We start from the raw sequence: 144179 nt of genomic DNA on the forward strand, positions 1-144179 counted from the left end.
TGTGTGTGTGTGTGTGTGTGTGTGTGTGTGTGTGTGTGCAACAGACAGGTTGTTTCAGTAGTAAAGACAGCCTTCTGGAGTTCAATAGGCTATTATTGTGTTTGTCTCTTCTCGTCAGTGGTTCATTAGTAGATAGGCATCGCAGGAGAGACAGCAGCTTGGTCAAGTAATCCAAAAGACTGTCCCATAATCAAGACGTCACAGGTTCAGTGTCCACTCGTCTAGCATTTCTGTCCAGACCCACTTGTTCACACAGCGTGTCATATCATGATCCAGCTCAAAGCACTTCACATAACATTAGTAAAATGTCAGAAGCATCGACATTCTTACCATCATTGCTGAAAGGAAATTAAGTTGTTCGTGCCGAGCAGCCATATGAATTGTGATCGCCTGAAGTTCCTATAGTGGTTTGAGGACATGACTTCACTGTAAAGACCATGCTTCTTATTGTCTCGTCAGTACCCGCATAATTACTTTTTGAACAATGAAGTGGATGATGAATCTTCCCTAGCTGGTTGTAATTAACACTGATTGGCAGCAGTGGTAGCTTGGTTGTCAGAAATGGGCTACAAATAATTAAATAATTTGATAAATTATTAAATAATAATAATTCAACTCAGCTCAGATCAAATAATGTAGACTTAACTCACACACAAATCAAGTTAACAGAGAGCAGATAGTGCGTAATAATGAGAGCAGAGACAGAGTCATCAGATGCATATCTCCTTCAGTTCAAAGTTACGCTCTCCTCCATCTTAAGATACCAGACAGGAGGTAATAAACCTCATCAGACAATCAGCCACACAGTAATGATGGTTTGCAATGCTTTTTTTATTTGCCTCGTCTTATTGCGTGCACCCACCCCTAATTACGTATTCTGGTGTTTTGGCAATCTGAAAAGAGACACAAAATGCTAAATGAGCAATTAGGTTGTATTGTGGAGCCGACTGCAGCTAGTTGATCGCTAATTGAGCCAAACAGCACCACAGCGAACTGTTGGGTTTCTACAGAGGCAACACACGGGACCATCTGAAAGCAGTATTACGCAATGAAGACATTTAAATAAATGCAGTGTGTGTAAAACACAAAGTGAGTAATTAAGACAAGGACTGAGAAACAATGAGAGACATTGCTTTGTCTCATATCAGAGTCTGATCCATGAAGCAGATTTTCCTCTGCCAAATGAATCAATATCATTAATCAAATACTCATTAAGACTTTTCCTGTAGGAAATGGCTGATAGCTAAACAATAAATTAGACAGAACCACAACAGATGCTAATTTTAACCTGCTTCAAAACAACCAGAAGAAAGAAAACAATATTATTTAAAGACACACCAACGTGATTTACATTTGAGCTAATGCCACCAAAGTTTAAACACAGATATTTTGTCTAACTGTTCTTTGTTGTGGTTTAAATAACCTGCAAAATGATGTTTACAGTCCACTGTTCGCTGTTCATTTACCAAAACCAATCAAAATGTCCACTTTCCCAACACTTAGTGTATGACAGAATACCTTTTAAACAAGAGTCTGTTCCTAACATAACACTGTAACATTTTTGCTTTGCTTCATTTAACCATCATGCATGTTACATCTACCAGCCACTGCTTGTGCATTTATTTTCATTGACATGAAATCACCATGCTTCATCAGAAGCCAGTTGGGTTTGAGGCGAAATTAGACTATCTGTGTTCACGAGTGATGAGGGTCATCATAAAATGTACGAGTAGACTCTGTGCAGATCATAGACTGTATAAGATGCCGACGTCTGCCAATGGACCTTTTTCACAGCAGACATGTTGACTTGTCATAGTAGGAAGAGCACAGCTGAAATTGATAACCTTAACAATGGCTCAGTTCCATCAAGTGTCCCAGTAAGATATTTCAGTGAGTCAGCATGCACAATACCAGGACCTCTCCTAAGTGGAATGCAGCCATCAGTAATGGTTTTGAATACACCTGTGCTTTTCCTACTATGACATGTCAACATGTCTGCCGTGAAAAAGGTCTATAGCCAATTTGTTGTGACCACGCAGACTTGTTCAGACATGTCCGTGCAGCCACTCTACTACAAGTGGTAGCGTAGCAATCGGTTTGGAACACGTCCTCTAACTGGATAGTATAAACAGAGCTACTATGTGCCCGTGGTGTCCCCAGCTGCCCATGTACCCATCTGTTCCAGAGTTTAATCAAGCCTTGCTCAAAGTAACCTCAGTAGTAACTGAGGTATATTAACATCCTACTTTATTCTGATCATTCTATAACTTGTATTTAGGCCATATCTGAACTATCTATATGTAGCTAGAAGTGATGAACTTTAGCCTACTTTCAGAAGACACATCTGGAAAAGTGTTATCAACGGGGCCCTCCAGGACAGAGCCAGTTGGCATGAAGATATTGGTCAGTTATCGATCCCACCCCACGACCTGTGACCTCAACGTTCCATCACGGGCACGGTCGACCTGATTTTCGCTCCATTGGCTGATAAGGTGAGTTATCTCACAACTCTGGAGCGCTGGTCAGTTCGTCTGGGTCTCTGTGTGTGTGTGTTGAGGGGGGCTGCACCGTTTCGAACCTGTGTGTGTGTGTGTGTGTGTGTGTGTGTGTGTGTGTGCCGTGCTGTGATTGCTGTGTGGTTGGGACTCCGTTTTAAATTTGGTAGGGAATAAGAGAAAATAAAAAAGGGAAATAAGAGAAAATAAAGGAAATAAGGATGATAACGCCATTAATCACCTAATAAAAGCCCTTGAATAAGGCGAGACTAGCTCAGGCCACAAAACCTGAAAATTACTAGGTGAAGTTTCAGGTCAGTTCTAGGAACTGGGGGTGTAGAATAAACTGCAATGGAAATTACAGATTTCATGGGTTGATGAATTTATCAAATATCAATTAAAAGCAGGAAAAGCAGTGTACGCACTCTACAAATTCCTCAAAGCCGCACTCACACGTGAACCCCTGGCTTCCATTATGTTGGCCACCAACGGCAACTCTGGCCACTACAGTACTGGCTCAGACTCACTTGTGGACCTGGAGGTCGGGGTGTTTGTGCCGTTGATGGCCTCGGGTGGCTCCGCTGGAGTGGCGGCGAGCGTGGGTCCGTTGGCTGTGGTCGGCGAGGTGGAGGCCGACGTTCCAGCACGCGGGACGCTGCACCTGCTGACGCGCACCGGAGGTCCCGTGGGGACTGCCGTGGGCACGTCGGACTGTGTGCTTGGGGTGTCCTCGGGCTGTGGTGGAGTCGGGATCGCGGAGGGAGTAGGAGGGGGATTGGCAGCTCAGATGCAGTCCACAATGGCCTTCGGCGCATCTAGCACGGTGGCCGTAGGAGCTAGCGTAGCAGCTAAGAGGCTACAAACAACTACAGCGTGCATCGATGGTCATGTGACATTGGCTGTTAACAAGACAGCTAAATTGGAAACAGCACCAGGGATCCAAAACGGGTTCGTACCTCAAACTCTGACTGAACCAAACTCTGGCCAAGTTATTAAAAAGACTACAAATTTTGTAATGAGAAGATATCGGGAGACAAATATTTTTAATACATTAAACCAGGCTAAATTAATATGGGACAATAAAAATAAGCCAAAAGGGCTTCTTTGTGCTCACCTTAACATACGCAGTATGCTCCCTAAACGTGAACAACTAGACCATATCCTCAGGAATTCAAATATTGATATATTAGGCCTATCAAAAACTTGGCTTAAAGAATCATCTCCTGAAGCTGGTGTTGTATTCCCTGACTACAATGTGTTTAGAAGGGACACAGGTAAAGGAAGAGGTGGGGGTGTACTGCTGTATGTGAAAAATAATTTGGAGTGTTCACAACTAATTGTGCCAAGTGAGGTCAATATTGAAAATGTTTCAGTAAAAATTTCCCTTTCTGCAGAGATGACTTTTACTTTATATTTTGTATATTAAAGGGGTAACAATTGTTACAAAAGAGAGTTAGGAAAGTTGAGAGAAAATGGTAAGCGTATGTTGCAGAAAGGGAAAAGAAAGTTTTATGAGACAATGGAAAGAAAATAAGGCATAACTTTAAGGGAAAGTTAAGAGTACAAGAATGTACTAAGTTGGTTAAAGACAGAAAGACAAAGAAAGAGATAAATGTATTTTTGAATTAAGATAATGGGGTTCATATTAATATTGTTGGTACAGAGATAACTGCCATATTTGGGCTCCAATCTACAGGAGGGTAAACGTTTAGATGAGGATAGTAAAGACTGCTATTTCACAAGCACCAAAACCTAGGAAAAAGAGACAAATTAGGTAATTTTCAGGAATGACTAATGGTAATTTCCAAAACTAATTGCTTTTAGATATTATTGTGATCTGACATATCACAAATTAAAAAATTGAATTAGGATTTGTGTAGATAAAACATATGTTTATCAAAATATGATGTTTTATTGTTGTTAAACTGCCCAACAAAAATATAGGCCTACAAGTTTGGTTGAAATGATTAGCTGCTTAAATACTTAGTTGATTGATAGAACTACTGTGATCATTTCCAGTTTAAAAAATATGGGGACTTTTCTGTGTTGCTACTTTTAGTACTTGAAGTACATATTTTATGATACTTTTCTTACTTAGGTAATATTTTTATAGCAACATTTTGAATCAATGGTGTCATAGGTTAGAATGTAGAAAGAGAATTAAGAAAACTAAAATGAGTATGATTAAAGTAGGCTTATGCCTCTAGGAGGAGTTGTGTTTTGTGTTTATTCAGTGTGCCTCGATGGATGTCAGAGCGGACCTGTCTCACTCCCCCAACGAGCTACAGAACTGGTGACGGACAATACCAGACCCTGAACTACATGACCTCAATCCAACAGACACAGTATTCAGCGTTCAACTTTGGCCCCATCCCCCACACACTTGCACCAGAAACACATCTGGAGTTGGAGCAGCAGAAAAGGAGGGGTGACAGATTTGCTACTGCCCATGATTGAGTGGTTGAAGCGGACACCCAGATGGTTTTAGAGCATGATCAGAGACTGATAGTAAAGAAGCAATGTCATACATGCCCACAAAGTACTTTGATGAACATTCACTGATTAACTGAAGTTTGAGGAGTTCAGCCCAACTTTACCTGGACTCAGAAGATGTATAATGCTGAAATTGATAAAGATCTTTACAGATCAGTGCTGACAATAGAACAAAGTGAGGCAGTGATCACTCAGGAGAGTGATTATTGCATCAGAGATGAAGATGAACGAACAATAGAGAGAAGACAAGCAGAAACGACCATAAAGATGAATCCAAACTCCAAGAGTAAGAAGAAAACGACATGTCTGGAAACTAAGGGAAAAGTGAGGTTCAGAAGGATGGAACTTAAAAATGATGATGATGATGATGATCAGAGTGATTCAGAAGAGATCATGGATGAATATGATCCTGTGATCAGAAGGAGGCTGGCCAGAGCGGAGAAAAGAGGTGATGAAGAATGGAGGAAACAAAGAGATACAAGAGGTCACACCTCTGATGAAAGTAAAGATGAAGACGGTGATGAAAATTTGGAGAGTAAAGGGGCTACGGGATTTCATCCTGCAGCGTCTAGCATAGAAGAGATTGAAAGAGATATGGAGCGATTGGAAGAGCAATACGAGAAGCTGAAGATACAGGGGGACACATTGCTGGAAAAAGGATCACAAAAAGTGGAGAGAAAGTCAAGAAAAGGGAAAACTAGTAAGAATATGCTTCCAGTGATAAGTCAAGGACAGAATCTGGAGCATAAGCCTTTGAATAGTACCAATAAGTCAGATATTCTTGATAAGTTGCCTGTTCTTCAAGATGGAGCACATCCTTGGATCCTAAAGTTGGAAGAAATTACGCTGGGAAAACATTATGTCATGGGAGATGTTAAGAGACTTTTGACTAATCTCATTGGGATTCCGGCAATGGAAGAAATTCTACAGAAAGCTAGAATTAATCGATATGTGGGAACTGTTATATATGATCCTGAGCTGTTGGCCACAAGTAGAGGTCGATTGTGGAAAGCACTGAAAGATATTTTTCCAACAAATGTGCATCCGGACAATATTCTAATTGAGCCACTGAAACAAGAAGAAAAACCAAGAGCTTATGTGTCGAGAGCTTATCAGGTGTGGAGAAATATTACCGGAAATGATCCAGATGTGAGTCAGATGGAGCAGTCAATTTTGCGAGCCAAACTACAGAAGGGGCTGCCTTTACCAGTGAGGAGCAAACTGGCAGAGGTGGTTGGACTTGGAAGTATGACAAAAAATGTCTATGCAGATCATGTAGCTCACCAAGTAGAGCTATATAGGAGAAAGGAACATGAGCAGAAAGAACAAGACCGAGAAACTCCCAGAAAACCCAATCGAATGCAGCTGGAGGAAGATAAGAAGGACAAGAAGCAGGCACTGGTTATGCAAAATCAGTGTTCACCAAATCAACAGTCCCCATTAGTGATTCCAGTTATTATATACCCACAGCTAGCTTCTGGACAGATGCATAACTGGAGAGGAAGAGGAAGAGGAAGAGCTGGAAGATTTAATCCATATTTTATGCAATCTCCACAAGCGTGTTTCAATTGTGGACAGGATGGCCACTTTGCCCGTGATTGCAATATACCAGGAGGGAAACCTAGAGGAAATTACAGAAGAGGATTCAGGGGCCAGTTAACGTCTACTGGAGGACTGGTGAACCCTCATAGGAGTCTGGAGCCAGGATTCTAGAGGTGCCCAGAAGATCTGAGAGGAGGTGTCATCAGGGCCGGAAAGACAACCAACAAATGAGGACAAGGACAGTCACAAGTTGGTACAGATCCCCACAGATGAGCGTGGACATCAGCAGACTGACCAGAGAAGGAGGGGAGAGAGACCGGATTTGCTCTGACGCATCGACGCATCAACGCATAACGACGCATAACAATGCATAGAAAGTAGGTAATGCACTGACAACACACATTTTGAAAATACACATACTCAAAAGAAGTAATTATTTCTATTTTAAAATAGAGTTACACTTATGTGAACACATCTATATGAAGGGTTAAGATAAGCCTCTAAATTAAGCAACTTGGTATGAAAATCTTACATTTTGTCAGTACCTGGTGATATACATTCTATTAAATTTAAAAAATGACCTTTGACAGCTTCTAACAAGACTAGTGACAAACATGTTATTTCAATTGGTGTGTCAGGAAATGTTAAAAGAACATTTCATCGTTTTATTTTATGCACCAACAACATAGGCAACTTTTGAATATGCTTCTATTATTTGAGTGCTGCTCAGATAATTTATTGGGAAGTAATCTCATGTATAAATTTGAATTGGATCAATGTAAAGTTGTTAAAAACAGCAGATTGACAGTGCTGTTCTCAAAATTTCATTAAAAATAAGCTTAGAACAATTGTGTGACTATTATTAAAATAGCCTGATATTAACATCAGTAAACTATTCTTGGATGTAGTTTGTAAATGCACCTTTATCTTTAACACAAAAAGAAGGGCAAAGTGTATCACGAGTGTCATTAGGACCATATGGAATACATGAAAACAGTAATAATGAGAAAAGATAAGACAACTCCTACTCAGGTATATCTTAGTCAAATGAAAAGTTTTTACATCGGTTAATTTGTTGTTTATAGTATATCAGTAATCTGTTCAGTTCAAGTACAGATTCACGAACGGTAATCAGTTATTACAGCCCAATGATGGATCAGCATGTATATAGAGGTTTAGAAATTTGATTTGAATTTCACTATTCTGCATAAGTTGCAGTGGTGTTACTGAAGCCTGCAGGATTCTAACCTGTAGAGTTAGACAGTAAAATAACTTACAAAGACTCCAGAGTGAACTCCATTGAATTTTGATAGAGATTACAATTTTGGCTTATTAATTACAGAAACAATGTAATGGAGAGGAACGATTGTTCTGCACATTACATTTGCGAGTAGACTTGGTATGAAGAGTTTAGGATCATTTTCACAGTTCAACATGCTACACTGATGTGTCGAGATGTTAGTTTAAGTATCAGTTTAAATTTCAATGATGGCTTGCATTGAGAAATGGGAAATTCAGTATTGACTAATATATGCATGATTATAATTTTATAATGTGGCAAGGTGGCTACATTGCTTTATGCTAGTATATTGCTGTGTGTCAGGTTACTTTTCAGCCTCAGTCCAGTTTATACAGGAATGTCAAGTAGATGAGGTTGAAAGAAGGAGTGTTTAACATAAGGAGATCTATTACACCCACTATCTGTTAAATAAACAGTGAAAAGAGAGTTGTGTGTGATACATTGTAGAAAGTGCGCAATTACATGCTACAAAATGATTGGCTCTTAAAATAAATTTGGCTATAAATCCAATTGGCTACATCCATACGTGTTTAAAAAAATGGGGTGGTTTATGATTTGGTCAATTTGTTTGATTTAATTTGTTGAAGGTGTGATTGATACATTAGAATAAGAGTTATTTTTAAAATGACATAACTTTTGTTGCTGACTATCAATAAGTCAGCGAAGAGGGATTTAGGAAGCACATGAGTTAGCTTGTGTTGCAAAAGGAGGGAAACACTTGTTACAGCTAAATCTGATTCTAGTTCTGGAAGTAGAGTGAAGAGCGACAATGCACACTTTCGTAATCTTGAATCCTATCATTAGAGGATCAATCTGAGAGTATTGATGGAAAGTTTTCCATTTTTATCTGCTTTTGCCGTCATTTTCACATTTCTTTGAATATTGTTTAGTGTTTTTTATTTATCAAAGGGGGGAAATGGAATGTGATTCATGTGATTCATATGTGATTCATTCATATTATTTTTGATTAATTCATAGTAATTTTGATATTTTATTTGATGTTTTCTTTTATGTGTTGTTTTGCAAAGATACTGGTTGTGTTTTCTTTTCTTCCAGAGCATATGGGGTAGATACTTGAATATGGACAATAAAATGGACTGGAGAACTCTGAACAAGGATACAATGATGAATGTTCAGATTCCATTGACATCATACTGGAAGTTTGACAATGCAAAGGAGCTGCAATGGATATACGCTTTGTGTTATATTCATTTTGTATTAAAACAGTTTGAAGAATGATGTTTTGTTGTGGGATACACATGGAGACCTCAGATGTTTTTATGTTTTTCTTGAAGCTTAGGGACAGTGGAGTCTAGGTAAGGCGAGGTCCTTTTACAGATCCGATGATTTGATCAGTCTGAATTTGGACATTGTTTTGATTTTATTTTGATTTCTGAGGCTGTCATATGTATTTGAGTACACCAAGACATTACATGAATTGATAAAAAGATTTCTAATTGATCTGGAGTGCCGAGGTTTTCGCCTGGGGCAGAGGGGCCGTGAGAGAATTTTCCTGTCTAGATTGATTGATGGACATTTGGGAAGAAAGCTGCCGGACAGGTTTTTCGCTCTTACACTCCATGAAATGTTTGTTTACATTTCCTGACATTGTTCACACTCTATGAAAACTTATGTTATTGCTAAGGTTATACTACAAGAAACATGATGTAATGGAAAGTGTTATTTTGTAACAATCTTACTCTTTTTTGTTTCGAGACTTAATTAGTCTTAATTATTCTGATCATTATATAACTTGTATTTAGGCCACATCTGAACTATCTATATGTAGCTAGAAGTGATGAACTTTAGCCTACTTTCAGAAGACACATCTGGAAAAGTGTTATCAATGGGGCCCTCTATGACAGAGCCAGTTGGCATGAAGCCATTGATCAGTTATTGATCCCACCCCAATTCATGCAATATACACATGTGGTCCACACACAAAGAACTTGAGAGTGACTTTTGAGAATCTGGGTAGCTGTCGCTCTCCAAGCTCTGCAGGGCTTGTACATGATGCTGATTTCTTCGATGTAAATAAACCTTTATAATCAAGAAACAGTGACAGCGGATTCCTCTCCACACAGCAACGCAGCACAGCTACCAATTACACCACATAACTATAACCGTTAGGCCACCACTGCATCCCTGACTGCATTCATGTTCAATTATGCCACTACCATGACTGCCATAGGCTGTACTAGAAGTATATTGGGCTATGGCCCCACCAAGTATTATAAAAGCACCACCAAGCAATGATCAGATAAATAATCTGTCTGATTTCCTTAATTCAGCTGCTGTTTCTCCCACTATCCACTTAATCCCATCCATAGCAGCAAGCTTCTACTGTAGTTCAAGTCTCACACGTGTGTGTGACAGGGGGCTGCACCTATGACCAGTGATAGAGTGATCGAGTCCTGGACTTGAGTTGGTATTCTCTGAACTCGTGACTTGACTTGGACTTGCATTCTGATGACTTTGACTCGGACTCGAGAATTTATGAAATCGGACTGAGGCATTCATGAAACAGGACTCGGAAATTTGATGAAGTTTCTGACTACTTTTATGTAGGCGGTGATGGAGTACTTGAGTCCTGGTCTCGGACTTTAGTTGATATTCTCTGGACTCATGACTCGACTCGGACTCTTCTTTGGTGATTCGGCCTTGGATTTGGACTCGAACCCTGGGGACTCGAGACTTGACTCGGACTTGGCAGTTGGTGACTCGACTACAGCACTGCCTATGACACATGCATGTGCACGTATAAGTTCTGGCTTGTAGGTTATGTTCCTTAAAATATATATGAATTTCAACCGGATAATGCGAATGGCAAATATTCTATTTCCTCATTTGTACAACTCTGCTCCGGCAGGACTACACCTTTGGGGGTCAGCCGTCGCCAGTGTTGGGAAAGTTCACTTTCTACATGAACTAGTTCAAAGTTCAGTTCACAAATTTTAAAATGAACTAGTTCAGCTCATAGTTCATACTTCAAAATTTTTAACTAAGTTCACAGTTCCAAAAATCAACTAGTTCATAGTTCTTTTTTTCCATATGTTGCTGCAAGCTATTATTTTTAAAAATGATTGCCACAGCCAGCAATTATTTTATCAGTTTTAACACTGAAAGTATGCGTCAGATATCCAATCAGTTCAACGTGCTGTTTCAGGTTTGCTGTGGATGGGACTGAAGTGCGGATTTTCTTTTTGAAAACCGGCGGGCAAAGTTTGCACAGAAATGTAATTAAAAAAAAAAAAAGATTTTTCCATCCTCACCGACCTCGTCATCAAACTGCTTTAAATGATCATACGAAGCCTCCACGCTGCTTTTTGTTTTGATGACCCATGCGGCGGTGAGACACTGGTGGCTGGTGTTGCCAGATTGGGTGTTTTTTCCGCTACATATGAAGGCCTGTTTACGGTGTGTTTAGCCGGGTTTTGGCCTGGAAGGCTCTCTAGAAATCTGACATCCTATTGGACGAAGTTAAACTGAGAGAGCGTGGCGTTCACAGACACCAGAATGAAGGAGTTCACAGTAACGTTCATCAGGCAGTAATACGGTACGTTCATTTCACGTTCGTCCAAAATATGAACGAGTTCATGAACTATCGTTCAATGAACACGTTCAAGCACAACACTGGCCGTCGAGATGGAAACATTATCGTCCAACTCTGTTTTCTAAAGAGCTTTTTATCATCTTTCAGCTTATTGTACCGTAAATCCAGATTTTGTTGTAATTAAACTTTTTAGTTGTCACTACTTATTCTTTCATGTTTCAAGTTCTAGATTTTCCATTTTATTTATACACTTTGTAATATCATTACCAAAATTGTTAATTATATCTATGCGGATGTGTTTTTGTCTTATCCCCTTCCTCTGGTGCAGTCATGGGGGAGGACGGAGGGAGGTTGCAGGTTTGTCTGAAAGAGATAACAAGTCTTATCTTCTCCCTGCCAGGCGCTGAGAGGCTTGATCCAATCGAGAACTGGTTAAAAGAATTCATCGACTTTTAGACACAAGCCTCAATAAGAAGTAGGTTCATGGGAAAAACAAAGACGTTGATGGAGGGGTGGGGGTTCGTTTTGTTAAATTCCATGTCATCTTGAAGGAGCATTGCAGTGATTCAAGTGGGAGATGTTTTGGCATTAACATAGAGTGTGAAAAGTTTTAGACTTAGATTTCAAAAGAGATGTTAACCATCCAAAGGGAGACAACAACCTATGACACAGGTGACAGACAAGTTTATTTAAGGTGCTTCCCTAAATGGACGCTGTACTCATCCTTCAACTTCCTGAACTAAGTAACACATTGGATAGGAAATGTAGAGCATTCAGCCATTGTTTTTAAGTGCTTCAGAAAGTGTGCAACTTTTTCATACTCAACCATCTTGACCTTTTTTTCTCTGAGCCACGTTGTTTAGTTGCAGGTGCGGGGGTGTTGCTAGCCACTTGACCATGTGTGAAAACCTCTCAATGGACCAAATGTCACAGATGTGATTCATTCAGAAGGTGTCAGACCTTGTCATTTTCTTACCCACCAAAATACCAAAAAGGTTACTGTGACTGCCCTCTCCACTGCAGCCTGATGCAATTCTTTCCCATATAATTGAGCCCCTGTCTAGGAAGGAGGGTTGGTTCAAGGTAGGTTCACAAAGATAAATCTTCAGGGAGAAAAAGAAACTGTCACAATTCATGATTCCAATTTATGTTACCAATTAAAACAGATAAGAGAGGCTTTGTTCAATTATTACAAAATGGAATGTATCACAACCCTAAACTTGCTTTCTAAATTGCTTGCTGGGTTACCGTAGGGCTAGTCTGGATCAAATTGGGCAGAGGGAGGGGTTAGACGGAGCCACGAGGAGATGCTGAGCCGAGTCTGCTGGGATTGGTCAGCGTTTCCTTGTCTTCTACATCTGTACTCTCTGCAGCACTTTCTACCTATAGCATACAGTAGTTGTGACATCACAACTGTCAAAAGAGACATGTAATCTCACTTTTTACAAAATGGGACTTTTAATTGACATTCCTTGTGTATAGTTTTTTTTGCTTCTCCCAAGAGTTGTGTTTCTTAAAGTTATGGTAGTTTATGATTTTAAGGATTCTGTGAACTTACCATACTTCCTTTGTGTTTTGAGGCCACAAGATAAGACAGTGTGGGGGCAAGCAGCCGTTCAAGGAGTAGGGGATTCAGCACCTGCCCCATAGGTGCATGTGTGATGTTATTTTTACACTTTGTATTTTATAATTGTACACCTTTTCTCTAGTTTACAGTGTATGTGTACAGGCTCATGTGTGTGGTGAAATCCTTTTCTTTACTGATTACTTTTCCTCTGCCAACAGTCAATGCTCATTTATTACCTCAAGTTATGAATGTAAATTACCGGTTATTTAGCCATTTTCGTACTGCCATCAGACCGTGTGTCAGTAGATCTGTCTAAAATAAACTATTTTCCTTTTCTAATAATAGTTTAATTATGGTTTATTTAAATGTTAAAATGTTAAATGTGCTAATTGTTGAACTGGTACAAAAAGAAATGTTGCACTCCTTGTCTCTGCCTTTCGTGATTGCCAACTGAATCATTAATTGAATCTGTGTGGTTTAGCTGCTTTGCACTTGTTTCACTTTTATGTGCCACCAAATGATCAATTGATGTTATTTGCCTTAATTTATTTTCTCCTCTTTCAAAAAGTATACATTATTTTGTAAACCTGATCGATTCATCTAATCAGTCAGTGACATCAGAGCAAGTATCACTTGAAAGGAAGCTTAGGGCCTCATGGTCATGGCCTTGACTGATGCTAATGGTGACGACAGAGGGGATCACAGCTAGTTGTTGGTGCTTTTTTTGCCATCGCCTGCTTCATTTAACAGTAGACATTGAGGCTAGAGCCAATAAGGCTTTAATCCCACCTCCACCACTATGGCTATGGCTGATTTATCAGCCTCTAAAAGCCACACCGAGATGGCCACATCAGCTAGAGCTCATGAGCAAATAATGGAATAAACTTATTTCTCCATCACTGTCTTGTGATGGCCTGTTTCATCCATGGAGTTTAATGATGACAGAGAGCTGGTATGGCGCTGTAAAATTCAATGCAATACCCATTATTTATAGCGGTGAGTCATCAGCTGGTCAATGACCAAAGCGTCAATAACCTAGCCATCGGTTGTTCAATAGAATGGTGCTGGAGAGAGGAGGATAACAAGATGAATAAAAGAAGGAGGAGGGTCAGACAGAGAAAGGAACGGAATTAAACAAGCTCCTCAATTTTAAGATAAACGGGCCGCAGTAACACACCTGGGATTTCTACGTAAGCGTTCCCTCCCCAGCCCACCGAGCTTCTTCTCAGGATGGCGACTGATCAGTGGTAGAGCTGAACGTCTCTATTAATAGGCTGAGGTGGAGGTTTAGGGCATGTTCACCAGCACCAACGGTTCTCAAACTGGGGCAGTTATCTTCTGAGACAACGGTTAATTTAAATGTATTTGGTCATTGTAAAAGTCCTCTTTTTGCCCATTAATATGCAAACATATGCATCTAGCTTTGGATTAAAGACAGTTACCATGTACCGCTCTCCCTCAGTTCCTGTTGTCTCTTTATTGTCTGTAATGAATGCTTTGAATAAAAAAAGAAAAAAAAGGATTAAATACATTTTTAAATCCTTACTTCTGGTAATGATGTGCTCCTGAATACACACATACGTAGTTAAAAACAATACTGTGTAACATATGGAGGTGTGACGATGTACACAGTGTCGATATAGAGCAGTCTTTTCTAAACTTCTTGATTTGTGACCCCTTAAAGGAATAGTTTTAGAGAAATGTGTTTGTTTGCTTTCAAAGCAAAGAGTTAGATGAGAACATCAATCCCATTCTCATGTCTGTCCATTAAATATTAATAATAATATAAAAGTTATCCTAGCTTATCATTAAGACTGGAAACATCTGGAACCAGCTAGCTTGGCTCTGATACTCTACCAGCACCTCCAAAGCTCACATCTTGTTCACAAGTGTTTATGAAAATGATATGTTGTTACGTACAGAAGTATTTCCTTGAGACTCTAGCCTACTGGTTGCCTGATAACTTCATGGTGACTGAGCCAGATGTTTCCTTGTGTCCTCATGCTAAGCTAAGCTAACCATCTCCTTGCTGGCCATTCATGTTTCCACTACAGACTCATTTAATCTCACTCTCAGTAAGAAAGCGAATAAGTATATTTCCCAAAATGTCAAACTATACCTTTAAATCAAATCAGCATATAGCCCTCATTACCAGCTGTATGTTTACAGGTTATGACCAAAAAGTGATAATTTAGTTTTCCTATTTTATTTGAATATTTGTATAGACCTCAAAGTTCAAATGATCCAGTGAGTGACAAAAAGAAGCCAAACATTAGAGGAAACTCTAAATAAACAATAATGTTTTTGGCATTCTTTAACACTTAAATTGCCTCATGAGATTTATATTGCATGGGAACCATTATCAAAATCAGAAAAAAAAATCTGAATATATCTATGAGGGAGAAGACGTCAAAAGACTCAGTCAATACATTCTGCTGGTGCACTTTATGAAATTAAAAGTGACGCAGACGCCTCCTTCAAGTCACATCATCCTGCATTGTGGTAGATTTGTAGTGGTTTGATTTATCAGGTTATCTTTATCAAACCTCATTCTTTGTGTCACATTAATGGTTCAACCACACGTGAGTGTCATAATGTCTTGATGCACTTTGGATGTTGACAACCTGAGGGACAGCGGCATCCTTCTAGGATTTGGGGAGGAGGAGTGGATAGTTGGAAAGAAAGAGTACATTTAAGAAACAGATGGAGTCGGGAGCAGAGCAGGAGGAGGCCAATACGTGCAGGAGGATGGAAGAGGTGAGTCTGTGATGGAACGGGGGCACTAATAGAGGTCAGAACCATTAGCTAAGAAATCTGTATGTGGTCAGCAGGCCAAAGCATCAGGGACTAAGAGATGCCCGACCCAATGTTTTGTGGGGGTTTTCCGCTTGAGGGGTCAGTCCAAACCAAGATGAGAAAAGTTACTCAAGGACAGCTGTATCAGCAATACTGCAGAAATATTTAACACAAGACTTCTAAAACACTTAATGGGTTATTGTCACACATCCCTGCATTACTTAAAAACACACTCACACATTCACTTGTCTATTTTCATTCCTCTGGGCCTTATCTGAAAGAGGAAGTGATTGGTGTTCAGCAGAGCAGAGAACAGAAACACATTGTTATCTACCAGTGTTCCCTGGATGCTTCACGTCTGCCATTATGTCTCTGTCTCACACACGAACACACACACACACACACATGCACACACACGCACGCACACACACGCACGCACACACACGCACACACACGCACGCACACACACGCACGCACACACACAGCTCGTACATGCACGTCGATGCAAGCAGACAGACCCACACAGCAGCAGCAAAGCTTCACATTTCATGGAACTACACAGGGAGGAGTTCACGGACAAAATCACTGTTGCACCAAAAGCTATAGTATTGACCTATTGACTGGTATTTGATGTGACAGTTTAAATTGGAGGACATATGAAATTAAGAGTTACGTAAAAAAAATACTTTACTATGAAAGTTTTTGGAGCACTTTCATTTGAAAGAGCCAACAGGGCCATTAAGCAAAAAACTGTCCTGCTAGCTTAGCAAAGGTTAAAAAATACCGCCTTTGGAATGTTTGACATGAAGGCCTGGCTTGAACACACACCATGATTAAAAAATGCAACATTTTTCAGCAAAATTAATTCATTCGAATGGAACAACCGCGATCAATGGATCTGCTCCAGGAGGTGAAATTAATCTGCAAATGTAGAGTTCAATTTAGATTCAATTTGACCAATAGCAAGCTGTCTTGACAGTGCTGACCTCTGAGAGACGGAGAGCCAGAGGCCGAAATGGAGGAGGCTATCGTAATTTATTAGTTGTGTTGTACAATTTACTTTTATTTAACCAGTGTATTCTTCTTCCTCTGACTGACCGCTTGTTAGCTCAATTAGTTCATTTTCCACAAATCAGAGAAATGAAACTAACTTTATGGTGAAATAGATTTTGGCAAGAAGAGACCTTAAGCACTGAGGGTCAATAACAAAACAACTGTTACATACAGCGAAATATATTATTTATAGAGGCAAATAATCTAATATTACAAGATGAACAGACTTTTGGAACCAAACAGTCACGTATCCCAACAAAAGATTTCTTCACATTGGCCGATTTTGCAGCACACGACAATTCCAATGTTGAGTGCCACTGCATAAAGCAGTGTGCTGGTTATGTAGCAATGTGGAAAGTATTAGTGAGAGGTCGGGGTGGTGCATTGGAGTGTAGTGCATCTGACTTTAATGCTGGAGAGACTGAAGTTCACGTTGCATCACAAACAAGCATTAATATTGGCTTTTATTTGTCATAACTCTGCGCTTAACCTAACCAATTGTTTAAGCTTATTTTTTGCTATTGCACATTTTCCCAACTAAGTGTTCTGTAGTTATCATGCACAGATATTGCAGAACTGAAGAAAAGTTAAACAGTAACTCAATAACATGCTGAAAGCCGTGTTTCACTCAAGTTGAAGGTTTCAAGACTGTTGCACCTCTAACCACAGACGTCATAATGTACTGACCACGGCCTGAAATACACTCCTACGTCACCTCATTTAGCTGGTGTTAACTTGGTCTTTAAAGTTGCTATGTAACTTTCAGTCTGTGTTGATCCTAGCGGCTGCTTTGGACTAAAGCGGTAGTGTTTTTACCACACCTGCTGATAATACAGCACCGTATCTTAAATACGGTGCTGTATTATCAACTGTAGATTACTGAGTTAGTGTAACCAGGAGGTCATGTACTCGCGATGAATATGTTGCTCAGACAGAAAATCATTCAAGAGAATCAAATGCATCGTTGCATTTCACGTGTTACGGCATACGGTAACTTAACCTAGTTTGGATGTATCGTGAGCTAAACCAAACAAAGCATTAAGAGTCTAACCCAGCATTAGGAGTTTGTTGTAGAAACCAACTTAATAACTTAATATTGTGCATTTCATGAAGCCAAGTACAGGGGACAAGAGAAAAGAAAATAGTAGACCAACACAAATATGGACTAGAAGGAATAAAACGTATGCGCTGAATGGAAGGGGGACGTAATTTAATGTTGAATACTGGAGTACAACTACAAACATATTTTATGAATCATAGACATATTACATACCTGAGGGCCAATTTGGGGTGGGTTTTAAATCATTTACAATCCCCTAATTGTCTCCATCTGTTGAAAGCCCAACCAAGATTGATTCGGTTTCACCCGTTGTCTTTCATTTTCCCTTTTAGTTTTTATTTGTTCTTCGTTTAATTTCCTTCTTTCCTGTGATGGTCCTGCCCCAGGATCAGCCATAACTACAGCAGATAACTGCTACCCTTTACCTGGCTGGATACACTAACACAGGCTTTTCTGAACCCTGTGACCCATCAGAATGTGTGACTGTAGAGCTGTTCTACCTGCCGTAAATCATTTTGTGACTTTGTGGTAAAAAATCGAACCCGGACAGAGGCCTTAATAAGAACATTATAAAACTAGTGTTCTTTTCACTGTTAGTCTCGTTTGCTGGTACAGGTCATTTATGATCATCAGATGGAACATTACACTTTCAGAAACATTTAAAAGTATAGTAACTTTAATATTAATCAAATCAATATTAACTTTAAACAATATAATAAAATGTAATGTCAGATTTTGCAGAAGGGTCAGTATTAATATTCTGTCTGGCAGTCCGGTTTTGTTTCCGGTTTTGGCAGCAGGAAAAAAACATTTTTGTGGCCATCACATTGGCCACCTAGTATGCACATTATTATATTATCCAGGGGCTCAACATACATGTTGGAAAACTCACATACTGAAGGAAATCAGCAACAGTGGTAGATAAGGCAGGTAGGAAAGTGGCACATGAGAGGCACAAAATAAGGTGCGCTGAACATGGGATAAAACATGAAAATACATTTTACCCCGGCCATCACAAGCCACATCCCCAGCTTCTAGACCACTGTGTACTATCAAACTCTGGGTTTAAAATAACCCTGTCAGTGGTTGATGTGTGAGATGAAACAAACAAACTCCTGCAGCTTCCTATTGAACACTGCAGACCCAGGAAGCACCAGGCCGATGAGTCGATGCAGGACCAGTCAGTGATGATGCTGCTGCTGCTGCTGTTTGTCATCAGTCTGCCTGTCTGTTGGAGGCTTACAGATTCTGTATCTGCAAAAAAACTTATAAGCATGCATACTGTGCAGGCACGCAAATACCCACAAATGTCCAGACATTTTAACAACCTTTATCCTTTTGTCAGTGTATGTACATCATAGCCTGGGTCTTTTTGCACAGTAAGTGGGACGACAGTTGGAAATAAAGTCTACTGTCTATGTGTGGTGTCTTCTGTCAACACAAGACAGAGTTTCTCCCAGGCTGCACAGGGAAAACCCCTGGGCCTGTTTTTACCCCTGAACCAGTTTGCTTTGTTGGTAGTCACTGGGGCGGCTGCTGATGAGATTGGCCTGTCTAAGTAATGAGCTCATGGCTATAAAGCTGCTAAAGTCATTATCCTTATAGAGCCCGCTGTAATGGACGGCCATATTCTGGCATGGACTTCTGCCACCAAAGCCATAAAGAGCAATCTTCACTGTCTCCTGAACAGGGCTTTGCTTTTAGCCGCATACCTCCGCCCCCCCCCACCCTGCACACACCCAACACTAACTGCACCCCTAACCCCCGCCATGCCCTGCACTGAGGCAATAGGCAATAAAGACAATTATATTAAGCAACCATTTGAGATCTCATTAGGGTTTGGTTGGCTGGTGCTTCAGGTTTGAGAGATGTGGGCGGTTTGATGTGTTGCTTTGCCTCTTGTAATGGACAGGGTGACATCACAGTGCTCAGGTCGTGACTATGTTCTAAGGTGGACTGCTCTCAGATCATGTTCAGATGCTAAAACGTGATATTCTCCAGAATGGGTAGGACAGTCAAGACTGGTCTGTATCTAACAAGTTTAGAGTGCTGTTCACCATTAAATATTTTACTGGCTGATAAAATACTAGAGGACATGTTTAAGTTTTGGGCTGAACAGGTCTGTCTGATTAACAATTTAGTTTCCCAAAAGTACTGTAAGTATCACACAGCCTTGTTTTTAACCTTGATTTAGTGAGAATAGACAGGGAGAGGGAATAACCTGGGGGGCAAAAAATAGTGTTCAGTAGCAGACATCATTATAACAAAAAGCACTGAAACTGTGTGTGTGTGTGTGTGTGTGTGTGTGTGTGTGTGTGTGTGTACAGTACAGTACACTGCTGGAGGGTAGCATCACTCAATTATGTCTTCATCCCGCCTGGATTTCCCCAAGCCTTTTGGGAATTCAACCGGGCAGCCCTCCAATCACTGGCCGGCTCCTGTAACTTGTTGTGACTGCTGTCTGCTGCAGACAGACCAGGAAACAAGAAAAGCTAGTTAATGTCCCCACTTTGTGGAACATTTAATATACCACATTATCACTGCCTACGCAGGGAGGAAGAATGTGTAGCGCTCTCTTGATCCTAAGTAACAACTGTCAGCATGTCCTTGAGCAAGGCACCCCAAGCCCTTAATTACTGGAGAATAATGAAAAACACCAAAAAACATTCTGTGGAACATTAATGCCAAAAAAGTCAAAATGTACCTTTGGATCATCTGGAAGAGGAATTATTGACAACTCCACAAGTGTGATATCACACACACAAAAAGCACACACACACCTGTGCATAAAACTGGAAAACATAGACTACAGCTGCAACCAATCAGGTTGCCCAAATGACACTACCTGTTGTGTATGCCAAGCTGAAGAACAGCTTAGCTAATGTTGAGAATCCCCAACACATCCATCTTTCAGCTAATCATCACACACACACACACACACACACACACACACACGCACACACACTTACATACACACACACACACACACACACCATCTCCTGCTTTGGTCTGATTAGTGGCCGGAACAATTACAGTAATCGAGTCATCTCAGCGAAGGAGCAGATAAGGAGTCAGACCTTCCCCTCCACCCCTCCACCCTTATCACTCACATCACCACACACACACACACACACACACACCAGGGAAAAATAAATACAGAACAAGAGAAAGCTCAATTTCCTACAGATACCGTACAGTGTACCATTACTTTAACACAAAAATACAATGCAATGAACAGTCGAGATTATATTACTATCCGCATATCTTATTTTTTACTGTGTAATTAATTACACATCTTATTTTTATACGGTAAAAAAAACAACTACTTCTTTAAACCAATCACAATAATTTTGGGCAGCACTAAGCTCCAGACGCAGCGATGCTGGCTCTGCAAAATATTCTCGGGAAGGAACTTGTTTTGGTGGAACATTTGACACCTACAATATTAAATGAAGTTAACTGTTGACACAATACAATAACGTGAGCTATTTAAATTAGCTGGATACATGGTTACATGGTTACATGATTTGTGGGTGCAACATTAACACCATTTTCCAAAAACGTTTGTTTCCTACTACTGTACCCTATAGCCAGGATTAAAGTATTTAGTAATAAGAGAATAGTAATTAGTTTAATTTATTTCTCCTTTTCTCTGAAATGCATAGTTGTTACTCCCTTGTTCCTCATAATCTTGTTGTATTCCACTGTACCTAGCATGGCTGTGAATTGTTGCTCTTGTTTTCACAACTTGGATGTTATTTTTTGTAGTTTATAATTATTTTTATCACTAGTAATAAAATTGTACTCACTAGGCTATTTCACACACAATGTAGCCACAAGACCACACCTACAGCTGTTGCTCTCTCACTGCTCTGTTCAATTTTTTTTTTTTTTTAATATGTTGGTAGAAAGGGTTCTAGCAGAATTTGAGAGTGTAATTACCTTTTAACCGTTCAATGTGTTCCCTTCCTGGGTGCTTCCCCCTGTTGACCTCTGACCTCTCATTTGACATGTATTGTATGTATCTGTGTGAGGGAGATAACAAAAGGCTACTTCCTCATTACCCTGAGGGGAAGATGCTGATTGAAATTAAATAATATAAACAGTCTATGCCTTTTGCATAGAAAACCCCCATGGGAGTCTTGATAACTCGAAGCCTCTAAGGTTTCCTGCGGTTGTGGGGTGAAAACATTTACTTTGAATTAACCAGCTTGAAAGAAAGTAAACAGACCTGTGGGGCAAAACTTGATTTTATCCTTGTCTTCTCCGTACTCCTCCCCCCCCACTTCCTCTGTTTATACCTGTTATCTCCAGTTCTCCTACAGTACGTATAAAAGGAGTGGCATGATTCATTCATTGTTTGACATCCCCTTATTCACTTCAGCACTTACGTAGCACTATACGTCATGCAAGTGGCTATGTGCAGAGCGAGGGGTAGGGCTGCAGAGGAAAAATAAAACGAAATGTGCTTGGCCTTAAACAGCCTATTAATTGAAAGTCATAAATGATTTAAAAAAAAAAAACTAGCAGATGGTATATTTTCATTCATATGTCCTCAAACATTGAATGTTTTACTTAAACTTATTTATCACTAGATTTTCTATTGGACATTGTGCATAGGAAATTCTGGAAGAACACATTCTATGTAACGTGCCTCTAGGGTGTCATTGTTCACTCCCTTCCCATACTCCCTCAGCCTGGATGAGGCTCGCTGAAGTCCATTTGCCATCATCTGTCCACTAATCGCCCCTAGCAAGTGTCCCTCTCTGCCAGCCGACCCGACCCCACCTCCTGCCTGTTCACCTGTTCCCCATCAGCCATTTTGTGCCCCATTGTAGGGGCTGGATGGTGGAAAGTTTGCATGTTTGTAAGCTTATTCCCTCTGTTTTTCAGGATTGATGCTAAGCTAACTACCGGCTGCTAGCCCCAGGTATATTCATCACACAGCCATGAGAGTGGTATCAATACTCTTCTCATCCAACACTCTAAAAGTGAATAGGCATAGTTCCCAAAATGTTAAACTATTCCTTTGACTCTGTCGTCCGTTTGAGGGCAACTTTAAGGTGATCATCTTGGAAATGTTTGACTTTACAAGTTAAGGATCGCGTGGAGCCACAGGTCCAGCATGGCTTTCAGGTCTCGGGACCCATCTTCCTGGGCCCAGTCAATGAACGGATCCAGCCATTGAATTGGGATATATTGTATCATATACATACAAACATAAAAACTCTCAGTTCACCATTGCCAGTTTGTCTATGTTCATTGTGTAGGCCTTTGTATTACAGTTTGACGCCACATTAGATTACCTGACTTGCCTGATTCGTTTTGCCCACTAGCTTCTGACTGCAAGCTGACTGCTTGAATTATATCTTTTATGTCATGACTATGCATTTTAGTCTACACTCTGTTTATAATCATAAAACATGATTAGCACAACTACAGACTGTAGCCTTAATCTTAATCTTTTCAAATAATTTGTGTGTACAGTATGTTAGATCCCAGTGTTTGACCAGCAAGTACGACGAACACTTCAATACTGAAACTAGCCATCTCACCGTTTTACTGCTTAAGAGCATTATTTCAATGGGATTACATTTACATCCTGGCGCTTTATCGGTTTATTCTGGTTTATGCAAAGCCTTTGAGTACAGAATACATTGACTTTTATACAGTCAAATACTGTAGGAGTAGTCTTGATACTGTATATTTTATTTTCAAACATACATTTACTTTTTTACAACTTCCATTTTCTAAGTCTTAATCTTTGAACGGAATGCTATAGCTGAACAATGCACTTTTAGTTCTCTCTTTAAAAAACAACAAACAACCAGACTGGGAGCCAGCCAGTAGAAAACAAATGACAGCTGAAAATCCTTCAGACTTAGACTTACACTTAGACTTAGACTTCTCTTTATTGATCCTTATGGGATCAATAAAGACATAGAGCAATGACAGCAGATGCTGGTGTGTACATGTTTCCTGGAAAAAGAGGGCGGGGGGAGGACCATCTCTGTCTGCGTTTCTCTCGACGCTGTGACGATAAGAGCTGAATACGCTCTGTCCTTCTGCTCACCTTTTCCGACTGCAGTTCACCCTGGAGAAAGGGGTTAGTTTAGGTAAGCTTGAATGATGTTGGGGAACATTTAGAAAGATTGTACAGTAAGTTATTACCTCCACTCCCTTATCATTAGGCAAACCATAAATAATATGGGTGTAATGTGTGTAAAAACTAGTGTAGTAGTGTAATGTGTGTAAAAACTGTACCAACAGAGTGAAAATGTGAATTTGGATAAATGGATAAATGATTATCCATTTAAATGAAGGCATGCATTTCATGGATAAATGAAGGCATGGATTCTTCTTCTTCTAATATTAACAAACAAAGATGATCATATTTAAAAAAAATATATGTATACTTTAAATGAATTCCATAAAGAATTACAGTAAGCTATGTAAAGGTTAAACAAGTGGTCAATTCTACACTGCGCGGGATGTTAAACAGCCAGTGTCCTCCAACACGTTACACTTGAAGGCTGCTACATTTTAGTATCCTATACAGGGCACTACTACATTTGACAGCAGAGTGCCCTCTAGTGGTTCCACCTGCCCCACTGATCAGATCCCAGCAACAGCCAGTACAAGACACCAGACTGCTGAGATACCATTGTGAAGACACTGTTTTTAAAATGCAAAAACACAGAACATCTTTTAATGATTAGGCAGATAAATGATGAGATATTTTGGTTGAGACAGGAACATTTGCAGGGCCCATTTCCTTTGAAAAAGGGATGAGTGAAGAGACCAATTCCTATTTTTTGGTCTGTGGAAGCAGATTTAAAATGTACTTATATAGACTTGGGTGAAGTCCTGTTTGGTGAACTAATGATCCATTCTCAAAAAGTTGAAGAAGCCCTCACTATAGCTGATGTAGGCCCTCATCATCCTTTCCTTCATTTTTCACCACTTCTAATCCCCCCCCACACACACACACACACAAACACACACACACACACACACACACACACACACACACACACACACACACACACAGTTTCTCAGGCACAGCACAGAAATGCAAACACTTAATCGCAAGAAAATGTCTAATATTTGGCAATATGTGTTATTGTATAATAATGTGATCTTGTAGTACCACTAGTGGTCAGCAGGTGTCACAAACCTTCCAGTAAGTTGATTTGTTTCGTTGCAGAATGTCTATCTATTTCCGGTACTTGTTTTCAAAATAATAGACAATCCTAAAAAAAAAAGCTTTTTGCTGTAATTTTAGATTAGATATACAATTTACAGAATTAAATATAAATAAATAAAGGATTTCAGTCATGAAGGAATACATATCAATAAACGTTTATCTATGTATCTGTAATAAACAATACTGATGATGAATTGCTCATCTTGATGAATCCTTGGGAGTTGCATTTGGTAGGCTATATTGTGCCACTTATGTTCAATGTCAGTACAAGTGAATCTATACATCAAAGTACAGAATATAATCACAGATTCGATTTGCTAATCATGAACTCATTGTTTACAGTTATTAAACATTACATAAATATTAAAACCAAGGTTGGTTTCATGTGCCATTACATTAAATGGCATGATGGCTTGTGAAAGATAAGATGAGATAAGCCTGTATTGTCTCCTATAGGAGAAATTCATCTTGGGCAATCAAGAGAACAAAATATGGCGACACATCGCACATAAACATACAGTAAATATGCAAAAGGTTCTCATTTTACCTCATAACTTGTTACTTTAAACTTGTAACTGTGTCTTTCTCTTATTATTATTTCATTTTCTATTTATCTGTAGTATACTTATTTCTGTCTTTGTGATGCTGCAACTGACTGACAGCAACTAATCAATAGGCTTATCTTATAAACAGAAAGTCAGCTAAATGAAGTATCTCTCGGGACTGTTGTGCACTATATAGTTTACATAGTGTGGTGTTTAACTACAAAACTTCAAACCCACATTTTTTAAACAATGCATTCCATTTGAGTATTATACTTGACAGCATGAAAAATGGCAAAGTTGTTTTTGTTTTTTTATTGTAAAAGATACAATATAGATGGAAACATTAATATATATAATTGCTTTAAATAGCTGCATTATGAGTTTTTGATATGAACCTAAAAATTGTATTTTTGTGTAGTGAATACCACCGGCACATCTTATTTCAGCGCTGTGTATTTGTAAGTGTTTTGTTGTATAGTGTTGGTACTGTGCTCTTTGACTGTACACCTGAGTGAGGTGGAATGCTAACTAAACTGGCCTGTCTGAATCTAACTGGATTGAGCTCTAATAATGTGTCATAATGTGACTCAAGTGAATTATCAGGATTTATTTTGAAAACTATAATGGGAAGTTTAATCACGGTGGACAGGCAGCGGAAGTGTCGCGTGACTGATTGGTGTCTTGAACACATCTGGTAACAGACGTTTTCCCAATATTTTATCCAAAAGAAGGGTAACGTGAATTGTTATTAAGTCACTTTCTTCTGGGTGGCGTGTAACATTTTAAGTAGACTTGTTTCTAACCGAGCTTGATCTACTCGCTAACTAACTAGTCGGTTAACCGTCTCCTGCGGCTGTTTAACTTAATGCCCCCCCCGGTGTGGAAACCGCAGAGTGAAGACTAAACTAAGAATAGAGTCATGTAACATGTTCAACAGAATTAAACGAACAGTCATTGTTAACAGGTGCATCTAGCTAGCTACTTCAGACGAATCCGTAGTTAACGTTAACGTGATATTAGCTAGCTAATGTTACGGTGGGTGAGGTTAACGTTAGGCGAGGCAGGGAGGGCAGTGTGCTGCCGTTATTTAGGCTAACTAACCCTAGCTAGCTATTTTAGGGGTTCTGACCTAAACCAGCTACATTCCCAGTTGACGTTAGTTTTAAAAGATAATTTAAGTGTGAAAGGCGTGTGACCAGAAGTTTTAACAGTTGGGTTGACAGCAGTCCCTGGTTTCTTTGGTGGTCTGGCTAACGTTAGCGGCGCAGAAAAGTAATGCGTTTTATACTGTAACGTTATATGATCAGGACTAGGTAGGTAAATGTAGCATATGTTTTAGCTAGCTCATCCTAAAAAATAGTTTTGTCTTGAGAAACAACTGTCACATCACGTGTATCTTCTAGTTCGATTTCTAAGTTTGACAGACGAGAGTTTAACCGATGCACTTTTAATGTGAAGCGGTGATGCTCCGGCGGAAGGGCGGATGCTGCTAGCTGCTTGTAGCTCGACCAGAGACCGGACAGAGGGAGGACATAGTGGATTCCGTTGGGAAGAAGTAGATGATTCGCCAGGCGGTTCTCTGGGGATCTTTCTCGGTTGTGCTTGCAGGTTAGCGGTGTCGCCTCTGGGATGAGTCCACCGAGGTATGTAGCTCAAAGGTTAGGGTTGTGTCTGTCGATGTTATGTGGTCAATCGGCTGGAAATGGCCAAAACTTTCTTCTTTCCTGTCGCTGCTGCCCTTCAGTTTGCCTGGCAAAGTAGCTGCCTAGCCCGTTTTTTTTTGCTGTGCAGATAGCATATGTTTGCTCAGTCACATCCACCAGCTGCTTAATTTACATCTCTCCTTTCCCTTCCAGCCTCCACGTCTCTGTGGATTTAAATTAGCCTGGAATATGAGCAGAAGAAGAAGATAAGCAGCAGCAGCAGCAGCAGCAGCGGCGGCTGGCTTCCTGCGGGATTTTGCCCAGGCTTTTTGTGTTCCCGTGGACATGCCTGGTCTATGGAGCTAAGCTAGCTGGCTGACAGTCCGGCTAGCGCAACATTTCCAGGCGTTTGGATGATTGTTTAGCTGAAGGGCTGATTTATTTCGGGTCAGCGCTACACCCCCTGCCTGGGTAAGGAGTCAGCATGGGGGAGCCCAGCCTGGACGACGCCAATGTCAAGGTGGCTGTTCGTGTCCGGCCGATGAACAGGAGAGGTGAGAGGGCTTCAGTCTGCTCACATACACTCACTCTCAAATGAATGCTGAATATGGAGACGGCATCTGTCTGCATTGTCTGAATTTCAGGTTAACACGATGGATACATTGAGGCTATAATAACTATTGACTAAAACTATTATTATTATTATTATTATTATTATTATTATTATTATAAATACACCAAAATCAGATTGACATTATTGGAGATAGATCATCTCAGGTTCATATAATGCATAGACCACATGTTTTACTATTAAAAACACCCTGCATTTTACATTAACACTCTACCCAGGAGACTGCCTTGATTTAAGTACTCCCTGTTCAATTTCCTGGGAATGCGATGCCAGTCAGAAATCACCAACCATTAGTTAAATGAGCTACTGCAGATTTAAAAAAAAAAAAAAAAAAAAAAGCTGTGGTCTGTATGGCACATGTTTGTACAGTGCAGCCATCCAGCTACTGCTAGATTTAAAACTAAGCTGCTGTGTGCGATCTACTGTTAAAAATTCTAGACGCTTTGGCTCCTTTGCTGGCTGATACAGATGCCAATAGCTTCTTGAATTCATCTGTCACTTGCTGCAACAGTGGGGCAAGTCAGTAGTTTCACAGGATAGCTGTGTGTTGGTATGATTTAAGGAGGGCAACAGCAAGATGTCAGAAACAACTCTTCTTAGATGCATCAGTGCACTCGGTTACACTGTATCTTCTACTAGAAAAATAAGCTTTTTTTTCTTATTCCTTTCAACAGTGTCTCACTTACATTAGGCCAACATGCATGTATCTTTAGTCCACCAGTCCTTCCTGGGCAGTACATGTCTACAAATTGTTACATCCTCATCCCTAATTCTAGAAAAGCCTGGGTAACAAAGGCACAGTGTTAACACAAATCTGGTGCAAATGCTGTAGTTAATTATATTGCAAATTTTCAGTGCAGCATACAGTAAAGGACGGATGACCTTTTCTGGTCGATTGCCAAACCGTGTTTTTGCCGTAGGAGACCATGTGTCATGTCCCATGAAAGGAGGAGGAGGAGAGCTGCTGAGGCAGAGTGGTTGACCGACAACTGGCAGAATTAATCGCATGTATCCCCCCCCCCTCCTCTCCTCCCCCCGTTAGCTAGAGAAGTCGGTCACAAGACCAAGGCAGTGGATAGCCTCACTTTTACCATAGGCAGGGATTTACTATGAACTCTTAATGTAGAGAAACTCTGCAGTCTGAGTGACTTTTTCAGAAATGGCTCACTGCAAGGTTAGACATTTGTTTTGGACACAGAAATTACATGTATTTCTGTTTTTGAAAGACAAACGTGAGTCAGTGGATGTTGGGTAATTTGACTACCAAGGTTGTGGTTATGTAGATGGTGAGACGAATAGAGAAGCTACAGTTTAGCTGGTGGAATTCAGCTTCAGATCAGGTACATTTAGATTCACAAAGGTAGGGATTTACTGTAATGGATGGCCACATCTAATTTATTTATAATGGAAGCGTTCTGTTTCTGAGCACTTCCCAGTATGCCCATGTCCACTTCCTGCTGTCTGTGTCAACTCTTTCAGTCATTCAAGTTTATCCAACTAACCTGACAGGTACATGTGATGGCAAACCAACCTGCCAGATTCACTTGACGGAAACACCTCCTTTTTTGTGGTTTCCTTTAATTCCATTGTTGATTTAACACATAATACTGAGTAAAGAACTCACAACCCCCACTGTGTTGTTTTTTTGTTGTTGAAAATAACCATTATTCAAGCACCAAAAATCCACTTTCAAAAGAAAATGAGTTCAATGAAGCAAAGTCCAACAAAGAGTCCTTTTTATGTATGTTTTTTAAGAGAACCAACCTGCATTACCTGTATGTCCAGCTTTCATTGGCGCTCACTTTCAATCATGCCAAACATATTTTGTTAACATTGTAAGCAAATGCCTGCATGTGTCTTCCATTGCTCAACAAGAAAAAGCAATTATGATTTTGGTGAAGGAAAACAAGCAGCCAAATTGATGGCTTACTAAAGGCAGTGAGAAAGGGGTTGGAACCAGCAGTGCCACGTTTCCAGTAGTGCCTCTCTGATCCCTGTCTGAATGGAGCTTCTGTCCATATCTTCCAGTGTTTAGACTTTTATGAATTCAAATAGCCCCCAAATACCACATAAGCTCTGAGTGGACACAGAATTCTTCCATCACATCAATCGCCCCTAGAAAAATTGCTCTTGGTGCTCTTTTCAAGCACATCATTTGGTATTCAGCCCTTCACACCATTTGAGCTGCTCAGTTCAGGTACAGCTCTTTCCCTGTCTTCTGCTGCGAGACAGTTGCTTCAGGACACAGTAGCAGTAGTTAAGGGAGGGCAAAGGAATACACATTCACTTTCCTCCATTGCATGTGCCCAGCTGGTGCAGGGATTCAGACCTGTGACACTGAAATAATAAGCAGGCTTCTTTAACCTCGAGGGCACTGTCCCTGTGTATCCCAGGTTGAGGAGGAGAGGTGGTGTAGCAGCCTTGCTGGACAAAGACAGGAAGGGAGTGAGTCTGAATGAATATTTGCTAACGTTGCGTAATGCTCCATGTTCCCATGGCTGTGGCCTTCGAAGAACAGAGCAAACCCAGGCGTAGCAACGGCAACACCACGGCCAATCAGCTTCCTGGCTGATGTCAGGGCTGTTGTGCCAAGCCTCAGCACCGGTAGCCCAGGGAAGGACCACAGAGAAGTGGAAAGTGTGAGCTGGTTATGGAGCAAGGAGAGGCAGATAACAATGAGTACATTTATCCTCATAACCACACTGCATCACACTATCCCTACTGCTAAGCAGGAACTACAGCTGCAGCTGCAGTAGGGGCACATGGGTAATGTAGGCAGCAACAGAAGAAGAGAGGAAGTGCAACCTCTGTCTGTGTTAGTCCCCCTGTTTAACTTTCTCTTCCTTTTTGTCTCTGTTGGCTCACCCTGCTTTTTTTGCTCTGTAGTGGCCTTGACAGCAGAAAGATTGGAGTCCAGTGGGGATTCAGGTCCTCTGGCCTTTGACACCATGTTTTCATGGCTCTATCCCTGTGTTCCTGCCAGGAACAGCAGTGTTGGGGCTCTCTTAACAGACGGTTTAGCCTTAAATCCCTAATGTTGCTGGTTTGCACAGGCACCGCTAGCTTCTCCTGAGACGTAGAGCTCCTCAGATTGGGATTCCCCCTTTGTATCTTGGAGTGGGAAATTATGGTAGATTTTGATTGTTGATGGGAAGTTAGAGTAGTCTACTTGAGCAGCCACTTTCAGGAAAAAGTAAAAAACGTGTGAAGTGACTAGGAAAACAACATCATGCTAACAATTAGGCATGTAAAACACACATAGCCTTCTGACCACCTAGGCAGCAGTTAAAAACACTCTTGGCAGGAACAGATTGGACCGGTATGGCCAGGTACTGTTTGGTAAGGATGCTAAGCTTCTTGCAACAGCAAGTTGTTGTCTGGTGAAGTCATCACACATTGAGGAAAGGTCTATGAAATGGCTCTGTTTCCTATACACTCTAATCAACCCTGGATAGTGCACCGATTGTTGAGAATCTCGTACTATCATACCCTAATTCATGATACTCTATGTGCTCTGCTTCAAAGTAGTCATGTTTTGGTCAGAAAAAGCAGCTGAAGGCGTAATAGTATAAAATGACGCAGTATAATACTGCTTTAGACAGGTCTCGTAGAAGGGGAAAGGAATTAATACCACAGAATGTTTATCCTGTCCTAACACATTTGCTAAAGTTAAAAATCCTTGCATGCTCTTGCATGCTTGCTGCATAATGGAGACATGCTTAGTGACATATGGGGGAATGGTTGTGTCTTAGAAATTTAGCAGTCTATATGTAAATACTGGGCCAAATGGTGATGGTCACTACAGTGCTAAGATACCCAGTACACTACTTAGCAGGATGGATGCTTGTTTACCTGGGAGGCTTGAACCAGGTCATACATTTGAAGGACATTATTTATTCTCTCCTCTCTGCTGTAGTGTCCCTGAGAAAACACTGATTTGCAAATCAAGAAGTGCTGTTCTTGCCCTGACCTCTGAGCTCCCTGGGAAAGGGGGCAAAATAGAAGAGGATAGCCCCACCAGCAGCCAGACAGCGGGGCAAAGAATCCTGAGAATAGCATGAATTTGACATTCTACAGACCAAGATCAAGACTATTTTCCTATTTATGTAAATTTTATATTTTGTGACCCTTGACAAGACATTTTTATTTTATAAATGAAGTATGATGTGGTATAGAGCTGGGCAATATATTGATATTATATCGATCGTGATATGAGACTAGATATCGTCTTAGATTTTGGATATCGTAATATGGCATAAGTGTTGTCTTTGGGCGCCCCGAGAGCTCAGTTGGTAGAGCGGGCGCCCATATATAGAGGTTTACTCCTCGGTGCAGCGGGCCCGGGTTCGACCTGCAGCCCTTTGCTACAGGTTGTTCCCCGTCTCTCTCCCCTTTCATGTAGCTGTCCTTTCAATAAAGGCCTAAAAATGCCCCAAAAAATAAGTTTAGTCTTTTCTTGGTTTTAAAGGCTGCATTACACTGTCATTTTCTGAACTTACCAGACTGTTGTAACTGTTCTGTTATTTGCCTTTACCCACTTAGTCATTATATCCACATTACTGATGATTATTTATTACAAATCTCATTGTGTAACTATTTTGTGAAAGCACCAATAGTCAACATTACAATATCATTGCGGTATCGATATCGAGGTATTTGGTCAAAATATCGTGATATTTGATTTTCTCCATATTGCCTAGACCTAATGTGGCAGTGTAATGTACATTGCAGCAATTGGCCATTCAAGAAAAACATGTCATATTTTAGTGGCTGTGGCCCAACCATTCACCAGCAGTGAAATACTGGACTTAGCTACTGGTAAATTAGTCTGCTCTGCAAGTAACCTATTATCAAATGGCTTTTTTTAATGCATGACCAGTTCGGCCAAAAGCTGGATGCCCAGGACATGCTGGCAGCACGTAGCCTGTGTGTAGACAACCATCATTAGGTCTCATTGGCACGAAAGATGAATGGAGAGACTTACCAGCCTTGTGAATTTCCAGTGCAGTTCATGTTGTTATTTTCCAACACTTCTGCTGGTTACTTTCACAGCAAGGCTTCTATAAGAAGGTTATGTGACTGACTCAGCTATGAAAACAAACCTAATATGTAGTGCTTTATACTAGGAACACTTGAGATATGTATTTTACCAAAAAAAGATCAGATATTTAGTCTGTACTCATGCATTCCTTAAATCTGTAGGGAAAGTACTGTATTTCTTAATGGGACATCAAAGTTGTAGTTGGCAAAACTACAACCTTGATAAAGTAGCTTTGTGCATGCATGCGTCTGTGCGTGTAATTGATTCCCTGGAAAGTCCTGTTTTATTGAATAGCGTAATGCTCACGCGAAGGTAAAAGGTCATTTTCAGAATTGTTTCCTGGCCTACTCCCACAATTGTTAGAGCTTGATTTTTCACAGGAAGCTATTATGCAATTTAACTTGGGCTTTATCAATAATGCAACTTAGACTAAGAAGTAGCTATTGGTCTAATGCTTGTAAAAGTTTCAGTGTCAGTAAATGACCGGTTCTACTGGACAGTAAACATTTTGGGTCATTTCTTTGAACGTTAAGTTGGCTGGTAAAAGGGTCAAAGTTTACAAGGTGGCTTGTAAGTTTCTGCAGTTGTATTCCCACCATGGGAAGGATCTAAGGGAAATATGTGTGTACTTTTGCATGTAGTTGATACGTGATATCTTTGTCACGCTGTCGATCCTATTTTGTCATGAAATGGAGCTGGAGCGACATACAACTTGTGTAATAATGTTGAAAAAAATCAAGGATAACAGCAAAAATTTGTTGTGCTGAGGTTTAGTGCTTTGCTTGTAACACTATGTATTGTCTGATCCACAGAAAAGGAATTAAACACTAAATGTATCGTCGAGATGGCGAAGAACCAAACGATCCTCCATCCTGGCGGTGCTAACCTGGGCAAAGCAGACTCCAGGTACGTTTGTCAGTAGCTTGACTACATTCTACATCCACAACAATGTTTTTTTTGTAATGAGGTACAGTCTATTACAGTATACATTTTATGGAGCACTAAATCAAAAGAGTCGTTGGGGATTTCACATTTAACGTTTGTGTACTTTTTTGACACCAAGAAAAGGAATGCATTTGGGTGTAGAGGGAGATATGTGAGGTAAAGATACTGCGTGAGGTGAAAGGGACAGTGAGTTAGTTATTGTAGATTCTCCCTCTAATCAACACAAACAGCTCATAGAGCTATCTATGGGACTTTAAAACCCTTATCATCTAAATGCCCCAATTAACGTGAAATGGTATTCTTTCTCGGAGTCATAACTCTGAAAAAAATGATAAATCTGAAAACGGACGTGATACACATATATTTCAATTCAGTATTACTTAAACATTCTGAGGATATGATTAAATCCATCTTCTCCATTATCTTACCTTTGCCAATTAAGAACTTGCTTTAGAAACATCATGTTTTTAAGGTTTCTTAAAGTGATGGTTCGGAGTAATTTCACCCTAGGGTCCTTTGCACCATGACCTCAAGCCAAACCCCCCGAGGCTTTTTTTTTTTTTTTCACCTGGGTCGAACATTGGATGAGTTAGGGTTATCAGCTGAATAGCTTAGCGAAGGGGCTAATGGATCCAGGCTTGTATCTAGTAAGTTACCCCACTAATAATGCCCGAAATGATACCAAACTTCTACATTATGTACTCATAAAACGATGGATTGGAAAGTTTGTAAGTACACCAGAAGTTTATGTAAATAACACTTTCCTGTTGGCTTCTCGTCTCTGCTGCTGCTGCTACCGGGCAGTAAGTGTGCTTAGTGCCGTCTACAAATTACAACACCGAAAAGAGATGCAACAAAAATATTTATTAATTTAATGATTAAATAAGGTAATGTCTCTAAACTTACCTCAATTATAACTTGCTCCTGCTAGTGTTACAACAGCACCTACTTAAAGAAAAAAAAAAAAAAAGTTAAATTAATAAATATTTTTGTTGTATCTCTTTTCGGTGTTGTAATTTGTAGACGGCCCTAAGCATTCGTCTTACTACAGCAACAACAGCAGCAGAGACGAGAAGCTAACAGGCAGGTGTTATTTACATAAACTTCTGGTGTACTTACAAACTTTCCAATCCATCGTTTTATGAGTGCATAACCTATTTGTACTAGTGTAGAAGTTTGGTGTCATTTTCATTATTAGTGGGGTAACTTACAAGATACAAGCCTGGATCCATTAGCCCCTGCGCTAAGCTATTCAGCTGATAATGCTAACTTGTCCAATATTCGACCCAGGTGAAAAAAGCTTCCGGGTGGGTGTTTGGCTCGAGGTCATGGTGCAAAGGACTCTAGGGTGAAATTACTCCGAACCATCACTTTGAGGCGCTGACACACCAACCCGAATATCTGCCGTCGGACAGTCTGGCTGTGTTCTGTGCCGTTGTCAGTCGGAGGAGCCGTCTGCGTTCATTTGGGCCAATTTGACTTGTTGAATCGGCCTGTGGGCAGTCGGACTCATTGACCAATTACCGGAAATGACGAGCGGGATGAGCGTGACTAGAGTCTCTCAAAATCTGACGAAAATCTTTTAAACTGACCTTCTGAAATGAAGACCGATTCAGCAACTGCATGGCCTATTTCTCTCTTAAAATGTTTTCAGAAACGCGTTTCGGTGAACTATTTTTGTAAAATATGAGATCGTATTCCGAATGAGCCGACATTATGGTCTGTTTTGAAATTCGGGAGAAGCCAGATCCAGGTAACGCGTTCGTCCAATCAGCTGCCGCTTTAAATTTTTTGGGCGACAATACAGATTAGCGCCGCCTACTGTTATGGAGACGTATTCCGTCTCGCGCACGCGCATAATGTACACTCAAGTTGGCTTGGCTTCGGTGTGTTCTGAGGAACTTTTTTGATCAACTCAGGGAGACTGATCAGTCCGACTGGCTTTTCTGCCGACGGTCAGTCGTCTGGTCGGTGTGTCGGAGCCTTTAAGCAGGGCTTGACATTAACTTTTTGAGGCACTTGTCCTTCGGACAAGTACATTTACGTTTCACTTGTCCATGAACAAAAGTCACTTGTCCGGGTAAAGATTCATCATTTTATAATTTCTTTTGTGTTTTGCTAATGCAGAATTTGAAGAAACCATTGAAAGCATCCAAACACTATCAACATTAATACAATTCAGTTTAAACAGTAGAAACAAATGTGTCCCAAGAATAGATTTCCCCTTCAACAAGAAAAAAGGATCTCCAGACTCATAATACAAAATTATACTTTGCACGCCGGTGTGCAGAAGTTAATATATTGAGATTCTAAGTGAATATTTTAAAGTTTCTCATTACTTTCAGATTCCTAGTCAATATTCTAAGTTACTAAGTCAATATATTGAGATACTGAACCAATATGTTGAGTTACTAAGTCAATATATTACGATACTAAGCCAATATATTGAGATTAAGTCAATATTTTATTGTTTCTCATTACTTTGATATTCCTTGTTTATATTCTGAGATACTGAGTCAATATATTGAGATACTAATTCAATATTTTGACCAGAGGTAGTGGTGACTTGAACTTATACTATATCTAAAATAATTTTGTAGACATAACAATGGATTTTGCCACTAAATGTTGGTGTCAGCGTGATTTTTTCTTTTTCTTTCTACAATTTCACTTACCAAGGGATCCTTTAAAACGGTGTAGCTACTTTACAGTTGATTATTACCTGATATTTAATCCGCTACAAACGAGTAGCGGAGCAGCTAGTAACGTTACGAGACAGAGAGCCAGCCGTCAAGAGTCAAATTAACTTCATGCTTCATCCGCACAAAGCACACTTCTATCGCCACGAGTGACAGCTTTATTCGGCTCGTTTTCTGTGAACGATGTGGGGACGGGGTAACGTTAAAGCGTAGTTAGCATGCTAACGTTAGCTAACTAACACCGGCTGCCTGGCTTGCTGGTTCCGCGGTGCTTTCATGCTGTATCGCTTACAGAGAATGAGCTGAACAGTGGGCTGGGTCTAACGTCAGCGGTCCGCTCTCCCGCTGCTGCTGGGTCTAACGTTAGTTAATGTATTTGTTTCAAATCGGTAAAGTAAAATCTGTAACATAAACGAAATGAGTGGCACATAATAACGTATATAATGCTTCATCCACACAAAGCACATTGCTATCGCCACGAGTGACTTCTGTTTTTAGCTTGTTTTCTGTGACCGATGTGGCGAGGAGGTAACGTTAAGGTGGAGTTAGCAAGCTAACACCGGCTAGCTCGCCGTGCTTTCATGCTGCTTCGCTTTCGGAGAATGCGCTGAACAGCGGGCTGGGTCTAACGTTAGCGGCCCGCCGACCCGCTGCCCGGGATTGTGGGGTAAAATATGTATTTGTTTCAATTCTGTAACATTGACGAAATGAGTGGCATTTTGTTTTGTTTGAGTTTAACTTGTCCAGTGGGGCGAATAAATTTCTCTTCCACTTGTCCTACAAAAAATCCACTTGTCCCGGACAAGCGGACAAGCCTTAATGTTGAGCCCTGCTTTAAGTGTCAAAGTAATCTAGGGATAGTTGTCTGTACATCCATGGCAACATTGCCAACAGGAACTGCGTGCTAATAGCTATTTAGGCATATTTTAACGGTGCCAATTTGGCTACTCTTAAGCCTTGGAACTCTGTAGCTACCTTTTTTTTATTGCTCTCACACAGATACATAGATTTTACAGCTGTTCTACGTTTCTTCTATCCTGACTGTGGACATTTCTGTGTATCCTTTCCCTGATTGCTACTTTTTTAAAGCTTGTCTTTGATTTGTCATGATGTAGTTTTTGGCAGGAAGCTGACTAACCAGCAGTTGGGCCTCCTAGAGACAGGTGTATTTCAACTCAAACCACTTATTTCACTCTCTTGGCTTTTACCCATATGCTGTCCTGTTAACCAGCTGCTGTTTGTGGGTGATGCTGAATTGTGCTTGGAGTCTTGGGCGTCTCTGAGGCATTAGGCGAGCTAGACTTGGTTGCATTGGCCAGAACAGAAATGGGTGCCTTACTACTGTGTGTGTGTGTGTGTGTGTGTGTGTGTGTGTGGGGAAGTGTCTGAGTGAGGGAGTATTGCAGTAGTGGTCAGGCCCAGGAATCTGTGGCAAATATAACACCGGGAGGACTTAACTGTGAAGTAATCATCTCCATTTGTAATGAGAAACCGTAATAATTACAGCTGTTTAACTTAATTATGTAATGGTTCAAAATCAGCCAGTAGGCCATGCTTGACTACTGACCCGCCATCTTGGAGGAAGCCAGCTGTGTTGAAAGAAAGATCTTCTTGTGACTAGGGGAGCTGACTGCAGACTGCCAGATCTGGAGTAGTGAATAAGGCTGGCCCCAGGCTGAGGTGCAGGAGCAGACAACAGCAGCAGCAGCAGCAGCAGCAGCAGCAGCATGTGTTTCTGTGTGTGTTTGTCAGAGGTGCCTCCGGCTGTAAGAAAGACGGCAACAGCGAGACAGAGACAATTATACATGAAAAGATAGACCACTTTGCTCCTCTCTTCCCTCACTACATTGGGTCGTAACTCCCACTGCCTGGCTTCCTCCCTTTTTCTCAGCTCTTCCGTTTCCGTGGCAACATAGGGGGAGGTTAACTCCGGGTCGCTGTCTGTGACCGTGAAGCCCCTTCCTTGAGTTAGGAGAGACTCAAGCATCTGTCGACCATAAACTTACCCCAGTGACTTTTATGGAGGACTAAACAAGAGCAGAGCTGTAGTTTCTCTCTCTGTCACTCGGTGACAAAGGAGCGAGGAAGCAGAACGAGGATGGACTGACTGACTGCTGCTCTCAGCTTGCAGATGCTATTGGCATTTTGTTTGCTTGTTTTCCATTTTCCATTTCCATACTGTTTACATCTAAGGATTATCTTTTACTCGGCATGTTGCCTTGTTAATAGCTGACAAAGACTGGAGTGGGCGCATAATAGAAGTAGGCTGCTATCTGCAAAAACTAACTACAGACGTTGCAATAGAGGATGCCTACATTAAACTGATTGGCACAATGTGTTTCAAGGATTGTCAGATTAATAAACCAACAGAATGATTGGATGTACAAGACAGGTATTCTCATAAGCACCAAGATCGCACTCTAGTCTTTTAGCAGAAAACCTGCTAATCAATATAACTCAGTAGAGGAACAAATATAAAACGCATATAAAACGTACTGTAGACGAAAATATTTAACACTAAATTATTTAATAATTGTAATACCTGCCAATTCTGTTGTGATGAAATGAAACCTTTCTGTTCTATGGTACATTTACCTATGACATACACCATCTTCAGCAGTAGACTCCTCATCTCTCCAGTCTGACATGTTTTCAAAGAAATGTCTGCACCAGTGTTTTTGTTGGAGTTGATGCCAAAGCTTCTAGATGAAAGATTTTCTCTTTCTCTATGGCTGTCAGAAACTGTTTGGTAAAACCCATTGGGGTTAATCTGATATCTATCCACTAAATGGTTCGCGACAGCTGGGAAGTAGAACTATCATTTGTAAGTGTTGACTGTCTTAGTAAGTGTACTCTGTCTGCATGCCCTACAACTAAAACATTGGCACATACATGTTTTTTGGAGTATAGACATATAGTGCCCATTTATTTCAAATCAAGGCTGTTTTCCATTTTTACCTTCGTTTTTGTGTACCTGCTAACAAATAGATTTTGAAATTATCTTCAGAGGGCGAAACGCAATTTCAGTTTAGACTGAAGTTTAGGCATGTGGTTTACCTGATCAAAACATCCTCAGGATATTTTTTAGTTCTCCCCGATGAATAACTTGAAAGGACCTCACATGAAGCTCATTTTCCTTTTCTTTCACTCCTCAGTTGTGCGTTCTGCTTCTGTGTCTGATTCAGTTTTTCCACCAGCAGCACACACTGGGCAGCGAGACTTAAGTTCCTCACGTTGCCACTCTGTGACTCACTGCAATGGTAACTTGTTTTATGAAGTTTTAGTTCTGGGATTTCTTTAAGCACTGCTTATAGAGGATTCTCAAGGAAACAGTAATGCTATGATGCACAAGCTCTATGCTCTCGGGCTTTTGCACCTGCCCTCCCTGAATCTCTTTTCAACCACCAGGGATGTCCTAACCTCCAGAGTTTGATCTTTATGGCCAGGGCACGTTGTACTTGTCGGTCTGATAAGCTGACAGCTAACCTCCCTGCAGCCATGTTGTCAGACACTACAGCTTGCACGATGACCTGAGGCTGTTTGCAGTGGATTGGTGAAGCTGGATGTTGACACACACTGACAAGGATCTGTCTCCTGTCAGACATCAGTCAGCCCACTAACATAATAACGGGGTTAGAAATAAAGGAAAGAGTCATTTATCCACAGGCCACACTGGTTCATTTTCTCCAATGTTCTGGTTTCAGACCACTTGGCCAGGCTCAGGCAGGGCTTTGGACAGTTTATGCTACTCACTTAAAGTGATGGTTCGGAGTAATTTCACCCTAGGGTCCTTTGCACCATGACCTCGAGCCAAACACCCCCCCCAGAAGCTTTTTTCACCTAGGTCTAACATTGGGAGAGTTAGCATAGAGTAGCGTTATCAGCTGAATAGCTTATTAGCGCAGGGGCTAATGGATCCACGTTTGTATCTGGTAAATGACCCCACTAATAATGCCCGAAATGATACCAAACTTCTACACTAGTACAAATAGGTTATGTACTCATAAAACGATGGATTGGAAAGTTTGTAAGTACACCAGAAGTTTATGAACACTTGCCTGCTCTCTTCTGCTCTCTGTTGCTGCTGCTGCATCTACCTGCAGTTAGACGAGTGCTTAAGGCCGTCTACAAATTACTACACCGAAAAGAGATACAACAAAAATATTTTTTAATTTAATGATTAAATAAGGTAATGTCTCCAAACTTACCTCAGTTATTACTTGTCTCCTGCTAGTTATACTACAGTACTTAGTTAAAAAAAACAACAGCAGCATCTGGGGGGGTGTTTGGCTCGAGGTCATGGTGCAAAGGACCCTAGGGTGAAATTACTCCGAACCATCACTTTAACAAAATCAATTTAGGAAGTCTGAATAAAAAAAACAATTATTTTATATAGCTATATTTTGAAAGTATAGCAAACATTTTGCAGCAAATCAGAGTGGTAGGAGAAAGGGTGGTGCATTAAAACGATTGCTATTCAGCAGCCCATTGAATATTGGACTTTCCTATAAATACATCACCATGAGCACAAACTGAGTTTGTCTGGCTGTAGTGAGGAGAGTTAAAATGCATCAATGTGATCCCTGACCTTAAACCAGAGTAAATGTGAAGAGAGTTAGAGTCAGCATTAAGCCCGAAGAATTAAAGACTGAAAGGAGTGAAGAGGAAACAATACATTTGCCATTCGTTAGCGGTGTAGTAGCTTCAGAAGGAAGGAGCAGACAAGACTGTGCACTTATCCCTCTCTTAAATATGTGAGGAGGCTACCATAGTCACCACTGCCCATGTGCAGGGGCGGATTAAGGTGGTCAGGGGCCCCTAGGCTGCTCTTTGTGTGAGGCCCCCCCTTAATCATTGTGCTTTACTGGAAAAATGTATTTAGTGCCATACATGGTCCACATGCAAATAATAATTTTAACTGACACACACACACACACACACACACACACACACACACACACACACACACACACACACCAACTACCACCACACCACATAGGTAAAATGACATTGACATCATAAAACTAACATCAACAGAGATGTAAGTGGAAAGAATACCAGATATTATCCTCTGCCACCACAGCACCAAAACAATTACAATGAAAATGTAACTAAACAGCAAAGCAGCAGAATTCTCTGGATTCACAGTTCAACAGCAAGCTGGTAATCACTTTTAGCTTTCTAAACCAACAGGTAGGCTACAGCATCTGCAGCAGTGCAGAACACCTGGTTTTACTGAGGCAAAATCACAACATCACTACCAGTGGTGTAAGAAGTATTCAGATCTTTTACTTCAGTAAAAGTACTAATACCATACTGTCCTGCATTGAAAATGTTACTTAAGTAAAAGTATGTAAGTATCATCAGGAAAATTTACTTGAAATATTAAAAGTGAATGTACTGAATGTCGAAAAATCCTATTTTTTAAACAAACCAAACAGTACTGTCAATCAACTAGTGTTTAATGGTCTATTCATCTCAGCTGACTTGTAGGCCGTTATATTGTTGGCTAGTTTAGTTTAGAATCAAACATCACATTTTATAAATTACATGTGTTTTGTGTGCAGAAATCTTAATGTGTAAAGTAACTAGTTAACTAAAGCTGTAACAGATGAATGTAGTGGAGTAACTAAAGTAAGTAGTAACTAAAGCTGTAACTGATGAATGTAGTGGAGTAACTAACGTAACTAGTAACTAAAGCTGTAACAGATGAATGTAGTGGAGTAACTAAAGTAACTAGTAACTAAAGCTGTAACAGATCAATGTAGTGGAGTAACTAACATAACTAGTAACTAAAGCTGTACCAGATCAATGTAGTGGAGTAAAAAGTACAATATTTCTCTCTGAAATGTAGCGGAGTAGAAGTAGAAAGTGGCATGAAAAGAAAAGACTCAAGTACCTCAACATTTGGACTCAAGTACAGTACTAGAGTACATGTACTTAGTTACATTCCACCACTGATCATTACTGAGACACAAACCACTGTGCAATACACTAAACTGTGAATAAAATAAAAATAATAAACAGCAGCAGCACATAACACTGTTATTAACAACAATAATGAAACAGCAGCACAACACGTAGGCTACATATTGTTGCATAATCATCACGCCTTTAGAATTTTTTTTTTTTAGAATTCACATGCAGGATCTGAGTTATAGGTTTTATCAAGGGGTTAAGTGTTTTAAGGGGAGTTGTGTTTACCGCAGCCGGTTGTAGCCCCACTCCCTCATCTCTGTCCTTCTCCTCCTGAGTCTCCTCCTCACTGTGCATGTCACTGTAGCCGACACCAGCACCACTATCATCGGCCACGGGAGCTGATGAAGGTCATGCTGTCTGTCCATTTGGCACATTTGGCAGCGTTTTTTTACTCACGCAGCTTCTCAGCACCTCCTTTGCGTTTCTTCTCCATGATCTCTATCACTGTTCTAGCCTGGCAGATGCACACCCGAAACTGCATGCAGGCAGAAATCCCAAAGAGGGTGCTGTTTAAAGATATGCTGTCCTCTTCATTGTCTTGGTTAACGTTATCCTCACCTAGCGCCACTTCACAGCTAGCTGCTGCTGTAGCGGCATATTCATCGCTTTGGACTGTTGTTCTTCATGTCTGTATCCCCAACAGTAGTCGTAAAGAAAGTTTGTCATTTTTGGCAGCTTTGCCAAATACTTATCGGCGTCTTTTTTTCTTTTTTTAGACTCATCTTGCTTCGTCTCTGTTTGTGTACTTCGCAGCTCTCCTGTCACTGTGTTTATCTTTCGGGCCGCGCACCGTTATGGACTAGTCCATTTCAATTTGAAAGTAGGGGGTGTATGGAAAAAAATAGTCTGTGATATTTTTGACTAAAGTGTTTTTTGGCCAGCCCAGAGTCAATTGAAAAAACAATGGGCCAATTAAAAAATAAATGTTTCTTATGGGCCAATTAGGCCCATAAGGCGCTGAAGTAAATTCAAAATAATTAATTGTCTGCCTGAATTTGATAGTCATGAATTCCTCACATGCATTATAGAAACCATGAAATATCGAGTTCATATCCAGAATAGGGCAAATCCGTCTTAAGGCAACAGCTTTCCACATTCCACGTATTTACCAGAAATGACATAAATGCAGGTAAAATATACGCCTGCCAGAAGCTGTGGATAACACCAGCCTCACACTGGGTGGTGCAACATGGCCTCCTTGACGTGGCTGTGAAGTCATTTTTCAACATCCGTAGGCTGCAGGAAAACTAGACTATATTTGTAAAGTGATTGGTATAATCCGCGTTATGTCCCCTTCAACATACACTTTGTATTAGGGGTGGGAAAAATAATTGATTCTTAGATGCATCGCGATTCTCTCTAAAACGATTCGATTATCGATTCTGATAAGTTAATGATTTATAATTTTTTTAAATGTGTTGATTTTTATTTAGACAAGTACAAATCAGAAAACAGAGTGACTGAAAGAGGATGGGATAATAGACAACAACTTAGAGTTTAGGCAAGAGTGCAGAAAAAAAACTAAAATGGCCAAAAGGAAAAAAATAAATAATTTTGTATATATATATATATATACATGATCTAATAAGACATACATAAAATAATTAGGCAAAACACTTATAGGCTGTTCATCTACTTGATCACATGACATCTAACCACCTCATGTTTCATGTTCTAAGAAGCCAATTCTCCACCTTTAAACATCACTGAGCCTCTGACAGGGAAGATTACTGGGAGAGAAGGGGACTATCACAAGCATGTTTAAGGCTTAAGCATGGAATGACTACAAAATAAAAACCTCAGTAGACAAAACATTTCATTAAAACTTGTGTGACAAATATATGTCAAAATCTAAGCTTTGTCTAGCTGCTTTATCTGGGAAGTGATTAGCAAACTCTGAGTAGCAAACTCTGATTTATATGTATATTTTTAAAAATCACGCATGGAAATGTACATAAAAATATTGTTTCATCGATAATCGGTTCAGAATCGAATCGTTGGCCTCTGAATCGGAATCGAATCGTGAGGTCCCAAATGATTCCCACCCCTACTTTGTATATGTAGGAGAATATGCTTAGGCTGTCTACCATATTATCATTTTCACTGTATGTGTGGAACTATTGTCCTATACAGTGTTATTCAGTATGTGCTGAACTCCACCATTATCCTGTTACATGTCCTGTAGTCTTGTATGTACCGTGTTACGCTGATGCGGTTTCTGCTTCAGCTTAACATTCCAGTCTCAGCCTCTTTCCTCCCTAACCCCCTGGCTACCTTCAGCCTCCTTTCCATCCTCCATTCCTCATTCCTCCCTACACAGCCGTGGATGGTACAGTCCCAGAGGAGAAAAAAAAGAGAATGCTATAACAGTAGAGAAAGAGAGGGGGGTGGGGGGCAGCAACCATGCATGAAGTTATTTTTTAAATGACGGCGATCAGAGCGGAGGAGCGGGCCGAAGGGAGGAGGGGCAAATAGAGGTGTTAAAGGACCGAGGGAGGCGGGCTCACGGCTCTCCTGACTGCCTCATTCTCCCATCTCATTGGTCAGGGTGACCCCTAGCTTCGTTAATGGGCGTTTTGAGCGCAAGACATGAGTGACCATTCTCGCCTGCAGCCTTTGAAGCAACCATGACAGCTGTCATCACTACGTACGTCAAAACCTGCCACACCGATTTCCTCCCGAAAGTGTTTGGAGAAATGACTGTGGGGACGTGGTAGGCATGTAGGATGCTATAAAAGCCCCTGAGAAGATCATTCAGAGAAACAAAGTTATTGGGGAATCAGGGATTAATAAATAATTAAATATCATTTGTTGTTGAGGGATTCCAGTTTGGTAAGATGTTATTCAAAAGAACTTCATCTGTGAAGATTTTTGTTTGTTTATAGAATTACATTAGCATCCTGTTATATTTTTTTCTTTCACCAACTTTTGACCGTGAAAACCCCCTTCAAACACCTGCGGAATCTAAACTACTAAAAACAGTATTCTGGTTTAACGTCGTCAACGCTGTGTAGAAGACGTCCTAATTGTATTCTGGTTTGAAGAGAGCTACTGGAATCAGTTAGGACTCAGATTGGAATGAGTGCATGCATTTGCTGTCTGAATGCAGCACGTCAGCAGTGGAACGTCAGTGAAATATGAAGTGTTACAGATTGGACTGGATGTTGGCTGGTTTGTGCAAAAACTGCAGCTTTGGTGTTTTGTAAAGAATGTGCATGGGTAAAAGGAAACAGGTGTGTGAGTGCCTTTGTGTCTGTTCCTGTAGTTCTATCTTCACGAGAACTAGTTTTAGACATTTAGACTTAGGACATTTTGGTGATGTAGCTCAGGGTCACGGGCTGATATAGTGTCAGGTCAGGCATGTAGCACTGATGGTGAGCATTACTGATTAATAGAATGAATGTAGTTGAGGGTCGTCATAAGGATTGAAGTGTGTGTGTGTAAACCAGTCGTAGTCTCTTACCTCTGGCCTCATCATCTGACTTGACGCAGCTCTCTGACAGCTGCCCTGACCTGGTGGGCGGAGCCAGCTCTGTGCAAGTGGAGGAGGAAGGTGACTGGGGGTTTATCTGTAGTGAGGATGATCGGAGAAAGAAAGAGAAGTGCATATCTTTTTAGACTTTGGAGAAAATTATTTTATAGAAGCGCCGGACGGGCGTTATAAATCCATTGAGATATAAATATATAAATCCATGGAGAAATCCATTTGAGCACTGCAGGATTTTTATGGGTTAATGGAAGGAAGAAGAAGGGACTGCTAGTGTTGTGGATTGTGTTGCCTCAGGGTCTGCCAGTCCGAAAGCTGTCAAATTCCAGCTAGTGTCACTATATCACTCTTTATTTATTGTCCTCGTATAATAAATGCCTGCCCTCTTTTCTGTCCAGTAGGTTAAATCAAGTTTAAAAGCAGATTGATGCTGAACTTCAGAATAAGTTGACGACTGTTGCTGAACGACTGAGTGCCAGGTAGTTTGGATGTTGAAATGATTTAATGGTGGTAATTAATGTTGGTGCAGGGTGCCAAACTGTGCTCCTTAAGTGCACCACACGGTAATTGAGATGTTAAGATCTGATCAGCGTGATCTGTAATATCTGTGACATTGCATCTCTCGACTGCAGATCAAAAGCAAATATTGTATCTAATGAGCTGAAAATGATGAAATGCCCAGACAGCTGTGCTGTTAATGCTATGAGAGCTATAAGAGTATTTTGATACTGTTATTTGCCCATCCTTACCACCAACCTTACATTTATGCACATTTATAAACCTGCAGACCATTTAAGGCGTACCATTTAGTGGGTCCGTGTAAAATATGGAGTGAAAACTTGCTGTACCCTTAGTTAATGCGTTAACAGTGTGGGTGAGTGTAATTATAGGCCAGTCATAATCGTATCTGGACATATACAGTGCTCCTATCGGCAGATCTGTTTAAGAATGTATCTTTTTATTGGTTGTTAAAAAAACGAGTGCTCTTGGAATTTGCATCTGGCATATTTTTCTGTATTCTGCAAAGGATCTTAAAGAGAGGTTTATTTTTCTTTTAAGTTTGTTATTGTTTCATTACTAAAATGGCTTATTTTTAGTTTTATAACGGACTTCTTAAAATCGATTAGCCTTGTCTAAATGCTCTGACATTCCTCATATGCAGAGATAGCCAGATGGAGTGACTGTGTGCTGAGGAGATCGGTTTTAAAGGACATGACTGTCGGCTAAATGCTCAGAATTCTGACATGATTGTGTGTGGGTCTGTGTGTGTAGTGTAAATGCCTGCTTGCACATATATTTCCTCAGTTTTTCTGTAAAAGATCACGCAGATATTGGGGCCAATCCCCCTCTCGTTTTAAATGTCAGTTTTTTTTGTTTTTTTTACTCCTCAGAGGCATTTTTCCACATGTTCCTGTTAATTTCTGAGCCCGACCCCATCCCAGTAACCCCTCTAGAGTCTAGGCGACCATCTGATTCCACCAGACACTACCTCAACCCTCTGGCAACTTCAGTGCCAACCCCCTCCACCGCTTAGTCCCACACACACACATTTACTCACACACAGACATTCCCACAACAATTCACCCATCCCCAGAAATAAATGCAAACCCATACCATTACCATATCCTCTAGGAAGTTGGTTTGACATGTGACAAACAAACAAGATGTAAACAAGCTACTCACGCTCCAGGCTGATTTTTAATCAAATCTGTGCTAAAGTGACTGAGCCTGAGGCCAGTAGCTCTGGCTCTGCTTTTGTCTTTCTGTCTGTCTCTGTTCACCTGTGTCTTTTATTTCTCTTTCTGATCCGCTCCCACTCTTTTCTGATTAGTGGGACACATGATAATTAGTTAACAACGTTGATAAACAGATAGATAGATACTGTAAATCATTTCTATTCTCGGCCTGGAAAAAGAGGACCTACAGCCTGCTCTGAATGGCTTAACATACTGCGTCCTCTGTAAAATGTGCACTAAATGTCTTCTTCCTATCTCTCCACATGCTGCTGTGGACCTTGACCCTCCCAACGTCATCAGGAGTCAGTCCAAGGTAACAGCAAACACACACACAAACAAACATGCACAGCCATGTTAACACTGAGCTAATGCCATGGTTGTGAATCATCTCTGTGTTAAACAAGGAAGCCGCTGTATTTCTTTGACTGTGTCAAACTGTGACCAACCATACAGGCAGTGATACAAAGTCATGATTTGTAAAACAATTTTTGGAAGAAGAGTCTTGTATGATTCATTCACTTTAAACCCTTAAGGAATACTTGTTGCTAGGAAACCTTTTGAACATGTTTTTGCCTTTCCAAAGGTCTTTTTTTTCTGTCATCTGAAAAACTCCCATAGTGCTGACACATAACGTATACAATGTTGATAAAAAGTAATTTATATCCAACTTTGTTTCTCATTTAAAGCTAATTAAATTATAACAGTATTAACTGGTAAGATGAATATCTATCATTTAAAATGTAACTTTTGAAAGAGACTACATGTATGCACAAGCATTGCATTAAAACAGGAGGTATTATATCTATATGGACGTTACATCAGCCATGGATTTTTTTTGTTTGTCTCATACTGTTACTGTTTTCACTTTCCAGGTTTTTGCCTATGATTACTGTTTCTGGTCCATGGATGAGACGGATAAGGAGAGATTTGCCGGTTGGTTCATTAACTGATCCAGTTCACATTATTAAAAGTTTAAAAACATCACATCACCAAAATGCCACTCAAACAGTTCAGTTTGGAAAGACTAAATATTCACAATGATATAGACTAAAATTGTGGGTGTGGGGTCTCTCTCTCTCTCTCACTCACTCACTCACTCACTCCCTCTCTTACTCACTCACTCACTCTCTCTCTCTCTCTCTCTCTCTCTCTCTCTCTCTCTCTCTCTCTCTCTCTCTCTCTCTAGGCCAGGAGGTGGTCTTCCAGTGCCTTGGGGAAAGTCTTCTCCGCAACGCCTTCCAGGGCTACAATGCCTGTATCTTTGCCTACGGACAAACTGGTAATTTACCATGAGATCCTACTGTTCTGTTCTCAGTTTGATGTGAATATACTTTATAACCGAGCCTTTTAAGTACCTAGAGGACACGCTTGGTGAACAATTTCTCTTTTCCCTCATTAGCTTAGTGCCCTAAAGCTTTTTGTATAATGATTAAGAGAGGAGTGGATGTGTTGTGGCAGGAAGGTTGGACAGCCTCTCCTCTCTCCAGCATGAAAACCAATGCCAGGTCTCAACCAATCAACATGATAGACCTACAGAATGTGGCTAAAACTCAAACATACTAAAGCAATGTTGTTCAGATCAGACTGATGACTGAAAAAAAACAGGGCAGGAACATGTCCAGTGTACATATGGTGTAAAAAGATAATCCCTTATCTCAGTTTACACATAATGTCAACAATACAAATCTTTCACCAAACTTGTTAGAGCTGATAAATCAGTCCAGTGTCTACACAAAAGCCAGAATGAGTTGTACACTTAGTGGCCAGTGTATTACTAATGTATGCAGGATTTGGATAAACTTGTCCATGCTTTTATCTTCAGTAGACTCGACTACTGTAACAGTGTCTTTACAGCTCTCCCTAAAATATCAATTTAGACGGCTGCAGTTAATGCAGAAAGCTGCTGCATGAGTCCTCACTAAAACCAAGAAGGTGGATCACATCATTCCACTTCTAACGTCTTTATACTGGCTTCCTGTCTCTCAAAAAATTCATTTTAAAATACTGCTGTTGGTTTATAAAGGACTAAGTGGTTTAGGCCAAAATACATTTCTGATATGCTGCTACATTATGAACCAGCCTGACCTCCAAGGGCATCTGAGACACGTCCGCGTTCAGTTTTTATGCTCCACATATGGTCTGCTGCAACTCTTTATATCAAGGCTGAAGACTTTTTTTATAATCCAGTCCAGTACAACAACACCTTTAACTAGGACCTCAGTAATTAACAAATCATTGAATTTACACATTTTTTGTAAAGGTAGAATTTATCACAAACCTGTATAAGTCAAGTGGCCAAGACTCATTGAAAACGGTGTGACTTCTCGATTGTGTTTTGCATAGGCTGCCATTTTCACCTTTCCAATTGACATTGTGTCTTTGTGTGTTGTTACAGGTTCGGGAAAGTCGTACACCATGATGGGTTCAGGGGACCAGCCAGGTCTGATTCCCCGGCTGTGCAGTGCATTGTTTGATCGAACCCAGAAGGAACAGCGGGAGGAGGAGAGCTTCACTGTTGAGGTGTCCTACATGGAGATCTACAACGAGAAAGTCCGAGATCTGCTCGACCCCAAAGGGTATGATCTCCAGATAATCTTCTAACACTTTCACGAAAGGAGGAATCATTTTCTTTCTCTCTGTAGGCAGTTGTAGAAGAATATACTTAACAGCTTCTTCATAGTAAAATAATAATAATAATACTGTTTATTGATCCCTAGTGGAAATTACAATTTACACTCTGTTAGAAATCATTACACACAGGCCTGAAATACACACAGACATGCTCGGGACCTATTCATGCATAGATGAAGAGATGTCAGTGCTGGACCAGTGCCCTGAGCGGTTGGGGGGGTACGGTGCCTTGCTCAGGAGCACCTTACAGTGCCCAGGAGGTGAACTGGCATCTCTCCAGCTACCAATCCACACTCTGTACTTTGGTCCATACTGGGACTTGAACCAGCAACCCTCCGTTTCCCAACCCAAGTCCCTACAGACTGAGCTACTGCCACCCCCAAAATCCATCTATTGAGACATAAGATTGTGGTTTTAAGGATGAAGCTGCTACAGGAAATGTTGCGTTACGGTCACTGGTGGTAAATTAGCTAATGTTAGGTTCATTTCCAAATGCAGACCATGGGAGCTGATATTTGGGCTGAAATACAAATATACAACAGTCATGTAAATGTTTATCTGTCTTTAGTAAGTTAGTATACCTTTTAGGTGAACAAACCCTGTCAGAAGTCACTTTCTGCTTTAACCTCAAGTTAGTTGGTAGAACTAGAGAAAGTGGCTTCTGGTACCACCAGCTGCTGTGTTCAGTAGATAAAAAGATCCCTCTTCTGCCTTGCAGTCACTGATGGAGTCCAGTGCATGTCCAGCAGGTCACCAATAAATCAGGAGCACAGGCCTGTGTCTGCTTACCCAGACAACATAACCTTTGGCCTTCAATCACTATGTGACCTTTCACCTCAGTAAAACGGGCCAAAGAGAAGCAGCCCATCTGACAGCCATATGGGCTTTGCAGTGGAGCAGAGAACGATGAAGCCGTCAGGCCTGGAGCAAGTTTGAATCGGGGTCAGAGAGCCAATTGCTAACAAAGTCTCTATGAACTGGGGAAAGTTGTAGTGGTGGCCACAACCAGCTGAGCCTATATTGCGACCCCTGCTAATACATCACATGAATAGTAATTTACCAAGGGTGACCATGTTGTTTGTCTGTGTTTTTAAAACCTGCTTTTATTTTTTTGTCCAGGGGAAGACAAACTCTGAGGGTGAGGGAACATAAAGTTTTGGGTCCCTACGTGGATGGCCTGTCTCGACTAGCTGTGGCTAGCTACAAGGTAAAAATATTTATCTCAATAGTTTTTGCCATGCTTTTATGGTTGATTGACGCGCTGATACACTGATGTCTACTGCCGTGTTGCATCCTAGCTGCCACATTCAATGGCAGCCACTCTGACTCGGGTTGGGTACCGTTTGGATTTTTACGATTCCGATGCCGAACTGGTACTTTTAAAACTATTCCAATTCCTAACCGATTCTTGAAAAACTAAAAAATGACATAAAAGAAATGTTGTTGTTTTTTTATGGAGTTTTTTTTTTCCAATTGCAAATTATTTAAATTTAACAATATATTAATGTTTTAAAGTACTTAAATATATAATAAGTAAACCTAAGTCACCTAACACACAACTACAATAATTTAACAAATAAAAGTTACACTATTAACAAGTAACAACAAAATAAATGTTGTTGAGTTGGTATGCCAACCAGCTTCAAACTATAGCAGTTCTGTGTACACACAGTTATGAGTTTGAAAGGGCAGACAATTTGGGGAGGCTGTCGTGCCTCCCCCACCACCAGGCTACAGGCTCTTGTCCTGAACGATAGACTAGCAGAGCAAGTGTAATAGGTTTACTAGCGATCACTTGCAGTCAGTGAATGGTTAATATGCTTTCACATCCGTTTTGGTGGGCCCAGAGGGGAAAATATGCCATTTTAAAAGTAGTCTACATTTACGGTAGCTAGCTACAGAGAAAGTGTGATATTTTTACGTCTGTTTTGGAGCGTGTATAAAAAGCCATCTGTCAGCAGAGATTGTAGAGTGCATGTCGCAGAATAGCGCGGACACGCGCTTCACACCGCGAGCGGGCACGTGCGCCACTCGGCAGAAAAGGGAGAAATAAAAAAAGAGGGAAAATATTTCAGTTGGAACCGAAATTTGCGTTCTAATCCGGTCCGAATACTACCGTTTGCGTAGGTTTCGGTACCCAAACCTAACCCTGACACGTGTGCGGCGCACCTTCTTTGTATTCCTTCTCACTTTGATCTAAAAACACGGAGGATTTGTAGCAGCATTGCTCACATGATGGCAGCAGTCTGCTTAGCAATGCCACCAATCACACTGGAAGGACTATTCTACAGGGAGAATCAAAATGGGAAGATATTGTTATTTATTGCTTGATTTCTGTTCTGACAGGACATTGAGTCTCTGATGTCAGAGGGAAATAAGTCTCGGACTGTCGCTGCTACCAACATGAATGAGGAGAGCAGTCGATCACACGCCGTCTTCAACATCATCCTCACACACACACTGAAAGACTTGCAGTCTGGGGTAAGATATAACACACACATGCTGAGGTAGGGCACTGTTTAGTCTATATCCTTGATGTTCCACTTCCGGGATTGCTCCGGTGCTACAGGAAATTCCACCGAATGCATGTATGTCCGTTTCCTTCTGCTTTCTTTGTGTTGGAATTTTAACCTCTGGTGGATTTCTGCAGGGTAAATCCAGACAGCTAGCTAGACTATCTGTCCAATCTGAGTTTTCTCTCGTACAACTATTTTACATTGGCTCTGTGCGGAGCTTAGCGCCACCCGTGACGACTGTGATTGGTTTAAAGAAATGCCAATAAACCAGAGCACGTTTTTCGGCTTTCACAACTTCACCTGGAACTCCCAAACAAAGTGAGTGTATTTCTCTCTGCCGTTGTCTATCACAACCTAACGTGTGCTCTGATAGAGCTTGTTTTAACAGACCTCTGTAACATCAGTTGACTTTAACCAGCGCGGTTCTTTGTGAAAAACAAAAACAGCAGAGAGAAATGGACGTAACTAAACATGCTTGCTGTCTGGGAGTTCATGAAAGACGGTACCGTACGCTGGCTGGGTGACAGACGATACCGTACGCTGGCTGGGTGACGGACGGTACCGTACGCTGGCTGGGTGACGGACGGTACCGACTGGCTGGGGGACGGACGGTACCGGTACCGACGCTGGCTGGGTGACGGACGGTACCGTACGCTGGCTGGGTGACAGACGGTACCGTACGCTGGCTGGGTGACGGACGGTACCGTGACGCTGGCTGGGTGACGGACGGTACCGTACGCTGGCTGGGTGACGGACGGTACCGTGACGCTGGCTGGGTGACGGACGGTACCGTACGCTGGCTGGGTGACGGACGGTACCAGCAACGGGCTGTAGGATCCAGAAGACTGACGTTTTCGTTTTTGTAAATCACGCTCTCCTTGCCCCCTCCACTCCACACCATAACAGAAAGTTGAAACTAAAAGAAAACACTCAAAGAAGAGTGACATGATGCTGTTTAAATAAAGGAATTCATGTTTAAGTATTATTTTCTTCCTCCTTTTTTTTTTATTTTTTAACACACATCGTGGTATCAACTTTAGTATTGTGTACTTTTGTTGGTATCTGTACCGAATACTAGATTTTTGGTATTATGACATCCCTACTAATAGTAAATTCCCACTGTCAACAGAGTCCAGACCTTTCTATCTGTACTACAACAGAAGGGTATGTGTAATTGTCTACACTGGACCGGGCAAACCGTGTCTGGTGTCTATCAATCGCCCCCTGCAGTCGGTGGGTGAAAAGGTAGTTACAAAATGGGATGATGTCAGCTCAGCTGTCTGATCAGGCACTCCAAGAAAAGACCTAAATGACTAATTCTCCATCACTGACCTACTTAGGCTCTCCTACTTGCTCTCATTTCCAGCGAATCCTGTTAATAATTCACAGACATATCTTTGAGTTTGTCAGCTGATACATGCTGCTCTGTTTTCATGGCACACCCAGAGTCAGTCATTAAGTTGGTCAGTCGGTCACTTTAGTAGGTTCATCAACCAAACAGCTAATACATAGCCTGTGTAGTCAGTGGGTGAATTACATAGCAGACCTATCCTTTGTTAGCTAATTGCTTTAAAACTGCAGTCGATCCATGTTTCAAGGCAGTGAAAAACAGTAGCTACAGTAACACCTAATCTGTTTGGAAGCCTCACAGTGCTTGTTAAATACTTGCACGGTGCGAAAATAAATGGCCACTTTTGATAATCAATTTATCAATCATTTGATCAAGTGCCACACATTCTCTGATTTCTGTTTTATATGATACAGATTTATTATAAGCTTAAAGATGAACTAATTCATCGATACAATCATTGCTATAGTAATCAATAATGATAATAATTGTTGGTTGCATCCTTCTAGTCTACTAACTCAAATAACTGGATGTAATGTTTAATTCCTTTTTAATTATATGCGGACCATCTTCTGTTTTTATGTTCATAATCTCACATTACCAGACCTTCCTTCACAGCGCTGTGGAGGAGGGTCTGGCTAGTCCACACAGCATTCCTGGATGGGAGAAAAACGTGCTCTGGTTTATTGCCCTTTTTTTAATCGTCTTGGGCAGCTCTAAGCGCTGGACGGAGCAGCAGTGCCTCTGCTAAATTTGGTGGAACATGTGTAGGTTCAAAAGTAGTTTTAGTCGTGCAACAGAAAACTCTGATTAGACAGATAGTCTAGCTAGCTGTCTGGATTTACCCTGCAGAGATCTGAGGTGCAGTTAACCATAGTCCTCACAAATCCACCAGAGGTTAGAATTATAACACAAAGAAAGAGGAAGGGGACGGACATCCGGCCAAAATGAGGGAAATCCGGCGGAATTTCCGGCAGCACCTGAACAATCTTGGAAATGAAATGTCGTCGAAATAGACTATAATGATCATAACGTTGGAGCTCATCTGTGCCCCCTAATGGCTTAGCCAGTGTGAGGAACAGTGATGTAGGAACAGAATAAATAAAGCCACCCATGACTAGTAGCAAAATCACCCAGTGCTAGATGAGTCATTCTGACACTCATCAGGATTTCCTTTCTACAACATGCCCTGCTCAGACTTGTCAACCAAACACGCCATTCAAAGTTCAGTCACTTTGAACATTGGCCCCATTTGGCCACCTCTCAGTTGTTGCTATTTTTGTTCTGTGCTTTGCTAAATCCAGTCAAGCTTTGGTGACTTAGTATAGTGCAGAGTTAAAGAATTGTTTATCCCTTTTTATTTCTAGGAGGATGATACTAGATAGTTTAACACATGTAGCGTGTGTTGATGCCCTGACACTTGTTCTGTGCTGGTACCTTAAAGCGGCGGCCAAGTAGTCTGATCTAGTTACTGACCCAGGTATCATCTCTCCTGGTTACTGAATCTCTTGTTAAGAGAGGAAAATGCCGCAGTGGCTAGTATTTCCTCCTTCTCCATATTTCATCAGCCAGCTAGACGTTAAGAATTGAATAGGACATTAATGTACATACTGTACACATTGAATACAAATGCAGATACATACTGTACACATGCACATAAAAAATAAAGTAGAGGTGGTTTATTGGTTTTTATTTTCAAGTCGGACACACCAGGTAACAGGACCTGGCACTGTATGTTAAAATCCAGTCATTCATTGGTCATTGCAATAAATAGCTTTAAGGATTGAATTACACTAAGTTGTAGCTTCATACTGTATGTACTGGTGTTCACAGTCCCCTGGCTTTGCCTCTCATCTATCTACATTTTTTTTTTTTTTTTGCTCAGTGTCCTAGATAGAAATCTCTTGTTTGTTTAATAATTTGCTTTACTCTAGGGGATTTGAAGCAGTATTTGGCTGATCTGTATGAGTAGATATTTATCAGTCTTATGACCAGGTCTTTTCAGGAATGAGGTGTGTGTGTGTGTGTGTGTGAGATGTGTGTGTGTGTGTGTGTGTGTGTGTGTGTGTGTGTGTGTGTGTGTGTGTGAGATGTGTGTGAGATGTGTGTGAGATGTGTGTGTGTGTGTGTGTGAGATGTGTGTGTGTGTGTGTGAGATGTGTGTGTGTGTGTGAGATGTGTGAAGTCTAGTCTTATTTTTTTACGATCAAACGTATTCCTTCTGTTTTCATATTATTGGACACATACTTATTTTATTTTACAGTAACCGTTACACACTACTTCTGTATGGAACCGATTTGAAATGTGTGTGTTGTGCAGGTTTCTCAGCATTAGTTCTTAAGCAGCAAATGCAGTTAACTCTGAGGTCACAGGGTTCTTATTGTGATCATTAAAGTATCAGAAAAGAGTATAAACTAGAGAAAATGCAGAATTACAGCTGGAGACAGCAAAGATAGATAGCTATTTATTTTTTGAAGATAATTTTTTTGGGGCAGGGCTCCAGACTAACTTTTTGCCTTGGTTGCACTGGTGCGCCTAACTTTTTTATTTAGGTGCACCAGCACAAAATTTAGGTGCACCCAAATTTTTCCTTGCGTTGCCGTTAACGCTGAATGGCGATACATGATATATATATATATATATAGCTCTGTATTTTTTTTTACAGAGTGGGCTAAATGTTCAGTTTTAAGTCAAAGCCACTATTCACAAGCTCTTTTTATTAAAACGGATTGTGATTAAAATAAAATGCAAAGACAGGGTTTCCTTTACCAGTTTGAAAATATACAGCTGCAACACATGTAAATGAAAATTATCTGAAATAAATAGTAATAAATAATCTCTGAGAAAGCTCCTTCACTTGTTAGGGTTAGGGTTACAGAAAGAATGGGTCATGTAAAGAAACATTAAACATATCCATATAAACGACATTGCTTCGTTCGTGGAGAGGCAGCGGATGCGAAGAGGTTTGGTACACCGGCGCGACCTAGGAAAAATCATAGTCGCACCCTTACAAAATTGGTCGCACTCTAGAGCCCTGTTGTGGCTTTTCCCTTTATTAGATGGTGACAGTGGATAGACAGGAAAGGTGGGAGAGAGATGGGGGATGACACGCAGCAAACTGCCGCAGGTCGGACTCAAACTCGGGCCGCTGCAAAGGACTCAGCCTACATGGGGCGCACAATCTTACTGGGTGAGCTAGAGGTCACCCCAGAAGATAGATAGCTTTTAAGGAAAAGTACTGTAAAGTTGGAAAAACCTTTTTTCTGAAGAGGGTGATTAGAGGCATTTGTTAAAAAGATGTGTTTTCAGTCATTTAAATGTTTATATTTTACAAAGGTCACACCACTGAAGAAGATGGCAGATGCATTGTGGAATCCAGACTGATTGATGGAAGTATGAGGGTAGTGTAGGAGTAAACTTGTTTCCTAAACAAGAAGGGCAATATCACAGGATCTGGGCAGTGTCACGCACCTCAATGTTTGTTTGACGGATAAACTCTTTCCATTTGAAGTCTTTTTATAAAGCCATCCAGCGGATATTAACACCAGACACGTTTGACCATGGATTTTTAACAGACGGTCTGATAAAATATATAGTTATTTAACTTAACATGTGCACCTGACTACTAGAGGTGTGAATCTTCACTGATCTCCCAATTCGATTATGATTATCATGTCAGCAATTCGATTCGATATCACGATACATCAAATACATTTTTCTATTAAAGCCATGTAGGATATTTAATTCATAGCTTTTCAAGCTGCAGTGCTCTAATACTAAATAAATTGGATACATAAAACTACAGCACTGAGCACATGGCACTTCCTGAATGTGCAAAACATACCAGAATATGTAAACCGAAAGGTTGTTAGGCCTACATTAAATTGTAAACAGAAATAATTGATTATGGTCCGGCCGATTATCGATGCAGCATCATCCATGTCCACAATTCGATGCATCGATTATTTGATTAATTTCAACACCTCTACTGACTACACTGGCTATTCAAAGGCTTGTACTTCACTGGTGTATTTCATGCATAAGTACATGATAGTCTATCAGGCTTTGTCAAGTGCTTCTGAGCCAACATGGCCTAGCTACTGTGGCTGTAGACACAGAGAGAGGACTGCATCTGCTGATGTTGAGCTGCTGATGTGCTGCCTTCGCTGTGCGGCAGGTGAAGATCCGGTGTTAACATTCAGCCTTGTCAGCTACTGAGCTGTCAGGCTTGGCAATGAGTGGATCTGTCCCAGTATAGATGGCAATGTAATATCCCCACCTTCAACAGCCTGCGAGAAGAAACCAAAGGCACCTGTCAACAAGAGACTGAAAGATGAGAAACCAAAGTCTAACGGAGCCTTTTGGCATTTCCTGGTTGGTGGAATCATAAGAATCAGAGAAAGCATAGAGAATGTCTTCTGAACAAAAGCATCCCTCCAGTAAGAGCGAATTGAGGGGAGCTTTTGGTTGTTTATTTCTGGGTTGTTTGTTGCTGTCATGCTGGCAAATCAAAGTAATACTCTGCTGTAAACCCCAGCAGGAATGGCCTTGATGTAGTGCCTTCTTGGTGATTAATGAGACATCAGAGTCCTCCTGTCAGACCTCATGTGGATGTGTGATACTGCTTTCAGGAATGCCAGCAGATCCAGATCTGTAAAAATGTGCAAGAATGCAGCTCCAAGACATTTGTATGTCCTAGACCAGGGTGGACAACGCTCTGCTCGTTGTCATAAGGCTGGCCACCATGAATTTGACAAGCTGGTGAAGATTCAGTCAGAAGACCGTAAGAGGGAGAATACAAGCTGGTTACATTATGCGGTGGACAGAAATGAAAATCAGCCCATGTCATGCTGCAAGGCCGCAGTTGAAGTCCATGTCCATCCAGCCTACTGAGAATTTGCTGACAGTGGCATTTATTATGGTAGCTATTGCTGTGAAAAACATGCATGCCATATGTCATTGTTGTAAATATTTGTGGACAATATTACTTGTTGTTAAATACTGTCAATTATGGTCAGTATTAAAAGGAACATAGTCCGGGCAAAGTTCACCTTTGTTGCAGATTTTTCCACCAAGGCAAGTTGAAAGCTATTTAGTTTGGACAACAACTGAGTATACTGTAGAGAATGACCCAATAATCCGACTTTCTTTCTTTCTCTCTCTTTCTCTGTAGACGAGTGGGGAGAAGGTGAGTCGGTTGAGTCTGGTAGACTTGGCTGGAAGTGAGAGAGCGGCAAAGACTGGAGCAGCAGGGGAGCGACTCAAGGAGGGAAGCAACATCAACAAGTACGCAAAAGCATTTCAACACAGACACACATAACACACACACACACACAAACTTAACATGAGTAAGTGTTTTCCCTATCAGGCTGTTTATTCGAGTCTAAACCCTAAATTGTCTTGCAGATGTTTTTGCCCTGGCAGTGTTACTTTCTTTCGCAAGAATTTTGTCATTGCTAGATTTGTGAATGTGTTGCTCCACTACAGCAACTTCACTTTTACTTAAAGCAGAGTATAATACTAAGTGAATGTCTCTGGAAAAACCCTTGAAACAAGCTTGATGTCAAGAAATCCCAAAACACAAATAGTGAGAGATGCACACACTTAAGGGATGGGGACAGAGTGATACCAACCTTTGAACAGATGCATAAAATGGAAAGCACTTGACCCTCGCGTTTTTGTGCGTTTGTCAGGTCTCTCACTACGCTGGGCCTGGTGATCTCGGCGCTAGCTGAACAGGGATCAACAAAGAACAAGAACAAGTTTGTTCCCTACAGAGACTCTGTGCTGACATGGCTGCTGAAGGTACATACACCATAAACATGTTCACCAGAGAGTCCCTAGTTTGACTATACAGTACATGTTCTATTTTTTATGTAATTTCTTTGTCTGTCTTCTTCTTGCATTTTTGCCTTTCTCCAGGACTGTCTGGGTGGCAACAGTCGCACAGCGATGGTTGCAACTGTGAGTCCATCAGCAGACAACTATGAGGAGACTCTGTCAACGCTGCGCTATGCTGACAGAGCAAAAAGCATTGTTAACCATGCCGTTGTTAACGAAGACCCCAATGCTCGCATCATCAGGGAGCTCCGAGAGGAAGTAGAGAAACTACGAGTGCAACTGACTCAAGCAGAGGTGAGATATATCTTTTCAAATCTTAAAATCAGTATGTAGAAATCTCTACTTTCTCATACTCTCAAATGGTGTTTTGTTTCCAGTCTTTGAAGGCTCCAGAGCTGAAAGACCGTCTGGAAGAGTCAGAAAAGTTGATCCAAGAGATGACCATCACCTGGGAGGAGAAGCTTCGAAAAACTGAGGAGATTGCACAGGTAAGACACACATGAGTTACGAAAGTTACTATAAATATGATGATTAAACCAAGCATATTTAGCTACTATACATAGTCACTCCCTGTTTTCTTTTCTACATTTGGTAAAACTCCTCCCAAGCAAGAATTTTAGATACTGGATTATACAGTGTGTGAATATGATAACTATGTTTGTAGGAGCGCCAGAAGCAGTTGGAGAGTCTGGGTATTTCTCTCCAGTCTTCAGGGATTAAAGTTGGAGATGATAAGAGTTTTCTTGTCAACCTCAACGCCGATCCTGCCCTCAATGAACTGCTGGTGTACTACCTGAAGGTAGACACACACTCATCATGCTTTACTTTATGCCTTGTAATTTATTTTCCATATTTACACATGATACCAAACTATATTATCACCATACTTGAGTTCGCTATCTGTGTTTGACACAGTTTCCAATCCATCTGCCCTTTAAACCTAGCATGTCGACTCAAATCTTCACACATGCACCCTATTTGGAATATAGAAACTGAAGTTAAATTTTCGTGACTAAATGTCTGAGTCAGTTGTCATCTGATTGGCAGTGGGTGCTTCATACCATATTTGAAAGCACAAAACCGCTTTCAAAAAAAACCAGATTAGGTTGATGTTGTGATGGGCTGGATCAGAACAGATAAAGTTATACCAAGATAGTCATGGCAGTGGCAAATAAAGTTGAGGCCAGATTGCATTTTGCACAAAAATGGGATACACTTTACCAGCTTGTATGTAGGCTTTACTCCAGCATACATGACTCACCTCACCACTCTCCGTCACATTTATTTAATTGTCCGACTCTCAGCTGATAACATCTAGTCAATCTTGAATGTTGTGTCTCAGGAACACACAAAGGTGGGCTCGGCAGACTCTCAGGACATCCAGCTGTGTGGGATGGGTATCCAGGCAGAGCACTGTGTCATCGACATTATGGCAGATACTGCAGTCATCCTCACCCCCTACCGCAATGCTCGGTAAGGAACACCATCATCACAGGCTGAGTGATGGGAACATGCAGCTGAGTGTAGGGGAAAAGCAAGCGAACAAGGCACCAGTGTTAAAAGTTCTTTTACCATTAGAGACATCAGCTTTTAACAGTCAGTCCTGTCACTGCTGTGTTTCTTGTGTTTATAGGACATGTGTTAATGGTTCTCCAGTGACCAGTGCTCTGCAGCTTCACCATGGTGACCGAATTTTCTGGGGAAACAACCACTTCTTCAGGTAATTTTATGAACTCCCAATGTTTGAATGCTGTTTGCAATTTTAAATATTCCGTTTTTCATATGATTACCATCATGTCCATGAATATCTTTTTTTTTTTTTTCATTTTATACATAAATTGCACCTGCTTTAAATTAGGGCTGGGCGATATGGACCAAAAGTCATATCCCGATATATTTTGGCTGAATATCGATATACGATATATATCCCGATATTTTTTCCCGCAAAGTGAGAGCAAATGTTCAGTCAAAGCCAAAATCAAATATGACATGTCACAAGTAGTTTCATAGAAACAGTTGCAAAATCAAATAAATAATAAACCGGTTTCTTCACCTGGTTCATGATTAAATGCTCAGCTGTTCAAATAATAAAATGTAAACTTAAATACTGTATAACAGGAGTACCTTTTTTGAAATCAAAGCTCCATATTTGTGATTTGTTCCAAAGGTCAATTAAGCTTTTGATATTAATATAATCTACTTTGTTCAAAATGTAATGCCTCATGCCTGTAAGCCTAGGTTTATAGTCCCATTCTTCCACTTGATACTGCTTCCACTTAAGTAAACTAAAAGATGAACTATCGACTACAAAACAAAGAAACTAATTAATGTGTTAATACAAAGAATATTTATTATGATCGGTTCACAGATCTGAGTCCAAACGTAAACTTCACCCTTCTGAACTAAGAGTTTCTGCTTCAGGTGAAGTTTAAAACAGACTGAAATGTCCAGGCTCATTCCTCCACTATTTATTTCTGTATGTATTTATGCGTTACGTGTCATTTTAACGGGCACTGAGCTCCAGATCCTGCAGCCGCAGACGGTCTCTGCTGCCCGCTGTAGCTTCTCTCCGTCCGCCTGCCGCCGGCAAACTTAGTGGAACTTTCCGCCGATATCGACATACAGGTCGTCCTGGACTACGTGTAAGATCCTACCGATCACCACTCTGTCTTTGGCTGGTCCGATCTGGATCAGCGGGGACCGGCGCAGCAGCGAGGCAAAGCTGTGTTTTTCCCGGGGGAAGAGACGCTGCGGCCGGCCACGGAGCTCTCCGCCTCCCGCTGCCGCCGGAGCTCAGATTGCTGGTCGAAGGCGGCATACATAATCATAAAACACATTGTCACCTGTTAAATGTTATTCATTGCTGTTTGTTCTTTTCATTTCCTCTATCGAACATAATTAAGCAGTACAAAAGTCCGGCATCTTTAGCGTTGATCTGAATGCCTGTTCCAAGATGGCGGCGGTTTTGACGTATGTTTAGAACCTCAAGGCGACATCTGTGTATATATCTATGGGAGCAAGGATCACATTTGAACTATATCGATATATATGCGATATGGTCTAATTCCATATCTCATTTAAAAATATATCGATATATTTTTTATATCAATATATCGCCCAGCCCTACTTTAAATACACATATCTTTTTATTATATATTTTTTCTAAAAAAATGTTCAGTTCTTATTTAAACAAATCCAGTTCTTATTATGCATCCCAATTTTGTATTACATTCTGTCATTGTGTTCTGTACCAGCTCCTTGTGAGAATGATTAACAATATAGCCCATATTACCTAATCACTGACAACTGGGTTATAGCAAATCAACCACCTGTTACCAAAGATAACAGTCAATTAACTGGACATCCTACCTGCAGGATCAACCTGCCTAAGCGGCGCTCTCGGGGGCCTGAGGATGAAGAGGGTGAAGGTAGTGCGATGAAGAACAGTGGCAGCAGTGAGCAGCTGGATGCAGATGGTGACACAGCCAGCGAAGTGTCCAGTGAAGTCAGCTTCTCCTATGAGTTCGCTCAGACAGAGGTCATGATGAAGGCCCTGGGCAATAATGGTAAGGAGGCATGCAGGAAATTGAGTATCTGTATTCTGCATTGACAGAACATTAGTTAGTTTAGTCTCCTGACTTTTGTTTTATCCCGTCAGACCCCATGCAAGCAGTCCTGCAATCTCTGGAGAGGCAGCACGAAGAGGAGAAGCGCTCTGCTCTGGAGCGACAGAGACAAATGTACGAGCAGGAACTCCAGCAGCTCCGCAAGAAGTTGAACCCGGAACGGCTGTCCACGGGCCCCTCTGGAGGGCCGGCGTCTGGCCAGCAAGGACCAGGACAACAGTCCCACTACCGCAGCCTGGAGAGACTCAGTGTGGGAGGGATAAGTCATTCAACCAGTGCTCAGAGCAGACTGAGGCAGTGGAATGAGGACAGGTGAGAGTGTCTGTGTGTTTGTGGAGCAAGAATATAAATACACACCGAATTAGAGACTTCTGGGGGGGGGGGTATTTTATGTCAATTTGGATATGAATTAAACACCTCGTCCTTATATTGCCGCCTCCTCGCCTCTGTCTTCTGTTCTTCTGCCACCTCCTCTCCTCCTTCAGGGAGGTAGTGTTGGTTAGGAGTCTGCGACGGCTGAGGGAGCAGATAGTGAGGGCAAACCTCCTGGTGCAAGAAGCCTGTTTCATCTCTGAGGAGCTGGAGCGACACACAGAGTACAGAGTCACTCTGCAGATTCCATCGGACAACCTCAACGCAAACCGCAAGGTCTCACACACACACAAGCATGTAGACACTCATGCACAGATTTGCCGTAACGGCCAATCCTCAAAGATATATCTGTGTGTTTGTGTGTGTTTAGAGGGATGCAGTACTCAGTGAACCAGCAATTCAGGTTCGACGTCGGTGTCGAGGGAAGCAGATCTGGAGTCTAGAGAAGATGGAGAACCGTCTGGTTGACATGAGAGAGCTGTACCAAGAGTGGCAGGACTACAACCTCCATCACCATGACAACCCTGTAAGTTAGCTTGACAAACCTGCCATGTGAAGTCTCACAAAAACCCTGCCAGGTCACTAGGACAGCACTGTCAGTAAGCAGAAGTATACGAATAAAGTAAACAACTATATTAATTATGTATTGAGAAATGAAGACCCTTTAGTCAGCTTATGGAATCATAAATGATGAGCACTGTTGAGTCCTACTTGTGGTTAAAACATGCTAAAACTTGCATTTCAGTAAAACAAAGTTCTCCTGTGTGTACATTCCATGTTCTCTTTTTTTTTTTTTTTTTTTGTTCAGGTGATGCGCTCATATTTCCGTCGAGCAGACCCGTTCTTCGACGAGCAGGAAAACCACAGTCTGATCGGCGTTGCAAATGTCTTCCTTTCCTGTCTCTTCTACGACGTCAAGCTGCAGTACGCTGTTCCCATCATCAATCAGAAGGGGGAGGTAGGTAGTGTTGTTGGTGATTTGAGTTATTTAATTCCTCCATCTCTTTTCCTTAGTCTCCATCTCTTTATGAAGACGTATGCAGGAATCAGAGCTCCCATTAGTCTCTAGACTTGTATTTTAAATTCTTCAATGTTTTTTCTGAATCTTTCTAAAAATTCTAAATTTCAGCACTACTTAATTGATATTTAATTTTTTTTCTTGTAATTTCTCTGACAACCATCCACAGTGGCTTTCAGTGAGATCAATAGTTCAAAGTTTTATATCGTTACGGACGATAGTCAAAGGTTACATGATGGTCAGATGATAATTATGTTGCTACTGTAGAATGCTCGAGTATGAAAGCAAAATACAAGAAAAGTTGTAATAAAGGAAATGTTCAGCTGAATGTTGACAATTAATCTCCAAATGATGGATGATTAGCTGTGGGGTAGAACTTACATTCACAGACACATTTTCTAGGAAAGGTTGTTGTTGTTGGTTGTTTTCTTATGTTTTCCCTCTCCTCTGGTCAGGTGACAGGGCGTCTTCATGTGGAGGTGGTGAGGGTTGGAGGGGGATTAGAGGACAACATGGCTGGAGGAGATGAACCCGATAACAACCAAGACACTGAAGTCCAGGATCGCAAACTGGTCTGCATGGTAAGACAGACAGAACCTCAGAGAGAAGTACATTATCTCTGTCATTCAGACCTGGGTCAGTCAGTATTTGAAATTCATTCCAGGAGCTTTGTTTTATAGTTCATGGAGCATTAAGTGTGTTCAGTTTACCTTAACTTTTTAGTATGAGTCACATACCAAAGTCGCAGCTACTTACAGTCGGAAACACTGGTGAAATACACTGGCTCATGGGAAAAAACATCCAGAGCAGGTGTTCAAATGACTTTTGACCTGTGGATCCTCTACAGATTAAGATCCTGCAGGCCACCGGTCTTCCCCAGTACCTGTCCAACTTCGTCTTCTGTCAGTATTCATTCTGGGACCAGCCTGAGCCCGTCATTGTGGCTCCTGAAGTAGACCCATCGTCCTCGTCGCCCAGCACCAAGGACCCACACTGCATGGTGGTGTTTGACAGCTGCAAGGTGAAGCCTGGGTGGGAGAAGGTGGACGACAAGTCCAGATTTAATGCTTTCATGCTTTCATGCACTATGTTTGGGTTTAATTGTTATTGTGTTAAAGTGACACATACTATATGTAGTTGTAAAGAAAATCTTTGTATACAAGGTGGTGGGGGACTGGTCAGTTATAAGTTGTTGGTATAAGACCAATCTTTTTTTGGTCCTGCAGGAGGTGGCAGTGTCAGTAACAGAGGATTTCATTGAATACCTGACTGAAGGGGCAGTTGTCATCGAGGTATATGGACACAGACAGGCTGATCCAGGAAGAAACCCCGCCCTGTGGGACCTCAGCATTATCCAGGCCAAAACACGCACACTACGAGACAGGTAGACACACACACACACAGTCACCTTTGACTCTTTGCATGTGTCTTGCTTTCCAGTCACGTTTAATAAAACCAATGCACTGGTGTTGCCCAGATGTGCTGATAATGTTCGTTTTTGTAGGTGGAGTGAGGTAACTCGTCGCCTGGAACTGTGGATTCAAATCCTGGAGATAAATGAGAATGGAGACTTTGTCCCAGTGGAAGTGATTCCTGCCAAAGATGTGCGGACTGGGGGAATCTTCCAGCTTCGGCAGGTAAGGAAAAGCCCGAACACAACCACAGTGAACCTGGTCACAGCAGGTGGAACAAGCAAACTTCACCTAAAAAGCCAACTTCTAAATATTTCTACTGTGTACCGCTACATCTCCTCCCCCTCCTCATCTCCAGGGTCAGTCAAGGCGAATCCAGGTGGACGTGCGTTCAGTTCAGGACTCAGGCACCATGCCTCTGATAGCAGAAATACTGCTTGCAGTGTCAGTGGGTTGTGTGGAGATCAGAAACACCACAGCAAACCAGGAAGGAGATGAGATGGACAGTTATCAGGTAGATCAGTTTAATACAGCTCTGTCTACAGTCTTTAATTGACTATCAAGTGAACTGAATCCCAAGGTGATTGACTCGTTGGTTTGTTGTATAGGAAAGAGACCTGGAGCGTTTGCGGCGGCAGTGGTTAGCTGCTCTCACCAAGAGACAGGAATACCTTGATCAGCACCTGCAGAGCCTGGTCAGCAAAGCAGGTAACACCAAAACACACACACACACACGAGTACACAAACAATCATAAAAACATGCTTACACTTTCAAAAGTCTGTAACACTGCCCTCTGTTCCTGTAGCTCTCATGGTTGTAGTGGTCTACATCCTGTTGGCATCTTCAGTATTAGGATAGTTACATTTTGGTGGTTTTTAGTGTAGGAAGTGTTAAATGTTTGAGGGTTGTTATGTGCACAGAAAAGACAGAGGATGACATGGAGAGGGAGGCCCAGCTGCTGGAGTGGCGCTTGACTCTGACAGAGGAAAGAAATGCTGTCATGGTGCCCTCTGCTGGCAGCGGCATTCCTGGAGCACCTGCTGAATGGTATGACGCATGGCTGTGTGTGTGTGTGATTTATTTAATATTTCTTTGTGATTGCCTCAACTTTACTTCCGTAAGGCACAGTATATATGTTGAGCCCTGTGTGTGTTTCATGTTTGTTCACAGGGTTCCTCTGCCCGGCATGGAGACTCATACTCCTGTCCTCTTCCTGAACCTCAAACGTAAGTAATTTCTTTGCTAAATAATGTATGCTTGCTCACGTTTTTTCTACTCACAGGCCGATTTACAGTGTTTTCTATTGGTTTTCCCAGCTGATGACCTCAGCTCTCCAGACCAGTTTGAGGTTCCTGAGGCTGGAGGTTGGGATGCCACCCTGAGTGGAGAGGATGAGGACGACTTCTTTGACCTGCAGATCGTCAAACACTACGATGGAGAGGTGAGGAAGGGCCCGCATCAGGTATTTTCTTGAGGAATTCCTTGACTCCGTTTGGAAAAACGTTTCATTGACCAGTTGTGTGTTGACAATGCAGGTGAAAGCAGAGGCATCATGGGACTCTACCGTCCATGAGTGTCTCCAGCTCAGCCGTGGGGGGGCGTGGCCAGAGCAGCGGGTATACCTGACAGTTCGAGTGGTGGTTCAGCTTAGCCACCCTGCTGACATGCAGCTGGTCCTGAGAAAGAGGATCTGTGTCAACGTTAACCAGGGCCGCCAGGGTTTTGCACACAACTTTCTTAGAAGGATGTCAACCCGCAGCACCATACCTGGCTGTGGGGTCACCTTTGAGGTGGTCTCCAACATCCCCGGGGTTAGGCCAGAGAAAAATATCAGGCATTTACTGATGTGCCCAATGCACTTTCAGCAGGGTTGATTATTAAACACATTTCTTACTCATGTTTTTGTCAGGACGCGCCTGGTTCTGAGGACAGGGAGATGCTGGCTAACCTCGCTGCCAGTGCACACAACGGCCAGTCAGCTGATGACGAGGCTGCAATTGAGAAATACCTCCGCAGTGTCCTCAGTCTGGAGAACATCCTGACTCTGGATAGACTCAGACAGGTAGTTGGAGAAACTGGAGATATAAGCAGATTGAAATCAGATACATTGATAGATAGGCAGACATTCAGTCACGCAGCATATGTGAAGGTTTAACACAGCCCAGAAGATGCATGGCTTGTTAAAATTAAAATCATCAAAGTTGTGATTTGTTTTTCTTTTTTTTTCCCAAGTTCTTTCTAATATGTTGAAAATATACTGCGTGTGTGTTTTAGGAGGTGGCAGTGAAGGAGCAACTGACGGGCAGAGGGAAGAGCAACAGACGGAGCATAAGTTCTCCTTCTGTCCACAGGGTAAAACACAAATACAACGCCATAATACTGAACTGCAAGACGATGTAATATACTACAATATAAAATGATTTCTTAATACTCTCTCTCTCTCTCTGCCCATTCATCCTCAGCTGTCTGGAAGTAGACAAGACCTGTCAACAACCTGCCTGGAAGATAAGGTAACACCCACTTTTAGCTTCTTGCCTCAACATGTTGACTGTTAACGATTTCAAATATTTTGTGATTAATTGTGGATCCAGTGGTAATTATTAGTCTGGTGTAACTAAATAACAAACGAGACCTACCTGCCACTTAGTGTTTTTAGTGTAGCGAATGTGAAACTTTAGCAAACCATACATCATGTATCGATCTGTTCATATGAAGCATTAACATCTGGTAGCTCTGATGCCATATTCCAATGTCCTGTCCTTTTTCTGTTTCTCAGGGTCGATGGGAGAGTCAGCAGGATATCTTCATGCCTTCTCAGTTTCACCGCACCCTCCCCCGGCCCGCCTCTTCCCCTTCCACCTACTCCACCTCCCCTTCTTCATCCCCTACTCCCTTCGGCATAACATCCCCACAGAACCAGGAACCAGAGCAAGGTAAACCCCCTCCCTTAACCCCCTCTCCTTCTCCTTCTCTCCTCTACGATACATTTCATGCCACTTTTCCTCCACAGTCCCAACTCTTACTCTCCTACCAATTCTTTATTCTTCTTTCCAAGCGGGTTGGTTCATCCATTTCTCCTGATCTCAATCATAGAAGAATTCCACTCCTTCTGTTTGATGTTGCTAAAATACCGCAGTTTACTACACAATCCTACAATCATTGTTTACATTATCAACTGCTGTGTCTCCGCTCTGTTCCTGTCCTTCCCAGCAAAATTGATGTGTGTGTAACTGTCGTCCTGACTGCTCCTTTTCGGGTCACTTCCATCCATTTCTGTACCCTTCTTTGTCTAACGCAGTGTGAACTCCTCTGCTTTCATGTCATAATCATTACCAAAGCTTTTCAGTGTAATCAGTCTCAATCTCATCAATCCAAATATTTCTGTCTCACAGTGATTTCTTGTCCATGTCAAAATTCATGTTACTGTGGCGGGCTTTAGATTAATTCCGTTCACAAAATGAACAGAATTCATATTTTTGTTTTTACTATTTTCTGTTTTACATTCCAGTGATTAGGATGTTTTTCAATCACATTGTAAATGCCTAAATCAACCATCTGTCAGTGTCTTACGGCCAGCTGATGTCTCCTTCTATCAGTCAATCACTGTGCTGGGGTTTTTGGTCTTTCCTCGACTCGCTTTCAACTTTCTGTCTTAATCTTTCACACCTCCTCTACCTCCCACACCTGCTCCTCTTCCCTTGCTTCTTTCCTCTCCTCCTCTGCCTCCTCTCTCACTCCCTTACCCCCTTCCCCAGGTCGTTCAGGACTTGCTGCCTCTTATCTTTCAGTTAAGGCCCTGGTTCCTCAGATGCCCAAACTGCTCAAGTCTCTGTTTCCTGCGCGAGACGAGAAGAAGGAGCTGAGACCTTCGCCACACAACCAGCAGGTCAGCAGACAGTGTAGCTCAGTGCAGCTCACAATACTCAGGTCTTCGTTTAACTGTGTGAATGGTGGAGCAGGGTGGGATTTAGTTAGTCTTGCTAAAGAAATAGAGATTACAAATGTCCATTATATAATGAGTAGTAAATTATGCTAGACTGGTTCAACTAGTGAAACTCAAGCTCTGGCAGGCAGCAAGGCGAGAGCACAGGAATGCAAGTGTTGTTGTCATGTCATGACCTGGTATTTTGTTACTCAGCAGCATGTCCCTCGCATCGTGACATCAGGAGGGGACGACAGTCGAGTCAAGGCTGAGACGGTGAGATTGTCCACCTTCCCCTCAGAAGTTTCTGTTGTTTTAGGTCCTGTCACTTTTAGCTCAGATTGTGTTTTATGTAACAATTGGATTTGATCAATATGGGTTTTATTTTGTGCCATGTACAGAAATCTTTCATATTTAGTTTTTTGTATTAGTAATTTGATCAAATGTTATGTCATATTCAAGCTGCACAACATTGACCACAATTTCAATCTGGAGTCACTCTGGAGAAGAGATTGACTGACAGACAGACAGACAGACAGACAGACAGCTCGCTCAAAATTGAAGCAGAAAGGCATGGAGATAGCATGGCCAAGTTTCAGAAACACTGGATCCTACACTTCGTCTTCTTCTTTCAAACGTTACATGCTGCACACAACCCTAGACTTTATAGCACCTGATAGGTCCTAGGGGTGTCTGTAACATTTTAGGGAAGTTGATAATTATTGATGATTTATTGTTTTGTTGTTTTGCCTTGCATGCTCTCATCTGACCCTCTGTTCCTGTGGCAACCGTTGGTTTCCTGTAGACTGCTATTCTCCGGCCCCCAACCAAAGACAGACGGGCAGAGTTCCCAGAAGTCCCTCCTCTTCCTGTGCATGACCCGCATGACATCACCCCCCTCAGCCCCCTCAGCCAGTCATCAAGCGGCTACTTCTCCAGTAGTGTTTCTACAGTTACCCTGTCTGACGTTCTCCAACCTTCCTCCTCGTTGTCCTCCCTCCTGGCCGCTGAGACTACGTTACCCACAAACCCCCAGCAGCAGGGTGCTGACAGGAACGATGTTGTAACCTCTCCTTCTCAGTGTGGCGCCAAGATGGCCATCGTCGCTTCACCCGCTTCCCACAGCTCAGCCAATCACAACAGCTTCACTGCAAACTCCTTCTCTGAACACAAGCTGGTCACCTCAGGAAGAGGAGGAGGAGGCGATGGCTTTGAGAAGCTGGAGATCTTTGTGGACGATGAAGAGTGTAGCCACGACGACGTACTGCCTGACTGGCTGACAGAAGGGGCGTGTGTTACAGTAGGAAGCAATAAGGCCGGGGCAGTGCGCTACGTGGGAATGACGCAGTTTGCTGATGGAGTGTGGGTGGGGGTGGAACTGGACACCCCTGTAGGTAGGTACTAGCCTTGTGAGTGGCTAACCGTCCTGATCTGGCAAGCTCCAGTTTTCCACTCGCAGATCAGTCTGGCATCTTGAGGCAGAGAAAATTTGGAGCCGTTAGCCAAACGACCGGGCCAATCAGCGTTGGTTTTGAGGTGGGTTAGGTGGTGATAGACAGATGGTTTATCCAATCAGCTAACCAGTATTTTCAGACAGCGGTAGCCGCTCGCTAATGCTTTTTTTTTCTTGGATCCTTCTTTTGGAATATGATCCGTGAACCTGAAATGGTGCCTTTTATTCCTAAATTCTCGTTACACAAATGGCAAATATCCTTTACCGACATGTTTGCATGCTGAGCTAACGAGCTATGCTTTGCCTGCAGCAGCAGGGGAGGGCTTGTGGTTGTATATTCATACGCTTCGTGGATCTGATTGGTTGATTTGGTCTGTCTATCACCAACATAGGTGATAGACAGATGGTTCATCCAATCAGCTAACCAGTATTTCCGCCCCTTCCCAAAAGTTCTCCAACAGAAAGTTCTCAGATGGATATGCCGAGCAAATGCGAAGCGATCCATCTGGCGGTGTCAGGTTAGGTAGGTACACAATTAAAGGGTCAATTTACCCAAGTTATGCAAATATGTGAGAAACCACTTCCTCAAGGATCAGGTTTTGGTTATTTAAAATGTAGGGCTAGGCAACGATCAAAAGTTTTAATCGCATGATTTCCCTGATTTATCGCATTGTAATACGCAAAATCCAATAATGAATTTGAAAGTAGTGTATAGCGCAATTTTATTTTAAATGTTCTGCCATATGAACAAGTGCCATAACATTTGTTTTGCAAACACTTAACATCAGCATTTTGTTTATACAGTAGCAGTTTAATAACATATTTAGTGTAAATCTCAACTTAAACAATGTAATCAAAGCAAATACAAAATTAAAGCTTATTGCCACTGCCAGGGCATTCATTTATATAAATAAACTGCCCACAAAATCCTGAGCCACAATCATAACATGAAAACTGTAACTCTGAGGTTATTATGGTTACCCAGTGATGTCCTGTAGTCCCCAGTGAGAGGAACACGTTGTAAAGGTGTCGCTTTTGCGGTCCTCTCCTTTTCATACAACTGGTGTATTCTTCTTGTGATGGTGCGTCTTGAGGGAATCTCATACCTGCCGTCATTTGTTGCGATTCTCAGAATGTTTCTCAGACCGACGTCCTCCCCAACACTAATGGGCCTGCAGTCTGTATCCACTTCACTATGGCATTGGTTAGCTTCTCTTTCCTTTTGTTTATCTAAACTTCTCCCACACGCTGCATCTAACGTAGTCTGCCGACGCGCCACTGTTTGTTTCGTTGAATGATTTGCTGGTATCAACTGTGTATATTGCATATAGGTGATATTTCATACTGGAAGTACTCCGGTGATATGAAAATTCAACTTTGCAGTGGTTACAAATAACTTTGGTTCTGTCGACTGCGCCGTCTGTAAGAACTTTAAAATAAAAATGGCCATGTAAAAGTTCTGTAGCCTTCTCCATGTTTGTTGGTTTGTTTATCTTTAGTTTTTTCCGGTTCCTGTAAGCGCGGCAGCAGTCAGCACAGACTTTTACAAAATAAAAGCTTGTGAGCAACAGACTTTTACAATAATAAAAGAAATAATAAAAACTGCATTAATGCACAATAAAATAATTGTCGGCGTTAATTAATGAGTTAACGCGATTAGACTACTAGACTATACTGCATTTTTGTGTAGTGATAAAGATTAGCTGTCATTTCAGTGTGCGATGCCTAGGAAGTAATTGTTAAAATTGCATTTACAATAGTGACGAATATCTGGACTATATATCTGACACTGTATACCATGGTTGGGGGCCGTATACCATGGAGCTCTGAGGTTCATCACTGGTATGAAAGCCCTCACTCACCATTGTGAACTGTATGAACGTGTTGGATGGCCTCTCTATCAACACGGAGACTTCAACACTGGCATATCTTTATATCCAAGGCTACTTTAGGTCTCCTTCCATCCTACCTTCTGACCTATATCAGTGTAAATTGTACCGGGACTTACAATCTTTGTTCCGATTAATCTAGCACTTTATCGATCGATTAATCGGATACATTTTTTGTATTGCCTACATTGCTTACAATATCATCTCTCAAAAAACTAAACATTAAGTGCATTTAAGTGCCATATTACATTGTTTTTAAAGATTATTTTTTTTTAATGATATCAACCTTAAACTAAGGCATAGATTAAACATACACAAACATTACATTAAGTTGTGCAACTTAACTTTCAGAACTACAAGTTTCAACCTGAGACTGATCTGTAATACAGTAGGCCTATATGTAAATACTAGTTATACTCAACCTGTTTTCATTTAAGAGAGAGAGAGAGAGAGAGAGAGAGAGAGAGAGAGAGAGAGATGTGCAACAATCAGCTGTTTTTCCGAAGGGATAGTCAACGCGTCAGCTCTTTAGATCAGATCGTGGTCTCCACTACGTATTTTCTTGTCTTTGATTTTGGTAGTTGTTGTGTTTGATGTAGTTTCATCGTCCATACGACTCGGTGATGTACTTTAGTCGGTCCTCTTCGTGGAATGGAGGATTAAGTTAGACTCCATGTTTTCTGTTGAGATGCTAAAGCACTGACGTCGTGCTATTATTGTGCTAAGCTAGTTTGATTTTGCAGTAGACACACTGTACAGAGTTTTAGTTTTAATTACATTTGAACTGATTCCAAACTTTGGACACTTTCTGTCGTTTTCTCCAGCCTGTCTCTTCTCTTAGCCCCTCGCTATTTACCTCTGGCATGTGTCGCCAGCAGCAGACTGAACCGCGTCCGTCAGCGATACAACGTTGGTAACATTGATTTAACGAAGCTTCGAGGCAAGTCATTTTGCATCGAGGATTTTTTGTAATCGAATTATTCGAGTTATTCGAGGAATCGTTTCAGCCCTAGTTCCAAAGGTTGGAACTGAGCTGGGGAAAAAGGCCTTTAAGTTTGCTGCTCCCTCTACCTGGAACAAGTTACAGAAATCCATGAAACTTACTGAGCTGCCTTCATTGGTCACTTTTAAGAGGATGTTGATTGACTTGGAGGCAGCCACATCTGGCTGTAGATGTTCTGCCTGATGTATTTAGGATTGTGTTTGACTTTGAAGGACTTGCTGTTTCAGTTGTTTTATATTTCTAGTGTTTTTGTGTATTTTGTGTTTGTATGTACAGTATGTGTGGTTGTACTGCTGCCTGTCTTGGCCAGGACACTCTTGAAAAAGAGATTTTTAATCTCAATGAGTCTCTTCCTGGTTAAATAAAGGTAAAAAAAGAAATAATACAAAAAAAACTTTATGAATGAGTTTAGCTACGCCGTCATTGCCTCCCCTCTTAATATACTGCCTCTGATTGGTGGAGCCGACTACAGTATAGTGCTAAATGACTTTGGTTTGGCGGTGATGAACTTTATCTTCTCCCTACAGGCAAAAATGACGGTTCCGTTGGAGGTCATCGGTATTTCCAATGTAAACCGGGTTACGGGGTGCTGGTTCGCCCGGACCGGCTGTCCTGCCGTGATCGGACCAGCCAGCGAACGGGAGACTTCACTGCTCCTGCCCATGTCCCCGTCTTGCGAGGAGAAGCCATTGTTGCCCGCCAGGGGGAGAATCGCAAGTCCTGGAGCAGTTGAGACAGGGAAAGTAGGAGCTGGATGGGAGAGATGAACTCCCTACAGCCCTCCTCCTCGTCTCTTCCTCTCCTCCCAGCTATGCAACAGGCTCAAACATCCAAACTGAAATACTGCCTACCCTCCCATAGTTTGAAACTACACTCACTACATCCATTTACAAGTAATGGATGGAAGTAGAATAAAGACAATGAAGAGACCCTTTAGAACGAATGCAAGTAAGTTCATGAAAGACTATGCAGAGTATATAGAAGTCTGTGGAAGGACTATTTATCATGTGGGAAGATAATGCTAAATGAATTGCAGTCAATAGGGAAAACTGCTGAGAGTGAATGAAAGTCATTGCAGACTTTGTCGTATTTGGAGTGCTGGAGCTCTGCGGGGGGTGTGGATTGGATGCTGCAGACTGGATGATTTGTTCTCTGAGCTGATATACAGGGATGCAACCAGTCACATTTTAGGCAGGAGTCACTTTTTTTTTTTTTTTTTTATCCCAGTTCACATCAGAGAATATATTTTTTAAACTTGGGAGGCATTTTAGAGTGCAGAAAAAACACTTGTAGAATGAAAAGCCTTCATCTTTTTCTGGTTGGATACTGGCTATAATTTGCAATTCTTTTTATTCTATTCATCATTCATAATGGTAAGTTATTAGTAGTTATAGCTATTAGAAAATATCAAAATATACACATTCTTCGAGCTGAAAACTATGTCTAAATGAATAATATTGAATTGTCTTTAGTATTTTTGGCATTTATTACCCTCCCTACACATCTCACTATAGTATGTGCTCTGTGTTCTCGGTGAATGAGGAGATGAAATGATCCAATTGAATTTTTAGACGCAATTTTGTTTTTTATTTGGGGTAAGAGTGACCAAAAGCTCGATGGATGCCATACTGTGTGTTTGCATCCCTGGATATGATGTCTCTACCTGGTAGTCCTGAGACTCTATGTCCCAGAATCCCCTGCTCTGGCTGCCACTCCCCTGAACTCTCTTGTCTACAGACACTTTGACTCCTTGTTTGAGACTCGTCTCCACCTCCTGGACTCCTTTTCTTTTGGAAATTGATCCTCCCAGAATGTGCCTTCACCATGGTTTGGTTTGGTTTGCATTTGTTCTTCTGTATATTTAATTTCTGTTCGCTGTGTTTGTGTTTTAAGAGAATGCCTTGTGCTAAGTGTGAGGTGATCTCAGGGACTGCAGAGGAGAAAGGACAAGGAGGTGTGTGTGTGTGTGTGTGTGTGTGTGTGTGTGTGTGTGTGTGTGTGTGGTACAGTGTTGTCCTGTGTGCACAACATAAGTTCATATTGTCGTAGCCGTGTCGATGTTGAAGACTATATGTGTTAAGCAGGAAAAGTTGTGTCCTTGCTGGACAAAGCCACTATAGGAGCAAATTGTTTGTACTGGGAGGCTTTAAAAGTCGATTTTGCACTGGAGACATTGGATAAGAAGCATCTGATGCCAGCAGAACGTGTCTGTGGTCATGGTGCCGCGAGCGAGACGGAGAGGTAGATGAGTGTAAACAGTTTCCTCAAACCAACTACTAATGTGGAAATGGTTGTTGATGTAGTTTTTTCCATCTGAGTAGGCCATTTGGATGCCTGTTCTTGAAGCTAATTTTGCTAGTTGTCCTCTGTGACTGACATTAGTACTCTGGTGTTGGTGGGAATAGGCATGTGTATGTGTTGAGGTAAAAGAAAGTGAGAAGCTCTGCTGGGTATTTCCCACTTGAGAATTGATTTGCTTCTATGCATTTGATCAGTTTTTTAAATATAGTTTTTATCTTTTTATTTCTAAATGTCTGACACAAGTGGGAGAACCAGCTGTACGTTTTGGGAAAGTATTAAACAAGAAAGCAGTTGTGACTGACTGAACATTCCTGGCATGTCTGCTGAAGAAAAATGCAGGATGATGTGCCAGACCTTGGGATTTTTAAAAATCAGTTTTTTTATTGAACATCACATTCCAGAGGGACTTTAACATTTTACAGTGACCTTATTCTTTGTGTATTCATTTGTGGAAAAGCATTAGCAATACATCACAGCACTGTTTCATAACTTATAGACTTTCATGTGCTTTGTGTATAACATAAATTCATGAAGAGTGTAAACAAAATACACAAGTGCTCCCAATACTTTTCCATACTCATTTTTACACATGATGTTTAGTTTACTCTTCATAAGGAGTACTACTCAGCCTGTGAAAACACTTGTATAATGTCTTCCGTAGCTTTGGGGGAGCTTCATAAAGTCTGACAAAAAAGCCCAGATGATGTCATCAGGGTTACCCCTTTAATAAACTGGATTAAGGTCAGTGTAAAGTGTTTTGGTTTGAGTCCCGAGTTTAAGCAATGCGGTCTCACCAAGTGAGCAGCGGGCATGTGCTGGTAGGTTGGATTGATGAAGAAAAAGTACCGTAATATTTCATCATCAACACTCGGTATACTTTAGTACCTTATCTAATTTACAGTGGCTATAAGTTCTTATCCTAGTGATGGCAAACCTGAATATGCTATTATATGCTGTTTCTATGGTGACATTTATTTTATCCATGTATAGTAGTCTACGCAGAGTTCTGATGTGACGATGCATACATATGATTATGAATACATTATCTGGAATACCACGTGCATGTAAACGCACTCAGTATGTCCAAACTCTATCATCTTTATGGATACTATTTTTTTCCATTCCTTTTTTTATCATGAGTCTTCTTAATTCGAGAGGCCTGAATTTACTATTTATATTTAAAATGCTTGTACACATGCATTTATCGCATGGAAATCGATAAAAAGCCTTTTTATTTTAATAAATATTGCACAAATGATTCCATGAAAATTGCTGCTATTAGCATTGTAACTCTACCTGTAAATGGATCAATTGATTTATCTAACACTCTGTATCTCTTACTGTATACTCCATTGGAATTGTTTTATTTTAATCTGAGAAGCTATAGTCTGTGCTTTGGTTTAGTGGCCAATATATTTTTAATATGAAGCAGTAAAATTCTTAAAAATGAGGCACTTTGTCATGTGAGCCTTGAAGATGATGTGGAAGTAAAGGTTGGAATTTTTTCTTGTTGGAAATTCACTCCTGCGTGGAGTTTTGAAGAGGAAATATAATGTTGGAGTTAGAGGAAAAGTATGAGACGAGGAGACAATATATCACCATAGTCTAATTATTACCTATGTATTTATTATCTGGACCCTGGAGTCCTCTGGTTGGTTGGTTGGTTGGTTACTATAGGTGGCTGTCTGGTATGTTATAAGTTGTGAAGTGGTTTGTAGGTACTCCTGTTTGGTCGTTTTATGTAATATTGTGGTTCATAAGAGTTATGTGGTAAGGAAGGTGTGTGTGTGTGTGTGTGTGTGTGTGTGTGTGTGTGTGTGTGTGTGTGTGTGTGTGTGTGTGTGTGTGTGTGTGTGTGTGTGTGTGTGTGTGTGTGTGTGTGTGTGTGTGTGTGTGTGTGTGTGTGTGTGTGTGTGTGTGTGTGTGTGTGTGTGTGTGTGTGTGTGTGTGTGTGTGTGTGTGTGTGTGTGTTTTGTGGGGAAGGGACCTGGCTTTGATCCAGTTGTGTCTGTGAGTTCTTGCCAAGATGGGAAATGACCACCAGCTGCCACTTGACTTATTATACAGACCTTATCTGAGAGCAACAAATCTTCACCTTCCCTGCTCTCTTGACACATTCAATATTCCAGTTTCTGACTGGTGTACTTTCCCATCCTGGTCTTAGCTCGGGGCAATGTAATAGGGGTTTGAGATCACTTCAGGCTTCTGGATGTCCCTTTTTGTGTTATTGTGCCTCAGAAACCATATGATCATGGGTCTTCCACATACTGTTTTCATATCGACGCTTCAATTTGTTTGCACAAAAGTCTTCAGATGGGAATTGGAAGAGTTCATTTCTGGAACACTTGTATATGTAGGAAGAAAATACAACCTGATCTTATTTTATGATTCAGTGTTCTCAAGTTAGCTGTTGTACTGAAATTGTTTTAATTCTCTGCCTTCAATTCAATATTCTTCAGCCATATTCATCACCTTTTAAGTACAAAATACGAATATTGGTTAAATTGGGAGCTATTATTTTACTTGACCGCAGAGCTAAGCTCTAACATGGTAGTAATAACAGATACATGTCTTTTCTCCCAGCACACATCTTCCTCTAGAACTCTTCACTCAGCATCAGACATGCATTACAGATGAAGTGTGACACTGATATTAGACAGGAAAGGGCAGCTCGTGGGCTGCCTAATGCACCATAGCCTTTTCAATAAGGAACTGTAAAAATAGAAAAGTAATATTGTTCTGCTCGGAATGGATTTAAGGTGGTAACTTTATTTGAGTGGTGTACATCTCTGCCACTGTAGAGATTAGAGCACAGCCAGCAGTGTTATTTATGTGTCTGTATCAACCATAAGAACCACGTTCCGTTCCATTTTTATTGATGTGATTTGTGTCAGAGCATATTCATATTGATGTGTATGAATCTTCAGCCCCTCAGAATGTTTTTTTTTTTTGTTGGTTTCTTTTCTTGTCTTAAGTGCTTCTGTTTTGCTCAGATTTTGGTTCCATATCTTTTTCTGCATGCTAACCGGTCTGAAGCGACAAGTCCCCTGCCTTAACGTGGCCTTCAACCTGGAGCCAGACTGGTTTTTAGCAGAACCAGTCCCAGCTCTCTAACTAAACCCATCATTGTTGTACTATAACATGTAATGTAATCTATTATCTAACAGGACCATTCCAAACCCATTTGAAACCTTTCTGGTTTACTATTTTAAAAAGACAGAGAAATATCCCCCTTTTTTACTGGACTAACTTTATCTTCTGAGGTAGGTCATTTGGTCACAGCTGCTGTCAGGTTTTTAAAGACATCAAAGGGGTTTTGGAATAAGAGTTTCACAGATTGAACCTCCTGTATTACTGCCTTACGGGAGGGAAAGTCATTGTGTTGCCCCCCCCCCCCCGGTGGCTGCTGTCACACCTCAGTCAAAAAAGGACTGACTTCCACACAGGGAATTTTATATACCACTATTAAATCATCAGTGCCCCACCTGGGATCATTACAGCACCACTTCTATTCAAACAAAAAAGAAATGTACCTGCAGAAAAGTAGTTTGCTTGATTTTTTTATTTAATTTTTTTATTTGCCAGGTACTACAAAATATTTTCCTGCCTTGGTAGTGAGTTGTCACCTTTTTTACTACCTCTTTCTCGCCTGTCCACAGTGTTCGGCCAACTTCTTCCCTGAGGCCTTTTTTTTTCGCTGCCAAAGGCCCGGTTTTCACCTGGTATTAAAACCCGATCTGAGTGGGCCGCTTTATGTACAGGTAAAACCACTCTCAGGGCGCATTGCGATCCAATAACTCAAGACCACATTCGGAGGTGGCTTAGGCCACATGTGACCTCAGTCCTGTAGCAGTGTGTACGCGTCAGTGTCCTGGTCCACATTAAGGAATGCCTGCTTAACTGTGAGCGGACATATGTCCTCATTCAAAGTAATTATTGTGTCACAGAAACCACTGAGACTGAATTGTGAGTTTTAGATGTTCTCATACTGTAGGGGGAGCAGATTTCCCAGAACTAAAACCGGGACACTTTGCGCGTGACCGTAGTGCTTGTGCACGCACATGTGCCAGCCCAAGACAGACAGACAGACAGACAGACAGACAGACAGACAGACAGACAGACAGACAGACAGACAGACAGACAGACAGACAGACAGACAGACAGACAGACAGACAGACAGACAGACAGACAGACAGACAGACAGACAGACAGACAGACAGACAGACAGACAGACAGACAGACAGACAGACAGACAGACAGACAGACAGATTAGACACAGTTTTGCCAACAGCAACAACATTATGGGGTATCTCAGTTAATATTCATGAATTTTCTTGGTATGTAGCCTACATATCTAAGAAATAATATTAAAAGACATTGAGTGAGTTTCGTGTGAGAGCAATTTATTTTTCAAAATTAAAGCATTCTTTTGGAAAATCCACCAACTGAACTTGTGAAAAACTTATTGAAAAGGTATTTTTCATTGCATTGCACTAAACTTATTTGGAACCGCTGCCACAGGCATTTATCTGTGTTTTAAGACCCCAACATCACTAGGATTAGGTTATGGTTATGGTTATGGTTAGGGTTAGGGTTAGGTGTCTTGAAGTTAGCGGTCACAGCGCTGCCTGGAAGGAGACGTTGGGGGCTTAAAACACCATTGAGTGCCACAGGCTTGAACTAAAGTTATGGAAACACTTTACAGTAAACACTTTACATGAATTATGAATTCATGCATGAATTCATTTATGATTTGTGCATTACTTCATTCCTTTATATCTTCTGAATCATCAGGAATTGACATGAGTTCCTAGCCTCTCATTCATGACCCCATGTATGAACAACACATCAACTAAAGCATTAGGTAAGGTGGGGACATCATTTTTGCAAGTTGTGTTCAAATCAGAATTTGTGCAGTGATATCACATTTTTTTGCAGAAAAATAAATCATGATCATGCCCGATAATTCATAATGTTCCCAAGTACCTAATGCTTTGTGTTTTTCATGTATGAGGTCACAAATGACAGACTATGAACATGTCAATTCCTGATGATTCATGGGATATTAAGGAATGCAGCAATACATAAATCATTAATTACATAATGCATAATAATACATGCATCAATTAATTCATGCAAGAATTGATGATAATTCATGTACCCTTACCGTTAAGTGTTACCAGTGTTATTCTAACCAACAACACACACACACACACACACAAATGTAATCTCATTTGATAGAGCAGATAGCTTCCCTATTGGAAACCTTCCTTCTGTATATTTGTTAGTGGAGTGAATCCAAACTGGGACGTCTGATCACCCCATCATACTGTCACTGATGTGATGCTGTTTTTGTTCCTGTGCTGCTTGCTCTTATATCCCCAGCTGTCTGGAGATCTGTGGCAGCAGGGCATATAGCTAACCCTATATAGAGCATATAGCTAACCCTATATAGAGCATATAGCTAACCCTATATAGAGCATATAGCTAACCCTATATAGAGCATATAGCTAACCCTATATAGAGCGAGCATATAGCTAACCCTATATAGAGCGAGCATATAGCTAACCTTATATAGAGCAGGAAAGTTAGATCCGATTACAGGTGCTCACTCGGGACACATACTGAGAGCAGTCCACCTGTGATCGGATCTCTCAGATTGGATTTTAATTAATACCAGGTGAAAACGGGGTCAAAGAGTTGTAACCTGTCTCACTATTAGAATAAGCCTCACAAACCAGCAATACCTGGCTGTCAGGTGATGCAATGCAGCCTTGTTGCAGTTTTTGTTGTAGTTTTTTGGCAATGACCGATTATGTCAACAGCGGGGTTCCCCAGGAAAACTTCCAAACACAACTTCTCCTCTTGGTGCATTTCAGGGGCAGTTGGTATCAACGCAATGTTGCATTAAAATTTCTTAGGTACCAGCAGCCATATTGACTGAGCTGTGTAATAATGGAAGGCTAATAGGAGCTTAAGGAGAGGGCTTGGTGCTTGCTAAGTCAGGGAGTTTTAGTAGAACCATGTTACTCCTGCAGAAAAGCCCCTCCAGTCCCTGTAAGAGTTGACACATTCAGCTGAAGAAAAGGTAGAATAATAGGACATGAGTTTAATGTGGCCTCGGCCCGGTCAACATTATTACTAGGTCATCCTAACTAATCATCAATTGTTTGTTGCTATTGTTGATTCTGTGGAACGGGTTTGCCTTGATGTGTCATGTGTACGTGTGAGTGCACCATTGGAGTGGTTGTTCTATGTATGTATGTATGTATGTATGTGTGTATATATGCGCATATTAAGACTTATAAAAAGACAAATCTGAGCACAAGTTTGGGTTTTGATTAATTTAATTGTTTTATGCAATTCTATGCTGCAATCCAAAGAATAAACATGTATTATAATACATAATTTTCATTTTTTTTAATCATCTGAACAGTAATCTGGTAAGAAAAAATAAAAAAGGAAGCTTTAAAGAGTATTTGTTCTTTATTTGTACCAAAGTGATTTAATGTTGCAGCACGTAGTGTTAGACGTTTGACTTTATTAAAGACTGTGGCCACTCCATAGGTAAGTAGTAATGATTGATTTGCATTGTTTGAAAGATCTATGTACAAAAGATGCTTTTTGATGAGGTGAGGTAACTGCATTTCTTAAAACAAACCTGGCTCTATTGACTTAAAACACACTGTAGCAAGTACAATCACAACAAACTAACACACACACACACTGCATACTCATCACTTTTTATTCCCTTGTAAATAGAATATCAATAAAAACACACCTTAAAAATAACAAATAAGGTTTATCCAACAGATGAAAAAGTAACAAAAGGCATATGTAGAGTTTCTACATAGCGATTACAGAACAGTCTACCGTCCAAAAAAGGCACTAAATCTTGAAATAGAAAAGAACGAGGGGATAAAAATCAATTCAAAGTGATACAACAAACATCCTGCTGAGGTTTGATATTTTTCATTCTATAGAGAATTATTGAATAATTTATTGCCAAAATGAAATGGAAGCCACTCAGAAGTACAAAAAGAAAAAAGAAGAAAAAGGTTTTTACATGACTGACCATTTTAAAGTAGTATTTACAGTCATTGGCTGATTAAAGGACATTAACACTGGAACATCTACATTTTATGTTGAATGCATGAATGATAAAAACAAAAACAGCATTTTGGAATACAACTGTTCAAATGTCCTACAGCATCTCGTGTGTTCACAACACTGACGAAGGTAAGCAACGGACAGCGGCAACGTTGAGTCCTGAGGCGTGACTGACTGAAACCACGGCAGACCTCACATCCCATTCTCTCCCTAACCCCACCCCCATTAACACCCCGATAGTGTCCCACTACCAGCCCAGTGACTACACAAACAGAACCACTTTTTACTGTACTGTCGGTGTCAAAGGGTCAGGAAGATGGATTTGGCAAAACAAAGACAAATGGGATCAAGATGTAGTCAGTGCCAGGGATCGGATGGGAAACCTCAGCCACTTTTTTTGGGTGAAGAACCAGCGGAAGGAAGCTCATCTTTTTTTTCTTTTGTGGCATTTTAGGCCTTTATTTGATAGGATAGCTAAATTATTGAAAGGGGGGGGGATGACATGCAGCAAAGGGCTGCAGGTCAGAATTGAACCCGTGGCTGCTGCATCAAGGACTGAGCCTCTGTACATGGGGCGCACGCTCAACCAGGTGTGCTACCCAGGCGCCCCCGGAAGCTCATCCTTTTAAACAAAACCGTAGAGGGAGGCAACAGAGGGCTGAAGGCGGATGCTAAAACTGACCAATGAGAAGTGTCCGAAGGACACAGGGCTGATCTCACTGGAAGAGCAAAGGCTTTCTTTGTCATTTATGGGAAAACTGGCTCTCCATTTCATGACAACTTTGACTTATGCATTCCAAGTTGATGATAATAAGAATAAACACTTTGTTAAGACAAAGTACGGAGCCAATTTGGGGTCAAAAACTGAAAGCAAAATGAAATGTCAAGAAACAAAGACCAATCGATAGGAATGATCAACAAGACGAGAGGTTGTGAGTTTCTGTTGACTTGGTGTGTTGGTTTCATTTCTTTTTACTTTCAGATTATTTGGCTCTAAAATGACACTAATAAACAACTTTTTCATTTCACATCAACTTGCTGCTTCACAATTCCAAAGTACAACTTTATGAGAAAACCATGAAGGCAGCAACTGCAAGGATTCAAAATCCTGAAATAATCTCAAACAGCACGTCGAACCCACGGGTTCTCTTTAAAGGCTTCTGCTTGGCAGATTTATAAAAAAAAATAATAATTCTAACCCCTAGTGGGATAGTACTTTTCGATATTTTGGTGTAAATAATTCAAACTGAAGATGATAGAAAAGCTACGTCACTTGCCAATGATGCCTAGTATGAGTATTACAAACGCTTAAAGCAAAAGACACCTGGGACAGCTGTGCTGCCGTACAACGGAGGAGACATTCCACCACAAAACTTCAATTCTGTCAGACGTTCAATTTGGAACCAACACTGTGTTAATGCTCCACCAGGAAGAAGGGAAAACATATTTTCTAAGTATTTCTTGGACTTGGTGGAAGCAGGAGCTTATGAATGATAATTTGTTTTTTGGAGTGGAATTTCCCTTTATTTTCAAACTTAATATTGGCTCGAGTTCGAGAAGGAATTTTCCCTTTTAGAGGACACTGTCATTTCCGGTGTTCCAGATCAGCCGGTGAGGCGTCTTCATAGCCGTTAATCTCGGAATAAATCAGCTCTGCAGTTACTTTTTACCCTCGACCGTCTAAACTCGGATTCACATTGAAGCAGCTGTGGAGGAACCTGCGGGCTGTAGCTTATAGCTGAGGGGGGTAAAGTGAGGGGGGTAAAGTGAGGTATTTGTGTCGAGTTTCTAACTCTGAACTAGTAGCTTAGCCTGTAAAGCACCTGGTGATGAACAATAATGAACCGGTTTGAATGAAGCCACTTTAGTGTCGGCGCTTTCTTGCATTGGTTCTGATACAGTGATAGATGTACAGCCATTGTAGAAGTCCCTCTGCATGCACTAATCCTGTGTTAATGCACTGAAATAAATAAGGCACTTCAACTAAAAACCATACAGTACAAGGCATGTGTTGATGTAACATTACCGAAATGATTCTGGATTGCTGGATCACCTAATAACTGACACACCAAACTCCAGTATTATTTACTCTTTAACTAGTGGGAAAGGGTTTAGTGTCAGTCGTTAATGTGTCACACTGCTGAGTGAAATATTTTAGTTTGCATACACATATGCAAACAAAAGAGGTGGATACCACTTTCAATGTCTGATAGAATTTCTACAGCGTTTAAGAGTATCAGCTACTGAACCCTAACTTTCAGTATCATTAACATGTAGTTTTTAGTTAGAACCTGATCAATTAAAGCTGCACTTAGCTTTTTTGATATTAAAAGTGGATCAAACGACATGTGTAAAGTGAAAAGGTCACTCGTAGTTGTGAACCACAGACAATTATCACCCAACTCTGTAGCTCCTTCATCATTTTTTCCCCTTTTGGCTCATTGTTTTCTAGCCCCCAAACTCCACTCTCATTAAAACGGGTTTCCAGCTGTAGCCGCCCTGTGTCTTATAGTGCTGTACACTACCTACCCACCAACTAGCTATTGGACATAGTGGAGCATTTAGCAGCTGAAGAGCCAGATATTGTCCTTAGGGGTTGGTGGAAGCCAAAAACAGAGTTAAGTCAATCTTGTCTGCTGGATGTCTAACACGTTATAAGGAACAAATCAGGGCTGTGTGTTTGCTGCTAAAAATGTAATGGATGCTGCTTTAAGATACACGCATCCCCACCTTTATGCAACAGAGTGTTTTGAAAGGCTAAATATAGTGCATACTATTGTGGGATGGTTAACAATAAGCTAAGAAGGTTTCCTGATAAACACGTGGTAAGATATTTGTGAACTTTTTAAATTTAAAGGGGAACTATGTCCATTTCCAAAATGTATGTTCATGTACATACATGCTATTCCTATGGTATAAGACAGTCCAAAAATATTAGTAAACATGATCAACTCTCTCCCAAAATCCCAAAACTAGTGTTGAAACTCAAATCATCAAGTACAAAAAGTCTGGAAGTGCTTCATCGACAACAGATTAGGATCGATGTTCTAGATGACGCTGAGAGCTGCACGGGAACATTTCCTCTTTCAAATCCAACAACACTACCATCGAATGGTAGCCTGACCAGCCAGACCCACATCCAGATGTTGGGTCTGGAAGCTCAAAATTGGCAGGGCTCTATCCGAGGGGCGGGATAAACGGTTGTCTTTCAAATTCCCTCTGCACGCAATAGGATAGCGCTACAACCAATCAGAGCAACGAAGAAGGTAGCAGAGCTAAAACTCCGAACACATCTTCCTCTTTTAAGAATGACTTCAGAGCCGTTCTTTGTTCTTTTCTCAAAGACAAGCTGAACTCCAAGTCTTCCAGAAGACCGCTACTCCCAGCAGCAGCAGCAGCAGCCATAAGCCCCGCCCACCAACTCTATACACGATGTGATTGGCCTGACCAGAGTTTGGTTTTTCCAGCTCGCAAGCCAACGGAGAGTGCCCAGACTCCCCTGGCTGCAAACTAAATTTGCTGCTGCTAGAGTGCGTCTAGATTTCTAGGCTAGCAGAATGAAGCTCACCTGGGTATAAAAAAAGAAAAGAAAATTTCAGACTATACTTAATGTCATCAAAGGTTTGAGACTTACTTCTCTGGTTTCTGGCTTTGAGAGAGAGTAGCCCATGTTCACAAATATTGATTGAATTTTCCTAGGCCATGGAAATAACATACTGGAATTCATAATTTAGGTGGTGTTCCCCTTTAAAGAAAATGTGTGTATTTAAGATAAAACCAATGTATTTCTCACCCAACCAGTTATCAGACCAAGGTAAGTATCCCCTCACTTCAATGGCAAAAAATATAAAAGGAAAACCTGACTTTTAATAATTCTTTGTGGGGCTGTAGATAGACCTCTACAATGGCTGTACCGGGATACATATTTCTTGGTTTTACTAGTTTATTCATTATTCTAAAGAACAATTCTTGCTGTGGTTGGTTCGAGAGAATCCAACTCACTCACTAAATCTGAGCTATTCGCTTTCTGGGGAAAACATATGTTTCCCAAATCATGTTCTCTTCCTCCTGCCTCTCTGGTCTATCAGTCAATCATACTGACCAATCGAATGTTTAAACGGCAGGGACTCTAAGCACCATCACATGGATCCAATAAAGTGTCATTTAAAATGAAAATACAATTTAAACTTGACAGTATGTGTTTAGAACACATAGCATATCAAGCACAAACACAGATATACCTAAAACAGGAAATGCATTTTCCTTTGCAATAATTTGACACATCTGATGCATCTTTGATTAGCGTATCTCTAATACATAGTTTCACCCATGACTATCACACACTCAGAAAATACACACAATTCAAACTTAATACTTTGGCTAATGCTTGACTCACCTTTCACCAACAGAAAGACTCACACTGATAGTTTCTCTCATTTGAAGCTAATAAGTCTATATACTGTAACTAGAAATGGATCAGGGTACATATACAGCATGTACCCCACAGTTTATATAACATATTGTATATACGTGTGTTTGCATACATCCATGTGTAGTATATGTATGTATTCACGTTACACGTTATTACATTGTTGAATACCTCCCAACTGACTGACCTGTATTGATTATAGATCACCTCACAGTGAGCATTCATTCCGCCTGGTCAGCCATTGGCCACAAACTCATTCTATTATTCAATTCTAGTTTTCTTACAAATCGGTCAACGGTTTCATCTAGCTTCAACATTTATGTACTGATTCACTTTTATTACTTGTATTTAATATGGAAACAAAGAGAGACCACTGGAATTCAAATAGATGGTTTGTGAATTAAAACATTTCAATGCTATCCACTCAGTGCTATTTCAATTTCAATGAGGTATTCCTTTCTTTGCTTCCATATATTGAGCTTATAAACCAGGGCAGGGTACGGAGGTGTGGGTCCTTCTGTTTCTTTCTCTTTTTAACATTTCAAATCATCTTTAGGCCCACAGAAATATTCCCTACGTGCTGTGATTCTGCTGTTCTCCCCATTGGAAGGAACCAATAACCAAAATTTGAAATGTAAGCAACTGTGATTCATGAATTTAACATAATTTTAAAAACAATCAGTTAAACTTAACTTCAAATTCATGCATTTATCTTTTGAGGCTGTTCAGTTGTGTTGTGATCACAGTGCAAGACCCTGAAATGATTTGAACCCTGTGTCAAATACAGTGTTGTCCTGCGGTGGAGAATGCAGTTTCCAAAGAAATCTGCACAATGCATCAAGTCCCGTTAGACAGTCCGTACGGAAGATTTAAAATGCCCAAAACAAATCAGCGAAGAAATAAATTGAAAAACAATACACACTGCTGTGTCATAATTAAAGAATTCATAATCTATTTCACTTTCTTTGTTTGATTTGTTATTATATAGGCATTTGTAATCGTCCATAGCCTGCTGGGATGCACTTTAACAAATCAAAGTGTATTGTTATTATTATCATTATTATAATATACTAGTAATGCCTACAGTATAAGAGCGTAGCAGAGCAGGTTGGTGGTTGGAGGTAGGGCTGGGAGGTATCTCAGGGTTGGAGTTTACACGACTTTTGGTCTTCTTTTTTTCCCCACTTATTACATTCCTATAAAATCTGCTTGCATATTAACACACCTCTGATCCTGTTCCATTCATCACTCTGACTACTCCAATATCCAGCACCCATTTCAGTCGTCCTCCAGCGTTTCCGTCTTGATGTCATTCCCAATACCGCGCCCTGCCGCATCCACCTGATTGGCTAGGGCTTGGTTGCTGTGATTGACATCCGTCTTCTCCAAACCGATTGGGTCCTGGGGCTCGGACAGCGCAGGTTCGTCCTGGAGGGAGGGCGAGGGGGGAGACCAGGACACGCCTGTCAATCTGGAACCTTCTGCCTGAGGGCCGGACCCCGACACAAGGGATCGGCCAATCAGAGAAGTGCCTCTCTGTCCAGACAAGCCTCCTCTACCCAGGGCAGAAAACCAGCTGGGGAGCATTGTGGGTACCTGAACGAGAATAGGAGAAATGATTAGGTTTACTGTAAAACTGCCATCATCTCTTCATCTGAGGCCAGAGGTCTTTGATCAATGCAGTAAATAGTCTATATCCACGATATTCCACATCCAGTCCCCTTACTCTGTCTCTGTGTTGGCGTTCTAACCTCTGGTGGATTTGTGAGGACTATGGTTAACTGCTCCTCTCTGCAGGGTAAATCCAGACAGCTAGCTAGACTATCTGTCCAATCTGAGGTTTCTCTCGCACGACTAAAACTACTTTTGTACTTTTGAACACACGTGTGTGTGTGTGTGTGTGTGTGTGTGTGTGTGTGTGTGTGTGTGTGTGTGTGTGTGTGTGTGTGTGTGTGTGTGTGTGTGTGTGTGTGTGTGTGTGTGTGTGTGTGTGTGTGTGTCTAGTCGGGCTGTACCTGGGTTGGAGAGGACAGGTCAGCTCGACTGAAACCAAAGTGCCTTGCTGAAGCTCTCTTGTCAAATAAGGACACCTCACAACCCTGTGACAGAGCGGCACACAGGTTACACAATAACCAGGTCTGCTGTCAAGAATAGTGTCATAATGCCTCTAATCTACACAACACAACTAGTGATTCATAAAATCTTTGAGTCAAATATGTGACTAAATGTAAAAAAAAAAAAAACAGTTTACACAAAGAGGAATCAAAACAAAGTAGATTGTGTAATGTTTCATACACTGTTTAACTTGACTTCACTGAGCCCTGGATGTTTACTGTTCCACAGGTGCATACCTCTGAGTTGCTTGGTGCAAAAACATCCTACAACTAATTTACGTGCAGTTTACCTGGTCGGGGAAGTCGTTGCCATCCACCTCGTCACTGTTGGACTGACCGCCTGGACTCTGAACCTCGATGCCGTGGCTCTCCAAGATGGCTGCTTCTTCAAAAACACAAACCTCATCATAGCATATCGACGTCAAAAACAACAACAACAACAACAACAACAGACTTAGATGCAAGCAAACAGAGACGCAAAGTAAGAATGAAGGAATTGCTTTATTTTTTTTTTACAACTGCTAGTGCTGTTGTTAAAAATAAGGAAGCATTTCCAAGAGTCAAGAATTTCCAGGAATATGTATTCCTAACTGATGCCCAGGTTTGTGTGAAATTCTACAGCAGTGTTGTGACAAGCAAGCTAAGTGTTGGCTGTGATACAGAGAGCAAGCAACATCCAGTTGGTCAACAAGGACGTGTGCTGAAGAGTAAAAGCTCTTTCGTGTGTGTTTAATGATTTATTGAGAGGCTGACAGCACAGTGGATATGTGGTTCTTAAAGGGATAACATGCATTGGGTTTCTAAGTATTTTCTTCATGTTATGGCCTTTAGTCATACTAGGATATATTGTGTGTAACTCTAATAACATTCACTACTGTTAACACACACACACACACACACACACACACACACAGAGGTAGACATTACCAATGTTAGCACGCCTCTTGATGTCTTTGCGGCGGTTGGCAAACCAGTTGTAGACCTTCAGAGATGTTACCCTCTCCAAATCGGACAGCTTCTTTCCTGTAACACACACACACACACACACACACACACACACACACACACACACACACACACACACACACACACACACACACACACACACACACACACACACACACACACACACACACACACACACACACACACACACACACACACACACACACACACACACACACACAAGCTCAGCAGCTGCTATCCAGATATGAAATGCATTCTTCCAGATTAAATAGCAAAAGCTTATAATGCAGTTCAACGATTCATTGCTGCTGCTAATTTTATCCAACATTTAATTATATATATATATATATATATATATATATATATATATATATATATATATATATATATAGTGTGTTTGTTATGAAGTAACTCTGCTAGTTTTTGTTGCAACATGACCAATATGTATGGAACCAAGAGAGTAGTTAATATCTGATATATGAAAATGGCTGGCAATTTGTAGTCTTGATAAGCGGACAGAACGTAAAAGCAGCACTGGCTGTTAAATCTCAGTATACAAATTAATGGACATGACACAGTGTTTTAACTATATCATCATGTATTTCCCCATCGGTCATTTCTAAATGGAATATGACTCATAGCCAATTGCATATCTAGAAATATCCATGCAGTTGCATTTAAGCCATATGGCTACTTAACATGAACATGTTATTAAAGAGGCCGTTGAACAGCCATGTGCAAAACAATAAACGCTCGTCCTCTCACTCAGTAAAAGCTGCTTCTGATTCAAGAGCTAAATGACCACTTTAGAAGTATGAGCCAAGTTGCTAAAAGTAAAGAGTACAACTATTTTGTAACCAAGCAATTATATATACAATTTATAGTAATGTACTATGGATTATAAATGTAGTCATTCCTTCCTGTTATTACCTACCTGGTTTCTGAATGACAGCGTTGCAGGCGGTGGCAATCTCCTCTCTCTTGGCTTCATCGGGGTACTGGTTATCAATGAAGTAGCTGTGTAGACACACACACATATTCACCATGCCATAGTAGAATTACAAAGCCAATCAAACATGATTAAATACACTTTGAGCCAGTCCACACCTCCTCCTCACCCCCCAGACAGCTCACCTCTCCATAACAGCCAGACACTCCTTCCTCCAGGTGAATCTGCTCCCTCGCCGCAGGCGGAAGCCCCCGGGGGCCGAGCCAAATGGAGGCGGGGCTTGGTGCCAGTCCATCACCTCCTCCAGAGCCAATGGGGCGGCTCGCATAGCAAGAGTGGCACCTGAAGTCACAGACGCCAGACAGCTTTAATAATAAGAAAGCTTATTTTCATTGATGCAGCACCACTGCATCAGCTGTCTATCGTTTTGTCTCTCAGACGTTTTCACAAATGCAGCTGTCTGTGTGATAGGGCTGCACGATATGAGGAAACTATTTAATTGGGATTATTTTGACTGATATTGCGATTGTGATATAATTCATGATGTCCGACAGCAGATCTGCTATGTTCACATTTTAAGAATGTTAATAATATTTTCCTTGTTAATTGTGTATTATTTCACTCACCCGCTATTAATCAAATCTCTCTCTCTCTCTCTCTCTCTCTCTCTCTCTCTCTCTCTCTCTCTCTCTCTCTCTCTCTCTCTCTCTCTCTCTCTCTCTCTCTCTCTCTCTCTCTCTCTCTCTTTAGCTTAGAATTGATATCACAATTCTCTGCCACGATTTGTTTCTCACAAAGTGTCATGGTTATTGCACACAAGAACCATGAAAAAACAAAATAAATTGGCAGTACCAAACAGATTTTGTTTTGGCACCTATAGCACATTGCGCATCACCACAAGCCTGAGGAAACACAGAGGCTTCAATGAATACAGAAAATAAAGTACATACCGGCCATTTAAAAAAATAGTGACATATAACACATTGAACTAAATATGGCCCTGATACAGGCTCCATCTGAACTCTTTGAACATGTCTTTACATAATTAAAACATGTCAATGACAAATGCTTTCAATAAATTAATTGGAGAAAAAAAAAAATCAAAGTAATGAAAAAATTAAATCGCGAACAGGGGTGAATCAAGATCGCGATTTTATAACTATTTATCGTGCAGGTCTAATTGGGACGTCCTTCATCATGGCGAGTCACAAGCCGGAGGATCGAGGAGGTGTGACCAGTGTGATGCTTAGAGAGTAGTAAGACTAGTTCCACAGATGAGTGCTAATTCACAAGCACTTTTCTATTTAGCGTTTCACCACCTAAAAATAGGTCTCAAACAGAATAATGAAAATAAATCATTGTGTATTGCACATTTACTGTGTGTGTACACTTCATCATGAGGTTGTAAGGACAAAGAGTAATTTATTACACCCTGACTTTCATTTATTTTAGAGCATCTAGCCAAATGAAAGTCAAGAGATTCTAATTTCTCTTTTTAAGGAAAGACACAGGATAACTAGACTGTACTGGTTTTTCATACTGTACATTCCACTCTGTTGGTCTAACCACAATGTATTCATTGTTCAATCACAGGAAAACAGTTTAACAGTCTTTATTTCTGTAACCAGGGAGATTTCAAGATGCCCATAAAAACGCAAACCCATTCCGTGGCTTTCTTTTCTGTCTGAAAACTCTTTGATTACAACTTACAGTTTGTCACAACTTTCCAAATACCGTAAACCTGTCCTCTGCTGCAAAATTAAGGAATGTAACTGTCCTATTTCTTGTTGAAATCCCAGCTATTAATAGCAATGAGCTGAGGTACAATTTACCTTTTCTGCACTGATGTATTAGAGCTGTCAATCTGGGGGTGTCCAGAGTCCTACTCAAGGAGACTTTGACAATACGCAATGACAACCTGTTTTAACAGATAACAAGCTCTTGCCATTGTGTTGTAGTAGGGATTGTCCTCCTAACTGGCATGATTTTTGCCAACGTTAAGAAACTCCAGGTGTTATTGAAGTTTTTTTTTTTTTTTTTTTTAACAAGTGGAAGAGTTGGGGGGTTATGCAGGAGATGTAAGTGTGATGGTGGTGGGGGGTGTTACCAGGGTTGCTTTTCTCCAGCTGGTACCAGCGAAAGAAGGCTCTTTTCTTCTGCTCGCTGAGGTCTGATCCCTGCTGTAGGAGCCAGTGGGAGATCCGACTCTGACTGATCCCTGAAGGAAGAGGAACAGAGCGAGATCTGTAGCGTCAGTAGGCTGGACGCTTGCTGGCATGTCAACCCTTTCTGGTGGTTAGTCGATACTCACCCGTTACCTGAGCGACCACAGCCTGGGAGATCCGCCTGTTCGCCAGGAAGGACTTAATCTCTTCTTTGATCATAGCACTGTCCCTCCTACAAGCAGAGAGGGGAATCTACTGTTTAACACTAAGTACAATAACGGTTTACATCTCTCAACAGTCTCACATTTCACATATGGCACATAGTAACAGTCACTATACTTAAACCAGCTGTAACTCTGCAATCCACATATATATTACTGGCAGCCGCTGAATATGTGCAGGAATCAGAGGCCAGATCCTGCTACTATAATATTCACTGCTTTCTGGTTTGATTTCATCTTCACGCAACCTCAAATCAATACCCATCTGATTGCAGCTGTCTGACTGCAGACTACAGATGAGCTGCACTAGTGAGTGAGAGTGTGTGTGTGCATGTGTGTAGGCATAAATCCTTGTATCATATTCAGTGTGAGCTACAGGCAGGCTTGTCGACCATCAGACCCTCTGTATTAACAGCTGCTCTCCGGTGCAACGATCTACTGTTTATGGTGGGTTCTTCATAAATCATATCAATCGCAATTATGTAAATTATAATTCAGAGTACTAATTATTGTCATGATTGTAGCAAATCCAGTTGGTCGTGCTAGTAACTTTACTTTGTACGTATCAAATGCAGTATATAAGACAAGATATTAGTCCATTTTAACCACCATTTCTAAACCTTACATTGTGATTAATACATTTTGTATGATTTCTTAAGTATTTTAATGGTCTCGTCAAAGTACATGTAAGACATAACATATTTTAGGCCTTTATTGACAGGACAGCTGAATAAATGAAAGGGGAGAGAGACGGGGAATGACATGCAGCAAAGGGCTGCAGGTCGGAGTCAAACCAGGCCCACTACATCGAGGAGTAAACCTATATATGGGCGCCCGCTCTACCAACTGGGCTAACCGGGCACCCAGAACCTTTTTTTAAACACATATCATCATCATCATCAGTCCTTTATTCTGTCGTGAGAACATTGTGAGAAAGACTCTCAGACATAACAGGGTAAACAGAGCTGCAGTTAATACAATTATGAGATGTTTGTTTGATTTTGATATACCAATTCACAATTATTGTTATTATTATTATTAAAAAGCGACGAAAAGGTAGCACAGTATTTTGTCCTTCCCAAATTAAGGACAGAATACTGTCATTGCACTTAGCATTATTATTTAGATCCATACATTTATATACTATGTTTACTATGCTATGCTACTGTACATCTGTGAAAAGTGTACATTATTGTGAATCCACGTCTTCCTTTGTTTAGTAATTCACGTTTTTCTGAAGGGGGTGCTAAATTAAGCATTAGGCGCATGTTTCAATTGCTAAATCTTTTATAGCTAGCACTCTTAAAGCTGACACTACTCTGTGTTCACATTGGCATCGCATAATAGCAAATGTTACAGCCAATGATACAGACAGTTTAAATAAAGTTTGTTTAAGCTTGTTTAATACTGTCAGCAACAAGCTTATTGGAAGTCTAAGGAAATGAAAATACATGAGGCATCGAGTTTGTCAACTAGTTCAAACATGTTTATGCACTAAAGAAATGCACTGGCCAGGGCATTTTACAGTCATTACTCTCTGGTGGACAAACTATAGCATGGTGACACTGTTTCAAAACATATCTTTGGCCTTTCTGTACTTTGACTTCTTGTCATTATTCGGCTGACATACTGTAGAGGCTGATACCGATATGTCTGCAATGAGCGAATATGGGCGAAAATATTGGCCTGGCAATTTAATCTCTCTGAGCTAGTCTGGCCTGGTAATTCCTGGCCTTGTCAGTTCTGGTCCAACCTAGTCTAAGTTAAGACAGATCTAGTCTGGTCTTACCTCATCAAGTCCTCCACCTTGTCATCAACATCTAAGTCCTCTTCGCTGGTCTCGAACCCGTAGCCTGGCGCTGTGACACCGCCACTCACAACAGCAAGAGGAAACCGGGGAGGAGACAGCTTCCCGTTGGTGACAGCAACTAGGCCGTTCTGGACTACCGCTGCCATGGCGACAGGCGATGCTACTGGAATCGGTAGAAGCGGGGAGGCGGTGTCGAAGTTGTTATTGGGTGACGGGGAGAGTCGGTTGTTAGGGAAACTTGTCTGAGTGGCGGTGGAAGTCGTGGAAGAAGAGGCGACGACGGCGCTGGAAGAGGACAAGGAAGACGAGGGAGGCATGTAGGGAGGCTTATGGGTCAACTTGTGTCCATGTTGGCGGTCCAGGTGGTCCAGGGTGTCCAGGGCGTGGAGGACCTCCACCTGTGTGATACCTGTCCTCCGTAGCCTCTGGAGGAGGTCAATCTGCTCAATGGTGAAACGAGGCTCCTCACACTGCTGGAACATCCTGGAGGAGATGGTTACAATACCCTTAATGGCAAAGGAAGAGGAACCCCCTACATTTACTTTCTACTTTGTTGGTACAGTATTTTTCTGCAAACAGAAACAATTCTACACATGTAGAACATTTTACTGTCTCTAAGCTTTACTTTTATGCAACTAAACAATCCATAAAAATGGAGCGTTGTTTTAGGAGTGGATCCCTCTTGTGTTTGGAGCACGCACACATGCGCTGTGATTCACCTCTTACCATTGGTTTTCCACTGATCCAGTTGGTGGCAGTAACGCCCAAAAGGAGTGTAGCAATGCACCAACAAAGAAAAAAACGGTGAACTAGATAACTTGGATGTAAACAACGCATAACATAATTCAGTCTTGGTTGATTTGTCGACACCGTTACACTATTGGTAACTCTAAGTGAGTTTTGACAATACAGGTCCCACAGCACCGATTTTGTGTCATTTCTAAAAGGAAATGACATCATAATAGTCACTGAACTGAACTCACGTATCAACCACTGAAAGGATTCATCGTGTCACGTTCATTTCATAAAGGGGACTAACGAAGACAGTAAACAATACTGTCCAACATGGTTATACTAAACTCATGCTCGAAAGTTGTCTTCTGCATTGCGTAATTGCGGGCATGCATGCGCTGGCTTTTATATTCCACATCACGTTCAGTACATACATGCATTGTTTTCTGAGAATCCCTCGTGCATTGGGTGCACAATTTAAACCCACGCCGTAAAGAGGGCCAGACCAGAGGCAAAGAAAACTCATTTATACTGCGGAAAGGAAACAAACTAATGCAAATACATTAAGTGACTATTGCACAAAAAATACTGATAATGAATAGTGTCAGAAATGGAAGCTGATGTAACGGAAATCTACATTTTCTACTTCTGATTAATTGATACATTATTACCCATTAGTGACCTTTCTCTACCTACTGAGCATCACATCTCCAAAATGGAAGAACAGTCACATCCGTTTGCTTCATGCCTGCAGATTTACAGCACACACACACACAAGAGCTCAGCAGCTGCTATCCAGATATGAAATGCATTCCTCCAGATTAAATAAGGCTTTCATCATAGTGGATACATGTTTAACCCCATTAATCATGATATGTTACCCAAATGATGTAATGTGCGGTATGTTTTCAAAAACGTGCTCACTTTATTGTAGCTTTAACAAAAAAGAAATGTTGTTTCCCATCTATATTGGTTTGATATGCTATGTTCTTCTAAATGTGCACTGATCTTATGTAATTTTTTTAAAAGAAATGTTGTAAAAATAGTCACTGAAGTGTACTGAGCGAGAGCAAGAGAGGATAGAGAGATAAACGAAAAATGAGATAACACATCTGTCATGATGCTTTTCTTTCTAATGCCGAGAAGAAAAGCAGGCACAGCAGAGAATCAAAGTCAGCAGACATGTCAACACTTATATAGCAAAGGAGGGTGAGTGCGTGTGTGTGTGTGTGTGTGTGTGTGTGTGTGTGTGTGTGTGTGTGTGTGTGTATACGACTTGGGAAAAATGCCAAATAAACTGTACATCTCAGACAGCCCAGCTCCATACTTAGTTTCACTGCAGCAGAAGATGAGTCACGCTGCATAAAGTCAGACTGATTCATACGATCCATACAGGACTGCAAAATGATCATCTCAACTATTATGTTTTCAATTTCATAATAATTGTTTCAAATTAACAATGAAATGATTTGACTTACTCCTGCATTACTGTTACTGCAGCTCTTTACAAAACTGATATAATTAACATATTATATAGCATCCTTCCTTGTAATACGCTACCAACCAAACTATCTGTGGTTCAGACAACCAAACAAAGTGGAGCATACAAGAAAACTAACCACATAAGAATACTACTTAATTGAAAAGTGACAAATATGTTGTATATTTTTATCACTGTGCAAATATTCATAAATATCAGCTTTTATGCCTTTCTCCAAATAGCCGGCAGCAGAGAGAGGAGAGGAAATGAAGAAGAAAAAAGAGATGGGGAATGGAATGGCTAGATGCAAACCAGATGCAATCTAGAGACAATTTTAGAATGATCAAAAGGAAACAGGATGTATCTAAGTGCCATTTGAATGGTCCGCATACAACTAGTGACAGCCTTGCAAAACATGCACTGAAGCTGTGCAATGAAGAGCAAGAACTGCTAACAAAACTGGCTTTAACTTTACAGACACCTGGCCTCTACTCCAACATCTCCTAACGTGTAGGGCTGGGCAATATGGAGAAAATCAAATATCACGATATTTTGACCAAATACCTCGATATCGATACTGTAACGATATTGTAGTGTTGACTATTGGTGCTCTCACAAAATATTTACACAATGACATTTGTGATAAATAATCATCAGTAATGTGCATATAATGACTAAGTGGGTAAAGGCAAATAACAGAACAGTTACAACAGTCTGGTAAGTTCAGAAAATGACATCAGTGTAATGCAGCCTTTAAAACCAAGAAAAGACTAAACTTATTTTTTGGGGCATTTTTAGGCCTTTATTGAAAGGACAGCTACATGAAAGGGGAGAGAGACGGGGAACGACCTGTAGGAAAGGGCCGCAGGTCGGAGTTGAACCCGGGCCCGCTGCACCAAGGAGTAAACCTCTATATATGGGCGCCCGCTCTACCAACTGAGCTATCCGGACGCCCAAAGACAACACTTATGCCATATTACGATATTACGATATCCAAAATCTAAGACGATATCTAGTCTCATATCACGATATCGATATAATATCATCTCTAATCAAAACAGTGCCATTTTCTAAAAGAGAGCTGGAATATGATGGATTCCCATATTCTGTAGATTTTAAATCAATCAACCCACAAACAGTGGAGGATTAACAAAACACCACAAAAATTGTGACTTTCAATAAACAAATGTTCTTTTTTTTTTTACTTGTACATCTATGAGTTCATGAGCAAGTGACAGCTGACCAAATGTTTGGACAGATTTTAATAAATGATTAACGCCAAAAACACACCAAGCAGAGGCAAGGTGCCACTCGCTGCAATAATTACATGTTTCTGCTACCGGGAGGAGTGAATGTGTTTTAAGCCCGAAGAAATTCTTTGTAAACATAGGTCAACAATTCACAGGAGTCACAGTCAGACTCGGTTACTGATTGGCTGCAGGTATTCTATGGCCGACGTTTAGTTTGGCCGCAACTTCCCATTTTTGGCGTAAATCACCCACCAGGGAAAAACAGGGGTATTTTGGCCTAACCTACATCACTAAATCAGTCTCTAGCAGCCACTTCGGCAACCTTCTTTAAAAAGGTGCTACTATTGTAAAAAGACATATGGTGCTTTTCCATTACATGGTAACTGCTCGACTCTACTCGCCTTTTTTGGTTTTCCATTACGAAAAAAAGTACCTGGTACCTGCTAACAGGTACTTTTTTTAGTACCTCCTCAGTCGAGGTTCCAAGCGAGCTGAGGCGAGCCAAGAAGGTGACGTGAAACCCTGCAGGCTGCTGACTGGTCGGAAAGAATTGTCACTGATCACTGCATTGCTAGCGAGAGACCATCCATCCATCTTCGTCCGCTTATCCGGTATCGGGTCGCGGGGGGAGCAGCTCCAGCAGGGGACCCCAAACTTCCCTTTCCCGAGCAACATTAACCAGCTCCGACTGGGGGATCCCGAGGCGTTCCCAGGCCAGGTTGGAGATATAATCCCTCCACCTAGTCCTGGGTCTTCCGAGGCCTCCTCCCAGCTGGACGTGCCCGGAACACCTCCCTAGGGAGGCGCCCAGGGGGCATCCTTACCAGATGCCCGAACCACCTCAACTGGCTCCTTTCGACGCGAAGGAGCAGCGGCTCTACTCCGAGCTCCTCACGGATGACTGAGCTTCTCACCCTATCTCTAAGGGAGACGCCAGCCACCCTCCTGAGGAAACCCATTTCGGCCGCTTGTACCCTGGATCTCGTTCTTTCGGTCATGATCCAGCCTTCATGACCATAGGTGAGGGTAGGAACGAAAACTGACCGGTAGATCGAGAGCTTTGCTTTCTGGCTCAGCTCTCTTTTCGTCACAACGGTGCGATAAATTGAATGCAATACCGCACCCGCTGCGCCGATTCTCCGACCAATCTCCCGCTCCATTGTCCCCTCACTCGCGAACAAAACCCCAAGGTACTTGAACTCCTTCACTTGGGGTAAGGACTCATTCCCTACCTGGAGTAGGCACTCCATCGGTTTCCTGCTGAGAACCATGGCTTCAGATTTAGAGGTGCTGATCCTCATCCCAACTGCTTCACACTCGGCTGCAAACCGATCCAGTGAGTGCTGAAGGTCGCAGGCCGATGATGCCATCAGGACCACATCATCTGAAAAGAGCAGCGATGAGATCCCCAGCCCACCGAACTGCAACCCCTCCCGACTACGCCTCGATATCCTGTCCATAAATACTACAAACAGGATTGGTGACAAAGCGCAGCCCTGGCAGAGGCCAACCCTCACCTGAAACGAGTCCGACTTATTGCCGAGAACCCGGACACAGCTCTCGCTTTGGTTGTACAGAGATTGGATGGCCCTGAGAAGAGACCCCCTCACCCCATACTCCCGCAGCACCTCCCACAGTGTCTCCCGGGGGACCCGGTCATACGCCTTTTCCAGATCCACAAAACACATGTAGACCGGTTGGGCATACTCCCAGGCTCCCTCCAGGATCCTTGCGAGAGTGAAGAGCTTGTCCATTGTTCCACGACCAGGACGGAATCCGCATTGTTCCTCCTCAACCCGAGGTTCGACTATCGGCCGAACCCTCCTTTCCAGCACCTTGGAGTAGACTTTACCAGGGAGGCTGAGAAGTGCGATACCCCTGTAATTGGCACACACCCTCTGGTCCCCCTTTTTAAAAAGGGGAACCACCACCCCAGTCTGCCACTCCTTTGGCACCGTCCCAGACTTCCACGCAATGTTGAAGAGGCGTGTCAACCAGGACAGCCCCTCCACACCCAGAGCCTTGAGCATTTCTGGACGGATCTCATCAATCCCCGGGGCTTTGCCACTGTGGAGTTGTTTGACTACATCAGTGACCTCCGCCTGGAAAATTGACAATGATCCCCCATCATCATCCAGCTCTGCCTCTAACCTAGAGGGCGTATTAGTTGGATTCAGGAGTTCCTCAAAGTGCTCCTTCCACCGCCCTATTACCTCCTCAGTTGAGGTCAACCGTGTCCCATCCTTACTGTACACAGCTTGGATGGTTCCCCGCTTCCCCCTCCTGAGGTGGCGAACAGTTTTCCAGAAGCACTTTGGTGCCGACTGAAAGTCCTTCTCCATGTCTTCTCCAAACTTCTCCCACACCCGCTGCTTTGCCTCTTTCACGGCAGAGGCTGCAGCCCTTCGGGCCCTTCGGTACCCTGCAACCGCCTCCGGAGTCCTCTGGGATAACATATCCCGAAAAGACTCCTTCTTCAGTCAGACGGCTTCCCTGACCACCGTTGTCCACCACGGTGTTCGTGGGTTACCGCCCCTTGAGGCACCTAAGACCCTAAGACCACAGCTCCTCGCCGCAGCTTCAGCAAGGGAAACTTTGAACATTGTCCACTCGGGTTCAATGCCCCCAGCCTCCACAGGGATGCACGAAAAGCTCAGCCGGAGGTGCGAGTTGAAAGTCTGTCGGACAGGGGCCTCCTCCAGACGTTCCCAATTTACCCGCACTACCCGTTTGGGCTTACCAGGTCTGTCCAGAGTCTTCCCCCACCCCCTGACCCAACTCACCACCAGATGGTGATCGGTTGACAGCTCCGCCCCTCTCTTCACCCAAGTGTCCAAAACATACGGCCTCAGATCAGATGAAACGATTATAAAATTGATCTTTGACCTTTGGCCTAGGGTGCTCTGGTACCAAGTACACTTATGAGCATCCCTATGTTCGAACATGGTGTTCGTTATAGACAATCCATGACTAGCACAGAAGTCCAACAACAAACAACCACTCTGGTTTAGATCAGGGAGGCCGTTCCTCCCAATCACGCCTCTCCATGTGTCTCCATCATCGCCCACGTGCGCGTTGAAGTCCCCCAGCAGAACAATGGAGTCCCCCACTGGAGCCCCATGCAGGACTCCAGTCAAGGTCTCCAAGAAGGCCGAATACTCCAAACTCCTGTTTGGTGCATATGCACAAACAACAGTCAGAGTTTTCCCCCCCACAACCCGCAGGCGTAGGGAGGCAACCCTCTCGTCCACCGGGGTAAACTCCAACGTGGCGGGCGCTCAGCCGGGGGCTTGTGAGTATCCCCACACCCGCCCGGCGCCTCACACCCTGGGCAACTCCGGAGAAGAAAAGAGTCCAACCCCAATCCAGGAGTACGGTTCCAGAACCGAGACTGTGTGTAGAAGTAAGCCCCACCAGATCTAACCGGTAGCGCTCCACCTCCCGCACCAGTTCCGGCTCCTTCCCCCACAGAGAGGTGACGTTCCACGTCCCCAGAGCCAGCGTCTGCCACCCGGGTCTGGTCCGTCGAGGCCCCTGACCTTCACTGCCACCCGTGTGCCAACGCACCCGACCCCAGCGGATCCTCCCACAGGTGGTGGGCCCATGGGCTGCTAGCGAGAGACGGCATTTTTAAATAGTTTAGTTTTTTTGCTGCCGGAGGCTCCACGCAGAGCTTTCTCCGTAGCATACAAGTGGCCTGATGGTTATACTGGTGCGCTGGTGTGTGCATGTGTGATGTGTGTCTAGTCACCGTATGTGTGTGTGTGGGGAGCTAGTGAGCGAGGGAGAAGTGAGAGAGTGACGGCGATTATCTCCACAGCGAGTAGCGACTCTAGAGTCATATATATGTGACCACGGTGGGAAATCTGGAGCAGTAAACGTTAACTATCTCTTTGATATCATGTTTTTTTACGGAGACGGAGAACCAGGAAATGAGTCGGGGATATGTCAATGGAAAAGCCAGCTACTAAGCCACGCCCACGGCAGTCGCTATGACGACCAGTCATGCTGAGGCGATACTAAAATCTGCAATAGAAAACGGATGCACAGCGAGTCGAGGCGAGTAGAGTCGAGTAGAGTTGAGGCGAGGCGAGCAGGTACCATGTAATGGAAAAACCCCAATAGTGGGTTTTAGATGCACAATGACACCACAGCGCAGGAAACCAACTTTGATGTGCTGTGTTTGCCACAGAGTCTGCCGGATTAGTTTGAGTTTAAGCTTTTATTTTTTCACACTATCTGAAACGAGGACCCAGCCACCTTGGTGGTCACTGAAGTTTCTACTGATGGCTGCAGTAGATTAACAGTATTTGCAGCAGCCACACTCCCTTTGGTAATGAGATAGTCTATACATCGACGAGGTTACACTTCCGGGATTGCTCCGTTGCCGCCGGAAATTCCGCCGGATGTCCCTAATTTTGGCCGGATGTCCGTCCCCTTCCTCTGTCTTTGTGTTGGCGTTCTAAACTCTGGTGGATTTCTGAGGACTGTGGTTAACTGCTCCTCAGCTAGCTAGACTATCTGTCCAATCTGAGTTTTCTCTTGCATAACTTAAACAACCTTTAAATGCACAAATGTTCCACCCAAACATGTTCCGGATATGATGTAGTCGCCGTCGGCGGTACCGTAAACAGAAAACATTTAGGTGAATTTAGGTGATTGGTAGGAGGAGTTACTGCTGCTGGATAAAACTGATAAAATCAATTGGTGCCAGCCTTCTCTTCTCTGCCCTACCACCTGTCTAGGTCTACAATAAACCACAACTGAAGAGGACTCTTCTGGTGTCTCATTGTGCCTGACTGCACATTAATACTGTTAACAATCCTAGTACCTGGTAATCAGCAGCACCCCTCGTACAGTCCTGAATAGCAAATACTTCACACAAAGAGTTTAGGATTTAGAGGACTGACTGCAAACCAGTAGAATACTGTAGAATAATATAGTGTGTTACAGTATGTGTGACTATGTGAGGCTGGAATAGAGTATGTGTGCAAGTACAGTAGGGATAGAGGGACTAGTAATCAAATAGTGCTGACTGGCACTGCTTAACTCCTTCAGAGATTTGTGCTAAGCAGCAACAGTAGGAAGTATAGGAGTGTGTGGGCACACGTGGAAACACACACACACACACACACACACACACACACACACACACACACACACACACACACACACACACGGCAATATATTAGTTTGACTCAAATCATGAGGTGTCATTGAGCAAGCCACTGAACCAGCTCCAGGTGCTGCTCTGTAGCTGAACTTGACCTGAACTCTGACCTCCCCCTGGAGCAGAGAACTCTCAGCAGATCCCAGATTACATTGGCATACACCAAGAAACTCTCAAACTGTCTCTAGCTCGAGGCTCTGCATCATCAGGTTCACTCCTCACACCTCTCAGACAAACTTTACACCATGCAAAAACTGGATGTCACAAAGTGTTTGTCCAAAATCAATTTGTGTATACTTGAATAATTACTTCCAAAAAAAGAAGGTTTAACGATAAACTGTACTTCTATTCCTGAACCCAGTGACCTGACCTAAGATCCTGACCAGACGTGGCATAACGTTGAACTGCATCCTGGTTGTAGACATGTGCCAGGAGCACATAGCTAGACAAGTCATTTAATTACAGTAGGCAACTTTTTAACTGGCCTCGAAACCTAGAAATGTAGCCTAAAACAGAACAGCAGACTCGTGTGGCCGCAGACTCCACTGTAGTAGTCCCAAATGTCAAGGTAGCCCCAATGCCGAGTGTTTGCTTTAAATGATCGACTTTCACGCCGAATCACATCAGGAAAAAACGTGTTTTAATTTTGTCCTGCTTCTAGGAAACTTAGCATGCCCGATAGAGGGTGTCTTTAAACGTGTTATGGATAATGAAGGACAACTCCTCAATTCGGCATAGAGCATAACAAAACTGTACATTGTATTGCTTGTTCTCCTGTTGTTTCACCGTAACAACCACTCTCTACTTAAATACACTGTGCATCGCGTTAGCGAACATTGTAGTCCAACTGTAAAAGTTGACATTGTGTTTGATTAACTGTTTCTTGGTGAACTATGTGCACGCCGAATTACAAACGGACTCTTTATTATTCAGATAAGACCGTGTAAACCAGTTTAGGCAGTGTTGACATTAACCGCCAAGTAAAACGCCGCAGCACGGTCGGATTTTGAAGGAGTTTTCAGTTCTCACCATACAGAGAAAAGGTAATGTATCTGGCTAGCAGGACCGTTTTAATACTGCAGTAGTTGAAGCTGCAGGACTTAACTTACCTTAATATTCCAGTCTAAGAGCCTCCACAGATGTTAATGTTACCATGTATCCTTTGCCTTGGGGCGCCGGGACACACGGACACTGACAGTTTTCCCAAAATGTCTCCTCTGTTTCTAATTGGGTTTCAATCCACCGTCAAACAGATTCGCCTTTTGTCCGGCAGACAGGCGCCATGTTGACACAATGACGCAAGGACCGACGGGAGTCGCAGTTTACGGAATTTACCATCACTGTACAAAGAGGTGCCAGTTTATTAGGTACACCTGGCTACAAGTGAAATTCAATACAGTATCAGCTCGTCTTGACAGTACCAGATAAGTATTGATTTAACTCTATGGACAATAAGGAAACTGCACTATAGGTTGTTTCTTATATGTTAACGACACTATGTTTTACGTTCTTTAAACAGAGGAGCATGTTCAGTGGCAGACTTCTGTCACTGTCATGCTCTACAGAAAGGTTGAGGATGTCCTTTGTCCCCAGCGCCATCTAACTCTTCAATACCACACAAAGAGGGAGGGCAGAAATGGACTTTTCAGCATGAGCCTGTCTCTCTCTCTCAGCCCCTACCACCATTATATCTCGGTCTGCTGTACACCTGGCTGTCTTATAGGCTATATTAGCCCTCCTACACAATCTGGACTGTGGTCATAACATCTACATCTTATAACTTATTCCGTTATATATTGTTCTTAACGTATATATATTTGTCAAGCAATTCTAAATATATTGTGTTTACATTATTTTCATAGCCATAGTTAATATTTAATAAGCTATTGCACTGTTCAATCCCTGCACTGTTCACTTTTGCACTACCACCATTGCACACAGTCTACCATAGTACCTTTAACTCTTTTATACTTAAAATTTCTGAGTGATTTTTATGTATGTGAGATATATATATATATATATATATATATATATATATATATATATATATATATATATGTGTGTGTGTTGTGGTTGTCTACTGGATGCCTAAAATCCCTCATGATGAATAAAGTATCATCTATGTTACTTTTTTGTCTGTTTGCTTTTGTCTCAGGGTGGTTATAATATGCAGCTTCAGATCCAACTTTCCAACAGTTTCTTACCTTTTTCACAATCAATGACACAATTCCTTTTTCTTTTTTATGTTACATGTATTAGTGTGAACATTTAGATGACTCTTAAAACAAACACACACACACACACACACACACACAGAGTTCAGTGTCACACTAAATCTCAAAAAGATTGGAAAAAAACAGCCATCCTGCTTAAGTAAACATTACTTAATCATACTCAAAAACTCTCCCAAATGTCTTGTTGCAAAACATGGAACCAGAGGTGGACACAGTATTGCCCCTGACCTTTGAGTAATTGGAACCACCAGGTCACAGCTTGTTCAGGTAGTGACATTTAACATTGTCACCAATTTCAGCCCTCAGAACAAAAAGCACAGGGGCAGTACCTACTTGTGAGTCTTGTGGAGCCGACACCAGGGTCTGACTCCATTACAGCAAATACCACTGATGGTGTGTGAACAGAAGGAACTTACAGTATGTATGTATGACCCTTCTTTAGATCAGTGACAAGTCTTGTGCTCATTACACAGAGCCCTGCTGGTTTGCATTCTAGCTGACGAATCAGCTGGGAGACCATACAGTAGGAATACAATTATCAACCTGGTAGGTTAGAAAAGCTGCAGTGCTGTGGGTCCTACAACCACTGCTGTATGTAAGGACAAGTTTGGTAGCAAACTATTAACAGACTATACCCGGTGTCTCTGCAAGACCGGTTTGTTTTATAAAGTTGTGTTCTGTATTTATTAAAATCAGTTTTTATCCATGATGAAAACATGATATTTAGGAACGACTTACTGCTGAATCAGCATATTTAGAACATGCTGTACAACAATTAGGATTTGGAAGAAGTGGTCTATTCTTGCAGGATCTCAGATTTACTCAGTAAGATGCTGAATCTGCTACATTAAGCCAAAATATGGTCCCACCTGACCTCTGGACACATTTAAGGACAAATGTGTTTGCTCACTGATACTGCTGATAATTTGTTGACCTACTGCACTGTGTGTCTAAAGAATCAAAAAATGAATTAAAGAATCACACACTGATTCATAACAACCTCTTTTGCTTCCTGTCTACATTATGGTGCTTGGTGAAACTAAACATAAATCTCAGTGAGATCATACATTTAAATAATGGAATTAAGTCAAAAATGTAACCCAAACTAATGAGATATTTCCTTTCACATTTAAATCCTGTTGCAACATTTACAGAAACTTTACATCACAGCTAGACAATGATAACATTATGTTATTTATTGTTAGAAAACATGTGAGTCCACAGTGCGGTATAAAAATAAAAAATAAATGTTACTGACAACTAACACCTAGATATAGTACTGACAATAGTAATAGAGAGGTCTGTACAGTGTGAGTGTGTGTGTGTGTGTGTGTGTGTGTGTGTGTGTGTGTGTGTGTGTGTGTGTGTGTGTGTGTGTGTGTGTGTGTGTGTGTGTGTGTGTGTTTTGTTAGGAGGGAACCCAGATGTTGCCGTGTGTGTCAGGAGCCTGGCTGTACGGAATGTTCCAGATCCAAGGCTGATCTGAAAACACAGAAATAAAAAAGATCGGTAAAATTAAATGCAAATACATGGTTTGATAAATAGAAAGGACATTGGACAAAATGGCAGCATTAATGCCTGCTGCAGTGATGATGAGAAGGTTTATTTCTGGAATAATTACAGAATAAGTACTAGAATAGTTTAACAAAATATGGCTTAGTGACACTCAAACCCTGGCTTTACTGGAGCCAGGAAATACAATGACTTACAATTTCACAAATGAGCATAGCAGACAATTAGTGACAATGAGATTTTCAGTATGGCTGCTTTTCAGCTTCTCCGGAAACTACACTTTGGAAACCAGTAGTGAAGTACTGCAGGAAAACTATGAATCCATTCAGTAGAATTATTACGATGTGCGTACTGCTACTACTATTGACGCTAAACAGAACATATGATAAAGTGCCAAATTGGCAGAGTTGTTCTCCGATATGTCAATTCCAAAACAACACTTTCTGATGATGATGATGATGATGATGGGAATGAATTTTCTTATTATCTGCCATTTTTTAACAAACTACATTTTGAACCCAGCAGAGAGAGAGTGTCTGATAAGATTTTGGGTGATATTGCTGATCTAGTTAGAATGACATTTTTTGTGAATACACTTTGTTCTTTTCTTTTTTCTTTTACATTTTATGAATATTGCTTTAAATTATGGAATCAAAAAACATAACCCACAAACTAATGATACAAGTAAAACCTATCTTTAGGTCTGTCCGAATAAGACAATAAGCCACAACTGCTTGGACATTGTTTCAGTTTGACACAACAAAGGAGAGAATATTTTACACAAAAACCACATACTAGAACACAAAACACAGCTTAGTTGACAGGTTAGCTTTTAGGACAAATATGAACCTGTGTTTTTTGGAATAAGTTAATGTGTCTTTTAAACCTCTTTACAGCTGTGGTTTTAGTATAAACTCTTTCACCTAAATGCCACTAGATGTCACTGTAACTGCAGTTTAAATATACAGCGCTGAGTTGAAGCAGTAAGCATGTGGTTTTACTGAGGTTTACAGAGTTCAGTATAATGCTGAAATCAGACAAAAACCTAAAAAAAAAAACTGCTAAAATGTTTGTACTACCATTTGTCAAGGTACATTAGTGCAAACAGCACAGACCATGTGGTATTTCAACCAGGGTTACACCTGAGAGGATCTCAACTGCTGTTAAGCAAAAGACACACACACACACACACACACACACACACACACACACACACACACACACACACACACACACACACACACACACACACACACACACACACACACACACACACACACACACACACACACACACACACACACACACACACACACACACACACACACACACACACACACACACACACCTTTAGAAGAGTAGCATGTGGGGGGGAGGTCAAATGGCACAGGGAAACCAAAGGAGGAGGCAGGAAACAGATTTTTGTGCAGAGGGAATGTCTTCATGTTCTAGAAGGAGACAACCATCACATCAAAACCACATATTACTATTCACCAGCTCTGTTATGCAGCACGTGTTCTACTGCTGCTGTTTGTCCTTGTGTTGTTCTTACAAAAGCAGCAGGCACGTAGAGGACTCCCAGCTCGTATGAACGAACCATCACCTGAGTGTTGTTCTTCTCCAGCGCACCCCATGCTGCTTTGGACAGGTTGGCACTGAACACACACACACACACACACACACACACACACACACACACACACACACACACACACACACACACACACACACACACACACACACACACACACACACACACACACACACACACACACACACACACACACACACACACACACACACACACACACACACACACACACACACACACACACACACACACACACACACACACACACACACACACACACACACACACTTTAATGTCAATGTACTATAAATTAGAAATGATCATCTATTTTCAGTGGGATGGGGTCTGATCCGAGTGTTGAGGTTGAACACAGTGATGCTGCCCAAAATAATTGGCATGGACAGTGTTGGCAGCTGACAGATTGATGAGAAACATATGCATGTTTCATTATTGATTAGGTTTTACATCTAACACACAGTATATTGCTAGTTAGATAAGAGGAGGACATTCAATTACAAAAGTCTGATCTGTGAATAAAAAAACAAGAATTTAGAGGATTTATGTTTAGGAGTGAGAATTAAGTGAAATTTGTGTGAGTGAAAATGGTCACATTAATGGTACCAAAATTCATAATGAGTTACCACATCAGTTTCAGCAGTAAGTAACATGTAAGATATAAGAAACAAAATCAAATATACAAATTGAGACACATAAATAATTTCACATAGTGAAAAATCCATAACAAAAAAAGTTTGCACACACACACACACCTTGTGACGAGGAACCAGGCAAGCTGAGTGAAATCTGGTGATGTCCTCATGTATGTCTTGATGTGGGGCATGGCATGACTTCTTCCAGTCACATTTGCCTTCCAACGGCTACACACACACACACACAGAAAACACACACACACACACACAAAAAAACACACACACACACACACACACACACACACACACACACACACACACACACACACACACACACACACACACACACACACACACACACACACACACACACACACACACACACAATCTGTTGAATTAAACTTTAAGGAATGTATAACATTGAATATAGCTGTATAAACTAAACTGTAACTCCTCTTCATCATACCCAACATAGCTTTCACCATATCCACGTGGATTTTACTGACATCATTGTTTTAACTAGTTGAATACCTTTCATTTTACTTACTACATGATTTTATAAATATTATATATTTATTAATTTGTTGTGCAAACAAATAAAAATGTATTATTATTATTATTATTATTATTATTATGTAGGTCATTACCAAGCTAAAAGCATCCTGTCCATCCCCCTGTCCCATCATTTCTGACCAAATTTCAAATGTAACTTATGTAGGACCTTGTGCAGTGTGCAGCCAATATGCAATATGAGTATTGATGAAAAAAACGGAAGATATGATGACTAGCTAACAGGGTTCACAGAGGTGATGTAACATACAGGTACCAGTGAACCCTTACATTACATGAGGACTGCATTCTGATTCTTTGATTGGTAAGAGTGAACTCACTGGAAGAAGGAGTGGAGCCAGAGTTGTTTCTGAGCTGTCTGGATGCTGTAGGGAAGAGAGCCTCCCGCTGGAGGACAGAAGAGATGTACGTCACAACCAAATACACGGCGATCACTCAATAATCAAATCCCTGATCAGTCAAGCAATCAGTCAAACACTGCTGTTTGAGGCGGATGATTCAATAAACAAACAACTAAGCAAAAGTGATCATGCTGTGACCAAAATGTACCTGCATTTAGTAAAGGCTGTGACCTCTCTGTGACACATGACATAACAAATTCAATTTCCAAAAAAAAACATTACTGACCTGGATAGCCTTCTAAACTAGTCCTCACATCTTCCACTGATGGATACACCTGTAAAATCGACTTGTTTTAGAAATTCAAAACTTTATAATCTTAAAGTGAAGCTATGTAATTTTAGCTAAACTGGGGCCAAACCTTGCATTTACAGGATAATGGTTAATGCCAAGTTAAGCACAAATAGAGAAAACTCTGTAAACCGTTTTATTGCTTATGCATTTAACTTTTTATATGTACAAGGAAGAATGGGTTATTTTTCTCACAGAGTACATTATATACAAGAGATCAGTCAGTAGTAGCAAAAGGGCAGGGAGGGTTCACTTTTCTCTCTGAAACCCTTTACAAATTGGTTTTAGGCAATGACATGTCCTGCAACCTCAAAATGACTGTTCCATCATTTACCAAAACCTAATTTCTATTATATTGTTTTGTCCGATCTTTTTTCAAAGCCTTTTTATTACCACGAGTTTACAGACACGTCTCTGCTGATTGGGTATCACCTGTGACACAACCAATAAACGAGAGACACGCCCAACAAACACGAGAAAACATATCTCAAAGCAGTTGCACACTGTTCCGAGGAGACGTGATGTCGTTCAACAGGGAAACAGTAGCAAATCGGTGCACGCCGTTTAGAGATTGAATGTGACCCACATTAAGTTTGTGTTGGAGGAACATACCAAGTGCATGGGGGGGTCTGAGCGAAGAGAGGATTTCCCCAGCGTGGTCATTGTACGCTGAAATTCCCCTTTTAACCATTTGGTCTTATCCAGTCCCATAGAGCCGATGCTGGAGAACTGGCCAATCACAGGCCACTTTTCCTCCCCGGCAACTGGGTCTGTGTGGTCGTACAACAGCTAATAAAAGAAGAAGAAGAGAAGAAAGAGATGAGGTTAGAGAATACAAGAAAATTGTTACTTTTCATCATTTTTTTTAAAATGTTGTCATTGTCTTGTGAAAATACCATTTATTTACCATTACATTAGCAACATTAAGATATTTGTCCAATTCACCTGGTTATTGGGGTGCTGCTGAACTGAAATGCCTTTAAGTAATATGAACAGTGTTGCTAAACAATCAGCCATGAAGCATTCAAAAGGAAAATACCTGTGTTTGCACGTTTTAGACCACCTATTACAAATAGTTTAAACTGTGCACTACTGATGACCATTTTCCACATTTTTCATTTCCATACAACCATAATACATCGTTGAAAAATTTGAGGATGGCATGACTGTGTGAGGGATCACCAGATTAAACAGTAAGTCTAAAAGTTGATTTTCACATTGCATCGAAATAAACCGAAACCATGACTTAGAAAGGTAAGAAAATGCATATTTTTAAAAATGTATTTAAAATTACACACAGACCACCTCTTCTTGTTGTGAATCAAATACAACGGAGAAACGTGTACCTTCCTCAGCCTCAGGTGGCCCCAGCGCTCCATGTCTGAGCCAACGTATCTCCCTGGGGTTGAGCCGACCAAATAAACCCTGATAATAGAAGATGTGAGTAGAAGTAGGAGTTACTTGCTATGCAGATTTTATATTTACTTACAACTGAATAATATGTTGCAGTTTACCTGGTCTCTGACAGGTCATGCTCTTTGATTCGTTGGATCCACTCCTCGAGTTCTGGTGCGCGGTATGCTGCCAGGTATTCCAGCAGGTCCCTCTTGAAAAAGGTCGGTGACTCGCCTGCGCTCTCACTGCTGCCCTTTGGTAACCGTGGAAACATGGGGCTCATCCACATTCTGGTTTGGAAATAATATATTCAGGGGAATTCCCAACCTTACATCCAGATACAGTGCAACAAAGAAACTTTCTCAAGTTGGACTATCTCTTCTTTCATGTGGCTGTCCAAATGTTTATGGATCAAAACATTTCCATGGATAAATAAAGGTTTAAAAAAAAAAACTATAACAGACAGACTCACCCTTGTGTTTTCTGGTACCAGTCAGCTCTGATGAGGTTGGAGGTCAGAATAATGACTCTGAAGCCTTCCTCATACCACAGCAACATCATTTTCCTGCACAAAGACACACAATGTTCTGCTTTACATGACAACGACAACAACAACAAAGAGTACACTCCAAGACCTTTCCTATCTGGAATGTAGGTCACCTCGTGCCAAATGTAAATATATGCATATTATTATTATTGTATTGTCTAAAATGTGCAATACCACTGACTCTATCTGCATGACAACACACATTAATGTTCAATAATTTCATAATGTACAGAGAGTTTAGAAATACTTTTCACAAGTTATACGTTTATAAAGGTTGATACCAGTGCAATAATAACAGACCTATTTCAAAACACACATTTGGACTTTTCACAGCAGTAAAAGCTCAGGTATATTTAATAACATGACAGATAGCTTATTGGGACACATAAAGGGAACAGAACCATCATTCATTTTTTTAAATACACCTGTGCTGTTCCTGCTGTGACAAGTCAAAATGTCTGCTGTGAAAAAGGTGCTGGGCTCTACAAATCTACAAATCATTGTGATGTCTAGTGGTCATAATATCTAGAAAGATGATTGGACTTCTTTAGCCCCGATAATGCAGGTAATTACTTTGTTTTTGTCCAACTAGCTTAAATTTGAAACCCACGTGTAACAAGATATATAAGTAATAAGCTAAAGGCCCTACACACTTATGGTCCACCCACACAGACACAGAATGTCCTTAGTTTTTTCAGGTTATTAGTCATAAATCAAAATATTATAGAAAAACACTTTGACCTGATGATGATGGCGTGAGATGAAAAGTTAAGAGATCATTAAAGTGATTACAATTCCTCCTGAGGGGGACATGAATATATGCACCAATGTTCATGTAAATGTTCAAGTAAACTCATTAAATGGTTGTTGAGACATTTCACTTAAAACCACAAATTTCAACTTGATGTTATTGTTGAAGGAAAAGTCAGGGGATCACCAAAGTCAAAAAGGTTAATCTTCTGGGGCCACTGAATGTCTGTACAAAATTTCATGGGCACAAGTTCTGGACCTTGCAATCCATAAAGCTGCAACAACGACCATAACTGATCCGAGACGTGTGTAACAAAAAACAAACAGGTATGATACCAGGCAGGAAAAGACATGCTTACGTGTGGTGAGTTCCAAAAGCAATATCCAGCTTGGCCTGTCAGGGAAAGTCGCACACATTAGTCCCATTTAAATGGAAATCCAGAGTTTCATTAACAGGCATGTTCCAGTATTACTGTCCTGCTCCACAGATAAGTGTTTCTAATATCAGCCAAACTGCACTTCAGAGAAAGGGTGTTAGGGTGGTGGTGAACATGTACCTGGCAGAAGCGAATATGTGGAAAAGGCTGAGCCTGCTGAACCAGCCGGGCCTTGGCCTCCCGCTTATCTCCATGGACGATCAGAACTGGACGATCCCTGTAAACACAAGCCAAAAACCAAATGTTAAGACTGGGCAAGCTTCCCCAGATTGTCACCAGCATCGTTACTTTCCTCCACTTGCATGTACTTGTATTTGCCATTATTGGAGGGATTCATCTGTTACAGCAATTATTCACTTAAATACCATGTCCCCTAATTAGTGTATCACCTTCATTTAGTACATACTAAAAGAAAAAAAGAATGTCATTAATACAAACTAATTCATGGTTAGCTGCAGAAATGCACACAACACAAACTTGTCACAAGAGAGCTGGTTAGAGATTTTTCTGATTTTCTCCAGTTTATTTATGAGAAAATATCTCACATACAGTAATACATCTGCAATCATATTACACAAGCCATAATACAATAGAGGGTTCTGCCATCATATAACATGGACATGAGCAGATTCCTACTAATCAGAAAAAATGGGGATTTGTTTATGATAATGTGATCGTAACAAGGAAGAAGTAGAACTTACCTAAACTCTGATGGGAACTGCTTAACCATCCAGGCAATATCAAAGCAGTAGTTAAACTATGAAGAAAAAGAGTATACCTGTATTAATGGACCAAATTCCCTCCAACCCCTGGTAGGTAGAGGGGTCGTCAGGAATGCTAACAGCTAACTGTGAAATTGTACTTGCACTAAATGGTCATTATGCTAACATGCTCACAATGACAATGTCAACATGCTGGTGTTTAGCAGTAGTACAGCTAAGGCGAATATGAATGTCATTAGTTTTGTATTTTTGGGAACACCAAAGTGATGATGTTAGAGGAACATTAATGGCACCAAATGTCATAGCAAATTATCCAATGATGTCAACCTCATCATGGTGACTACATGAAAAGTCATGGGATCACCAAAGTCAGTAGGAGTTATCCTCTGGAGACCAGGGGTGGCTGTACAACACATCACAGCAATCCATCCAATATTTGTTGAGATATTTTAGTGTGGACCAAAGTGGTAGATGATCAAGTGTCAGTGACACTGACAGACGGACATTGCCATGCTGCTAGCACGGCTAAAAAAAACCCACAGGACATAACTTACTGACCTGAGCAGACTCTTTCAGGGTCCCAAATAATGGAGAGAGAATGTCTAGATGAAAGAAAAATGAAAGATTACTTGATAGAATAGAATGTTTAAAAGAACTGGTCGCTGTACTCATATGATCTACGTATGAGATCACTCTGCAGCCCTCTCATAACAATTTCATAACAAAAAAGTGACCAAAGTATTAACAAACTGACTTGAAGCAACCAAACCAGCAAAGTCCCAAAAAAGTAAGGTTAAGATACTCAGCTTCCATTAGCTCAGAGAGCATTTGCAACTTTTCCTTGAACAACTCTACTGGAGCTATGAAGTGTCTCAAGGAAATTTGGAATTTAAAAGAATGAATTGTGTCAGACACAATGCTTGTCTGGGATTTTAACTTGCAACCTTCTTATCAAAAGCATTACTTTATTGTTATTATAACGAAACTGTCTGCATAAAATGCAATTACATTAAACTCTTCGCACCTCTGATGTGCAGAGCTCCACTGTTGTACTTCCTGTCCAGGCCTGTGACTTTGTTGAGGTAAAACCTGTAGGGGTCATTTAGACAAGGAATACTGGACTCAAAGAAGTCCTCCGGCTCATCGATGTAGTAGAGCTGGCCGTGGGGACTCGGAGGACGCTCCTTCTCCACCTTTGGTTTCTTTGTTTTAGGGCTCGGAGGCGCCCTCTTTGGTAAGTTACTGAGGCTCTTCCCCTTCACATCTCCATCATCATCATCATCATCATCACTATCTGAGAGAGCCCAGCCTGAGCCGTCTGACACCTCTTTCTTCCGCTTTCCAGCCAATGACGGACTACTTTCATACTTTACTGGATGTAACTGGTTCGTCGCTGCTAACTGTCTTGCCTCAGAGCCAATAACAAGTGAGGATACAGGGGTGTTTGCTGGTTCCGGTTTCACCTCCACAGTGGCTGTTACTGGTTCCAGTTTGGGGCTGGGAGCAGAGGCAGACAGATGGGAGCTGTGACTGGACACAGCGGGTCGCTGGGGCTTAGATGTTGTAGTCCCAGAAAGAGGAAGATCCTCATCATCGTCATCACTGCTGGAGATGGTCCACTTGCCATGTTGACTGTCCTGAGTCATGCCTGACCAAAAATATAGTAAAGTAAAGTCATGCTGGATGTTACCAGCCTGAACTGATAGACTGTGTGTGTACTACAGCATTTACAAGGCCCACCACCACTTGATATAGCTAGAATTTCCCCTGCTTTGACACTCCCACCAGCTTGCTACAAGAGTTATACCAAACATACTGATAGCCATGTGATCTACATTAACTGTTGATAATCGGAACCTAGTAGAGATTAGTGGATGGTTTGCATCTAAAAAAACTAACTGACAGGATGTCAGCATTTGGGTGCATCTAGGCTATTTCGCATGGTCTATTTTTACGTCGCATAGTGCAAAGTCAATAACAGGGGAACTTTGGGTTTATAAAATATGTGAACATGCACAATACATCAAAACATGCTTAGACGAAATGGTTCAAAAAAGATGTGCAAAATATGAATTATAGCTGTGCCAATAGGCGGCACTAAAAATATGTATATTAAAGAGGATCACAGTAAACAATAAGAGACAATGGAAGTCCTGCAATTTACACATGATAAGATGATATCATTATGAGCGCAAATAATGTAACATAATAGCCAAGCGTGATGTTTGCTTTACCAAGTCAGATAAGTGAGCAGCAGCCCAGGTGGACGGGGTTGTGAATGCAGATCTCGTATCAATCCACCGCTAAACTAACTCAAATACAAATTGTAGGTCTATGTTAACCACAGTGCAGGAGGTGCACAAGGAACACGTGTCCGGGTCGAAACTCCTTTTCCTTTCTTTCCTGTCGTTCCGCCACCGCGGGATACAAACCATTGACTGTATATACAGTATCTCACAAAAGTGAGTACACCCCTCACATTTTAGTAAATATTTCATTATATCTTTTAATGGGATAACACTGAAGAAATTACACTTTGCTACAATCTAAAGTATTAAGTTTACAGCTTGTATAACAGTGTAAATGTGCTGTGCTGTCCCCTCAAAATAACTCAACATACAGCCATTAATGTCTAAACCGCTGGCAACAAAAGTCAGTCCACCCCTATGTTAAATTCCCATAGAGGCAGGCAGATTTTTATTTTTAAAGGCCAGTTATTTCATGGATCCAGGATACTATGCATCCTGATAAAGTTCCCTTGGCCTTTGGAATTAAAATAGCCCCGCATCATCACATTCCCTTCACCACCATAAAAATCTGCCTGCCTCTATGGGAATTTAACATAGGGGTGGACTGACTTTTGTTGCCAGCGGTTTAGACATTAATGGCTGTATGTTGAGTTATTTTGAGGGGACTGCACATTTACACTGTTATACAAGCTGTAAACTTAATACTTTACATTGTAGCAAAGTGTCATTTCTTCAGTGTTGTCCCATTAAAAGATATAATGAAATATTTACTAAAATGTGAGGGGTGTACTCACTTTTGTGAGATACTGTGTGTGTGTGTGTGTGTGTGTGTGTATATATATATACACTACCGGTCAAAAGTTTGGGGTCACTTAGAAATTTCCATTCCAGACAGAATACCAGCAGAGATCAGTTGCATTGTTTTTTTTTATCAGGGCAGCAGTTTTCAGATTACATTATGTGCTTACATAATTGCAAAATGGTTCTTGACTGTTGTAGACAGAAGTGTCTGAAGAAATGCTTGAAATTCCATGCTTTTTGGTCTAAACGTCATACCCAAATTAAAAGTGGTACAGCTCCCATATACTTTGACACTCAGGGGTGTGCCTGATATCATTGGAAAGGAAACACTCAAGTTGTGTCAGGGTGATTCTAGGCCTTACTGACACAGAGTTACAGAGGCTAGAATGGAGATTTTTTATTTCTGTCCAAGTTATAAATCTGTAAAATTATTAAAATACACTGCTGTAAACACATCTGACAGGTGACAGACAACACAGCATTAGCCACGTCTCAGCTTACTACAGAAAAAAATTCAGAAGCTAAAAGACTCGAAAATGGATTTTATATGAATTCTTTTCTACAAATATGTCTGTGCGTTTTTTTATTTCTATTTGAAAAGTGCAAATAAAAAAGCCAAAAAACTACAAAATACAACACTTCTCAAATACACAAACAAACCCACATCAATCACCTTTCCAATGATATCAGGCACACCCCTGAGTGTCAAAGTATATGGGAGCTGTACCACTTTTAATTTGGGTATGACGTTTAGACCAAAAAGCATGAATTTCAAGTGTTTCTTCAGCCACTTCTTTCTACAACAGTCAAGAACCATTTTGCAATTATGTAAGCACATAATGTAATCTGAAAACTGCTGCCCTGGTTAAAAAAAACAATACAACTGATCTCAGCAGGTATTGTGTCTGGAATGGAGTGGAATGGAAATTTCTAAGTGACCCCAAACTTTTGACCGGTAGTGTATATATACACACACACACACACACACACACACACACACACACACACACACAGTATATTTATATATGGGACTAGCAAATCGGTAATAGGTTTAACAAATAAGGGCTGCCTGGTACACAACAAATAAAATAAAATATGGAGTTGCATCATAGCACAAAATCAGTTGATCTGGTAGTTTTGGTCTTTGTTGATGTTTGTTTTGTCTAAGTTGCTGTTTATTGGCAAAGTTGGTTCAGTGGGTAGAGAAGGCGCACATATACATGGAGGTTTATGCCTCGACACAGAGGTCCAGGATTCGAATCTGACCTGTGATGATTTCCTGCATGTCTTCCCCCTCTCTAACCTAGCTGTTCTGCAGCAATCCTCTTTTTTGAACTTCAATTTAAATTAACTTCTGAATTCAGAAACCTTCACTGAATACAAAAAAAGTAGATGATATATTTCATTATTTTAATCCAATGAATTAGATAACAAAAAATAAGACAGAATACAGTGCAAGGGCGTAGGTTTGGCTTCAACATTGGGACACACACACACACACACACACACACACACACACACACACACACACACACACACACACACACACACACATTATGACAATCTACATAAATCACATCTTTATTTTTAACTTCCTGTTGAGCTCTTTAACCCCCCCACCCCCATGTATCAAAGTAGACACAGGTCTGTTTTTCCGTAGTACATGTTTTGAGCCCCCTGAACAGTTATTTATACCTCTTTTGGGGAGTGGGTTGTCTTTCATATTTTTGGAGAGGGGACAAATCTACTTCTTCTAAATATTGGGGGAGGGGGGGCATATCTCCTGCACCCCCCCCCCTACGCCTATGCTGCTGTGAGGAGTCAAGGCAGTTCTGCATTTGCTTTTCTATCAGCTTTAAACCATGAAATCCTCATATTGTGAGCCAGTACAATAATATGCTAAATGACAACACAAATTAGGCCTACTAACCTAATATAATGATATTTGAATCCCACCAATGGAAATTGTGTTCATGGAATATGCCGTTGGAATATGCAAAGGCAAAGCACATAAGACCTGTTTTTCCCCCCCAGTGTTGTGCTTGTTTTGTGTCTCTCTGTTCATACTCCTACAGCAGGGGGCAGTAATGCACCAATACGTTGTTGGTTAGCAGTAATAAAAACGAAAGAAGTCCTAGCCCGTCTCTTCACGCTGTGCTATCGCTGTGGTGCTAGCTTGGTGTGAAGAGCAGTCTTGGCTGTCCGCTTACTACAGCTGCTGTTGGGTTTCAGAAACAGTGAAAAGGTTTCACTACCTTTGTGGAAGAAGGATTTTTCACAGTATGGCGTTAAACCTCACCATCAACACAAGCAACCCGCCTCTAGGTGAGTTGCAGCCTGCGACCCCTGAATGAATACTTGTTCATTGAGTCGTGTGCATGCACTCATTGACAGCTAGCTAGCTAGCTGGCTAGCTGGTTAGCGCTGTTACGTGTCACCCTAACAAAGAAACATTTTGAAAATCTTACCCTGTAATGTTTATTTGCGTATAATAAAAATATAGTTAGATGTGTCCAAGAAAGATAGAAAAAATACATGAAGACAACAGTACAATTTAAAAAAATAAATAAAAAACATTAAAAGTTTGATGTTTTGTTGTAACGTTAATAATAATAATTGGGTCAATATTGTTTCATGGAAACAAGCTGAACTGAACAACGGATGTTTAAACTCCAAAAACGGAAAAAGCTACGAAACCGCCAAGTCTATGTTCTATATGAATTAAAATTGGTATGACTGTATGTCCATATAAGTTAAAACGGGGCGACCAAGCTGACGTTAGCTAGCTAGGATAGCTTGTTATCGTGGCACACCAAACCTCAACATGTGGACAGTTAGTTCTAATTGTCCTTTTAATAACCGCAGCTAGCGTACATTTTACATTTTTCAAATGGCACCGTGGGCTGCCTATAAACATTGCTTCGTTATATGCAAAAAAAAAGTCGTTATGAACTTGGAAACTATGCACATGGACATTGAGAAATCATAGCTACATGCACATTATTGATAAGTTGAATACGCTGGCACCAGGTTAGCTCAGCTAGGTGGTTTAGAGACGCATACAGTATTGCTATAATGTATCAATACCCTTACGAATTGTATTAATATGTGACAGTACATTGTATCGTGTACAGTCAGGACAAAGCTTTTCAAGTGTATCCTGTGTCAATGCTACTATGGCAAGCTAATTTATTGACTAGCTTTCTTTGACAGCGGCTAAACAGCGCCGTGTGTGGTGGCAATGGATACAGCGGGCTGATGCAAGCATGGTGAAACGTGGAGTGCTGGATGGGGAGTGCATACTTTTGCACTCTTAGCAATCGGTTTCATTTGCTTAGCAGCAGCAGCAATGTTCCTGGAAGCCACATTTTCCACCTGCTATGGCCACGCCAAGACCTGCCCTTAAACCGACTAAAACTAACCATCTCTTTAAACCCCAGGTTTTTTATGTCTAGTTAAACTGGTTCTCAAACATTACATTATTACATTACATGTCATTTAGCTGACACTTTTATCCAAAGCGACTTACAATTGCTACATATGTCAGAGGTCGCTTCTGGAGCAACTTGGGGTTAAGTGTCTTGCTCAGGGACACATTGGTTGATGTATCGCAGCGGGAATCGTCTACCGCACCAAAGGCATGCGTCATATCCACTGCGCCATTGCCACTCCTAACCAAAATCAAACCAAAATGTCTGTGAAGATTGCCAGTCATGGTTGTTCTGCACTGAAGATGCCTTTTGTAGGAGATGCTGAACATTCTTAAGAATCTAAAGCAAGTCCAGTTGCCCTTGACTTGACATCTGTAAACAACATTAACTGAAGCTGATTTAGGGCGGTTAAACAAACACAGATTTTTCTCCTCTGTGCTGCAGGAGCGCTTCTGACAGCAGAGCATGTGAAGCACAGTGTGCAGGTATCAGTGGAGGAAGGCAAAGACACCCGGCTTCACGTCTCAGAGTAGGTCACGTCATTATTTCATCAAATTGCCTAATGAGTTTTCACGGCCTACTGTAAAAATGTATATGTGAAGTTATAGGATGTTCAGTTTTGGTATTTTTTATTATTACTCATTTATTTCTCATCTGTGTGCTCTTTCCTTCCTTCAGTGCAATCCAGTTCAATGATGCTAACTCCATCAGTCGGTACTTGGCCCGGGTGGCTCCCGCTCTGGGCCTCTATGGAGCCAACCTGATGGAGCAGACTGAGGTGTGTGTTTGTGCATGTTAGAGCTTTTCTGTTCTCTTTGGTGTTCTAATTTACTTATTTGAGATACTATCTGGTTTCTGCAGGTCGACCACTGGTTGGAGTTCAGTGCTCGGCATCTGTGTGGTCAGCCTGCTTTGAGTGTAGCTCTGGGTGACTTGGATAAGGCCCTTTCCCTGCGGACTTTCCTGGTTGGACATACCCTCACCCTGGCTGACCTCTCTGTCTGGGCTGCCCTCAAAGGTCAGTGCCATCCAGGATGTACCAGTCTGGATCTCTGCCATTTTGTCAATTTTAGTGTGGAATGTGTGTAGGTAAACCGGTGAAACCGTTGTGGTTGTTTCTCCGCAGGTCATAGGGGATGGCCAAGCCAGGGCAAATCCTTTTCCCATGTCAATCGCTGGTTCTCTTTCCTCAGCTCGCAGGTTCCCTTCACTGCTGTGGGCAACAAGTATGCCAGTAAGAATGCTCCAATAAGCAAATCCGACGTAAGTGTAATGTCGGACAATAACAAGTGATTTGATGTCTATGACATTTGGAGGAATGGATCACTAATGAGAAGCCAGGCAGGGCTGACCTGGAGCGTTTATACTGTATGCTAAAGATAAACAAAATTATTAATTTATATTGGTGTGAAAAGTTTTATGTTAACAAAACAACACAAGCTGTTGCCCTGTATAGAAACTGAATTAATAATCCTATATCCCTATAAATAGGGATAATACCTATCTACTAAAACACTTCACAGGTTCATTGGTTGAATAATATGTTTGTGCTCAGTTAATTCAAAATAACTGTTCGTTTGACCTCACCACAACTCGCTTTGTTGAAAAAAAGTATAGTAGAACAACTACTAAACAAATACAGCTGTCCTGTTTCATTCCTGACCGTCTGTGTCTGTAATCAACAGTCGGATGAGAAGAAGCAAGATGTTGGCAAGTTTGTGGAGTTGCCAGGAGCGGAGATGGGCAAGGTGGTGGTTCGATTCCCTCCTGAAGCCAGTGGGTAAGTCTTGAACTGGAGTTCAGGAGTAGTTCTGATTATACATGGTCATTTAGTACCTTCTCTTAAAGGTGCTCTAAGTGATGTAACGCGTTTTTTAGGCTACAACATTTTTTGTCACGTACAGCAAGCATCTCCTCACTATCTGCTAGCTGCCTGTCCCCTGAACACACTGTAAAAAACATCTCCTCACTATGTGCTTGTCCCCTGAACACACTGTAAAAACCGCGGTCTCTGTAGACCGCCCAGGCTCCACAAACTGCAACAAAAACAAACTGCGCCGACCTGCACCACGAACCATAACAGTGTTCCAGCCAATAACCGACAAGAAGGAGTTGGTTTAGTCATGAACGCGCATTGTTGAAGTAGCCTACGTGCTAACGCTGCTGCAGTGATGACTCAACCAGTTCCTTCTTGTCGGTTATTGGCTGGAACACAGTTTGTTATGTTTGGTGGTGCAGGTTGGCGCGGTTTGTTTTTATTGCCGTTTGTGGAGCCTGGGATGTCTACAGAGACTGCGTTTTTTTTACAGTGTGTTCAGGGGACAGGCAGCTAGCAGATAGTGAGGAGATGTTTGCTGTATGTGATGAAAAATGTTGTAGCCTAAAAAACACGTCGCATCACTTAGAGCACCTTTAACAGGAAGCATTTTTCTGTCTCTCTGTGGCCAGATACCTGCATATCGGCCATGCCAAGGCTGCTCTGCTCAACCAGCACTACCAGGTCACATTTAAAGGCAAGCTCATCATGCGCTTCGACGACACCAACCCTGAGAAGGAAAAGGAGGACTTTGAGAAGGTAAAATACTCAGATCTTAGAGCAAATAAAAAAAAATGTAATTAGTTATTCTTTCCATTCTACCAGTAAGAAACCAGAAAATTACTGTTTTTTCATTATTCAGATAAAAAAACTGTCAAATAATGTATTTATCTAATATGTCTTTATTGCTTCTCAGGTGATCCTGGAAGATGTTTCCATGCTCCAGATCCATCCAGACCAGTTCACGTACACCAGCGACCATTTTGCCACCATAATGCGATTTGCTGAACAACTGCTTGCCGAGGGCAAGGCTTACATCGACAACACGCCGCCTGAGCAGATGAAGCAGGAGAGAGAGCAGCGCGTGGAGTCCAAATGCAGAAATAACAGTACGCCTGGGGAAACATGTTTATCAGTCACAGTGAATGTTGAAGCTACAGTGCAAATTTCTGAACATTCTGAAGCTACAACATGCAACTTCTCTCTCTCTCTCCTCCCCCCCCCCCCTCCTCTGTAGCGGTGGAGCAGAACATGAAGATGTGGGCGGAGATGAAAGCTGGGACAGAGAGCGGTCAGACCTGCTGCATGAGGGCCAAGATTGACATGAACTCAAACAACGGCTGCATGAGAGACCCCACCCTCTACCGCTGCAAAACCACTCCACACCCTCGCACTGGAAACACCCACAAGTACTTCATTTAAACAAAGTCCAGGAATGGGGAAAACTAGATCATTAATCTCAATGGTTTATAACTAAAACTCATTAAAATGTTAACATCTGTAGTATTTGCACCAAATATTGGACATTATTAGTTAAAACTTCCCCCCCCCCCCCCTTTCTTCCAGGGTCTACCCAACATATGACTTTGCCTGTCCCATCGTGGACAGTCTGGAGGGTGTGACCCACGCTCTCAGGACTACGGAGTACCACGATCGTGACGAGCAGTTCTACTGGATCATCGAGGCTCTGGGCCTGAGGAAGCCCTACATCTGGGAGTACGCTCGACTCAACCTCAACAACACAGTGCTGTCCAAGAGGAAGCTCACCTGGTTTGTCGACCAGGGATACGTCGATGGGTGGTAGGTGTAGTCTGATACATCTGGTGACTGATGCTGATTAACGTGACTATAGGGAATGATATCGTCCATCGGCACAACCTTAGTGTGAGCGGTACCAGAGTGAAGTTCCATTCAAAATCCTTGCACTCGCTGCTCGTTCATGCTCTGCTCAAAACCTCCTCTCTTCTCCCTGTCCCCAAACTTACTCCTGTGTTCCTCCCCTTTTCTCTCTTTACCTTTACTCTTTCTTCCTCTCTAGCCCAATGTTTTCTTTTGACTTCTCTCATCTCGTCCTCCAGGGATGACCCTCGCTTCCCCACTGTCAGAGGAGTCCTGAGGAGAGGAATGACTGTTGAGGGTCTGAAACAGTTCATAGCAGCCCAGGTACATGTGTCATAGTTGGGATGGGCAGGGGAAAAGGCCTCTCTTAACACAAAGAAGGGAGTTGATGATTGCAGATAAAGAATATATGAGAGATAACATTTTCAACTTTCTGCCAGACTAGAGACAATTATGCAAGTCGAGACTTCCAAAGCATTTAGCCCATTAAAATATGTGTTTTAATTTTCATGAGGGCTTACATTGTTTAGTATAACATTTAAACGTGTACATGATGCCACAGTCTGCATAGTTTCCTCGATTAAGTGTCACAATGTCAAAATCAAGGACTTAAGAGAGTGCACAGTTGCAAATGTCATGAATTAAAGCATATCTATTGTATCCATGGAGTGCAGAAGCTTTTGTATCAGTTAGAAATGTGTTTTCTTGTATCTTCCTCCTTCCAGGGTGGATCAAGGTCAGTGGTGAACATGGAGTGGGACAAGATCTGGGCCTTCAATAAGAAGGTACATATTTCTCCTTTCTCATCGCACATCGAGGCCTGATTGTCTGTCTGAACCTAGCTGTATACTTAAATGGGGATAAAAATGATTCTGACATTGAATGTGGCTCCATTTTAATTGAGCATGGTCTGCATTGCTGTAACGGTAAGATGTTGGAATCATTTAAAATATTCTGAAGGGTCCTCCTGTAGACCACTGTTGAATTGTATCTTGTAAGTTATAACTGCAGACCATTTTCATATGCTGACATTTGCTAGTTTTGAAGATTAAGGACTTTTTAAGGGGGAATATTTGTTTGACCTGGCTTGTACTGTATGTTAGAGAAAGAGGATATAATGAATGAATATGACACAAATCTAGCCTGTAATTAACCAAGGTTCAGAGAATTGCCCGTGGGTTCACTGCTGGCATGGCTTCCTTCTGCTTTGCTGTTCTCATTCTGTTGAATGCTTTCATTTGCTACCTGGTTCCCTGCCTCAATACCCCACCCTCACCCTCCATATGACCCCCAATAACACTGAAAACCTCAAAAAACAACAGTTGCTTCATTTCATGTCCCACGTTTGATTGTATTTGTGTTTTGGCGTCCCCCATTTTCATCTGTCTGGACATCGGTGTTGCTTCCTCTGTGTTGTTTTCTGTGCTGGCACTTGCTGCTTCATCCCAGAGTCAAGTGGAAGGTGTGAAGCTAATACGTTTAAAAAATGTGCATAAACAGAGCATAAGTGAGTTTCACACTTTAGTTTGAATTAAAAGAAGATTTTCTACTAATGACAGTAGTACAATAGAACAGCTACCAAAAGTAGTGATGACATTTGGTGTCAGGTTGCAATTTAGGATTCATATGCATGTTCAACTAACCCACTCCTCCCTGCCCTCTTCAGCCCCCAAAGTTCCTTCACGTCAACTTGGCGATAGTTAAATTTGCTGTAACAGCAGCTCATGTTAAGTGTGGTTACAGACATTCTTCACAGATGTTTATTTTCAATGGTCCAATAATAAGCCTGTTGAGTTCAGTTGACACAGGTATACATAGGTTATTAAATTAGTCATTCCGGAAAATATAAAAGAACAGCAAACCAGATGAAAAATAACAGGCTGAGTTTTCCAAATTGCTTCACTACATGGATCTTCAACTTAGGTACCTGTGCAGCAGTGTGCTTACTGGTGCCCCACACATTTTCTAGTAAATTGCCACAAGTCTATTTGGTTATATTTGTGTCTGAAATCTGTTGCCAAACACAACCTAAAGCTTTAATGATACGTTTGTATTGAGGTCAAAGCGGTGAGAGGAAATAATATAAACGTTCCATTCTGTGTAAATGTGTCTCTACCTCTTTCCTCTCTCTCTCTTCCTCCCTCCTTGTATCAGACATTAAACAGCATCTCACACTTCTGTTTCCAAGCTGCCAATTAGCTGTCTGAAGGTACTCCCCACCTCCTTCTCCACCTCCTCTTGCTCATTTTCACCCACTCCCTTCCTGCTTTCCTCATGGCCTGCTTTATCTAAAAATCCACCAAAAAGCCTTCACTGTTTTACCAGCCAATCAGAGGTTCAGAGTATATAGAATGGATCCAAATAATGTTTGTCAATTAAGGCTACACAATATATTGTTTTTTTTTTATCGTCATTGCGATATCAACTGGCGCCAAAAACACATTGTGAAAGGCTGCGACATATTGCGAAAGATATTGAGGTAGTAGTTGAAAGAAAATCTCTGTAGAAAGCTGAACTTTTAAATTGTAACTTAATTTTTTTTGTAAGTGGTGCCTTTTACGTTTAATGCAATGTTCAATTTGTTTAATAAAACAATGTCAGAAATTATTTCCTATCATTTGTTTCAAATTCAACAAGCACTTTGTTGTAATTTAGCAGAATACTGAAAGCAACGGAAATGCAGAACTGAGTGCACTAATATTTATTTATTAATCCCATGTAATATTGTTATCACAACGATATCACATATTTTCCTCATATCGTGCAGCCCTATTATCAAAACCTGTCAAAGAACACAAAGTGTTCAAAATCAAAGGACCGCAGAGTTGTGTAGCTGAGGTCAGAGAGACATTTCTTTTAGCAAGACACTGGGGGCCAGATGTACTAACGCTTTTGCGCCCACTTCAGGCATATTTGTTTTGCAACGTGCACGTAAAAGCATGGCGATGTATGTACAAACAGGCCGCACGGAGGTAAAAGAGCAGACTGCCTGACTCGGGAACTGAAAATGGCAAATTGCGCTTTTCCGTGTCATGTGTATGCATTCACGGGAGGGTCAAGGGGAAAGTGGGAGTTTCCCATAAAGAGATGGGCTGGGAAGCGTAAAGTGCGCCTAATTATGTATTCCGCAAAAAATGGCCGTGACAGCGCGCCACTATTTTGCGGTGAAAATTCTCCGCCTTTTTAAAAGCATGTTTAAACCAGGCAGCGGGTTTCCTGGCATATACCTGCTGGTGAAATGGCAGCAGTAATCTGAGCAAGACAAAGACATAGGTCAAGGAGACAAGCTGAAAAGATTTTTGTCACAAGGATCACACTTTTTCAATTGAGTGAACAGAAAATCATTAAGCGTTAGAGATTAAGCAGCCATGCAATATTACAGTTACTGGAAGAAATCAAAGATGACATCATATCTCTGACTCAGCGTTCACATTCCATCCCAGCAGCTGTTAAACTCCTCGCTACATTACAAATATTGGCATCAGGCATTTCAAACAGTCATAGCATCAGCAGTGGGAATATCGCAGTCTGCACTCAGCGGTATCATGGCACCAGTACTTTGCTACAGTGCAATCTACGGTATAGTGGGCAGAGAAAGGCGCTGATTACCTGATGAACTGCAGGTTTGGTAAATACGACGTAAGCTCAAGTATCACAGTGTGCGCTTTCTGCGGGTTGGCCGTGGCGCTGATAACGTTACGTGTGTGTGCGTGTGTGTGTGTGTGTCTTGTATCATGGCATAACAATGAGTATGATGGATCAATGTTACTCTCTTGCACGATGTGTATTTTTTTGTTTGTTTGTTGCTTTCATCACTTCCCATTCTCCATCCTCACTGATTTAAACTGGTTGTGAACAATGTGGAAGTAAACATAGGGAGCTGTGTTCTTGCTTTGGTTTTGAAGACTTTGTGAAGACAGTGAAGTAAATGTGGCTTTTGGGGGTGGAATGGAGGTGTGAAGAGGCATTTTTGTGTGGTTAGTCTTTTATAGTCATATACATGGACATATGTACATGGAACATGTCAAAATAAATGTAAGAAAAAGAATGGCTGGCATTAAGGTCAAAAAAGGCCTTTTACCTATACCCAACACCAAACCAGTAATGGGAATAATAAATTTGGGCTACTACAGTGAGACTGCATTGTCTTACTTAAAGGTGACAGGAAGCTCTGCTTTGCAGCCCTTTTGTGGTTAGGATGATTTAAAACTCTGGGAGTAAGATGGCTAGACTTCACAGAAGGATTTTCTAAATGCAGGTCTAAATCTCTACAAAACAGACTGGTTAAACAAACTTTAAAATATATTTAAAAAGTCAAGACAGTCCTTCACTAGAGAAAGTATCAAAGCTCTTGGGTTTATTTCTTTTCTTTTTTACAAGATAATATATAGTGTTTAAATCCTTGCTTAATGTCTTCCTCTCAATCTATTCCCTTCCCTTAGTCCATTGCAACTTTTTGAGTGAGTGCGTCACACTTTATTTCCTAAATCAGCGTAAATGAGTTAATAATAGATTTTCTTTCTTTCTTTCTTTTTGTGAAAAAGCATGCAATAAATCCATTTGTTTGTTTGAAGAATGGCTTGTTTTCTAGTCTGAGTCAACTGGTTCCATTTCATCATTGTTAGAGCTAGGGACTATTTTATTGTTCCCACTGGGGCCTGCATACTGAAAGAAGTCTACTTCTATTGTACTATGAAGTGGTTTGCGTAAAAGTCTCCATCTCCTGGTATAATCTAAACATTGCCCCTGCTGGGATGGTGTTGATCCGTTTCTGCTTGGATGGTCAATTCAGCAAATCATTCAGCCATCATTGGGCTCTTAAACACTCAGGCTGGCTGGTACATTAGTGAAAGTGAATGTTGGCTGAACAAGCAGCTGAAGAAAAGCTTGTTTCCCTCGCCTGCATACGATCATGATTCACTCATTAAATAAGCATTTCTTTCTTCTTGTGTGTCTTACTTTTTTTACTACTTTCATCTATTTTATTTTTTTTTTCAAAGAAAACCTTTTGAATTAAGTTGCATCATTTTCTGCTTTGTCCTTTCATTACTCAGCATTTTGTAGGTAGAGATTGTTACAAAGCACTTGTCTGGCATTTCTTTTACAGACCTGTTTGTGTATGTATGTCTTTTTGTGTGTGTGTGATGTGTTAGGTTATTGACCCGGTGGCTCCCAGGTACACAGCTCTGTCCAGCTCTTATGTGGTTCCTGTCTCCGTCTCAGAGGCTACAGAGGAGATCAAGGAGGTGGCCAAACACCCTAAGGTAAGAGTTCTTTTTCTAATCAGCAAACCTCAAACTTGTGATGTTTGTTAGTGTTGTTTGTGCCTGGAGGAAGATCTGATTGATCGGAAGTTGCACAGCAGCAGGAGATAACTTTGTTGGTATGCTACTTTCTGCCATGATATGTTCTGTTTGGTCCAGTACCTGCTGAATGATTTTAACAGTGATTCAGTTCAGTGATTCTGTTGCTAACAACACTGTGCTGTAGTGTTGGACACATCAATCAAGTTTATTTAAAGTGTAAAATCACCATTAGACATGGTCTCTGTGCACTTTACAATTAAAGAAACCCATAATCTCACTCAGTGGTGCCACAATTGTCTGTTAGTACACATGCCCGTGCTGAAGTCCTTTGTGTCCATGCAGAACACAGAGGTGGGCATGAAGAAGGTTTGGTATGGACCTCGAGTTCTGGTTGAAGGAGCTGATGCTGAGACCTTCTCAGAGGGAGAGATGGTCACCTTCATCAACTGGGGTAACCTCATCATCACCAAGATCAACAAGTATGTGGGATTATTGCTCAGCTAATCCTTATTGTTCAGAATCACGAGGTGTCTCATTAAAGTAATGACGTGCACCCTTTCTTACCGCTCAGAGGGGCAGATGCTAAGGTTCAGTCCATGGAGGCTCGTCTGAACCTGGAGAACAAGGACTACAAGAAGACGACAAAGATCACTTGGCTGGCTGACACAAACAGTGCCCCCCTGCTGCCCACCATCTGCATAAACTACCAGCCTCTCATCTCCAAAGCCGTCCTCACCAAAGACGACGACTTCAAGGAGTACATCAATAAAAACAGCAAGGTCTGTTCCGCAACACATGTTCTTAATCTCACGGCATGCGTCTCATTGGTCATTTTCAAATCTATTGTTTTGTTTGTTTGCGCTATTCCCACTTTCTCAGTTGGAGGAGAAGATGCTTGGAGATCCTTGTCTGAAGGACCTGAAGAAAGGTGACATCATTCAGCTCCAGAGGCGGGGCTTCTACGTCTGTGACCAGCCTTATGAGCCTGTCAGGTGAGGAAAAAGGACCTATGTGACCTGTTTGAACCACCCCAGTTCAAGGATATCGCCCATTACTGTCAGTTTTCTGCTGTCTAACCATGTTGATTGTCCTGCCATCTGTGTCTAACTATGGTTTACATCTACAGCCCTAACAGCTGTAAGGAGAGTCCCTGTGTCCTGTTCTACATTCCTGATGGACACACCAAGGAGATGCCCACTTCTGGATCCAAGGACAAGAGCAAGGCATCTAGCAACACAGTAAGTGCTTTTGAGGAAAAACCACCATACAATTTAAAAAAAATAAATAAATAAATAAATATCATCGACCAAAGCCTGTTATCTCAATTCTGTAAATCAGACTTGATACTAGTGTATAGGACGGTATTTTATTTTAATAGTAATAGTTCCCCCTGGGGCCTGCATACTTCTTCTATTGTACTGTGAAGTGGTATCCAGTGGTATCCCTGATGTTTTGGGACATCAACAGCAGTAGCAAGGAACCTGAGTGAGAGTGGTTGCTAACTGGTACTGCAAACATTGGCCACATGATAGACTAAAAATAAATAGGCTTTGAATCCAGATTTAAAGACAACAGGAGAGTCTTTAATCACAACACGGAGGGTGTTTTAAAGAAAGATTAACCCGCAGTTGTCTCTTTGATGTCTGGGATAAACTGGTACCTTCAATATCTTGCTCTTCTTCTCCGTCTCTAATACTGCCTTATCTTTTGCCCTAGCCTGCCACAACCTCTGCCAAGGCTGCCTCAACCTCAGCCCCAGCACCTGCCTCGACCTCAGCCGGTGACTTATTCTCGAGCATTGTAGCACAAGGTGAAGCTGTCCGTCAGCTTAAGGTTGCCAAGGCTCCTAAAGACGAAGTGGACAAGGCCGTTCAGCAGCTGCTTTCTCTGAAGGCACGTTAGCTATAATGAAAAGCAATTAAAGCAATTACACTTTTAGCAATTATAGACTCTTATTTGTTCAAATGAATAATGACTTCCTCTCTCTGTAGGCACAGTTTAAGCAGCAGACAGGTATGGACTACAAGCCCGGCATGGCTCCTCCCACCTCAGCTCCAGCCCCGCCCTCCACATCAATAGACTCCACCTCTTGTCCGTTCACCCGCGTTACCCAGCAGGGTGAGCTGGTTAGGAAACTCAAGTCGGAGAAGGCACCTAAGGTACCTGGACATTTGTCCAATTACTAATCGTGTCCACATCTGCTTGCCCTATTACTGTTAATGTCCACATCCGTCAATCAGCACTCACATCTCAAGTCGTCCGTCTATTTATGAATAATGTACTGAATGATTTGTCCAGTCATTTCACGTGTCCTCGTTCGTTGTCAAGTGAATTGTCCCATCCAAAGTCGTTTGTTCAGTCACTCGCTGCTTGTGTCTCGAATGATTTGTCCAGTCATTGCTCATGTCCCCCACGTTGTTTGCGTGCCAGTCAAGTGTATCCTAAACTACCTACAACAATAAGCTGGTTTGTTGGTGGTACCAGGAGCAGATTGATGTAGCTGTGAAGCAGCTCCTCGCTCTCAAGGAGGAGTTTAAAAAGCTGACTGGTCAGGATTACAAACCTGGGATGGCCCCTTCCCCTCCTGCCTCCTCCTCTGCTCCTCCTGCGGCCACCCCCTCTTCCTCCTCCTGCTCTTCTTCAGCCCTGTATGAGCGTGTTTCACAACAGGGGGAAGTTGTGAGGAAACTGAAGTCTGAAAAAGCCCCGAAGGTATTCTGATGCAGCATGACAGTAGGGATGTAGTGATAGAAAACAATTTTAAATCAAAAACCAGTGCTTCTAAAACCCAAAGTTTAATTGTGATCAGTGTGCAGCTCGTTGTCACTAAGGACTAGTACCTCCATTACTCATACTACCACCAAAGCAGCCCAGTGGGATTACACTCTGGTAATCAGGGTGGTGGTGACTAACCACCAGACTACAGATAAATATTGCTACATTTTGGCTTCTTCATCTAACTGATGAATGATAAGATCTTACATGAATATACTGATTTCTGCCACAGTTGGAACTGTTGGGTTGTTGGATATATGAAATTATAGTATTTATTTTTTTCCCATGCTTCTCTCACTGGTTTGATGTGGACAGAGGTCAGTTGGAGAAAGTTGATGTCATGTACGTCTGTGCATCAGTCAGGATTTAGCAACATTTGAATCAAAATCTGATGACTGTTGAGGGTTGTGGGTGTCCAGCTTGGCAGTGCCTGACCAGTCATCCAAAAATGGGCAAAGAGGTGGAGTGTGGATGGAGCGGAGGCGGGTCTACGCTCTCCTCTTACCTGTCATTTAAAGTGGCACACCCTTAATTATTATTAAATTATTTTAAAAGCTAAACCTGGCCAGTTAAAGCAACAATTATCTTATATACTTAAACAAGTGATTTTATTTATCAGCATCAAGATTTTCACAATATTTACACTTTACCTGGTGCTGATGTGAATTAATGCACATATACTGTTACAACATTGTTTACCCATTACAGGATTATAAAAATATGAAATGCGTCACAGTTTTCTTGCCCGTGTGTCCCCAGGACCAGGTTGACGCAGCAGTGAAACAGCTGCTGGCCCTGAAGGCGGAATATAAACAGGTCACAGGCCAGGAGTACAAACCTGGAGCAGCCCCAGTCCAGAAAGCTGCCGCTCCAGTCCAGAACAGCACCAGCCCTGCCCCTGCTGCCATTGTCCTCTATGAGAAGGTTGCTGAGCAGGGAGAAGTGGTGCGGAAACTGAAGGTTGAAAAGGCATCCAAGGTGAGACTATGACCGCAGTATCACAGCTACTACATATCCCTGTACTACCAATGTTTCTCCTACTTTGAGAGTCTTGATATTGTAGAATAGTCGTGCATCTGTCTCTGCTGCTATGACTAAATGGTTCTCTTCTCGCTGGCTGTTCATCAGGATCAGGTAGATGCTGCAGTGAAGCAGCTGTTGGCTCTAAAGGCGGAGTATAAACAGCAGACCGGACAGGATTACAAACCAGGATTACAAGCCCCAGGTAGCCATGTACAGAGCCAGTCCAGCTCTTCCTCAACCCAGTCCAGCTCTTCCTCAACCCAGTCCAGCTCTCCCCTGCAGGCCCAGGAACTGTTCTCACAGGTGGCCCAACAGGGAGAGCTAGTGAGAAAGCTGAAGTCCGAGAAGGCCCCCAAGGTAAGGAACCAGTCGCAGTGTGGAGTTAAATACAGCTAGTACTGGAGAGCAAAACGACAACAACAAGTTTCCTTCCATTTCAGGAACAAGTGGATGAAGCCGTGAAGACTCTCCTGGACCTGAAGAACAAGTACAAGACGCTTACTGGACAGGATTACAAACCAGTGGCTGCTGCTGGAGCCACCGGAGGAGAGGACAAAAACCGCAAGGAGAGGGAGAACAAGTCTGAGAAACAGGGAGGAGGAGGACCAGGAGGAGGGAAGAAGGCTAAAGGAGACAAAGCCAGCCAGGGCAAGGAATCCTCCGGAGGGGCGGGGGGCCCAGGGGATGGTCAAGGACCTAAGAAGCAAACACGGTGAGAGACTGGAAACTGTACCAAGAAGATCCAGCAATGATAAAGTAGCTTTTTCTTCATCTGGTTTAGTTTAAAAGTTGAAATGCTACCAGCCAGCAGAATGTTTAGTATTAAATGGGACTCCAAAATGGTGAGTCGTTATTTCAGATAAAATGATCAAATAAATACTGTGATTATTAGACAGATACTGAGGAACAAAATGTTATTTTACTTTTAGCATCTGAAGTCAACTTTTCTACTTTGACCTCTTTCTTTCCGTCTCTCTCTATAAGTACAAATTTAACCAGATATTTTTCAAAACCTTTGTTTTCAGTTTTATTTTGTCTCCAACGACAGTGAAAATATTTCTCCCACATGTGGAGCAAGGCTCTGCAGACTGAAGTTAGATGAACAGATGTATGGTGCATTCACAGTTGGTTGTACTGATAATGATTTGGCTGAAAGTGATAGAAAGTAAAAATGTCTGGGTCAATAAAAAGCCTTGTACTAAACTGTCTTTTCTGTGTTGGGTACATTAGAGTTAAATGAATGAGCGGCTTCCTTAGCGAGAAACATTGTTTTTAATTACTACCACAAAACACTAACATGCAGTAACTGACAGTTGATGGATAGTTTCATTTAAAACTTACGATGCCATGAGATGTATGTTTTTAGTTTTTTAAACAAATAGTAGAGTGGGGACAGAGGCACATACTTGGATTTCTTACTTGGAAATTGAAGATGGATCGTCTGTAAGCAGAACCCTCTGCTACTGTAGCTTAACGACTGAAGAGGTTTTTGTTTTTTTTGTATTCACATTTGGTGAGTTTAAAATGGTTGGTGTGTTTTTCATCTGCTTGATCAGTGCTTGTGGTCTGCTGTCAGCCACGAGGAGCAAATGTGATATGCTAGTGCTGCACTACTAATCTATATACATATCTATATTCTGCATGTTTTTCTATCCATAATAAATACAGACCTTTGGCACATCAGTCCTGTAAACCCTGAAGACCTACTGAAGTAAAAAATTGTCAAGGTTTTGATATAAGATGCAAAAAGTACAATAAAAAAAATTCTGTTCCTCAGATAAAGAGTTATAATCATGATCACAATGCCACGCTAATAATGGAAATTGGGATTTGGCCATTATGGTGCAGCTCTATCTCTGTGTTGTCAGTTAGCAATATGAAGCTGCTTTTCTAACTGTAGTTACTGACGTGAGCTTTGAGTTGCATGGCTGCTGGTCTGGGAATGGCTGTGTGTTTTGTTAAGATTGTGTTCATGCAACTCAAATCTTGTACCTGCACATAGACCAACTAATGAGGCATGGTGTGGGAATTTCCCAGATTGCTCTGCTACTGTATTTGGGCAGTGCTTAATTACCACGGTCTATGATTTTACAAATTGTTCTTTCAGAGCGAAGATAATGAAACAATTTGAGTTGCGAATACTCTAATACAGTAAACAATACTAATACAGACTATATCTGTATATACAATATCTTCTCCACTTCTTAAACAATGCAATGCCTACAAACTCAATAATCCATTTATAATGTGTGATTAACAAAACACAAACACACTTACACTTTAAATACTCTGTATTGTATTGTAGCGTTTTGGACCTCTTAACCTCAGGGTTTGCATCCTGCTAACTTAATGTCTGTCTCCTGACAGGTTGGGCCTGGAGGCCAAGAAAGAGGAGAACCTGGCTGATTGGTACTCTCAGGTGAGTTAAATGGACGCCGGCCCCCTTTATTCCAATAAAACCTTTTTTTTCTACTTCCAGAAAAGCCAATTAAAAACCAAACACTTTATAAAATGCCAGTCTTTTCTGAAATGTAACATTGCTCCTCCTCTCCTCAGGTCATCACTAAGGCAGAGATGATTGAGTACTATGATGTTAGCGGCTGCTATGTGCTGCGGCCCTGGTCCTTCGCCATCTGGGAGGCCATTAAAGACTTCTTTGACCGGGAGATTAAGAAAATGGGTGTGGAGAACTGCTACTTCCCCATGTTCGTCTCTCAGGCCGCCCTGGAGAAGGAAAAAACCCACATTGAAGACTTTGCTCCAGAGGTAAAAGATACGATAACATAAAAGAGGGGAAAAGCATGAAAATTAAAATACCAGAAGTATGCTTTGCTGAAACAAGATGGTTAATAAGACAACAATATGACTGCACAACGTTAATAATCATTCAATGGCGATGTTGTCATCTTTGTCAGGTTGCCTGGGTAACCCGGTCAGGAAAGACTGAGCTGGCAGAGCCCATCGCTGTCAGACCCACCAGTGAGACAGGTCTGAACCACAGCTCTTTAATGGACTCTGACTTTAAGACCAAACTATATGAGTCAATGCAGGCACACATGCAATGAACGTACACAAAGTGTAAATAGCTTTTTAAACATTGATCTTGCTTTTTAATAGAGCAGTCGAAGTGCTGTAGCGGTGTCATGTTTGGTATGAACCTGTGACTGTTTTGTTTTGCTTCAGTGATGTACCCCGCCTACGCTAAATGGGTCCAGTCCCACAGAGACCTGCCGATCAAACTCAACCAGTGGTGTAATGTCGTGGTCAGTATCCTTCTACTGTCACATCTGCGCCTTCATCTTCACTTCGTAGTTACAAACTTGAAGAAATTGCTACACAAAACACTGGCACCCTTCTTTTTCTCTCTTCTCACCGCTTTCTCTCCCCCACTTCTCCCTCCAGAGATGGGAGTTCAAACACCCCCAGCCTTTCTTGAGGACAAGAGAGTTCCTGTGGCAGGAGGGACATACAGCCTTTGCCAGCAAAGAGGAGGCAGCTGAGGAGGTAATGACCACAAGCACTCCTCTGTCCATTTAATGTTAATTTGTATAGGGACAGATGGTATGTAGCATACGCCAATGCCACACACCACAACATTTATAACATAGGGTAATGTGCATTTTAATTTATAAGTGCTGAGGTGCATAATGGTATGGTACAAAAATTAGTGTTATTGTTTAAACCATGCTGCATTGTATACATCTGTAAGTCTTTGTGGGCCTTACATGTGTATTTGTAGGTGCTTCAGATTCTGGATCTGTACGCCAGGGTGTATGAAGAGCTGATGGCGATCCCTGTGGTGAAGGGGAGGAAGACGGAGAAGGAGAAGTTTGCAGGAGGAGATTACACCACTACTGTGGAGGCATTCATCTCTGCCAGTGGCCGAGCCATTCAGGTACTGTGGTAAACCGGATCACTTCATTTCATCACTGAAGCCAGCAGAATATTACATTTAAATCCTATGATGAGCTGCAGAGGAACAATGATTCATGTGGGTTGATGTTTAGGAACAAAGTAATTGCAATGTAAAAAACCCCAACATGAAGTCATTTTGCCTTTTGTATTACTTTGTGCCTCCTCAGGGTGCTACATCTCACCATCTTGGTCAGAACTTCGCCAAGATGTTTGAGATCATGTTTGAGGATCCGAAGAGGCCGGGTGAGAAACAGCTGGCCTTCCAGAACTCCTGGGGAATCACAACCAGGACCATCGGCGTCCTCACCATGGTTCACGGAGACAACATGGGACTCGTACTGCCTCCCAGGGTGGCCTGTCTGCAGGTAGATACTCCCACATTCTCACACAGAGCTATGGAAATATGGTAGCTATACCTTGTTTAATTTTATGTTTTGTTGACTGACAAAAGGGACCCAAGACACCTGCTTTTTATCCCCTTCTTATGTTATGACTGAAAGAATAGATGAAGAACAAACTCCACGCTAGAGTAAACAACTGACCTATCATAAACCGATGCATACAGAGAGAAAAAGAATACGGCACTATATGAATAAAATGTTCTCTTTTTTTTTTTTCCCCAGGTTGTCATCATCCCATGTGGGATCACTGCCACCCTGCCAGAGCAGGAGAAGGAGGCAGTGTTGACCCAGTGCTCTAAATACATGAGCAGGCTGCTGGATGCTGGCATCAGGGTGAAGACTGACCTCCGAGACAACTACTCCCCAGGGTGGAAGTTCAACCACTGGGAACTCAAGGTAAGAAATAATATGGCAACAGTGATAGTAGTAGTGGTAGTTAATGAAGTGCTTTACCTGAATGCATAAATTCAACAATAAGAACCAATAAAAAAAGAAGATAAAACTTTTATTTTCTGTAAAGGCATTGATAATGACAGTGTCCATTTCTCTCTCTCTCTCTCTCTCGTTGTTTCTATCTGCGTTTGCCTGTCTCTTGTCCAGGGAGTTCCTATCCGTCTAGAAGTGGGTCCTAAAGATATGAAGCAGAGTCAGTGTGTCGCAGTGAGGAGAGACTCGGGCGCAAAGTTGACAATTCCAGAGGCTGAGGTGGAGAAGAAGCTGGTCGCCATGTTGGAGGACATCCAGAACTCCCTGTTCAAGAAGTAAGCTGCAGCAGGGTTAGACTTGATGTGGCTGGCACTGCAGTGAAATCAGTCTCAACTGCTCTAAATCTCACTCAAAGGATTTCAACACTATGTGCCTTAGTGTCATGTGAAAAGCTGCTGTTTCAGAGGCATTCGCACTGCACAAAAATGACACACAGTCTACTGACCCTCTCATGTTGGTCAGACCTTTACTCGCATACATAAAGCCATACATGTAACGGATAGTTAGAAATAGTTTTTAATATAATAAAATACACTTGTATTTGATATATGTATGACATATATGGTCAGAAATGCTTCTGCTGTCATTTCTTTAGGACCGCTGCTGATCACTAGCTGTCATAAAGGCACAGAACACCTAACCTAACTACGATACACAGACTGACAGATCCAGCTGTAAATGAATTACGGGAACATTAAGAGATGATTACATAGTGACCATAAATATGCAAGAAAACTGGTTAAATTGTGTTATGTGTGTGTGTTTGTCAGAGCTTCAGATGACCTGAAGAGAAACATGGTGCCTGCAGACACGATGGAACAGTTCCAGAAAGAGTTGGACCAGGGCAAGGTGAGAAACACAAACCACATGCAGCACAAAACGTTTGATTGTGTGTCCTCACCTGAGTAAATATTTGATAATACATTTATCTTGCCTGATAGATTGTCCAGATCCCATTCTGTGGAGGAATTGAGTGCGAGGATTGGATCAAGAAAATCACTGCCAAGTACGTCCAACATGTTTGTGTATTTTATGTAAGAAAGGATATAATATAATATAAAAAACAGATCCATCGGCACAAGTAGAAGAACAGACACATAAGCACAGATAAAATCATATAGACACAGACAAACAGTAAAACAATGACCACTACTCCAGATTCTAACATGTTTGATTGTGGTCCAGTCACTGTCTGACACGATCGTTAATGCTTTGCTCAACCTTTTTGAGGAAGCAAAAGACAACCAAGTTGCCTGCATCATTATCTGTGCAGATGATGATGTGAATCCATCAAATATACATATGCTATAAGCACTGAGTCACATTATGCAGTCGCTGGGCTAGAAAACAATTAACATTTTGCTGTTCTATGGAGTCATTTCAAATGCATGTATTTAGGATTTTCAGTCAGGGTTATTTGTAAAGTATCATCATCATTTGTTTCATTTACATATGTTTTTGTGAAAATACAAGATGTTAAATATTAGTTATTCCTGCCAATTTCCTCTCATTTTGCTTTGAGTGCTTTAATTTCAACCATTAAAGACAGAGTGTGTGCTTGGTTGTCCTGTAGGGACCAGGACCTGGAGCCTGGAGCTCCGTCCATGGGAGCCAAGAGCCTCTGTATCCCCTTCTCACCCCTCAAGACGCTGCAGCCTGGTCAGATGTGTGTCAGCGGCAAGGAGGCTGCCCAGTACTACACCCTGTTCGGACGCAGCTACTAAACACCTGCTCTGCTGGAGCACCAGGATGGACATAGTAGTTGAAAGGGCTTTCCTATCTTCTCTCCTCTATATGCTGTACCTGATCTCTTTTCAGTGTATAGGGTAACAGGGATATGAGGTGACTGGACTGTGGTATTTAGGATGGGAATATTTTGGTTGTTTTTTAACATATGTTAACATTGTTATAATGCATCTGGGAGAAAGTGGAGGTGAGAGAAACTATTTACTTTTAGAATTCCGTTATGAGGAAAAAATGGTTGTTGCGCTGTTTCCCTCCTACATGGCTGATTACTCTCTAAAGACCATGTTAAAAGAACCCTCACTGTCCTGCAGTGGTTTGTATTGGAATGGGAAGAACCACCAGACACCAGGCAAATATTAAATCTTTCCTATCTTTTCAGAATTGATATTTTTTTACAACTCCCTACTTAACATTGTCGAGAAAAATATTCTGATTTAGTTTGTTTTAAAGTATCTGTCAACATTTAATGGGGGATTGCACCTTTTTGAAATCTGGAAAATTGAAATGCTGCTGAAAGAAATTCCTGAGAAACATACCATCTACTGCGGTCTGCAGAAAAGTACTCTTTGCCTGCCAACAGTCCCATCTCTTGCAGCCAAACAGTCTCAGGAACTCTGCAGGTACTCAGGCTTGTTGCTGGGGTATTATCAGCCCTTCTCTCTCTACATGACTGGTTACGGAGTGTGGCTCATCATACACAGCTTAATATAAACTTTTCCGATCACCCAAAGCCAAATGACGTAAAGCTGTGAGGAACTGTTTATGGTTAATAGTCAGCAATGTAGTCTAATGTCACTGCTCTCCTGTTAAGGAATTCTACAACTTGTCTATAATAAAGTAATTTCCACGGCAAACTGCCCTGTATTGTTTTTTATCCTGGATAAAGATGGGTGGAATCCCTGGCCTGCTCAGTTGGTCATTGGTTATTTGGGTTGGAGGACACTGGTGTAAGAGGAAATAAAAGAAATGAATTAAATAAGTGAGTATTATACTTAACAAATTAAGGCTAAAATGTAAATGTAGTAGTGAATTAAAATAGTTACCGTAACCAAACTACAATGCTGGGATGCAGTATTATGCTGAACTGAGCATAATGAGATAATAACAAGAGTTATTACAGTGTTATTGTATTGGAATAATTATCTACTAAACAGGTAACTATATGTAGTGACAAATGCAGGGTAATTAATGGTACATTATGCATTCTACAGCAAGCTTCCTTATTCCATAATACTGAGCCTTGTCTAGCCAACAGATAAAAACAGACACTTCCTGCACTTAACTATGAGTGCAAGTGCTAACAACAGAAAGCTGGTACACAGAACCAAAGTACTGACACACGGTAAGGGTGAGGGTTACTTGTCCCGAGAATAGCCTCGGGCAATTTACTCAATTATCAAAATACTTTTTGTAAATACACTATGATTTTGTTTTGTTGGCCATTCTATATGCAATATCAAATCAGTCTTTTAATTATAAAGGGGGGAAATACCCTTCAATGTCCCACCATAGACTAGTCTGTGTCCCACCAGCGCTGTCCTGTAATCACTGTGTCGTCAATGTGGCTTTTATTTTGAAAGCTGGTACCGGAAAGAGTTTCTGTTAAAATGAGTCCGGCTGAGGCCCTCTCCCCTGTCAGTCCGCCCCGCTGAGCCGGTCCAGCTTTGTAACGTTACAGTCTGTTAGCAAAAATGAGCGACAAAGGTCTGTCAGACGAGGCAGCGGCATCAGCTTGTAAAGATGGAGACCCAGTTACTAAGGTAAGATGATTGCCGTCCCTCGTAAAGTTGAA

At 41.5% G+C, this 144179-nt stretch overlaps 6 protein-coding genes across 16 annotated transcripts in view; 3 read left to right on the top strand and 3 right to left on the bottom strand.

Annotated features, from left to right (window-relative positions):
- pnoca (prepronociceptin a) overlaps positions 1–3397 on the bottom strand; it is a 31521-nt gene extending 28124 nt beyond the window's left edge. For both annotated transcript variants that reach the window (XM_028578880.1, XM_028578872.1), the window contains exon 1: positions 3023–3397. The gene's annotated coding sequence lies outside the window, so the exon portion shown is untranslated. The remainder of the gene's footprint in view (positions 1–3022) is intronic.
- A 22793-nt stretch (positions 3398–26190) lies between these two features.
- kif13ba (kinesin family member 13Ba) lies at positions 26191–78920 on the top strand. Of its 7 annotated transcripts, none has more exons than XM_028572595.1 (40): positions 26267–26305; positions 27070–27254; positions 27468–27808; positions 33739–33832; positions 48073–48085; positions 48645–48705; positions 48959–49051; positions 50168–50348; positions 51523–51610; positions 52750–52884; positions 59441–59553; positions 59961–60072; positions 60190–60402; positions 60486–60596; positions 60773–60907; positions 61451–61581; positions 61742–61828; positions 63484–63674; positions 63767–64046; positions 64220–64382; positions 64477–64632; positions 64915–65064; positions 65580–65705; positions 65972–66145; positions 66351–66508; positions 66629–66761; positions 66895–67050; positions 67145–67244; positions 67458–67584; positions 67708–67763; positions 67854–67978; positions 68073–68348; positions 68447–68599; positions 68812–68889; positions 69000–69047; positions 69314–69470; positions 70293–70423; positions 70676–70735; positions 71265–71853; positions 75332–78920. In XM_028572595.1, the coding sequence occupies exons 3-40, from the start codon at positions 27739–27741 to the stop codon at positions 75535–75537; spliced, it is 5430 nt and encodes a 1809-aa protein (XP_028428396.1). In that variant the 5' UTR covers positions 26267–26305; positions 27070–27254; positions 27468–27738; the 3' UTR covers positions 75538–78920. The 7 variants fall into 7 exon arrangements, 6 of the variants coding, with proteins under 6 accessions (XP_028428477.1, XP_028428396.1, XP_028428528.1 ...); XR_003692041.1 differs by having other exon boundaries at positions 26299–27254; positions 75332–76804; positions 78885–78906; XM_028572640.1 differs by having other exon boundaries at positions 26299–26924.
- A 10924-nt stretch (positions 78921–89844) lies between these two features.
- On the bottom strand, positions 89845–106878 carry LOC114559999 (homeobox-containing protein 1). 3 transcript variants are annotated; one of them, XM_028585119.1, is made up of 10 exons: positions 106611–106878; positions 96849–97352; positions 94985–95070; positions 94781–94891; positions 92859–93015; positions 92659–92741; positions 91686–91781; positions 91049–91137; positions 90660–90743; positions 89845–90240 (listed from the first exon to the last, which is right to left on the bottom strand). In XM_028585119.1, exons 2-10 carry the CDS (start codon positions 97349–97351, stop codon positions 89923–89925), a joined length of 1527 nt encoding a protein of 508 aa, XP_028440920.1. In that variant the 5' UTR covers position 97352; positions 106611–106878; the 3' UTR covers positions 89845–89922. The 3 variants fall into 3 exon arrangements, with proteins under 3 accessions (XP_028440920.1, XP_028440911.1, XP_028440901.1); XM_028585110.1 differs by having other exon boundaries at positions 91049–91140; XM_028585100.1 differs by having other exon boundaries at positions 91049–91143.
- A 2032-nt stretch (positions 106879–108910) lies between these two features.
- Positions 108911–118999, bottom strand: tdp1 (tyrosyl-DNA phosphodiesterase 1). The gene is made up of 16 exons (XM_028575703.1): positions 118834–118999; positions 117624–118247; positions 117158–117201; positions 116579–116634; positions 115998–116094; positions 115800–115834; positions 114616–114708; positions 114263–114433; positions 114095–114173; positions 113361–113537; positions 112686–112734; positions 112379–112445; positions 111609–111716; positions 110800–110902; positions 110596–110695; positions 108911–109217 (listed from the first exon to the last, which is right to left on the bottom strand). Exons 2-16 carry the CDS (start codon positions 118243–118245, stop codon positions 109144–109146), a joined length of 1875 nt encoding a protein of 624 aa, XP_028431504.1. The 5' UTR covers positions 118246–118247; positions 118834–118999; the 3' UTR covers positions 108911–109143.
- A 2766-nt stretch (positions 119000–121765) lies between these two features.
- Positions 121766–143241, top strand: eprs1 (glutamyl-prolyl-tRNA synthetase 1). Of its 2 annotated transcripts, XM_028568194.1 has the most exons (35): positions 121766–121974; positions 123525–123609; positions 123759–123858; positions 123942–124098; positions 124207–124343; positions 124766–124860; positions 125529–125655; positions 125813–126005; positions 126134–126305; positions 126463–126696; positions 126975–127059; positions 127461–127520; positions 131889–131999; positions 132384–132520; positions 132613–132820; positions 132921–133033; positions 133168–133279; positions 133758–133934; positions 134033–134200; positions 134526–134753; positions 135576–135794; positions 135945–136196; positions 136280–136551; positions 138207–138258; positions 138396–138605; positions 138755–138827; positions 139023–139102; positions 139242–139343; positions 139579–139734; positions 139922–140119; positions 140378–140551; positions 140756–140916; positions 141412–141490; positions 141583–141647; positions 142215–143241. In XM_028568194.1, the coding sequence occupies exons 1-35, from the start codon at positions 121932–121934 to the stop codon at positions 142363–142365; spliced, it is 4986 nt and encodes a 1661-aa protein (XP_028423995.1). In that variant the 5' UTR covers positions 121766–121931; the 3' UTR covers positions 142366–143241. The 2 variants fall into 2 exon arrangements, with proteins under 2 accessions (XP_028423995.1, XP_028424074.1); XM_028568273.1 differs by lacking the exon at positions 134526–134753.
- Positions 143242–143967: 726 nt separating this feature from the next.
- Positions 143968–144179, top strand: part of glo1 (glyoxalase 1) — a 7191-nt gene continuing 6979 nt past the window's right edge. Inside the window, exon 1 of the mRNA XM_028579909.1 lies at positions 143968–144147. Within this exon, the coding sequence (XP_028435710.1) occupies positions 144079–144147 (69 nt within the window). The 5' untranslated portion in view covers positions 143968–144078. The remainder of the gene's footprint in view (positions 144148–144179) is intronic.

Source organism: Perca flavescens, chromosome 1 (genome assembly GCF_004354835.1).
Source record: "Perca flavescens isolate YP-PL-M2 chromosome 1, PFLA_1.0, whole genome shotgun sequence".
In the NCBI taxonomy this organism is placed as follows: domain Eukaryota; kingdom Metazoa; phylum Chordata; class Actinopteri; order Perciformes; family Percidae; genus Perca; species Perca flavescens.

What these genes read in the sequence shown, in the direction of transcription:
- kif13ba (XM_028572676.1), top strand. Translation starts at nt 27,739, where the DNA reads ATGGGGGAGCCCAGCCTGGACGACGCCAATGTCAAGGTGGCTGTTCGT. An exon ending in TGCTGACATGGCTGCTGAAG is followed by an intron (nt 60,073 to 60,189) that starts GTACATACACCA and finishes GCCTTTCTCCAG; the next exon opens with GACTGTCTGGGTGGCAACAG. An exon ending in AAACTGAGGAGATTGCACAG is followed by an intron (nt 60,597 to 60,772) that starts GTAAGACACACA and finishes CTATGTTTGTAG; the next exon opens with GAGCGCCAGAAGCAGTTGGA.
- LOC114559999 (XM_028585100.1), bottom strand. Translation starts at nt 97,351, where the DNA reads ATGTTCCAGCAGTGTGAGGAGCCTCGTTTCACCATTGAGCAGATTGAC. An exon ending in TGTCTGGCTGTTATGGAGAG is followed by an intron (nt 92,742 to 92,858) that starts GTGAGCTGTCTG and finishes GTGTCTACACAG; the next exon opens with CTACTTCATTGATAACCAGT. An exon ending in CGCTGTCATTCAGAAACCAG is followed by an intron (nt 91,782 to 92,658) that starts GTAGGTAATAAC and finishes TGTGTGTTACAG; the next exon opens with GAAAGAAGCTGTCCGATTTG.
- tdp1 (XM_028575703.1), bottom strand. Translation starts at nt 118,245, where the DNA reads ATGACTCAGGACAGTCAACATGGCAAGTGGACCATCTCCAGCAGTGAT. An exon ending in CATGACCTGTCAGAGACCAG is followed by an intron (nt 114,174 to 114,262) that starts GTAAACTGCAAC and finishes TTCTATTATCAG; the next exon opens with GGTTTATTTGGTCGGCTCAA. An exon ending in GCCACCTGAGGCTGAGGAAG is followed by an intron (nt 113,538 to 114,094) that starts GTACACGTTTCT and finishes TTCTTTTATTAG; the next exon opens with CTGTTGTACGACCACACAGA.
- eprs1 (XM_028568194.1), top strand. Translation starts at nt 121,932, where the DNA reads ATGGCGTTAAACCTCACCATCAACACAAGCAACCCGCCTCTAG. An exon ending in GTCCAAATGCAGAAATAACA is followed by an intron (nt 126,006 to 126,133) that starts GTACGCCTGGGG and finishes CCTCCTCTGTAG; the next exon opens with CGGTGGAGCAGAACATGAAG. An exon ending in AGTCTGAAAAAGCCCCGAAG is followed by an intron (nt 134,754 to 135,575) that starts GTATTCTGATGC and finishes GTGTGTCCCCAG; the next exon opens with GACCAGGTTGACGCAGCAGT.